The 144179-nt window shown below is 44.1% G+C and overlaps 1 protein-coding gene and 1 pseudogene across 3 annotated transcripts; one reads left to right on the forward strand and one right to left on the reverse strand.

Annotated features, from left to right (window-relative positions):
* The first annotated feature begins 24758 nt into the window (after positions 1–24758).
* LOC124038071 (beta-1,4-galactosyltransferase 6-like) lies at positions 24759–70501 on the forward strand. Of its 3 annotated transcripts, none has more exons than XM_046353496.1 (9): positions 24759–25559; positions 42900–43016; positions 51941–52054; positions 55349–55473; positions 55681–55797; positions 59135–59322; positions 60102–60224; positions 60327–60428; positions 64934–70501. In XM_046353496.1, the coding sequence occupies exons 1-9, from the start codon at positions 25355–25357 to the stop codon at positions 65079–65081; spliced, it is 1239 nt and encodes a 412-aa protein (XP_046209452.1). In that variant the 5' UTR covers positions 24759–25354; the 3' UTR covers positions 65082–70501. The 3 variants fall into 3 exon arrangements, with proteins under 3 accessions (XP_046209452.1, XP_046209453.1, XP_046209454.1); XM_046353497.1 differs by lacking the exon at positions 24759–25559 and adding an exon at positions 40112–40413; XM_046353498.1 differs by lacking the exon at positions 24759–25559 and adding an exon at positions 40112–40346.
* Positions 70502–70977: 476 nt separating this feature from the next.
* On the reverse strand, positions 70978–74717 carry LOC124038703 (annotated as a pseudogene).
* Between the last annotated feature and the right edge of the window lie 69462 nt (positions 74718–144179).

Below are 144179 nucleotides of genomic sequence, written 5' to 3' on the forward strand. Positions count from 1 at the left end.
AGCCGATAGATCTAGAAGGATGAGAGCAGAGGAGAGAGAGTTAGCTTTAGCAGTGCGGAGCGCCTCCGTGATACAGAGGAGAGCAGTCTCAGTTGAATGACTAGTCTTGAAACCTGACTGATTTGGATCAAGAAGGTCATTCAGAGAGATATAGCGGGAGAGCTGGCCAAGGAGGGCACGTTCAAGAGTTTTGGAGAGAAAAGAAAGAAGGGATACTGGTCTGTAATTGTTGACATCGGAGGGATCGAGTGTAGGTTTTTTCAGAAGGGGTGCAACTCTCGCTCTCTTGAAGACGGAAGGGACGTAGCCAGCGGTCAGTGATGAGTTGATGAGCGAGGTGAGGTAAGGGAGAAGGTCTCCGGAAATGGTCTGGAGAAGAGGGGAGGGGATAGGGCCAAGCGGGCAGGTTGTTGGGCGGCCGGCCGTCACAAGACGCGAGATTTCATCTGGAGAGAGAGGGGAGAAAGAGGTCAGAGCACAGGGTAGGGCAGTGTGAGCAGAACCAGCGGTGTCGTTTGACTTAGCAAACGAGGATCGGATGTCGTCGACCTTCTTTTCAAAATGCTTGACGAAGTCGTCTGCAGAGAGGGAGGAGGGGGGGGGAGGGGGAGGAGGATTCGGGAGGGAGGAGAAGGTGGCAAAGAGCTTCCTAGGGTTAGAGGCAGATGCTTGGAATTTAGCGTGGTAGAAAGTGGCTTTAGCAGCAGAGACAGAGGAGGAAAATGTAGAGAGGAGGGAGTGAAAGGATGCCAGGTCCGCAGGGAGGCGAGTTTTCCTCCATTTCCGCTCGGCTGCCCGGAGCCCTGTTCTGTGAGCTCGCAATGAGTCATCGAGCCACGGAGCGGGAGGGGAGGACCGAGCCGGCCTGGAGGATAGGGGACATAGAGAGTCAAAGGATGCAGAGAGGGAGGAGAGGAGGGTTGAGGAGGCAGAATCAGGAGATAGGTTGGAGAAGGTTTGAGCGGAGGGAAGAGATGATAGGATGGAAGAGGAGAGAGTAGCTGGGGAGAGAGAGGGAAGGTTGGGACGGCGCGATACCATCCGAGTAGGGGCAGTGTGGGAGGTGTTGGATGAGAGCGAGAGGGAAAAGGATACAAGGTAGTGGTCGGAGACTTGGAGGGGAGTTGCAATGAGGTTAGTGGAAGAACAGCATCTAGTAAAGATGAGGTTGAGCGTATTGCCTGCCTTGTGAGTAGGGGGGAAGGTGAGAGGGTGAGGTCAAAAGAGGAGAGGAGTGGAAAGAAGGAGGCAGAGAGGAATGAGTCAAAGGTAGACGTGGGGAGGTTAAAGTCGCCCAGAACTGTGAGAGGTGAGCCGTCCTCAGGAAAGGAGCTTATCAAGGCATCAAGCTCATTGATGAACTCTCCGAGGGAACCTGGAGGGTGATAAATGATAAGGATGTTAAGCTTGAAAGGGCTGGTAACTGTGACAGCATGGAATTCAAAGGAGGCGATAGACAGATGGGTAAGGGGAGAAAGAGAGAATGACCACTTGGGAGAGATGAGGATCCCGGTGCCACCACCCCGCTGACCAGAAGCTCTCGGGGTGTGCGAGAACACGTGGGCGGACGAAGAGAGAGCAGTAGGAGTAGCAGTGTTGTCTGTGGTGATCCATGTTTCCGTTAGTGCCAAGAAGTCGAGGGACTGGAGGGAGGCATAGGCTGAGATGAACTCTGCCTTGTTGACCGCAGATCGGCAATTCCAGAGGCTACCGGAGACCTGGAACTCCACGTGGGTCGTGCGCGCTGGGACCACCAGATTAGGGTGGCCGCGGCCACGCGGTGTGGAGCGTTTGTATGGTCTGTGCAGAGAGGAGAGAACAGGGATAAACAGACACATAGTTAACAGGCTACAGAAGAGGCTACGCTAATGCAAAGGAGATTGGAATGACAAGTGGACTACACGTCTCGAATGTTCAGAAAGTTAAGCTACGTAGCAAGAATCTTATTGACTAAAATGATTAAAATGGTACAGTACTGCTGAAGTAGGCTAGCTGGCAGTGGGTGCGTTGTTGACACTACACTAATCAAGTCGTTCCGTTGAGTGTAATAGTTTCTACAGTGCTGCTATTCGGGGGCTAGCTGGCTAGCTAGTAGTGTTGTTTACGTTACGTTGCGTTAAAAGAACGACAATAGCTGGCTAGCTAACCTAGAAAATCGCTCTAGGCTACACAATTATCTTTGATACAAAGACGGCTATGTAGCTAGCTATGTAGCTAGCTACGATCAAACAAATCAAACCGTTGTACTGTAATGAAATGAAATGAAAATGTGATACTACCTGTGAATGCGACCGGGTTGTTGAGTTCTATTCAGAAGACGTTGTCTAGCGTTGGCTAGCTGTTGGCTAGCTAGCAGAGTCTCCTACGTTAAGGACGACAAATAGCTGGCTAGCTAACCTCGGTAAATTAAGATAATCACTCTAAGACTACACACTCTAAACCTAAACAACACAATTATCTTGGAACGAAGATACGAAGACAGCAAAGACAGCTATGTAGCTAGCTAACACTACACTGATCAAGTCGTTCAGTTGAGTGTAATAGTTTTCCCAGTGCAGCTAATCAGTGGACGTTAGCTAGCTGGCTAGTGAAGACTACGTTAGGACGGCGAGTACATAGTTAAAAATATCTAACATTTAGTTTGTAAAGGAAATTAAACAAATAAGTGCGCCAACCTCCCATCCCATCCATCATGTCTCCATCCAACCACACACCTCCCACCTCCACAACCCCCCCACACACACACAGACTCTATTTGCCCTGCCCTTTTATTAAATACAAAGAGTAGACATGCATGTCCTTAATTTCGTATACAGGCATAGGATATTCTCTGTAATGGGACAGTTTCTACATGCATCCAATCCGGACCACAGAAATCTTCCTGCAACCGTCCAGGGAGATACAGGATTTCACTCCCTGCAACCGTCCGGGGAGATACAGGATTTCACTCCCTGCAACCGTCCGGGGAGATACAGGATTTCACTCCCTGCAACCGTCCGGGGAGATACAGGATTTCACTCCCTGCAACCGTCCGGGGAGATACAGGATTTCACTCCCTGCAACCGTCCGGGGAGATACAGGATTTCACTCCCTGCAACCGTCCGGGGAGATACAGGATTTCACTCCCTGCAACCGTCCGGGGAGATACAGGATTTCACTCCCTGCAACCGTCCGGGGAGATACAGGATTTCACTCCCTGCAACCGTCCGGGGAGATACAGGATTTCACTCCCTGCATCAACCACTGTTTGAGGAGCATGCTCTCGCTGCCTGATTGGTGCTATTCCACCCAAACTCTGTATGCCAAGGGCTCTCCAACCTTGTTCCTGCAGCTACCCGGTGCTTAATTTGAGAAACCAAGTGAAATCTGTTTGGGAACATTGATAGTAACATGTTTTCGCAACTAAACATATTTCACTAAAATGTTGACGGCCTGTCTGCGTACTCAATGAAGGAATAGAGGAGAACAAGGAGGAGATGGATAGATAGATTCTTCAAAGTAGCCACACTGCCATGACAACAGCTTTGCACACTCTTGGCATTCTCTCAACTAGCTTCATGAAGTAGTCACCTGGAATGCATTTCAATTAACAGGTGTGCCATGTTAATTTGTGGAATTTATTTTCTTCTTAAATGCTTTTGAGCCAATTAGTTGTATTGTGACAATGTAGGGGTGGTATACAGAAGATAGCCCTATTTGGTAAAAAAAAACATGTCCATTTTATGGCAAGAATAGCTAAAAAGGGCAAAGAGAAATGACAGTACATCATTTTAAGACATTTTTTATAATTTTTTATTTATTTAAAATTCACCTTTTTAACCAGGTAGGCAAGTTGAGAACAAGTTCTCATTTACAATTGCGACCTGGCCAAGATAAAGCAAAGCAGTTCGACAGATACAACGACAGAGTTACACATGGAGTAAAACAAACACAGTCAATAATACAGTATAAACAAGTCTATATACAATGTGAGCAAATTAGGTGAGAAGGGAGGTAAAGGCAAAAAAGGCCATGGTGGCAAAGTAAATACAATATAGCAAGTAAAACACTGGAATGGTAGTTTTGCAATGGAAGAATGTGCAAAGTAGAAATCAAAATAATGGGGTGCAAAGGAGCAAAATAAATTAATTAATTAAATACAGTTGGGAAAGAGGTCGTTGTTTGGGCTAAATTATAGGTGGGCTATGTACAGGTGCAGTAATCTGTAAGATGCTCTGACAGTTGTTGCTTAAAGCTAGTGAGGGAGATAAGTGTTTCCAGTTTCAGAGATTTTTGTAGTTCGTTCCAGTCATTGGCAGCAGAGAACTGGAAGGAGAGGCGGCCAAAGAAAGAATTGGTTTTGGGGGTGACTAGAGAGATATACCTGCTGGAGCGTGTGCTACAGGTGGGAGATGCTATGGTGACCAGCGAGCTGAGATAAGGGGGGACTTTACCTAGCAGGATCTTGTAGATGACATGGAGCCAGTGGGTTTGGCAACGAGTATGAAGCGAGGGCCAGCCAACGAGAGCGTACAGGTTGCAATGGTGGGTAGTATATGGGGCTTTGGTGACAAAACGGATTGCACTGTGATAGACTGCATCCAATTTGTTGAGTAGGGTATTGGAGGCTATTTTGTAAATGACATCGCCAAAGTCGAGGATTGGTAGGATGGTCAGTTTTACAAGGGTATGTTTGGCAGCATGAGTGAAGGATGCTTTGTTGCGAAATAGGAAGCCAATTCTAGAATTAACTTTGGATTGGAGATGTTTGATATGGGTCTGGAAGGAGAGTTTACAGTCTAACCAGACACCTAAGTATGTGTAGTTGTCCACGTATTCTAAGTCAGAGCCGTCCAGAGTAGTGATGTTGGACAGGCGGGTAGGTGCAGGTAGCGATCGGTTGAAGAGCATGCATTTAGTTTTACTTGTATTTAAGAGTAATTGGAGGCCACGGAAGGAGAGTTGTATGGCATTGAAGCTTGCCTGGAGGGTTGTTAACACAGTGTTCAAAGAAGGGCCGGAAGTATACAGAATGGTGTCGTCTGCGTAGAGGTGGATCAGAGACTCACCAGCAGCAAGAGCGACCTCATTGATGTATACAGAGAAGAGAATCGGTCCAAGAATTGAACCCTGTGGCACCCCCATAGAGACTGCCAGATGTCCGGACAGCAGACCCTCCGATTTGACACACTGAACTCTATCAGAGAAGTACATTAAGGTCAATCAACCTGGAAAACTTAAAGAACTTAATTCAAGTGCTGTCGCAAAAACTATCAAGTGCCATCTGGCTCTTATGAGGACCACCAAAGGAAAGGAAGACCCAGAGTTACCTCTGCTGCAGAGGATAAGTTCATTCGAGTTACCAGCCTCAGAAATCGGCAATTAACTGCTTATCCTATCCTAGGTATTCCTTAAAGAGGTGGGGTTTCAGGTGTCTCCGGAAGGTGGTGATTGACTCCGCTGTCCTGGCGTCGTGAGGGAGTTTGTTCCACCATTGGGGGGCCAGAGCAGCGAACAGTTTTGACTGGGCTGAGCGGGAGCTGTACTTCCTCAGTGGTAGGGAGGCGAGCAGGCCAGAGGTGGATGAACGCAGTGCCCTTGTTTGGGTGTAGGGCCTCAGATTGCAGCCCAAATAAATGCTTCAGAGTTCGAGTAACAACATCAAATGATCAGAGAGACTGGTGAATTAAACAGAAATTGCAATCAACTGTGAATTGTTTTAAAAATAGCTATATTTTGGAGATTATTTCATTTTCAAATAACCAAAAGTGTGAGGTTGTAATCTGAATAAAGGGGAAAAGGCCATTCTGAACACGGGGTGAGCCATTCTTCTAATGTGCAAGACAACCAGTTCAGATTTAAGTATAACTTTTGTATGACTGAAGCTTTTAGTGAGAGGTGTAATGCTTTAATATTTAATCATATTTACCCTCCGAATTAATATTCATTATAAATACACACGTTTTAATTTTGTCTGGCTTGCCTTTCCAAAGAACATTTGATTTTTTTTTCCTCATATAATTTCAAAAAGTAGTTAAGTGTACGCAAGGCCATACATAAATAGGTAAACTGGAATATGACTAAAGAGTTAAATTAGGGTGATTTTTCCACAAAACGACAGGTATTTTCCCTTTCCATGGTAGCAAGACCTTATCTATTTTTGCTTACTTTTTTTATACAAATGTATTGTACTGAGAATTTCATTATTTCGGGATATGAATACAGAGTATGTCGACTTCACCGTAAGATTTTATTGGTAACAACACAGTAATGTAAAGTTTGTGTTTTTTTAGTAATCCAAAATGTAAGAGTGCACTTATCCTTTTTTGTATTCCAGAGATGTTAAATTATTCTCTCCACATTTTGGATTTAAAAGAACATGAATCATCAGCATACAATGTCACCTTTTGATTTTAAGCCCTGGATTTCTAGACCCTTAATATTATAGTTGGGTCTGGTTTTAATAGCTAACATTTCGATGGCCATAATAAATAGATATGCCGATAGTGGACAACCTTGTTTTACTCCTTGACAGTTTAATACTTTCGTAGAGGTAGCCATTATTCTCGATTTTACAGTGCCTTGCGAAAGTATTCGGCCCCCTTGAACTTTGCGACCTTGTGCCACATTTCAGGCTTCAAACATAAAGATATAAAACTGTATTTTTTTGTGAAGAATCAACAACAAGTGGGACACAATCATGAAGTGGAACGACATTTATTGGATATTTCAAACTTTTTTAACAGATCAAAAACTGAAAAATTGGGCGTGCAAAATTATTCAGCCCCCTTAAGTTAATACTTTGTAGCGCCACCTTTTGCTGCGATTACAGCTGTAAGTCACTTGGGGTATGTCTCTATCAGTTTTGCACATCGAGAGACTGAATTTTTTTCCCATTCCTCCTTGCAAAACAGCTCGAGCTCAGTGAGGTTGGATGGAGAGCATTTGTGAACAGCAGTTTTCAGGTCTTTCCACAGATTCTCGATTGGATTCAGGTCTGGACTTTGACTTGGCCATTCTAACACCTGGATATGTTTATTTTTGAACCATTCCATTGTAGATTTTGCTTTATTTTTCGGATCATTGTCTTGTTGGAAGACAAATCTCCGTCCCAGTCTCAGGTCTTTTGCAGACTCCATCAAGGGTTTTCTTCCAGAATGGTCCTGTATTTGGCTCCATCCATCTTCCCATCATTTTTAACCATCTTCCCTGTCCCTGCTGAAGAAAAGCAGGCCCAAACCATGATGCTGCCACCACCATGTTTGACAGTGGGGATGGTGTGTTCAGGGTGATGCGCTGTGTTGCTTTTACGCCAAACATAACGTTTTGCGTTGTTGCCAAAAAGTTCAATTTTGGTTTCATCTGACCAGAGCACCTTCTTCCACATGTTTGGTGTGTCTCCCAGGTGGCTTGTGGCAAACTTTAAACAACACTTTTTATGGATATCTTTAAGAAATGGCTTTCTTCTTGCCACTCTTCCATAAAGGCCAGATTTGTGCGATATACGACTGATTGTTGTCCTATGGACAGAGTGTCCCACCTCAGCTGTAGATCTCTGCAGTTCATCCAGAGTGATCATGGGCCTCTTGGCTGCATCTCTGATCAGTCTTCTCCTTGTATGAGCTGAAAGTTTAGAGGGACAGCCAGGTCTTGGTAGATTTGCAGTGGTCTGATACTCCTTGCATTTCAATATTATCGCTTGCACAGTGCTCCTTGGGATGTTTAAAGCTTGGGAAATATTTTTGTATCCAAATCCGGCTTTAAACTTCTTCACAACAGTATCTCGGACCTGCCTGGTGTGTTCCTTGTTCTTCATGATGCTCTCTGAGCTTTTAACGGACCTCTGATACTATCACAATGCAGGTGCATTTATACGCAGACTTGATTACACACAGGTGGATTGTATTTATCATCATTAGTCATTTAGGTCAACATTGGATCATTCAGAGATCCTCACTGAACTTCTGGAGAGTGTTTGCTGCACTGAAAGTAAAGGGGCTGAATAATTTTGCACGCCCAGTTTTTCAGTTTTTGATTTGTTAAAAAAGTTAGAAATATCCAATAAATGTCGTTCCACTTCATGATTGTGTCCCACTTGTTGTTGATTCTTCACAAAAAATACAGTTTTATATCTTTATGTTTGAAGCCTGAAATTGTCATGTTTTGTCATTGATTATCATGTCTTGTCCCTGTGCTTCCCCTTCTATTCGTTTCCCTCTGCTGGTCTTATTAGGTTCTTTCCCTCTTTCTATCCCTCTCTCCCCCTCCCTCTCTCACTCTCTCGCTCTCTCTTCTCTCTATCGTTCCGTTCCTGCTCCCAGCTGTTCCTATTCCCCTAATCAATCATTTAGTCTTCCCACACCTGTTCCCGATCCTTTTCCCTGATTAGAGTCCCTATTTCTCTCCTTGTTTTCCGTTCCTGCCCTGTCGGATCCTTGTCTATAATTCACCGTGCTGTGTCTATGTATTGCCCTGTCGTGTCGTGTTTCCCTCAGATGCTGCGTGGTGAGCAGGTGTCTGAGTCTGCTAGGTTCAAGTGCCTTCCCGAGGCAACCTGCAGTTCTTGATCAAGTCTCCAGTCTGTTCTCGTCTTTACGAGTAGTATTATGCCTTTTGTTTTGTAAAGTATCTTTACTGGATTAAAAACTCTGTTTTCGCCAAGTCGCTTTTGGGTCCTCATTCACCTGCATAATAGAAGGATCCGACCAAGGAATGGACCCAGCGACTACAGATGCTCGTAACACTGCCGTCGAGATCCAAGGAGCCATGCTCGGCAGACACGAGCAGGAATTGTCTGCTGCTCGCCATGCCGTGGAGAACCTGGCCGCTCAGGTTTCCGACCTCTCTGGACAGTTCCAGAGTTTTCGTCTCGTGCCACCTGTTACTTCCTGGCCTGCCGAGCCTCCGGAACCTAGGGTTAATAACCCACCTTGCTACTCCGGGCAGCCCACGGAGTGCCGCTCCTTTCTCACCCAGTGTGATATTGTGTTCTCTCTCCAACCCAACACATACTCTAGCGAGAGAGCTCGGGTTGCTTACGTCATTTCACTCCTTACTGGCCGGGCTCGAGAGTGGGGCACAGCTATCTGGGAGGCAAGGGCTGATTGTTCTAACAATTACCAGAACTTTAAAGAGGAGATGATTCGGGTTTTTGACCGTTCAGTTTTTGGTGGGGAGGCTTCTAGGGCCCTGGCTTCCCTATGCCAAGGTGATCGATCCATAACGGATTACTCTATAGAGTTTCGCACTCTTGCTGCCTCTAGTGACTGGAACGAGCCGGCGCTGCTCGCTCGTTTTCTGGAGGGACTCCACGCAGTGGTCAAAGATGAGATTCTCTCTCGGGAGGTTCCTTCCAGTGTGGACTCTTTGATTGCTCTCGCCATCCGCATAGAACGACGGGTAGATCTTCGTCACCAAGCTCGTGGAAGAGAGCTCGCGTCAACGGTGTTTCCCTGCTCCGCATCGCAACCATCTCCCTCCTCTGGCTCAGAGACTGAGCCCATGCAGCTGGGAGGTATTCGCATCTCGACCAAGGAGAGGGAACGGAGGATCACCAACCGCCTGTGCCTCTATTGCGGATTTGATGGACATTTTGTCAATTCATGTCCAGTAAAGGCCAGAGCTCATCAGTAAGCGGAGGGCTACTGGTGAGCGCTACTACTCAGGTCTCTTCATCTAGATCCTGTACTATTATGTCGGTCCATCTACGCTGGACCGGTTCGGGTGCTACATGCAGTGCCTTGATTGACTCTGGGGCTGAGGGTTGTTTCATGGACGAAGCATGGGCTCGGAAACATGACATTCCTTTCAGACAGTTAGACAAGCCTACGCCCATGTTTGCCTTAGATGGTAGTCATCTTCCCAGTATCAGATTTGAGACACTACCTTTAACTCTCACAGTATCTGGTAACCACAGTGAGACTATTTCTTTTTTGATTTTTCGTTCACCTTTTACACCTGTTGTTTTGGGTCATCCCTGGCTAGTATGTCATAATCCTTCTATTAATTGGTCTAGTAATTCTATCCTATCCTGGAACGTTTCTTGTCATGTGAAGTGTTTAATGTCTGCCATCCCTCCCATTTCTTCTGTCCCCACTTCTCAGGAGGAACCTGGCGATTTGACAGGAGTGCCGGAGGAATATCATGATCTGCGCACGGTCTTCAGTCGGTCCCGAGCCAACTCCCTTCCTCCTCACCGGTCGTATGATTGTAGTATTGATCTCCTTCCGGGGACCACTCCTCCTCGGGGTAGACTATACTCTCTGTCGGCTCCCGAACGTAAGGCTCTCGAGGATTATTTATCTGTGTCTCTTGACGCCGGTACCATAGTGCCTTCTTCCTCTCCGGCCGGGGCGGGGTTCTTTTTTGTTAAGAAGGACGGTACTCTGCGCCCCTGCGTGGATTATCGAGGGCTGAATGACATAACGGTTAAGAATCGTTATCCGCTTCCCCTTATGTCATCAGCCTTCGAGATTCTGCAGGGAGCCAGGTGCTTTACTAAGTTGGACCTTTGTAACGCTTACCATCTCGTGCGCATCAGAGAGGGGGACGAGTGGAAAACGGCGTTTAACACTCCGTTAGGGCATTTTGAGTACCGGGTTCTGCCGTTTGGTCTCGCCAATGCGCCAGCTGTTTTTCAGGCATTAGTTAATGATGTTCTGAGAGACATGCTGAACATCTTTGTTTTTGTCTATCTTGACGATATCCTGATTTTTTTTTCACCGTCACTCGAGATTCATGTTCAGCACGTTCGACGTGTTCTACAGCGCCTTTTAGAGAATTGTCTCTACGTAAAGGCTGAGAAGTGCTCTTTTCATGTCTCCTCCGTTACTTTTCTCGGTTCCGTTATTTCCGCTGAAGGCATTCAGATGGATTCCGCTAAGGTCCAAGCTGTCAGTGATTGGCCCGTTCCAAGGTCACGTGTCGAGTTGCAGCGCTTTTTAGGTTTCGCTAATTTCTATCGGCGTTTCATTCGTAATTTCGGTCAAGTTGCTGCCCCTCTCACAGCTCTTACTTCTGTCAAGACGTGTTTTAAGTGGTCCGGTTCCGCCCAGGGAGCTTTTGATCTTCTAAAAGAACGTTTTACGTCCGCTCCTATCCTCGTTACTCCTGACGTCACTAGACAATTCATTGTCGAGGTTGACGCTTCAGAGGTAGGCGTGGGAGCCATTCTATCCCAGCGCTTCCAGTCTGACGATAAGGTTCATCCTTGCGCTTATTTTTCTCATCGCCTGTCGCCATCTGAGCGCAACTATGATGTGGGTAACCGTGAACTGCTCGCCATCCGCTTAGCCCTAGGCGAATGGCGACAGTGGTTGGAGGGGGCGACCGTTCCTTTTGTCGTTTGGACAGACCATAAGAACCTTGAGTACATCCGTTCTGCCAAACGACTTAATGCCCGTCAAGCTCGTTGGGCGTTGTTTTTCGCTCGTTTCGAGTTTGTGATTTCTTACCGTCCGGGTAGCAAAAACACCAAGTCTGATGCCTTATCCCGTCTGTTTAGTTCTTCTGTGGCTTCTACTGATCCCGAGGGGATTCTTCCTTATGGGCGTGTTGTCGGGTTAACAGTCTGGGGAATTGAAAGACAGGTTAAGCAAGCACTCACGCACACTGCGTCGCCGCGCGCTTGTCCTAGTAACCTCCTTTTCGTTCCTGTTTCCACTCGTCTGGCTGTTCTTCAGTGGGCTCACTCTGCCAAGTTAGCTGGTCATCCCGGTGTTCGAGGCACTCTTGCGTCTATTCGCCAGCGCTTTTGGTGGCCGACTCAGGAGCGTGACACGCGCCGTTTCGTGGCTGCTTGTTCGGACTGCGCGCAGACTAAGTCGGGTAACTCTCCTCCTGCCGGTCGTCTCAGACCGCTCCCCATTCCTTCTCGACCATGGTCTCACATCGCCCTAGACTTCATTACCGGTCTGCCTTTGTCTGCGGGGAAGACTGTGATTCTTACGGTTGTCGATAGGTTCTCTAAGGCGGCACATTTCATTCCCCTCGCTAAACTTCCTTCCGCTAAGGAGACGGCACAAATCATCATCGAGAATGTGTTCAGAATTAATGGCCTCCCGTTAGACGCCGTTTCAGACAGAGGCCCGCAATTCACGTCACAGTTTTGGAGGGAGTTCTGTCGTTTGATTGGTGCGTCCGTCAGTCTCTCTTCCGGGTTTCATCCCCAGTCTAACGGTCAAGCAGAGAGGGCCAATCAGACGATTGGTCGCATACTACGCAGCCTTTCTTTCAGAAACCCTGCTTCTTGGGCAGAACAGCTCCCCTGGGCAGAATACGCTCACAACTCGCTTCCTTCGTCTGCTACCGGGTTATCTCCGTTTCAGAGTAGTCTGGGTTACCAGCCTCCTCTGTTCTCATCCCAGCTTGCCGAGTCCAGCGTTCCCTCCGCTCAAGCGTTTGTCCAACGTTGTGAGCGCACCTGGAGGAGGGTGAGGTCTGCACTTTGCCGTTACAGGGCACAGACTGTGAGAGCCGCCAATAAACGCAGGATTAAGAGTCCAAGGTATTGTTGCGGCCATAGAGTGTGGCTTTCCACTCGCAACCTTCCTCTTACGACAGCTTCTCGTAAGTTGACTCCGCAGTTCATTGGTCCGTTCCGTGTCTCCCAGGTCGTCAATCCTGTCGCTGTGCGACTGCTTCTTCCGCGACATCTTCGTCGCGTCCATCCTGTCTTCCATGTCTCCTGTGTCAAGCCCTTTCTTCGCACCCCCGTTCGTCTTCCCTCCCCCCCTCCCGTCCTTGTCGAGAGCGCACCTATTTACAAGGTACGTAAGATCATGGACATGCGTTCTCGGGGACGGGGTCACCAATACTTAGTGGATTGGGAGGGTTACGGTCCTGAGGAGAGGAGTTGGGTTCCGTCTCGGGACGTGCTGGACCGTTCGCTTATTGATGATTTCCTCCGTTGCCGCCAGGGTTCCTCCTCGAGTGCGCCAGGAGGCGCTCGGTGAGTGGGGGGGGGTACTGTCATGTTTTGTCATTGATTATCATGTCTTGTCCCTGTGCTTCCCCTTCTATTCGTTTCCCTCTGCTGGTCTTATTTACATTTACATTTAAGTCATTTAGCAGACGCTCTTATCCAGAGCGACTTACAAATTGGTGCATTCACCTTATGACATCCAGTGGGACAGTCACTTAACAATAGTGCATCTAAAACTTAGGGGGGGTGGGGTGAGAGGGATTACTTAACCTATCCTAGGTATTCCTTAAAGAGGTGGGGTTTCAGGTGTCTCCGGAAGGTGGTGATTGACTCCGCTGTCCTGGCGTCGTGAGGGAGTTTGTTCCACCATTGGGGGGGCCAGGGCAGCGAACAGTTTTGACTGGGCTGAGCGGGAGCTGTACTTCCTCAGTGGTAGGGAGGCGAGCAGGCCAGAGGTGGATGAACGCAGTGCCCTTGTTTGGGTGTAGGGCCTGATCAGAGCCTGGAGGTACTGAGGTGCCGTTCCCCTCACAGCTCCGTAGGCAAGCACCATGGTCTTGTAGCGGATGCGAGCTTCAACTGGAAGCCAGTGGAGAGAACGGAGGAGCGGGGTGACGTGGAGAGAACTTGGGAAGGTTGAACACCAGACGGGCTGCGGCGTTCTGGATGAGTTGAAGGGGTTTAATGGCACAGGCAGGGAGCCCAGCCAACAGCGAGTTGCAGTAATCCAGACGGGAGATGACAAGTGCCTGGATTAGGACCTGCGCCGCTTCCTGTGTGAGGCAGGGTCGTACTCTGCGGATGTTGTAGAGCATGAACCTACAGGAACGGGCCACCGCCTTGATGTTAGTTGAGAACGACAGGGTGTTGTCCAGGATCACACCAAGGTTCTTGGCGCTCTGGGAGGAGGACACAGTGGAGTTGTCAACCGTGATGGCGAGATCATGGAACGGGCAGTCCTTCCCCGGGAGGAAGAGCAGCTCCGTCTTGCCGAGGTTCAGCTTGAGGTGGTGATCCGTCATCCACACTGATATGTCTGCCAGACATGCAGAGATGCGATTCGCCACCTGGTCATCAGAAGGGGGAAAGGAGAAGATTAATTGTGTGTCGTCTGCATAGCAATGATAAGAGAGACCATGTGAGGTTATGACAGAGCCAAGTGACTTGGTGTATAGCGAGAATAGGAGAGGGCCAAGAACAGAGCCCTGGGGGACACCAGTGGTGAGAGCGCGTGGTGAGGAGACAGATTCTCGCCACGCCACCTGGTAGGAGCGACCTGTCAGGTAGGACGCAATCCAAGCGTGGGCCGCGCCGGAGATGCCCAACTCGGAGAGGGTGGAGAGGAGGATCTGATGGTTCACAGTATCGAAGGCAGCCGATAGATCTAGAAGGATGAGAGCAGAGGAGAGAGAGTTAGCTTTAGCAGTGCGGAGCGCCTCCGTGATACAGAGGAGAGCAGTCTCAGTTGAATGACTAGTCTTGAAACCTGACTGATTTGGATCAAGAAGGTCATTCAGAGAGAGATAGCGGGAGAGCTGGCCAAGGACGGCACGTTCAAGAGTTTTGGAGAGAAAAGAAAGAAGGGATACTGGTCTGTAATTGTTGACATCGGAGGGATCGAGTGTAGGTTTTTTCAGAAGGGGTGCAACTCTCGCTCTCTTGAAGACGGAAGGGACGTAGCCAACGGTCAGGGATGAGTTGATGAGCGAGGTGAGGTAAGGGAGAAGGTCTCCGGAAATGGTCTGGAGAAGAGAGGAGGGGATAGGGTCAAGCGGGCAGGTTGTTGGGCGGCCGGCCGTCACAAGACGCGAGATTTCATCTGGAGAGAGAGGGGAGAAAGAGGTCAGAGCATAGGGTAGGGCAGTGTGAGCAGAACCAGCGGTGTCGTTTGACTTAGCAAACGAGGATCGGATGTCGTCGACCTTCTTTTCAAAATGGTTGACGAAGTCATCTGCAGAGAGGGAGGGGGGGGAGGGGGCGGAGGATTCAGGAGGGAGGAGAAGGTGGCAAAGAGCTTCCTAGGGTTAGAGGCAGAAGCTTGGAATTTAGCGTGGTAGAAAGTGGCTTTAGCAGCAGAGACAGAGGAGGAAAATGTAGAGAGGAGGGAGTGAAAGGATGCCAGGTCCGCAGGGAGGCGAAGTTTTCCTCCATTTCCGCTCGGCTGCCCGGAGCCCTGTTCTGTGAGCTCGCAATGAGTCATCGAGCCACGGAGCGGGAGGGGAGGACCGAGCCGGCCTGGAGGATAGGGGACATAGAGAGTCAAGGGATGCAGAGAGGGAGGAGAGGAGGGTTGAGGAGGCAGAATCAGGAGATAGGTGGGAGAAGGTTTGAGCGGAGGGAAGAGATGATAGGATGGAAGAGGAGAGAGTAGCGGGGGAGAGAGAGCGAAGGTTGGGACGGCGCGATACCATCCGAGTAGGGGCAGTGTGGGAGGTGTTGGATGAGAGCGAGAGGGAAAAGGATACAAGGCAGTGGTCGGAGACTTGGAGGGGAGTTGCAATGAGGTTAGTGGAAGAACAGCATCTAGTAAAGATGAGGTCGAGCGTATTGCCTGCCTTGTGAGTAGGGGGGAAGGTGAGAGGGTGAGGTCAAAAGAGGAGAGGAGTGGAAAGAAGGAGGCAGAGAGGAAAGAGTCAAAGGTAGACGTGGGGAGGTTAAAGTCGCCCAGAACTGTGAGAGGTGAGCCGTCCTCAGGAAAGGAGCTTATCAAGGCATCAAGCTCATTGATGAACTCTCCGAGGGAACCTGGAGGGCGATAAATGATAAGGATGTTAAGCTTGAAAGGGCTAGTGACTGTGACAGCATGGAATTCAAAGGAGGCGATAGACAGATGGGTAAGGGGAGAAAGAGAGAATGACCACTTGGGAGAGATGAGGATCCCGGTGCCACCACCCCGCTGACCAGACGCTCTCGGGGTGTGCGAGAACACGTGGGCGGACGAAGAGAGAGCAGTAGGAGTAGCAGTGTTGTCTGTGGTGATCCATGTTTCCGTCAGGGCCAAGAAGTCGAGGGACTGGAGGGAGGCATGGGCTGAGATGAACTCTGCCTCTTATTAGGTTCTTTCCCTCTTTCTATCCCTCTCTCTCCCCCTCCCTCTCTCACTCTCTCGCTCTCTCTTCTCTCTATCGTTCCGTTCCTGCTCCCAGCTGTTCCTATTCCCCTAATCAATCATTTAGTCTTCCCACACCTGTTCCCGATCCTTTTCCCTGATTAGAGTCCCTATTTCTCTCCTTGTTTTCCGTTCCTGCCCTGTCGGATCCTTGTCTATAATTCACAGTGCTGTGTCTATGTATTGCCCTGTCGTGTCGTGTTTCCCTCAGATGCTGCGTGGTGAGCAGGTGTCTGAGTCTGCTAGGTTCAAGTGCCTTCCCGAGGCAACCTGCAGTTCTTGATCAAGTCTCCAGTCTGTTCTCGTCTTTACGAGTAGTATTATGCCTTTTGTTTTGTAAAGTATCTTTACTGGATTAAAAACTCTGTTTTCGCCAAGTCGCTTTTGGGTCCTCATTCACCTGCATAACAGAAATGTGGCAAAAGGTCGCAAAGTTCAAGGGGGCCGAATACTTTCGCAAGGCACTGTACATCTAGGGTTACTATATCTAACTTTAACCCATTGTATAAGAGATTCTCCAAAATTGAAATATTCCAGGTATTTTCAGTGCATTCGGAAAGTATTCCGACCACTTTTTCCACATTTTGTTAGGTTACAGTCTTATTCTAAAATGGCTTAAATAATTTCCCCCCTAATCAATCTACACACAATACCCCAAAATGACAAACCTAAAACAGGTTTTTAGACATTTTTGCTAATAATAAATTAAAAAATATATATTATTAGCAAAAATGTCTAAAAACCTGTTTTAGCTTTGTCAATAAATTTAAATTAAAAAATATATATTATTTACATCAATTTTCAGACCCTTTGCTATGAGACTTGAAATTGAACTCGGGTGCATCCTGTTTCCATTGATCATCCTTGATGTTTCTACAACTTCATTGGAGTCCGCCTGTGGTCAATTCATTTGATTGGACATGATTTGGAAAGGCACACACCTGTCTATAAGGTTCCACAGCTGACAGTGCATGTCAGAGCAAAAACCAAGCCATGAGGTCGAAGGAATTGTCTGTAGAGCTCCGAAACAGGATTGTGTCGAGGCACAGATCTGGGGAAGGGTACCAAAAAATGTCTGCAGCATTGAAACTCCCTAAGAACTCGGTGGCCTCCATCATGCTTAAATGGAAGACGTTTGGAACTACCAAGACTCTTCCTAGAGCTGGCCACCCGGCCAAATTGAGCAATTGGGGTAGAAGGACCTTGGTCACGGAGGTGACCAAGAAACCAATGTTCACTCTGACAGAGCTCCAGAGTTCCCCTGTGCAGATGGGAGAACCTTCCAGATGGACAATCATCTCTGCAGCACCCCACCAATCAGGCCTTTATGGTAGAGTACCAGACGGAAACCAGTCCTCAGTAAAAGGCACATGACAGCCCACTTGAAGTTTGCCAAAAGGCACCTAAAGACTCTCAGACCATGAGAAAGCAGATTCTCTGGTCTGTTGAAACCAATATTGAACTCTCTGGCCTGAATTCCAAGCATCACGTCTGGAGGAAACCTGGCATCATGCCTACGGTAAAGCATGGTGGTGGCAGCATCATGCTGTGAGGATGTTTTTCAGCGGCAGGGAGTGGGAGACTAGTCAGGATCGAGGGAAAGATGAATGGAGCAAAGTACAGAGAGATCCTTGATGAAAACCTGCTGCAGAGCGTTCAGGACCTTTTCCAACAGGACAATGATCCTTAGCACACAGCCAAGACAACGCATGAGTGGCTTCGGGACAAGTCTTTGAATGTTGAGTGGCCCAGCTAGAGCCCGGACTTGAACCCGATTGAACATCTCTGGAGAGACCTGAAAATAGCTGTGCAGAGATGCTCCCCATACAACCTGACAGAGCTTGAGAGGATCTGCAGAGAAGAATAGGAGAAACTCCCCAAATACAGGTGTTTCAAGTTTGTAGCGTCATACCCAAGAAGACTTGGAGCTGTAATCACTGCCAAAGGTGCTTCAACAAAGTACTGAGTAAAGGGTCTGAATACTCTTAGCAAGCAAGTAGCAAACCTACATAAGCTACTGGGGAACCCACGCCCACCTAGTTTTTATTTTTCTTCCACCCCAGTAGCCGGACGCCGCTCTGGTCTGGTGGAAGTTTTGCCGCCGTTTCGGCTCTCCACAGCCAACTGGCCGGTGCTGGGCAGGGTTCCATCCCCGACGGGTCTCCCCCTTCCCTGGAGAACGGAGCTTATCTCGACCCAACCAACTAGCCATCGAGGTACGTCACTCGCCGTGGAAGTCGAAGAAGGCGTCCTCTGTCAACAGGGGTCTCCATGGAATTGTTGAGCCCGGAACTGACACAGACCAGACCAGCTTTTCCGCCCTGGATCCAGAGGTTCCGGCGCCTTAGTCAATGGTGATATCTCAAACAAGATCGGACCCGGAGGTACCTGTGTCTTCGCCCTCGGCTCTGTCTTCCTCTCCGGTGGCTTCTACCTTGGGTTCAGATCCCTGACAGCTGACACTGTCGTAGTCCATGTGGGGTCAAACGACATCAGGAGGGTTAGCTCAGAACATCTGAAAGTGGATTTTAAAGAACTGATTTTAGCATTAAAACTGCCAATAATTTCAGGTCCAGTACCATCGTTGGGCCATGGGTGTGAAATATTCAGCAGACTGCTGGCATTACACATCTGGCTAAAAGACTGTAGCTCTGATGGAGTCACTTTTATTGATAACTTTGACACCTTCTGGAAACAGAAGATACTCTACAGGAATGACTGAGTCCATCCAAATCATCTTGGCTCCTGGACTCTGTCCACGTTAAAACAATGACTGGTAAATTATCCAAGACCAGCTCAGTTAATAATGTCGCATCAAATGTACATGATCTTAGGGGCATTGGCAAACACAATGTAATTTATGTATCCCTAATTGCACCAAAAAAACTGTTTATTCTGCAGCTATTGTAAGCAGTAATCATGAGCCTATAAACCAGAGTTACACTGTTAGCACTGAGGCAGTATGCAATAGTAGGAAGACCACTTAGTGCAGGGTGAGCTATATAATCAGCTCCAGTGTAAATAACATGAGTAAGTCTACCTCTGATAGGCTTCCGAGTAAAGCATTAAAAACAATCAAGCAACCCAGAAAGGTGCTAAAAAAAACAGGTCCATGATGTCAATAAATTGCTTGTAACAGATGACATTCATATTCTGACTATCACTGAAACTCACTTAGATAAAACTTTGATAATACAGTGGTAGCAATCCATGGTTATGTCTACCGAAAAGATGCCAATGGAGGCGGTGTTGCGGTCTATATTCAGAACCACATTCCTGTAACGCTTAGAGACTGTCTAATGTTAAATACTGTTGAAGAAATATGGCTACAGGTTCATCTGCCTCACCTAAAGCCCAATCTTATGGAAAGCTGCTATTAGACCACTAATTGCTAACATTCAGTATCTGGATACTATGTGTGAAATACAGACAGTGTGGCGAAGAAGGCGCAGCAGCACCTCTTCAACCTCAGGATGCTGAAGAAATTTGGCTTGTCAACAAAAGCACTCACAAACTTTTACAGATGCACAATCGAGAGCATCCTGTCGGGCTGTATCACCGCCTGGTATGGCAACTGCTCCGCCCACAACCGTAAGGCTCTCCAGAGGGTAGTGAGGTCTGCACAATGCATCACCGGGGGCAAACTACCTGCCCCCCAGGACACCTACACCACCCGATGTCACAGGAAGGCCATAAAGATCATCAAGGACGACAACCACCCGAGCCACTGCCTGTTCACCCCGCTATCATCCAGAAGGTGAGGTCAGTACAGGTGCATCAAAGCAGGGACTGAGAGAATGAAAAACAGCTATCTCAAGGCCATCAGACTGTTAAACAGCCACCACTAACATTGAGTGGCTGCTGCCGACATGCTGACTCCAGCCACTTTAATAATGGAAAAATGTATGTAAAAATGTATCACTAGCCACTTTAAACAATACCACTTTTATGTTTACATACCCTACATTACTCATCTCATATGTATATACTGTACTCTATACCATCTACTGCATCTTGCCTATGCCGTTCTGTACCATCACTCATTCATATATTTTTATGTACACATTCTTCATCCTTTTACACGTGTGTGTGTATAAGGTAGTTGTTGTGGAATTGTTAGGTTACATTACTCGGTTATTACTGCATTGTCGGAACTAGAAGCACAACCATTTCGCTACACTCGCATTAACATCTGCTAACCATGTGTATGTGACAAATAAAATTTGATTTGATTTGACCTTGACTACTGTTCAGTCGTGTGGTCAGGTGCCACAAAAAAGGACTTAGGAAAATTGCAATTGGCTCAGAACAGGGCAGCACAGAGAGCTAATATGAATCATATGCATGTCAATCTCTCGTGGCTGAAAGTGGAGGAGATTTACTTCATCACTACTTTTATTTATGAGGGGTATTGATTGACATGTTGAATGCACCGAGCTGTCTGTCCAAACTACTGGCACACAGCTCGGACACCCATGCATACACCACATGACATGCCACAAGAGGTCTCTTCACAGTCCCCAAGTCCAGAACAGACTATGGGGGCACACAGTACCACATAGAGCCATGACTACATGGAAATCTATTCCACATCAAGTAATGGACGCAGGCAGCAAAATTAGATTTAAAAAACAGTTTAAAAAACACCTTATGGAACAGCGGGGACTGTGAAGCAACACAAACATTGACACACACACACACACACACACACACACACACACACACACACACACACACACACACACACACACACACACACACACACACACACACACACACACACACACACACACACACACACACACACACACACACACACACACACACACTATGACATACGCACTATACATACACGTTGATTTAGTACTGTAGATACAGTGGGGAGAAGTATTTGTATTTGATACTTTGATACACTCCTGTTCTCCACTCATTACCTGTATTAACTGCACCTGTCCACACACTCAATCAAACAGACTCCAACCTCTCCAAAATGGCCAAGACCAGAGAGCTGTGTAAGGGAATCAGGGATAAAATTGTAGACCTGCACAAGGCTGGGATGGGCTACAGGACAATAGGCAAGCAGCTTGGTGAGAAGGCAACAACTGTTGGCGCAATTATTAGAAAATGGAAGAAGTTCAAGATGAAGGTCAATCACTGTCGGTCTGGGCCTCCATGCAAGATCTCACCTCGTGGGGCATCAATGATCACGAGGAAGTTGAGGGATCAGCCCAGAACTACACAGCAGGATCTGGTCAATGGCCTGAAGAGAGCTGGGACCACAGTCTCAAAGAAAACCATTAGTAACACACTACGCCGTCATGGATTAAAATCCTGCAGCGCACGCAAGGTCCCCCTGCTCAAGCCAGCGCATGTCCAGGCCCGTCTGAAGTTTGCCAATGACCATCTGGATGATCCAGAGGAGGAATGGGAGAAGGTCATGTGGTCTGATGAGACAAAAATAGAGCTTTTTGGTCTAAACTCCAATCGCCGTGTTTGGAGTAAGAAGAAGGATGAGTACAACCTCAAGAACACCATCCCAACCGTGAAGCATGGAGGTGGAAACATCATTCTTTGGGGATGCTTTTCTGCAAAGGGGACAGGACGACTGCACCGTATTGAGGGGAGGATGGATGGGGTCATGTATCGTGAGATCTTTGCCAACAACCTCCTTCCCTCAGTAAGAGCATTGAAGATGGGTCGTGGCTGGGTCTTCCAGCATGACAACGACCCGAAACACACAGCCAGGGCAACTAAGGAGTGGCTCCATAAGAAGCATCTCAAGGTCCTGGAGTGGCCTAGCCAGTCTCCAGACCTGAACTGAATAGAAACTCTTTGGAGGGAGCTGAAAGTCCGTATTGCCCAGCGACAGCCACGAAACCTGACGGATCTGGAGAAGGTCTGTATGGAGCTATGAATGCCAGGCTTGGTTTCCCAGATATTTCAGTGTTCTATTGTTTCCAGTACTTGTCTTATATTATCTCCAATGTATTGTGTATGTAAAAAACCTGTCTGATTAGTATGAATAATATCCGACAATACCTTTTTAATTCTATGCGCTATGCATTTGGCAAAAAAAAATGGACTGGATCTTTGTAACGATCCTCTGAGTACATCAAAAAATGGTTTGGTATACCATCCAGCCCAGGAGTTTTTTTCAGACTTAAAGGCTTTAATTACATCAAGAAGGTCCTCTGCTGTAATTTGGCCATCACATGACTCTTTCTGTATAGATATTAATTTTACATTATTAATAGAAAAAAACACAATTATCTATGGTTAGTGGAGATGGAGGAAACAAAAACATATGCTTTAAAGTACTTTGCTTCCTCTTTTTAAATATTGTTTGGTGAATTATGGGTGACAAGTTTGTAACAAGTAAATCATTTTTGGTAAAACTTTTATGTAAACTTTTGACCAACTGGGATTGTGATGAAAGAAATAAAAAGCTGAAATAAATCATTCTCTCTACTATTATTCTGACATTTCACATTCTTAAAATAAAGTGGTGATCCTAACTGACCTAAAACAGGGAATTTGTATTAGGATTAAATATCAGGAATTGTGAAAAACTGAGTTTAAATGTATTTGGCTAAGGTGTATGTAAACTTCAGACTTCAACTGTACGTCTGCTGTTAGAACCAGTAAAGGCAGCTTTATCATTCTTGGGTAGCGGAGTTACTTTTGCTTCCCTCCAGGCCTGAGGACAAAGACTTTCCTCTCGGTTCAGATGAAAGATATGACAGATAGGAGTGGCTATGGAGTCAGCTACCAACATCAGTAGTTTTCCATCTAAGTTGTCAATGCCAGGAGGTTTGTCATTATTATAACAATAATTGTTCCACCTCTCCCACACTAACTTTACAGAATTTGAACTTGCAATGCTTTTCTTTCATTTTTTTAAATGTATTTTTATCCATGAATACGAAGGCTATCTGTTGTTGGCATTTCCTGGCTCCGTTTGCCCACTTTGCCAATGAAGTAAACATTAAAGTAATTTGAAACATTAAATGGTTTTGTGATTAATAAGCCATCTGATTTGATGAAAGATGGAGTATAATTTGTTTTTCTGCCCATAATTTCATTTAAAGTACTGAAGTTTTTCCCATCATTCTTTATATCATTGATCTTGGCTTCATAATACAGTTTCATCTTATTGAGTTTAGTCACAATTTCTCAATTTGCTTTAAGTCAGCCAGTCAGATGTGCAGCCAGACGTATTAGCCACTCCTTTTGCCCCATCTCTTTCAACCATACTGTTTTTCAATTCCTTATCAATCCGTGGAGCTTTGACAGTTCTAACAGTCTGTTTCTTAACAGGTGCATGATTATCAATCATTGGAAGAATCAATACATCAAGTGCAGCGTCTGGATGCTCCTCATTAATCATTTATACAGGCAGACAAATTCTGATATTTTTCCACTAATTGGTATTTTGACCAATCACACCAGAGCATTTTCAGAGCTGATCTGTTGGTTAAAAAAATATATTAATGAAAAAAATATCAGAATTGGGCTGCCTGTCTAAATGCAGCTTATGATGTGCAACAAGCCTGTAAGATGTATGATTTCACTTTTTTATTTTTTTAAAATGTTATTTCACCTTTATTTAACCAGGTAGGCAAGTTGAGAACAAGTTCTCATTTACAATTGCGATAAAGCAAAGCAGTTCGACACATACAACGACACAGAGTTACACATGGAGTAAAACAAACAAACGGTCAATAATACAGTATAAACAAGTCTATATACGATGTGAGCAAATGAGGTGAGATAAGGGAGGTAAAGGCACTGTCTATGGAGATTGAGGTGAGATAAGGGAGGAAAAAGGCACTGTCTATGGAGATTGAGGTGAGATAAGGGAGGTAAAGGCACTGTCTATGGAGATTGAGGTGAGATAAGGGAGGTAAAGGCACTGTCTATGGAGATTGAGGTGAGATAAGGGAGGTAAAGGCACTGTCTATGGAGATTGAGGTGAGATAAGGGAGGTAAAGGCACTGTCTATGGAGATTGAGGTGAGATAAGGGAGGTAAAGGCACTGTCTATGGAGATTGAGGTGAGATAAGGGAGGTAAAGGCACTGTCTATGGAGATTGAGGTGAGATAAGGGAGGAAAAAGACACTGCCTATGGAGATTGAGGTGAGATAAGGGAGGTAAAGGCAAAAAATGTTGCATTTAAAGCGGCTAATATGGTGTTGATTTGATCACAACTTTCACAATAAATGTAAACATTGATAGTGTTAACTAATGGGGAAAACTTTGAGTGAAGTTCAATCTTGTGCTTGTCTGCACACTGATATTTCTTCTGTGCAGCAGTCCTGGGGGGGGGGGCATCGCACCCTGGAGCTTAGTGTTAACATTGGTTATAGGCCTAATAATGATGATTTATTGGTAATTTGAAAACTGTGGTAGACTTAGGTTTGGTCGAAATGACTTTACTTTCATATTTAGGCTATAAGTGAGTTGTTTGTGGGTTTTGTTATCATTCAAAAGGCACAGTGTGATTCTCTATCAAGACCTGAGCTTGTGCTTTTAGCACTCTGTCTTATTTCACACAGTAGGGAATTTGAACAAAAACGTGACAAGAAATGGAAAACAACAAGCTCAATCAAAACCGTCTAACCAATTAGTGTAACACCTATCGCTGTTGATCCTCCCACTTCAGTCGACCCCACTAACATTCAGACACACACATAATAAATGATGTGAGAGAAGCAGCGACCCCATGAACCCAGAGGCCCTTACTGCAGCCCCACGGTGTCCATGGCGACAAAATATAAAGGGGTTGGGACGGAAAGAGACTGCTTACACCCACCGGAAACCATGTCTGCAGCACCAGCAGAAATGAAATTGAACGAATCCAACTTTATATATGTGATCGCTCTAAAATCCCCGCACAAATGTATATTTGGTGCAATGAGAATCGCCCGATATACCCGCTGAACCGCTCGCCGTTATTGGATTCCGTTCGGCGGTTTCGTGAAGCCGAGTAAACATCGTCGAGGTTTGAATGAGAGGAGGCAGCGGTGCAGACCGGTTCCCAATGGTCTTTTAAAAAAAAACCTTCGTCGCCGGGCGTGAAAATACATATCTAAACTAGCAAGTTAAACATGGATCAGTATCACGGGTATTCTTAAGAAATGATCCAGTATTATTTTGTCTTCTCATGTCAGTAACTACAGTAGTTTCAGTCCGATCGATGGTTTCGTTGAAGCTTGACAGTGGCTGATTTCAGGCCTTTCTATCTGGACATTTGACTGGGGAAAGCCGCCCGTACGGGACTTGGCCTGTTTCGCTGCATCAACCGACTCAAATGATGCGTGTTGTGTCGTTGCATTGATTTTTGGATGATCATATCATCTACTTTTAGCATATCATTTTATTTTTTATCCAAACGGTATATTTTTTATGGGATTATCGGTACATTCGAAGCAAATATGTTGAATTGGAAGCGGCTGCTGCGGGTGTCGAACCGCTCATTTTTGGCCTTCATTTTTTTCTTCTCCATGTCTACGACTGGTCTCTACTTCATATATGTGGCTCCTGGAATAGGTGAGTTTATTATCTTAACATGAACACCTAATTTTGTGTCGTTATCCAAGCAAGCTACATTGACATCAACAGGGATGCCATAGACGGTACAGTGGGGATGCTTTCTGACAGTTAATACTGTAGCTTCCTGATAGCCTAGTTAGGTTAGACATTTAGGTTAGACATTTAACTAACGTTAGTTAATTGGATTAGCTATCCATCAGATCCGCATGCCTACAGCAGTATTCCTGTGTATATTAAGACACAGTGGAGCCGGAGGGAGATATCGGAAAACATACCTCAACCCTGGGATGAGAAATGCCTCCGAACTGTCCCATTACATCAACTATCACACTGATTAGATTGGACGAATAATTTAATTTAGTCTTTCAGTCTTCGTGGTGTAACAGTTGTGATAATTGGACAATTGGGAGTACAACGTATTTCTCATCCCTGGGTTGAGGTAGGTTTGTCGTGTCCCCGGTGTCGTAATATACACCGGAATGTTGTCCGACCTTGTTAAGCTGTAAGGAAGCCGGTTAGATCTGCTGGATAAGAAAGCTAATCGTCCAGGGATCAGTTTACAATTGATTAGGCTTAACTAGTGAACCGATTATTTATCACCGCCTTTCCTTCCCGTTCTCTGCTGCCAATGACTGGAACGAATTGCAAAAATCGCTGAAGCTGGAGACTTGTATCTCCCTCACTAATTTTAAATATATGCTACCCGAGCATCTAACTGATCGCTGCAGCTGTACATAGCCCATCCAATATTACTACCTCATCCCCATATTGTTGTATTTACTTTTCTGCTCTTTTGCACACCAGTATTTCTACTTGCACATCATCTGCACATCTATCACTCCAGTGTTAATTAGCTCAATTGTAAGTACTTGCTACTATGGCCTATTTAAATAAAGGTGATATCATGTTTGTTTTTATTTTAAAAAACGTGACGTTATATTGAGCTGCCATCTGGTTGCTGTAATGTTAGTCAACATTGAACAATCATGCGCTGTCTCTTCTACAAAGTGTGTCCTCACTCAGAAACAAGCCATCTACTAACAATGTAAGTCGCTCTGGATAAGAGCGTCTGCTAAATGACTTAAATGTAATGTAATGTAATAATGTAGTAAACAAGCTAGTTTAACTAATTGAGTTATTAATTTTCTTACACAGATTTCAGAAAGGAAAGGATTTAACTGATTATTCACTAGGTCTAACTTAGTAAATTTACACAAAAGCAGCAATCTCGTATGAATATCTGCCATGCTGTTGAACCATGCCATGGTGGGAAGGGATATGGAGTTGCTGACAGAGCCAGCCACATAATCAACACTGATAACCACCTAGTTGTGTGGTTTAGTAGCTAGGTAGTGTACATCTGATAGGCCTATATGTATATTCACATTAACCGAGTGAGCAAGGTAACCTAGATGAAGATCCATGTTTATGCCATTAATCCAATCAGCCAATGTTTAGTAAGATGGCAAATATGCCAGCTTTTCCCAAGTAAGTCGTGTCTTGAAACAGTTTGTTTCTTTGCTGAGCATATTAGTAGTCCCAGGGGTGAAATCCCTACAGCATATCAGCAGCTAAAAGGAATTGGGCCTTTGTCTGAAGCAACACAGGAAAAGGGTGTTTAATTTACACATGGTTAACCAGCTGTTAGGCTTATATCTGTAGTTACAACGCTGTCACTGCGAATGCTACAGTGTTTTGGCTACTGCTAGACCATCATGCTATCGACATAGTGCTGTTCAAAGGAGGCTGGTGGGAGGAGTTATTAGGAGGATGGGCTCATTGTAATGGCTGGAATAGAATCAGTGGAACTGTATCAAACACATCAAAAACATGTAAACCACATGTTTGACTCGGTTCCATTCATTTTTGTCCAGCCATTACAATGAGGAAGTACTCTGATAGCTCCTCCCACCAGCTGCCACTAGTGCTGATATAATATACAATATTCTGCAGCACTATTTTGAACAGGACAACACAAGACAGCCAGGCGACTATCCTGGTCCCAGATTTGTTTGTGCTGTTCAGCCAACTCATATGTTCTACAATAATAACGGTAAGACTGTAATAATAATTTATTGAATGCATTAACAGAAATTACCCTTACCGAACAGACATTGTATATTAGAAATCATGTTTACCAACAGTAAATGTACTGCTGGTAATACTGGTGTTAACATCCCCACGGCCTCTGCAATGGATTAGTCCACTCAGACAGGTGTGAATCAGACAAGTGTCTCCTGTGCCATAAATCATTTTAATATTTTCCACTGCTCCAAAAAAAACTAGGTTGACCAAAAGCCTAACGACCAAACAATCGACTACTGTATATACAATAGTATGTGGACACCCCTGTAAATGAGTGGATTCGGCTATTTGAACCACTTCCATTACTGACAGGTGTATAAAATCGAACACACCGCCATGCAATCTCCATCGACAAAGATTTGTAGTAGAGAGGCCTTACTGAAAAGCTCAGTGACTTTCAACGTGGCACCGTCATAGGATGCCTCCTTTCCAACAAGTCCGTTTCTTCACATTTCTGCCTGTTAATTGGGATCTTAATGAAATGGTTTTCCATGGCCGAGTAGCTGCAAACAAGCCTAAGATCACCATACACAATGCCAAGCGTTGGCTGGAGTGGTGTAAAGCTCGCTGCCATTGGACTCTGGCTCATTGGAAACAATTTCTCTAGAGTGATGAGTCACGCTCCACAATTTTCAGTCCGACAGACGAATCTGGGTTTGGAGGATGCCAGGAGAATGCTACCTGTCTGAATGCATCGTGTCAACTGAAGTTTAGTGGAGGAATAAAAGTCTGGAGCTGTTTTTCATGGTTCGGGCTAGGCCCTTTAGTTCCAGTGTAGGGAGATCTTAACACTACAGCATACAATGTCATTTTAAACGATTCTGTGCTTCCAACTTTTGTGGCAACAGTTTGCAGAAAGCCCTTTCCTGTTTCTGCATGACGATACCCCTGTGTGAGGTCCATACAGAAATGGTTTGTCTAGATCTGTGTGGAAGAACTTGCCTGGCCTGCACAAAGCCCTGACCTCAACCCAATCGAACACCTTTGGGATGAATTGGAAAGCCGCCTGCGAGCCAGGTCTAATTGCTCGACCACACTAATGCTTTTGTGGCTGAATGGAAGTCCCTGCAGCAATGTTCCAACATCCAGTGGAAAGCCTCCCAGAAGAGTAGTTGCTGTTATAGCACCAAAGTGGGGACCAACTCCATATTAATGCCCATTATTATTTTTTTTTTTATGAGATGCTCGGCAAACACGTGTCCACATACTTTTGGTCTTGTAGTGTATTTATGTAGTTGGTGCTGTGTATTAACTAATATACACTGCTCAAAAAAATAAAGGGAACACTTAAACAACACAAAAAATGGAATAGACAACAGGTGGAAATTATAGGCAATTAGCAAGGCACCCCCAATAAAGGAGTGGTTCTGCAGGTGGTGACCACAGACCACTTCTCAGTTCCTATGCTTCCTGGCTGATGTTTTGGTCACTTTTGAATGCTGGCGGTGCTTTCACTTTAGTGGTAGCATGAGACTGAGTCTACAACCCACACAAGTGGATCAGGTAGTGCAGCTCATCCAGGATGGCACATCAATGCGAGATGTGGCAAGAAGGTTTGCTGTGTCTGTCAGCGTAGTGTCCAGAGCATGGAGGCGCTACCAGGAGACAAGCCAGTATATCAGGAGACGTGGAGGAGGCCGTAGGAGGGCAACAACCCAGCAGCAGGACCGCTACCTCCGCCTTTGTGCAAGGAGGAGCAGGAGGAGCACTGCCAGAGCCCTGCAAAATGACCTCCAGCAGGCCACAAATGTGCATGTGTCTGCTCAAACGGTCAGAAACAGACTCCATGAGGGTGGTGAGGGCCCAATGTCCACAGGTGGGGGTTGTGCTTACAGTCTGACACCGTGCAGGACGTTTGGCATTTGCCAGAGAACACCAAGATTGGCAAATTCGCCACTGGCGCCCTGTGCTCTTCACAGATGAAAGCAGGTTCACACTGAGCACATGTGATAGACGTGACAGACTCTGGAGACGCCGTGGAGAACATTCTGCTGCCTGCAACCTCTTCCAGCATGACCGGTTTGGCAGTGGGTCAGTCATGGAGTGGGGTGACATTTCTTTGGGGGGCCGCACAGCACTTCATGTGCTCGCCAGAGGTAGCATGAGTGCCATTAGGTCCCGAGATGAGATCCTCAGACCCATTGTGAGACCATATGCTGGTGCGGTTGGCCCTGCGTTCCTCCTAATGCAAGACAATGCTAGACCTCATGTGGCTTGAGTTTGTCAGCAGTTCCTGCAAGAGTAAGGCATTGATGCTATGGACGGGCCCGCCTGTTCCCCAAACCTGAATCCAATTGAGCACATCTGGGACATCATGTCTCGCTCCATCCACCAACGCCACATTGCACCACAGACTGTCCAGGAGTTGGCAGATGCTTTAATTCATGTCTGGGAGGAGATCCCTCAGGAGACATTACACTACATTTAAGTCATTTAGCAGACGCTCTTCCATCCGCCACCTCATCAGGAGCATGCCCAGGCGTAGTAGGGAGGTCATACAGGCACGTGGAGGCCACACACACTACCGAGCCTCATTTTGACTTGTTTTAAGGACATTACATCAAAGTTGGATCAGCCTGTAATGTGGTTTTCCACTTTAATTTTGAGTGTGACTCCAAATCCAGACCTCCATGTGTTGATAAATTTGATTTCCATTGATCATTTTTGTGTGATTTTTGTTGTCAGCACATTCAACTATGTAAAGAAAAAAGTATTTACTAAGAATATTTCATTCATTCAGATCTAGGATGTGTTATTTTAATGTTCCCTTTATTTTTTGAGCAGTGTATATGGGTTTTAACTAGGGACGCAAGATATATCGGTGAGCATTTTTAGGAATCGGACGGTTTTAGCTAAAAATGCCAACATCGCATCGGCCCGATGTCTAGTTTAACGCTGATGTGCATACGTACAGTGGGGCAAAAAAGTATTTAGTCAGCCACCAATTGTGCAAGTTCTCCCACATAAAAATATGAGCAAGGCCTGTAATTTTCATCATAGGTACACTTCAACTATGACCGACAAAATGGAAGAAAAAAAAAATCCTGAATCACATTTGTAGGATTTTTTTATGAATTTATTGGCAAATTATGGTCGAAGTATTTGGTCAATAACAAAAGTTTATCTCAATACTTTGTCATTGCCAACAAAGGGTATATAACAGAGGTAAAATGTTTTCTGTAAGTCTTAACAAGGTTTTCACACTGTTGCTGGTATTTTGCCCCATTCCTCCATGCAGATCTCCTCTAGAGCAGTGATGTTTTGGGGCTGTTGCTGGGCAACACGGACTTTCAACTCCAAAGATTTTCTATGGGGTTGAGATCTGGAGACTGGCTAGGCCACTCCAGGACCTTGAAATGCTTCTTACGAAGCTACTCCTTCGTTGCCCGGGCGGTGTGTTTGGGATCATTGTCATGCTGAAAGACCCAGCCACGTTTCCTATTCAATGCCCTTGCTGATGGTAGGCTTTGTTCCTTTGGTCCCAGCTCTCTGCAGGTCATTCACTATTTCCCCCCCGTGTGGTTCTGGGATTTTTGCTCACCGTTCTTGTGATCTTTTTGACCCCACGGGGTGAGATCTTGCGTGGAGCACGAGATCGAGGGAGATTATCAGTGGTCTTGTATGTCTTCCATTTCCGAATAATTGCTCCCACAGTTGATTTCTTCAAACCAAGCTGCTTACCTATTGCAGATTCAGTATTCCCAGCCTGGTGCAGGTCTACAATTTTGTTTCTGGTGTCCTTTGACAGCTCTTTGGCCATAGTGGTGTTTGGAGTGTGACTGTTTGAGGTTGTGGACAGGTGTCTTTTATACTAATAACAAGTTCAAATAGGTGCCATTAATACAGGTAACGAGTGGAGGACACAGGAGCCTCTTAAATAAGTTGTTACAGGTCTGTGAGAGCCAGAAATCTTGCTTGTTTGTTATTGACCAACTACTTATTTTCCACCATAATTTGCAAATTCATAAAAAATCCTACAATGTGATTTTCTGGATTTTCTGGAAGTGTACCTATGATGAAAATTACAGGCCTCTCTCATATTTTTGTGGGAGAACTTGCACAATTGGTGGCTGACTAAATACTTTTTTGCCCCACTGTATATAATGTAAGTGATGACGTAATGACGCCACTAAAAATACAACGCTACACAGAACAAAAGCAGAATTACTAAGCGCATTCTTCCAACAACTAAACAAGTTGAGCAGTCATTTTGAAAGAGTAAGAACATTTCAGCAAGACAACTCATGTGAAACCCATTAACGCCAAGATAATGGAATTCATAATGCCAAGGGTGTCACGACTGACATTTGGACCGGCGACGTCAGCCCCATGAGCATGCCAAGTATGATGGCACAGTGGGTGACAAGGATTACGTACTGAGGAAAACCGTATTGCATGCTCAAGAATGTGCTGGTTACCATACCGCTGCTGCCATTTCAATGGAGTTTGAGAGCATGTTTGAAACTTGGAGACATGAACACACTCCTAGCGCCATTCGAACAACTGACTCGAGAAATAAACTAATCAACTGTATCTGCAGCAGGCTTGATTTCGTTTGTCATGGCATTGAAACGCCTGCTCAACAAAACTGCGTAACTTAGAAATGTACTCGATGCTGTGAACAAGCGATTCGGTGGTGTTCTCTCTGAGCCTCTTTACTGTGCTCGATGCTAGGTACAAGGACCGCTACTTCGATGCAGACAAACAGGGTTTACGTGAAATGTTACATACACAGCTGGACAAGAAGGAAACGGATTCAGTGCTCCCCGAGGAAGAGAGGCCACGGACAGACTGTAACTTCACTGCTTGACAGGTATGATGAAATCCTGGTTGAGAATGAAACGACGGAACAAATTAACAACGAAACAGCAAGTAAGTGAAATAAATGGGTTTGGATTGTTTTGCTGGTATTTTATTAGGATCCCCATTGGCTGTTGGTAAAGCAGCAGTTACTCTTCCTGGAGTCCACGCAAAACATGAAAAACAATACAGAATGACATTAATACAGAATATCATTAGACAAGAACAGCTCAAGAACAGAACTACATAAAAAAAATTCAAAGGCACACGTAGCCTACATACAACGCATACACGCAAACTATCTAGGTCAAATAGGGGAGAAGCGTTGTGCCGTGAGGTGTTGCTTTCTCTGTTTTTTGAATCCAGGTTTTCTGTTTATTTGAGCAATATGAGATGTAAGGAAGTTCCATGCAATAAGGGCTCTATATAACGCTGTACGTTTTTCTTGAATTTGTTCTGGACTTAAGGACTATGAAAAGACCCCTGGTGGCATGTCTGGTGGATTAAGTGTCTGTCAGAGCTGTGTGTAAGTTGACTATGCAAACGATTTGGGATTTTCAACATATTAATGTTTCTTGCAGTCAGTACTCTGTTCTGGGCCCGCTGCAGCTTAACTAGGTCGTTCCTTGCAGCACTGGACCACACGAATGGACAATAATCATACTTTGTTTAATGCCAGTGGCAGGTCATTGGTAAAAAAATAGAAAAGAGGGCCTAGAGAGCTGCCCTGCGGTACACCACACTTTACATGTTTGACATTAGAGACGCTTCCATTAAAGAAAACTGAGTTCTATTAGATGGATAGCTCTGATCCACGATATGGTAGAGGTTGAAAAGCCATAAAACATTTGATTTCAACAGCAGTTTATGGTTAATAATATCAAAGGCTGCACTGAAATCTAACAGTACAGCTCCCACAATCTTCTTACTATCAATGTCTTTCAACCAATCAATAGTCATTTGTGTCTGTGCAGTACATGTTGAGTGCCCTTCTTGAAAAGCACGCTGAAAGTCTGTTAATTTGGTTACAGAGAAATAACATTTTATTTGGTCAAACACATTTTTTCCCAACAGTTTGCTAAGAGTTGGCTGCAAGCTTAAAGGTCTGCTGTTAGAACCAGTAAAGGCCGCTTTACCACTCTTGGGTAGCATCATTACTTTGGCGTCCCTCCAGGCCTGAGGACAAATACTTTTCTTTAGGCTCAGATGAAAAATATGACAGATAGGAGTGGCTGTAGAGTCAGCCACCATCCTCAGTAGCTTTCCTTCTAAGGTGTCAATGCCAGAAGGTTTGTCATTATTGATTGTTAACAATAATTGTTCCACCTCTCCCACACTAACTTTACAAAATTCAAACTTGCACTGCTTCCAATATTAGTTTTTTTTAATGCATGATATAAATGCTCACTGTTTTTCATGGGCATTTCCTGCCTACGTTTGCCCACTTTGCCACTGAAATAATCATTAGAATAATTGGCAACATCAAATGGTTTTGTGATGAATAATCCATCTGATTCGATGAAAGATGGAATTGAATTCGTCTTTCTGCCCATAATTTAATTTAAACTACTGATTTTTTTTCTTCTCCATTATTCTTGATATCTTTGATCTTGGCTTCATAATAAAGTTTCTTTTTGTGGAGTTTAGTCTTATAATTTCTCAATTTCCATTAAGTAAGCCAGTCAGATGTACAGCCAGGCTTATTAGCCAATCATTTTGCCCCATCTCTTTCAACCATACAGTTTTTCAGTTCCTCATAAATCCATGGAGCCTTAAGTTCTAACAGTCAGTATCTTAACAGGTACATGTTTATTAATAATTGGAAGAAGCAATTTCATAAATTCAACATGTGCAGCTTCTGGATGCTCCTCATTAATCACATCAGACCAACAAATAGTTTTAACATCATCCACGTAAGAGTCGCAGCAAAATCTTTTGTATGATCTCTTGTACACTTTTAGGCCCAGCTGTTGGAACTTTGGCTTTCCTGGATATAGCCACTATATTGTGATCACTGCATCCAACAGGTACGGATATACAGTAGAAGTCGGAAGTTTACATACACTTATGTTAGTCATTAATACTCATTTTTCTACCACTCCACAAATTTCTTGTTATCAAACTATAGTTTTGGCAAGTCGGTTAGGACATCTACTTTGCATGACACAAGTAATTTTTCCAACAATTGTTTACAGATTATTTTACTTCTAAATCATTGTCACAATTCGTGTGGGTCAGAAGTTTACATACACTAAGTTGACTGTGCCTTTAAACAGCTTGGAAAATTCCAGAAAATGATGTCATGGCTTTAGAAGCTTTTGATAGGCTAATTGACATTTGTGTCAATTGGAGTTGTACCTGTGGATGTATTTCAAGGCCTACCTTCCAACTCGGCCACTCCAGTGTTTTCCATTAATTCTTTTCAACATTCTTCAAGCTCTGTCAAGTTGGTTGTTGATCATTGCTAGACAGCCATTTTCAAGTCTTGCCATAGATTTTCAAGTAGATTTAGTAGTTATATAGTTATAGCCGATGCTGACATGAAGAATGTGCCTGAAAATCCACACTTTAATGAGACTTAATTACACGTGTGTGTGTTTGTGTACAGTTGAAGGCGGAAGTTTACATATACCTTAGCTAAATACCTTTAAACTCAGTTTCACAATTCCTGACATTTAATCCTAGTAAAAATTCCCTGTCTTAGGTCAGTTAGGATCGCCACTTTATTTTAAGAATGTGAAATATCAGAATAATAGTAAGAATTATTTATTTATTTCATCACATTCCCAGTGGGTCAGAAGTTTACATACACTCAATTAGTATTTGATAGCTTTGCCTTTAATAACTTGGGTGAATTTTGGCCCATTCCTCCTGACAGAGCTGGTGTAACTGAGTCAGGATTGTAGGCCTCCTTGCTCGCACATGCTTTTTCAGTTCTGCCCACACATTTTCGATGGGACTAAGGTAAGGGCTTTGTGATGGCCACTCCAATACCTTGACTTTTCTGTCCTTAACTTCACTAGGGTAGGGGGCAGCATTCAGATTTTTGGATGAAAAGATTGCCCAAATTAAACTTCCTGCTACTCAGTCCCAGAAGATAGGATATGCATATAATTAGTAGATTTAGATAGAAAACGCTAAAGTTCCCAAAACAGTTAAAATAATGTCTGTGAGTATAACAGAACTGATATGGCAGGTGAAAATCCAACCAGGAAGTACTATTATTTTGAAAGGCTGTTTTTCCATTGAAAGCCCATCCATCATACAAAGACTTAGGACCCAGTTCACGAGCTCTGTGCGTTCCTCAAGATGTGACCAGTCTTTAGGCATTGTTTCAGGCTTTTACTCTGAAAAATGAGGGAGATGCACCACTTTCAATCAGTGGCCAGTGGAAAACTCCATTTATCAGCCATACGCCCTGATGGTGAACGCACCTTTCTTGTTTCTCCTTTCCTATTGACGAAGCTTTTGTCCAGTTGAAATATTATTTATTATTTATGACAAAAACAACTGGAGGATTGATTAACAAGGTATAGGGGGCAGTATTTTCACTTTTATAAATAGCGTGTCCAATTTCAACTTCCTGCTACTCATGCCAATAATATAAGATATGCATATTATTAGTAGATTTGGATAGAAAACACTCTGAAGTTTCTAAAACTGTTTGAATCATGTCTGAGTTTAACAAGAAATTTGTTGAGTGGTTGAAAAAGTGAGTTTTAATGACTCCAACCTAATGTAAACTTCCGACTTCGACTGTATATGTATCTCTATCTCAGCAACAAAAAGAAACGTGGCCAGAAACAAAGCACTTTCTTCTGAAACTCGTCAGTCTATTCTTGTTTTGAGAAATGAAGGCTATACCATGCATGAAATTGCCAAGAAACTGAAGATCTCGTACAACACTGTGTACTACTTCCTTTACAGAACAGCGTGTACTGGCCCCGGTACACACTTGAGCAAGAGGACAAGTACATTAGTGTATATTTTGAGTCATCAACTGGCAGCTTCCTTAAATAGTACCCGTAAAACACCAGTCTCAACGTCAACAGTGAAAAGGCGACTCCAGGATGCTGGCCTTCTATGCGGAGTTTCAAAGAAAAAGACTCGGACTGTCCAATAAAAAGAAAACATTAAGATGGGAAAAAGAGCAGACACTGGACAGAGGATCTCTGCCTAGAAGGCCAGCATCCCGGAGTTGCCTCTTCACTGTTGACTTTGAGACTGTTTTTTTTTTGTTGTGTTAATATTTTCAGTCTGGAACCTTTCTGTTTAGGGGGGTGATAGCCTAGTCTAACCACTTTTAAACGGCACTAGCAGTTCGCAAAGTAGCTTAGGAGAATAGTAGACTGGACGCAATTATTCCAAAACTGCAGCTCATTGTTGGAACATGTATTTTCCTACTTTAATCACTTTGAATTTGTGATACAACTTGTCATTTTGCTAGGAATGTAAATTGTGTATCCCACAGTTTTCCTAGTCTGTTATTTCTGTAGGTCTAACAGGAGCTTGTGTGTGCACTCAGCACAGGTGTGTAGAGGGAGCGGTCAGAACACGTATTAGTGAGTGTGGCATTGAGGAGGAAGGGAATTTAGGGAAAAGTGATGTTTGGTTTCTTTTTTGTTGTGTCCCGCAAAAGCACATGTAATGGAACAAAACTTTATTTTTATTTTTCGGGACACAAAGCCCATCTACCAAGTAGTTTTACTGTATTTTCATTTTTTTTTTAAATCTCTGGTTAAAAATGTTGTTTTGAGTACTGGAACAGACATTTATTTGCGTTCTAAGTTGAAATAACATTGCCTTGTAATTCCGTTACCAAAAGACCACGTATCTTTATGATATTTTCTCTTCTCTTCGTCGTGAGGGACGATACTGAAAGTTCACAGAAGTAGCAAGTTAAGGTAGACCTACCAATTTAGTGTTTTTACTGATATCAAGTTTGTTTTAAGTGATTAAAACCTGTAATGCTGTTACTGTAATTGAATTATGGAAAATGTGTAATGTAATTACTGCAATTAAGCTACAATGGGAAATCCTAGTACTGACAAAACACAGTTGGGTCACCTGCTACTGTCCTGCCTTCCACTAGCACACTTATGTTCAGCTCATAATGTTTTTTTTTCTTCTCTTTTTGTGGTCAAAGCAAAACTGAAATAGTCTGGACAACCTCACACTTCCTCTCGCTCTGACGCTCTCTCTCGAATGTCTCCTGGCTCTTACTGACACCTACCATGACGCGTACCACCTATCCTCTTTCCGTTTACTGTAACAAGCATCCTCACCCACTGAGCACTGACCAACATCAAATGATATTAGTCACATGCGCTGAATACAACCGGTGTAGACCTTACAGTGAAATGCTTACTTACGAGCCCCTAACCAACAATGCAGTTAATAAACAATTTTTAAAAACATCCGAATAAGAAAAAGTAACAAGTAATTAAAGAGCCGCAGTAAAATAACAATAGTGAGACTATATACAGGGGGGTACCGGTACAATGTGTGGGGGCACCGGTTAGCTGAGGTAATATGTACATGTAGGTAGAGTTATTAAAGTGGCTGCGTAGATGATAACAGAGTAGCAGTGGTGTAAAAGAGGGGGCGTGGGCAATAGTCTGGGTAGCCATTTGATTAGATGTTCAGGAGTCTTATGGCTTGGGGGAAGAAGCTGTTTATAAGCCTCTTGGACCTAAACTTGGCGCTCCGGTACCGCTTGCCGTGCCGTAGCAGAGTGAAACCGTCTAACTAGGGTAGCTGGAGTCTTTGACAATTTTTAAAGCCTTCCTCTGACACTGCCTGGTGTAGAGGTCCTGTGTGGCAGGAAGCTTGGCCCCAGTAATGTACTGGGCCGTTCGCACTGCCCTCTGTAGTGCCTTGCGGTCGGAGGCCGAGTAGTTGCCATACAAGGCAGTGATGCAACCGTACTCAACGTCCATGGATGTTGAAATTTGGTCACTCCGCCCTGGCAGGACCAAATCTGAACCAATCATAGATGTCTGTTTCGCAAGTTTGGAAAGTACAATGCAGTAGAGTGCAGAACAGTAGAGTGCAGAACAGTAGAGTGCAGAACAGTAGAGTGCAGAACAGTAGAGTGCAGAACAGTAGAGTGCAGAACAGTAGAGTGCAGAACAGTAGAGTGCAGAACAGTAGAGTGCAGAACAGTAGAGTGCAGAACAGTAGAGTGCAGAACAGTAGAGTGCAGAACAGTAGAGTGCAGAACAGTAGAGTGCAGAACAGTAGAGTGCAGAACAGTAGAGTGCAGAACAGTAGAGTGCAGAACAGTAGAGTGCAGAACAGTAGAGTGCAGAACAGTAGAGTGCAGAACAGTAGAGTGCAGAACAGTAGAGTGCAGAACAGTAGAGTGCAGAACAGTAGAGTGCAGAACAGTAGAGTGCAGAACAGTAGAGTGCAGAACAGTAGAGTGCAGAACAGTAGAGTGCAGAACAGTAGAGTGCAGTATAATGCACTGTACTGTGCTGTACTCTGTGTTCAAGCTTGTGAAACATAGATGTCCGTGATTGGTTTCAGATTGGGTCTGGTCCAGACCAACCAAATGTGGTCTCTTGTATATTTCTACCTTTGTAACTATTCAGGATACATCACAATGAAGAACATTTTTATTCATATCCATAATAATGCTTCTCTATAGTACTGATCAGGGACCCATGATGTTATTCTGTTACTGTATCTAAGTCTACTTCATAACCAGAAATCTATATATATATATATAAAACAAATATATATAACTCAAGGTGTCATGTCATAGCTGACACCACATTCTTTCTTCAGATATCGTTTAATCTTAATTCGGAGCAGATATTCTTTGGAAAATGTGATCTCAAATTATTTTACCATAATTCTGTTACCAGACTTTGCATCTGCACAGTTCTTCCAGTAAAGATTTTTGTTTGTTGAGATTGTTCAAAGCAGTTCTCGTGCATAGAGTTATGCAACAACTATTTTATAAAAGGTTTATTTATTCGTAAACATTTGTAGGCTTTTCATTTCACTTTGACATTATGGAGCATCTTGTGTAGACTAATGATAATCTATCTTCTTTCAATCTGACTTTGTAATACAACAAAATGTGAAAAAAATCCAGGGGTGAATACTTATACCCACTGTACAAATAAACACATTTTAAAATGCTTGAAAAGCAAAACAAACATCAATTAAAGTATGAACGACATGAGTATAGGTTTGAACTTAAGAAGTTTTGAGTAGTGCGATCCTCCAACACATGGCGAGACAGTCTGGCACAAGGCTTGAGCAGAGGGAGGTTCAGATGGTCAACAGGAGGAGCTGAGCAGCCAGAGCAGGTCTTCTGGGTGGGGGCAGGTACAGAACTACCAAAATAAAGGAAACACCAACGTTAGGTCTGAATAGGGTATTGGGCCACCACGAGCGAGAACCGCTTCAATGCACCATGGCATAGATTCTACATGTCTGGATCTCTATTGGACGGATCCGACACCATTCTTCCACAAGAAATGTGGTGTTTTTGTTGGCTGCTCCAGATTCTCCCATGGGTTGATATCTGGGGACTGAGACGGCCATTGCATATGGTTTACATCGTTTTTATGCTCATCAAACCGTTCATTGACCACTTGTGCTCTGTGGGGGGGGGCATTGTCAAGGGGGTATAGCCACTATAACCAAAATAATGACCTGCCGAGCATTTTATACATGACCCTAAGCATGATGGGATGTTAATTTACTCAGGAACCACACCTGTGTGAAGCACCTGCTTTCAATATACTTTGTATCCCTCATTTACTCAAGTGTTCCCCTTATTTTGGCAGTTACCTGTCGCTCAAGGCTGTCGCTCTCGCCCTCCACATCTCCACAGCGTAGCTATGTGACACAACTGTCTGAGAACAAAAACAAATTTCAAATGTATGTCCTTCAACCAGTACTCGAAAGATTAGGACTAGATTGTTTTGTTTTTGATAACATCAAAAAGGTAAACCACTGCCAGCTATATGTGTAGTATAGTAGACAGACATGGGAAAATACCATTTAATACAGGTAATATCTGAGAAGGTCAGTCGGTCTGGAGAATGCATTGTCATCCTCTGAGCCGTCGAACACCAGCTTTCTTTTTCATATCCTGTGGAACTCCCATAGGTTATCCTCTGTTTAATATCCCATGTTATTCCTGAGTATCTATTTTTTAATATCAGATGTGTATGTCCAGTATCTGAGACAGTGTCACTATGTAGGCTAACAAGGTGATAATGCTGGATTATATGGTCAATTGGTCAGTCATTATTAGTCAGATATGGTCAGCACAGAGAGCGTGGTGTATGATGTCACACACACACACACACCTTCTCATCGGGAGTGTGTGTCTGTGTGACAGTGGACTGTGCTTTTGCATTGCTTTACATAAGTGTGGTACCACCCAAGTTGTGGTGAAAGGGCACAGCACTGACCCTGATATGCAAATGTTAGGTGATTCAAACTCTGAGATTGGCCTACCTGTCCAATCTAATAATTTAATTGAATTGTAATACTCTCTTGTTAAATCTGATTCGGTCTCTAATAACAGTAACAAGGGGATATTTGCTTTATGCTGTTGCTGGGATACAGGCTAGTCAGATATGTTGGTTGAAATCTGGTTATTTAGCCTCAGAAGGCTTCTCAACTAGGCTTCTGTGAATGTATTAGTTGGTAGAGCTGGACAATATGGACAAAATATCATATTACTATTTATTTTTTTAATACATTTGACAGTATGACTATTTAGTTAAATAATACAATGTCTAAATATGCTTTGAGTAGTTCATGACCCAAGGGTGGCAACACACACATTATGTGATTTCAGTGGGGGCTTTCTCCATTTATACTCCCAACAAAAATAAGAAAATTATTTCCACACTGTCATGATATGGGCCAAATCTAGTCCTAGTTTAATTAATTGGTGAACTTTTGGAATCTTGGAAATATAACAATTCTAATTATATAGTAGGCAGGACCTAGAATACATTGTTGTTTGACATGGCAATGAATTAATAAGCCAGGGAGGAATTATTGACAGAGTAGGAACCAAAGTGTTGGTCAGTGTTTCCAGGGGTCCCTAATTAGATATTAGATCACAAGTTTTGTTGGCTCGCAAGCTAAACAACATAATCATGCTTAGCCTATTCCTTTCTGATAAGCATGTTTGTGCAACGGTATCTTATCTAGGCAATAGTACCAGGCAGTATTAGCTAGCTAGTTACGGCTACTCTGACTCTTAGTATATTTAGCAAGCCAGCTAGCTAGCGATTAGCATTAGCGGCTAAGTAATTTTAGCAACACATTGCAAAGAAAAAAACAAAACTAGCAGACAGTAGTTACACAAACGAATAGTGTAATTATATAACACTTTGTTGCATCCATCTGACCATTCAGAATGAACGGCAAGTTGTGAAGCAACTACTATCTCCTGGAGTGTCAGGGCTTGGTGTGGTTAGCAGCATGCAGGAGGATAGGGAGAGAGATGACTCAGTAGAAAATGGGGTAAAAAAATGGTATTCTACACGCCGGAGTTGCACATCACATTTAACAAAGCAAACATTGAAATACCATTATAGAAAGTAAAGTTAAAAACTCATACCGGTCCGTGCATCAGTACCGGTATGTTGGAAAATACGGTATATCGGCCAGACCTATTAGTTGGTGTTTCAGTGTATAAGTGCTTGACCGGTCCTCTGTAATGGTTGATAGATCAGATGGTGTGCGGGGCTGGGAGTGTGTGGTGTCTGTGTGTGAGTTTGGTGCCTGTGTTCGTCATTGATGAGATGGGTGTGTGAGTTGATGAGATGCGTGAGTGTGTAACCTTAGCTGATGTGAAGCTGAAGTGTGTGCGTGCCCTGGCTGTTTTGCTGCAGTAGTGGTAAATGTTAAATGAATCCGAGCCCCTAGCAGCCTCTAGGCTGGGAGTGGGACTGAGACTGCGTCCTGAATAGACACAACTTTTGACTGGGGCCTGTAGGGTGAGGTGCGCTATATAAGCTATAGGTCTCTATTTAGGACGTAGCCAGAGACCGGGATTTCCTGCCGCTTATCTCTCCTCCCTGTGTCTCATCACTGTTAGCTGCTAGGACGGAGTTAAACTGTCCTTTATGGCCAAGAGACTGGGAGAGGGAAAGCTTTAGCTGCTAGGACGGAGTTAAACTGTCCTTTATGGCCAAGAGACTGGGAGAGGGAAAGCTTTAGCTGCTAGGACGGAGTTAAACTGTCCTTTATGGCCAAGCGACTGGGAGAGGGAAAGCTTTTACGCTGACGACATGCGCAGTCAGCAAATTTACTGTTGTGGACTGATACGTGAGGGGGGTGTAATTGAACCAGTCAGACTAAAGTGATTGCACTCTCTTTCCTTTTGTCCCTCTCTTTCCTATGTCTCTCTCCCTCCTTTTCCTCACCCTCCCCTCCCGCTCTCCCTGTCTCAATCCCTCTCTCCAGCCAACACCTACTTCTTCATGGTGCAGGCCCAGGGCATCATGTTGAGGGATAATGTGAGGACCATTGGTCAGATGATCAGACTCTACACCAATAAGAACAGTACTCTCAACGGCACAGGTGAGTTTGGTAGGAGGTGAGCCAGACGGGGTCTCCAATCTTACGAGGGTAGTAGACAAGACAACACTTTAACCAACATGACACGATGGGCAGCCTTTAAATCACAAGATTGGCCCTCGCTCAAATTCTGAAAATCAAAGAAAATGTTATTGTGCACATACACATGGTTAGCAGATGTTAATGAGTGTAGCAAAATGCTTGTGCTTCTGACAGTGCATTAATATCTAATAAGTCATCTTAACAATTCCACAACAACTACCTAATACACACATCTAAAGGGATGAAATCAGAATATGTATAACTATATGGATGAGTGCTGGCTGAGCGCCGTAGGCAAGCTGTAATAGATGGTATAAGATGCTTTATATACTCCTATACAGATGAGCAATGTAAGATGCATTGTTAAAGTGCCATTATTTAAAGTGACTAGTGATCAATTTATTAAAGTGGCCAATGATTTTGAGTCTGTATGTAGACAGCAGCCTCTGAGTTAGTGATTGCTGTTTTACAGTCTGATGGCCTTGAGATGGAAGCTGTTTTTCAGACTCTCGGTCCCAGCTTTGATGCACCTGTACTGACCTCGCCTTCTGGATGGTAGCGGGGTGAACAGGGAGTGGCTCGGGTGGCTGTTGTCCTTGATTATCTTTTTGGCCTTCCTATGACCTCCGGTGCTGTAGTTGTCCTGGAAGGCAGGTAGTTTGCCCCTCCTGATGTGTTGTGCAGACTGCACCACCCTCTGGAGAGCCTTGCAGTTGAGGGAGGTGCAGCTGCCGTACCAGACGGTGATACAGCCCGACAGGATGTTCTCAATTGTGCGTCTGTCAAAGTTTCGGGTTTTTCAGTGACGAGCCAAATTTCTTCAGCCTTCTGAGGTTGAAGAGGCGCTGTTGCACCTTCTTCAACACAGTCTGTGAGTGGACCATTTGTTTGTCTGTAATGTATACGCTGAGGAACTGTGGATAGTGAGGTGTTTCCTCTGCCATCTCCTTTGTTTTGTTGAAGTTGAGTGAGAGGATGTTTTCCTGACACCGCACTCCGTGTGCCCTAACCTTCTCCCTATAGGCTGTCTCGTTGTTGATGGTAGTCAAGCCCACTACTGTAGTGTCGTCTGCAAACTTGATGATTGAGTTGGAGGCGTGCATGGCCACGCAGTATTTGGTGAACAGGGAGTACACTTGGGCCTGAGCACGCACCCTTGTGGGGCCCCGGTGTTGAGGATCAGCGAAGTGGAGATATTGTTTCCTACCATAACCACCTGGGGGCTGCCCATCAGAAAGTCAAGGACCCAATTGCACAGGGTGGGGTTGAGACCCCGGGCCTCAAGCTTAATGATAAGCTTGGAGGGTACTCTGGTGTTAAATGCTGAGTTGTAGTCAATTAACAGCATTCTAACATGAGTATTCCTCTTATCCAGATGGGATAGGGCTGTGGTATGGCGATTGCATCATCTGTGGACCTATTGGGGCAGTAAGCAAATTGAAGTGGGTCTAGGGCGGCCGGTAAATTGACGGTGATATGATCCTTGACTAGCCTCTCAAAGCACTTCATGATGACAGAAGTGAGTGCTACGGGGCGATAGTCATTTAGTTCAGTTACCTTTGCCTTCTTGGTTACAGGAACAATGGTGGCCATCTTGAAGCATGTGGGGACAGCAGACTTGGATAGGGATTGATTGAATATGTCCGTAAATACACCAGCCAGCTGTGCATACTCTGAGGACGTGGCTAGGGATGCCGTATGGGCCGGCAGCCTTGTCAGGGTTAACACGTTTAAATGTCTTACTCACATCGGCCACGGAGAAGGAGGGGATTACCGCAGTCCTTGGTAGCCGGCTGTGTCGGTGGCACTTGTTTAATTGCCTTGCGGAGGGAATAACTACACTGTTGATATTCCCAGTCATCTTTCCATGGTTAAATGCTGTGGTTTGCGTTGAATGGTTATAGTCATGGGTACATCCTGTTTGAGTTTCTGCCTATAGGACGGCAGGAGCAAAATGGGTCGTGGTCGGATTTGCCGAAGGGAGAGCGGGGAGGGCCTTGTATGCATTGCGGAAGTTAGAGTAGCAGTGGTCCAGTGTACTGCCCACACGAGTGCTGCAATCATTATGTTGATAGAATTTAGGTAGCCTTGTTCTCAAGTTTGCCTTGTTAAAATCCCAAGCTACAATAAATGCAGCCTCAGGATATATGTTTTCCAGTGAAGTTCCTTGAGGGCCGTTGTGGTATCTGCTTGAGTGGGGGATATGCACAGCTGGGATTATAACTGACAATAATTCTCTTAGGCAATAATGTGGTCAGCATTTGATTTGTAAGGAATTATAGGTGTGGTGGACAGAGATTCTTTAGTTCCTGTATGTTATTTGCATTTACTATGGATCCCCATTAGCTTCTGCCAAAGCAGCAGCTACTCTTCCTGGGGTCCAGCAAAATTAAGGCAGTTTATGATTACACCATGAGTCGTTAATCATGAAGCACACACCCCCGCCCTTATTCTTACCAGAGATATGTTTGTATCTGTTGGCGTGACGCATGGAAGAAACCCGGAGGCTGTACTGACTCCAACAACATTCAACGAGAGCCATGTTTCCACGAAACGGAGAATGCTACAATCTCTGTCTCTCTAAGGCAACCCGTATCCTAATTTCGTCCACCTTGTTGCCTGGAGTCTGGACATTGGCGAGTAATATACGGAAGCGTTGGGTGGTGTGCACGTTTTCAAAGTCTGACCAGGAGGCTGCTCCGTCTACTTCTGCGGCGATGTTGTTTTGGGTCGCCCTCTGGGTTTAGATCCCATTTCCAGGGTGGAGGTCCGAACAAAGGATCCGCTTCGGGAAAGTCTTATTCCTGGGCGTAATGTTGGTAAGTTGACGTCGCTCTTACAGCCAGGATGAACTATTGGATATATGTAATAACACTTAAGATTTTCTGGGCTAAAAATGTAGGAAATAATACATAAAAAACACTACTGCATAATTTCCTAAGGACTCGAAGCGAAGTGACCATCTCTGTCGGCGCCATCTTGCCAAGTACTAAAGGGTCTGCAGTTGCTACTATTTTCCTTCTGAGGTTCTTGTGATTTTTGGCTGGACTTTGTCACGTTGGTCTAACTGCTGTCCACTCCCCTCCACCTCCTGTCTTAACCAGTTAACTTTTAATTTGGATTTCAGATTGAATGTTTCATATGAGGCAACAGTACAGAATGTCACCTTTTTTATTTGAGGGTATTTTCATACATATCTGTTTTAGAAATGAAAGCACTAACAACCCCCCCCATTTCAAGGTGCCATAAGTATACTGAACAAAAATTATCAACACAACATGCAACCATTTCAAAGAATTTACTGAGTTATAGTTCATATAAGGAAGTCAGTCAATTGAAATAAATTCATTTGGCCCTAATCTATGGATTTCACATGACTGGGTAGGGGTGCAGCCGTAGGTGGCCTTTGTAGGGCATAGGCCCGTCCACTGGGGAGCCGGGCCCGTCCACTGGGGAGCCGGGCCCGTCCACTGGGGAGCCGGGCCCGTCCACTGGGGAGCCGGGCCCGTCCACTGGGGAGCCGGGCCCAGCCACTGGGGAGCCGGGCCCAGCTACAAAAGGGCTTTATTACAGAAAATACTCCTCTGTAGGCACATCAAGCTTGTGACGACAAACTAGGCAAATCAGTTAAGAGCAAATTCTTATTTACAATGAGGGCCAAACCCAGACTAACCTGGGCCAATTATGCGCCGCCCTTTGGGGCTCCCAATCACGGCCGGATGTGATACACCCTGGATTCGAACCAGGTACTGCAGTGAAGCCTCTTGCACTGAGATGCAGTGTCTTAGACCACTGCAATATAAATGATATATTGTCATTTGAGACACTGTTATTGTAAATAAGAATAGAATATGTTTCTGAGCACTTCCTACAGTGGGGAGAACAAGTATTTGACACACTGCCGATTTTTGTAGGTTTCCCTACTTACAAACATGTAGAGGTCTGTAATTTATATCACAGGTACACTTCAACTGTGAGACGGAATCTAAACCAAAAATCCAGAAAATCATATTGTATGATTTTTAAGTAATTAATTAGCCTTTTATTGCATGACATAAGTATTTGATCACCTACTAACCAGTAAGAATTCCGGCTCTCACAGACATGTTAGTTTTTCTTTAAGAAGCCCTCCTGTTCTCCAGACATTACCTGTATTAACTGCACCTGTTTGAACTCGTTAGCTGTATAAAAGACACCTGTCCACACACTCAATCAAACAGACTCCAAACTATCCACAATGGCCAAGACCAGAGAGCTGTGTAAGGACATCAGGGATAACTTGTTGGCACACCTTGAAATTCTGATGAACAAAATAGAATTGATGTATATACCGATTGATGATTTGACCCTTTTTTAAATTCTTTGGGAGCTCTTAAGTGGTCAACCATGACTTCCTGTTTCACTGGGGTATAAATATGAGTTGACACACAGGCTAAACTCTCTTAGTCATCCATCAACATGGGAATGGCCAGAGAACAAACACATGAAATTAGACAAAAGTTTGTTGACCTTCACAAGTCAGGCAATGGCTATAAAAAGATAGCTTCATGCCTGAAAATACCCATCTCCACTATTGGGGCAATAATTAAGAAATGTAAAAAAAAAATGGAGCTGTGATGAACTTGCCTGGAAGAGAACGCAAGTGTATTTTTTTTCCCTCCACACACAGTGAGAAGGATGGTTGAAGTGGCAGAAAAATCTCTGATTACAGTTGTAGAATTGCAGAAGTTGGTTACATCTTGGGGTCACAAAGTCTCCAAAACTACAATTAGATGCCACCTCCATGCCAGCAAGTTCTTTGGATGGGTTGCCAGAAAGCCTCTGCTGTCACCAAACCACAAATGTAAGTGCCTGGAGTTTACTAAAGGGCATTGGAACTTGGATTGGAACCAGGTTGTATTGTCTGATGAGACTGAAATAGAGCTTTTTGGCAACAAACACCAGAGGTGGGCATAAAAAGAGCCAGAAAATGACCTAATCCCCACTGTGAATTATGGTGGTGGAGCTGTTTTACTTCCAAAGGCCCTGGGAACCTTGTTAGGATACATAGGGTCATGGACTCATCAAATACCAGGAGATTTTAGGCCAAACCCCATCAGCCTCTGCCAGCAGGCTAAAACTGGGCCGTTGTTGGATCTTCCAGCAGGATAACGATCCAAAGCATACCTCCAAATCCACACACAAATGGTTCACTGACCATAGAATCAAGCTTTTGCAATGGCCATCCCGGTGAACTGAAGAGGAGAGTCTACAAGTGAAGACCAATGACTCTGAAGGACCTGTAGAGTTTCTGTATGGAGGAATGGTCTGAAATATCTTCCTATGTGTTCTCCCACCTCATCAAACATTATATATTTTTTATTTATTTCACCTTTATTTAACCAGGTAGGCTAGTTGAGAACAAGTTCTCATTTGCAACTGCGACCTGGGCAAGATAAAGCATAGCAGTGTGAACAGACAACAGAGTTACACATGGAATAAATAATTAACAAGTCAATAACACAGTAGAAAAAAAATGGGCAGTCTATATACAATGTGTGCAAAAGGCATGAGGAGGTAGGCGAATAATACAGTTTTGCAGATTAACACTGGAGTGATAAATGATCAGATGGTCATGTACAGGTAGAGATATTGGTGTGCAAAAGAGCAGAAAAATAAATAAATAAAAACAGTATAAAAAACAGTATGGGAATGAGGTAGGTGAAAATGGGTGGGCTATTTTCCTATAGACTATGTACAGCTGCAGCGATCGGTTAGCTGCTCAGATAGCTGATGTTTGAAGTTGGTGAGGGAGATAAAAGTCTCCAACTTCAGCGATTTTTGCAATTCGTTCCAGTCACAGGCAGCAGAGTACTGGAACGAAAGGCGGCCAAATGATGTGTTGGCTTTAGGGATGATCAGTGAGATACACCTGCTGGAGCGCGTGCTACGGATGGGTGTTGCCATCGTGACCAGTGAACTGAGATAAGGCGGAGCTTTACCTAGCATGGACTTGTAGATGACCTGGAGCCAGTGGGTCTGGCGACGAATATGTAGTGAGGGCCAGCCGACTAGAGCATACAAGTCGCAGTGGTGGGTGGTATAAGGTGCTTTAGTGACAAAACGGATGGCACTGTGATAGACTGCATCCAGTTTGCTGAGTAGAGTGTTGGAAGCCATTTTGTAGATGACATCGCCGAAGTCGAGGATCGGTAGGATAGTCAGTTTTACTAGGGTAAGCTTGGCAGCGTGAGTGAAGGAGGCTTTGTTGCGGAATAGAAAGCCGACTCTTGATTTGATTTTCGATTGGAGATGTTTGATGTGGTTCTGGAAGGAGAGTTTGCAGTCTAGCCAGACACCTAGGTACTTATAGATGTCCACATATTCAAGGTCGGAACCATCCAGGGTGGTGATGCTAGTCGGGCATGCGGGTGCAGGCAGCGATCGGTTGAAAAGCATGCATTTGGTTTTACTCGCGTTTAAGAGCAGTTGGAGGCCACGGAAGGAGTGCTGTATGGCATTGAAGCTCGTTTGGAGGTTAGATAGCACAGTGTCCAATGACGGGCCGAAAGTATATAGAATGGTGTCGTCTGCGTAGAGGTGGATCAGGGAATCGCCCGCAGCAAGAGCAACATCATTGATCTACACAGAGAAAAGAGTCGGCCCGAGAATTGAACCCTGTGGCACCCCCATAGAGACTGCCAGAGGACCGGACAGCATGCCCTCCGATTTGACACACTGAACTCTGTCTGCAAAGTAATTGGTGAACCAGGCAAGGCAGTCATCCGAAAAACCGAGGCTGTTGAGTTTGCCGATAAGAATATGGTGATTGACAGAGTCGAAAGCCTTGGCGAGGTCGATGAAGACTGCTGCACAGTACTGTCTTTTATCGATGGCGGTTATGATATCGTTTAGTACCTTGAGTGTGGCTGAGGTGCACCCGTGACCGGCTCGGAAACCAGATTGCACAGCGGAGAAGGTACGGTGGGATTCGAGATGGTCAGTGACCTGTTTGTTGACTTGGCTTTCGAAGACCTTAGATAGCCAGGGCAGGATGGATATAGGTCTGTAACAGTTTGGGTCCAGGGTGTCTCCCCCTTTGAAGAGGGGGATGACTGCGGCAGCTTTCCAATCCTTGGGGATCTCAGACGATATGAAAGAGAGGTTGAACAGGCTGGTAATAGGGGTTGCGACAATGGCGGCAGATAGTTTCAGAAATAGCGGGTCCAGATTGTCAAGCCCAGCTGATTTGTACGGGTCCAGGTTTTGCAGCTCTTTCAGAACATCTGCTATCTGGATTTGGGTAAAGGAGAACCTGGAGAGGCTTGGGTGAGGAGCTACGGGGGGGGGGCGGAGCTGTTGGCTGAGGTTGGAGTAGCCAGGCGGAAGGCATGGCCAGCCGTTGAGAAGTGCTTATTGAAGTTTTCGATAATCATGGATTTATCGGTGGAGACCGTGTTTCCTAGCCTCAGTGCAGTGGGCAGCTGGGAGGAGGTGCTCTTGTTCTCCATGGACTTCAGTGTCCCAGAACTTTTTGGAGTTGGAGCTACAGGATGCAAACTTCTGCCTGAAGAAGCTGGCCTTAGCTTTCCTGACTGGCTGCGTGTATTGGTTCCTGACTTCCCTGAACAGTTGCATATCACGGGGGCTATTCGATGCTATTGCAGTCCGCCACAGGATGTTTTTGTGCTGGTCGAGGGCAGTCAGATCTGGAGTGAACCAAGGGCTGTATCTGTTCTTGGTTCTGCATTTTTTGAACGGAGCATGCTTATCTAAAATGGTGAGGAAGTTACTTTTAAAGAATGACCATGCATCCTCAACTGACGGGATGAGGTCAATATCCTTCCAGGATACCCGGGCCAGGTCGATTAGAAAGGCCTGCTCTCAGAAGTATTTTAGGGAGCGTTTGACAGTGATGAGGGGTGGTCGTTTGACTGCGGCTCCATGGAGGATACAGGCGATGAGGCAGTGATCGCTGAGATCCTGGTTGAAGGAGACGACTGAGAACTGTTATCTTGGCAAAGGGAGGGTGCACAAAGTACTAAATGCTGGGGTGCCAATAATAGTCTTATTTACATTTTTAAAAATGGTTATTTATCTGACGCTTTTATCTAGAGTGATTTTACAGTAGTGAGCGCATACATGTTCATATTTGTTTTATTTTCATACTGGGTCCCCGTGGGAATTGAACCCACAAACGTGGTGTTGCAAGCACTATGCTCTACCAACTGAGCCACACGGACAATGCATGTTTTTTTAACAAAATATTTTTTTCCTACGGACTGTTTTTGAACCATTTTAAATAGAAGGTAAGATTCATATGACATTTTTTTCAGCCTTTTTTGGTTCATATTTACCTAGGGTGCAAAAATTCCATAGGGCACTGTTTGACAAGGGGGGACTAGATACGTAAATCGCTCAATTTCTAAACTTTAAAACATATCTATGAAAATGTTGCATGATATACTGTCGCCTTATGAAATATTTTGTATAGCCAAATTAAGTTGTAGCTTCATTGTCCAAATATTTATGTAGGGGAGAGTTTAAATGACATCTCAATCATCTCCCTTTTAGGTTGTTAAGAGAGAGTGGGATCTTGCTGATTTTAATAGGTGGTGGAGGGAGTAGGCAGTGCTTCAACCAATATGAGATGGGCAGCCGAACATCCCAAGAATGACCCTCACTCTCGCTGCTAGAGTCGGTCAGGCTTAGGCCCATTTTTCTTCCAATATGTTTTTCTGATTTTTGGCTTTACTTCGTCACATGTTGGTTGAGACACCGTCTACTCCCCTCCGCTACCTATTAATCAGCATGATCCAGCTCTAAGCTCCCTACAAGGGGAATATAGAAAAGTAATTTCTACAATCAATCAAAAAAATAAATGAATGTCTTGTGTGTTCCTGTAGATTACCCAGATGGCAGTAACTCCAGTGAATACATGTCCCAGCCAACCGCATACCTCCCTGAGAACTTCACATACGCCCAGAACCTCCCCTGCCCAGAACGCTTACCTTCTATGAGTAAGTAACCAGAACGCTTGTCTTCAAACCATCAGTTTGCCTACTGAGAGGATTTTACCACGGGGTTTTCAAACGCATGATACTTACGGGAATGCATTGCGACGCAGACTCCACAGACCAGGCTGGGGTTTGGCAAGTCGCTGGGAGGAGTGAAAAATCTGTCCTTAGTATTTTTTTTTTTTTTTTCTCAAACTAAAGACAACAGAGATTTGAGCCAATGTCTTAAGTAGCTGAAACTGTCATTACTACAACCTTCTGAAAGTGACAAAATGGACATGTTAAAATGGTCAAAAACAACTTTCTATTGAGCCTTTTTGATTTGACAGGCCTGCACATGCTCAGTTCTGCTCGACACGACCGTTAGACCCAATGACGTGTTTCTGCGCATGAGCTTTGCTAGCTAACATCGTGAGAAGCAGTTCCTGCCGATCTTGAATTTTTCTATCATCAGGTCATGTTATTATGTAACTCATGAGATAAGCTACTCTTTGCTGTCTCTGTGCGTCCTCTTACTATTTCTCTCGCTCCTCATTTTGTCACACGGTCTCTCCCTGTAGGATGTGTGTGGCTTATCATGCCGGTTATATCTACATAGGCACTTTAGCTACAGTTAAACGTATTGCATTACCCATTTCCCCTCTGTTATCATTGAAATCTGAAGATAAACGGTAGGAGAGTTTCATGACACACAGTGTTTTCGTAAACTATTCAGATCCCCACATTCTAAAAATGATTTAAATTGTTATTTTTCCTCATCAATCTACACACAATACCCTATAATGACGAAGCAAAAACAGGTTTTTAGGAATGTTTGCAAATGTATGAAAAACAAAACTAACATCACATTCACATAAGTATTCAGACCCTTTACTCAGTACTTTGTTGAAGCACCTTTGGCAGCGATTACAGCCTCTAGTCTTCTTGCGTATGACACTACAAGCTTGGCACAACTATATTTGGGGAGTTTCTTCCATTCTTCTTTGCAGATCCTCTCAAGCTCTGTCAGGTTGGATGGGGATTGTTGCTGCACAGCTATTTTCAGGTCTCCAGAGATGTTTGATCGGGTTCACGTCCGTGCTCTGGCCACTCAGACATTCAGAGACTTGTCCCGAAGCCACTTCTGCTTTGTCTTGGCTGTGTGCTTAGGGTCATTGTCTTAATGGAAGGTGAACCTTCTTCCCAGTCTGAGTACCTGAGAGCTCTGGAGCAGGTTTTCCTCAAGGATCTCTCTGTACTTTGCCACGTTCATATTTTCCTTGATCCTGACTAGTCTCCCAGTCCCTGCTGCTGAAAAACATCCCCACAGCATGATGTTGCCACCACCATGCTTCACCGTAGGGATGGTGCCAGGTTTCCTCCAGATGTGACGCTTGGCATGCAGGCAAAATTGTTCAATCATGGTTTCATCAGACCAGAGAATCTTGTTGCTCATGGTCTGAGTCCTTTAGGTGCCTTTTGGCAAATTCCAAGCGGGCTGTTATGTACCTTTTTATTGAGGAGTGGCTGTCATCTGGCCACTCTACCATAAAGGCTTGATTGGTGGGGTGCTGCAGAGATGGCTGTCCTTTTGGAACATTCTCCCATCTCCACAGAGGAACTTTGGAGCTCTGTCAAGAGTGACCATCCAGTTCTTGGTCACCTCCCTGACCTAGGCCCTTTTCCCCCGATTGTTCAGTTTGGCTGGCCGGCCAGCTCTAGGAAGAGTCTTGGTGGTTCCAAACTTATTCCATTTAAGAATGATGGAAGCCACTGTTCTTGGTGATGCTGGGGTAGGTTTCTTGTCAATAATTGGCTTAATGGTGAAATCAGCAGTCAGACAATATCTTTACGTAAATCAATCAAACCTTTATTAATGCAATTGCAGGCAGAAGTTGACAATGGTAACACAGCACGTATGTTTCAGAGTAAGTCCCGCAAAATGAAACTGGTAAAAGTTGCTTGAATATACTTGCAGTCAACCCCTAGTGGTGTAACTGCCTAAGCCAACACCTTCTACTCATGAGACCAAGCCCATGCATATCCACATATACAAACTTGCAGGAGAACAATGGTCCAGTGTTTTCTAAGGGCTCAGCAGTCATTTCCATTTACGTGTGGCTTACATTGATTGGTGTCTGACTTGTCTTATCTATTTACTCCCCTGCAGGTGTCTGTCTCTTTTAGCCTTGAGGAGCTTTCTCACACACAACCTGTTTTGACCGTAATTGCTCACACTTCTGCTCAGACCGTTTCTATAAGAGGCAGAGACTAGAAAAGAACTGTGGAACAGTATTAAACTTTTATAATGCATATATTGCTAATCTGTGGTCCAGGACCCTATACATGTAGTGGTGAAGGGTCTTATAGCCCGTCCCCTTCTAGTAATACAACATAAGCATAATCAATTATAATACATCAATCATTTGGTGCAGCCCCTATCATGACCCCAAGGTGACCCCAACCAGGGACCTTCAATGCTGCAGACATTTTTTTTTTTGGTATCCTTCCCCAGATCTGTACCTCGACACAATCCTGTCCCTGTGCTCTACTGACAATTCCTCATGGCTTGGTTTTTGCTTTGACATACACTGTCAACTGTGGGACCTTATAGACAGGTGTGTGCCTTTCCAAATCATGTCCATTCAATTGAATTTACCACAGGTGGACTCCAATCAAGTTGTAGAAACATCTCAAAATTGATCAATGGAAACAGGATGCACCGGCGCTCAATTTCGAGTCTCTTAGCAAATGGTCGGAATACCGACGTAAATATGGTATTTCTGTTTTTATTGTTAATACATTTGCTTATATTTCTAAAAACCTGGTTTTAGCTTTGTTGTTATGGGTTATTGTGTGTTGATTGGTGTGGAAAAATGTTTATTTAAACAGTCCCTCCAGGATTTTTTGACTCCATGCTCAACTTTTTGGGGGCAAAATCAACAATTCCCCCATATTACTCAATTACCATCACTGCACTTGTTTCTTTATAACACAGTTAAATCAAATATATATTTCCGCATTAAACTGTCAAATCACTGCAATAGAAAAAGATTAATGAACTATTCATCACACTTTTACCGCATAAAATGGTTCAATCAAGCCACATGTAAAACATATTTTTCTACTTAAGTGCATTTTTGTGGCAAATTGGACAAAAAAACATTGAAAAACAGGCCATGCAAAATGTCCGAAATGCTGGAGAAAAATCCAGCATTTTTACCTGCAACTATTTTCTTTTTAAAGCAATGCATCCTGGATGGACTGACTAAAATCCCACAGTGTGTGTTTACTGAAGGTTTATGTGTCCGTTCTCAGAGGGTCCTATGGACGTCAACATGACTCAGATCGCTATGGAGGAGATTGATCTCAAGTTCTCCAAGTATCTGGATGTTCACTTTGGAGGACACTGGAGACCCAAGGACTGTAAACCACGCTGGAAGGTACATGTTGACATGTATGACTGAGGAGATATGTGTGCGGTTCAGTTGTTTTACTACTTTTATTCTCCTCTATTAGAAAATGAAATTGAACTGTAAGCTGTATTTGTATACACCAGTGTCTTTTCTCTATGAGAAGCATTTGATTTTCTACTCTGGTCTGTCTGCTCCCTAAATGCTGTGTGTCTGACGGTCCTGCTCCCTGTGTAGGTGGCCATCCTGATCCCGTTCCGTAACCGCTACGAGCACCTTCCCATCCTGTTCCAGCACCTCACCCCCATGCTGCAGAGACAGAGGCTGCAGTTTGCATATTACGTCATCGAGCAGGTAACACCGCTTTTAAACAAGTTCTGTTATTATTGCACACATTTAGTCTCCCTTCATCCTATTCGGCCTCACTACTTTGTCAACTCTGCCACCCGCTGGTGAGAAATGTAGAATCTATGATGATGAGCTGTAGACACATTGCTCTTTCTTCGACCTCCGCCCCCCCCCCCCCCCCCCCACCCCTATCAGTTTGGGACCCAGCCAGTGTTCATTTTGGCACTTTTTTTTTGTTTTTTTGTCTAGTCTTAGTCACATTTTTGTTATTTGAATACTGATTTAGTCTAGTTATTGTCAAAATGACATTTAAGTAAAAGAAATGCCTTATTATTAGTCACATTTTTTATTGCCTCATTAACTTATAGTTAACATAAATCACGGACTTCGATGTGCACAAACATACATAGCCTTGTCCTACCAACATATATTTTTCGGGCATAACATCCTATCGCATGATTGTCTTCCCAAAAGCCAAATTGGCAGCAGCAGCTTTAAAATCACACCCCTTGACAATTCTCCAGATATTCCCCGTGTCACTGGTTCCACTACCTTTTTCAGTTGGTGGCCTTAGCCTATGATTTGGTTTCATAAATGTTTTTCCCCATGGTGTCACACACTATATATATACAGTACCAGTCTTTTTTTCTTTATTTTTTTTAACCATTTTCTATATCGCAGAATAATAGTGAGGACATCAAAACTATGAAATAACACATACAGAATCATGTAGTAACCAAAGTGTTAAACAAATCAAAATATATTTTATATTTGAGATTCTTCAAATAGCCACCATTTGCCATGCCGGCTTTGCACACTCTTGGCGTTCTCTCAACCATCTTCACAGGGTAGTCAACTGGAATGCATTTAAATTACAGGTGTGCCTTGTTAAAGGTTCCTTTGTAGGGGTGGTATACAGAAGCTAGCTCTATTTGGTAAAAAGTCCATATCATGGTAAGAACAGCTGCATCATTACTTTAAGACATGAAGGTCAGTCAATGCAGAAAATGTCAAGAAAAAACATCAAGTGCTATGATGAAAATGGCTCATGACTTATCTCTGCTTCAGAGGATAAGTTCATTTGAGTTAACTGCACCTCAGATTGCAGCCCAAATAAATTATTCACAGAGTTGAAGTAACAGCCACATCTCAACATCAACTGTTCAAAGAAGGCTGTGTGAATCAGGCCTTCATGGTCGAATTGCTACAAAGAAACCACTTCTAAAGGACACCGATAAGAAAATACTTGCTTCGGCCAAGTAATCACGAACAATAGACGTTAAACCAGTGGAAATCTGTCCTTTGGTCGGATGAGTCCAAATTTGAGATTTTTGGTTCCAACCGCCGTGTCTTTGTGAAACGCAGAGTAGGTGAACAGATCTCCGCATGTGTGGTTCCCACCGTGAAGCATGGAGGAGGAGGAGGTGGGGGTGTGGGGGTGCTTTGCTGGTGACACTCAGTAATTTATTTAGAATTCAAGGCACACTTAACCAGCATGGTTAACACGGCATTCTGCAGCAATATGCCATCCCATCTGGTTTGTGCTTAGCTGCACTTTCATTTGTTTTTCAACAGGACAATGACCCAACACACTGCCAGACTGTGTCAGGGCTATTTTATCAGATTAATTGGCCTCCAATCACCTGACATCAACCCAATTGAGATTGTTTGGGATGAGTTGGACTGCAGAGTGAAGGAAAAGCAGCCAACAAGTGCTCAGCATATGTGGGAACTCCTTCAAGACTGTTGGAAAAGCATTCCATGTGAAGCTGGTTGAGAGAATGCCTTAACGCTCTTGGCAAAGGGAGGAATCTGAAGAATCTAAAATATATTCTGATATGTTTAACACTTTTTGATTACTACATGATTCTGTATGAAGAAGCACCCTCAGGAAAATATCTATTTTAATTATGTCCACATTTTCGGCCCCCTCAGGTTCTCTGGCAGTCTGTTCCAGAGGCTGTGTGGGCATAATAACTAAAGGCTGCCTCTCCATGCCTCTTGGTCCTAGGCTTTGGAATAGTTAAAAGGCCACTGGCAGAGGACCCGAGGGACCTGCTGGGTACATAAATTAAAATCATGTCTGACATGCATTTGGGTGCACAATCATGGATTGATTTAAAAACCAATAGAAAAATCTTAAACTTAATTCTAAAACTCACAGGCAGCCAGTTTAGAGACCTTAAAACCGGTGTAATGTGTGCTGCTCTCTGTCTAGTCTAGGTCAGTACCCATGCTGCAGCATTCTGCACGTTCTGTGGTTGACCAATGGCTTTCTTGGTACACCAGACAGACACTTTTTTTTGTGTGAGATGACCATGTAATGAATTTTTAGCTCGCACTGAAGCGATCAACAAAAGATGTAACTCGCACAGCTAAGTCAAAGGGTTGCTAAATGTGACCATGGTTGTGGTGTGGAGCCCTGCCCCTTGACATACTGTTGCTATATTCTAATTAAAGTTAGTGGTCTGATAGGTTGCAGCAAGATAATTAGCTAGGATTATCGATCTCTTATTTCCTGAGCGTATATGGTGGAATAATGTGCATTGATGTCTGAGGTTGGTAGTATTTTCCCCCCGTCATCTTGTAGGTGCAAACACTGTCTTTTCTCCCATGGAAACATTGCATTAGGTCTCGTTTGAATCGACATAAGTCAAGTGGCCCTTTTTCTACCGGGAGCTTATACCATCGGAAGAGTAGCCATGGCCTGTGTCTTATGTGCATTAATGATTTGTTGCTGCCAGATTGGAGAACGGTTGCTGGGCAGAGAGGTGACTCATGAATGACCTGGGCATGGTATTTATTTTCTACCACATTGCGATAAGGAAGCCTTACAATTCTGCTTATGTCATGCATGCTTTTGATTGGACCAAACAAAGGACACTGAACTGCTCTCCAAAAACTCTCACTTACTAGTCAGATTTTAGTCACAGACATACTTTAGTCTTGTCTCATTATCCTCAAGCAAAGTGAAAAATAATTTTTGTTTAGTCTTTTTTTTTCTGGGTCTCTTTAGTCTGTTTTATAGTCTTGTCAATTGCCACTGATAAATAGGTGTTTGACACATATTTCTGTCACTATTTTTGTTTGACGAAATGCAACACTGGACAAGCCCTTCAATAGGGCCATGTTATTTAACTTGGGTTAGGGTTAGTCTAACTCTTCTTTCTCCCTCCATCAGTCTGGTACCCAGCCATTCAATAGGGCCATGTTATTTAACTTGGGTTAGGGTTAGTCTAACTCTTCTTTCTCCCTCCATCAGTCTGGTACCCAGCCATTCAATAGGGCCATGTTATTTAACTTGGGTTAGGGTTAGTCTAACTCTTCTTTCTCCCTCCATCAGTCTGGTACCCAGCCATTCAACAGAGCCATGTTGTTTAATGTGGGTTTCCTGGAAGCCATGAAGGATCTGGACTGGGACTGTCTGGTGTTCCACGATGTCGACCACATCCCAGAGAACGACCGTAACTACTACGGCTGTGGTCAGATGCCTCGCCACTTCGCAGCCAAACTGGACAAGTACATGTACCTGTAAGTCACGGCTTAAATCAGTCCGGAATTGGCGGAAAATGGCAAAATGCTGTTTTCCAGCTAATTTCCTACAATTCTATATATTTCTCAATGTAGCTTAGAGAATTCTTTTTTGTTGTTGTCATGGTTGGTTTGTTCTTACGCTCATTTTTTAAATTAATTTTTTTATAAATTGGGACCTCTGGACATGTACCCTGCACGCACCATCGGTAATCCTCGATTATATAATAATAAAGTAATTATACATACTTTAGTCATTTAAGTTTACACTTAAAGTGTTTTTACAATCCCGAAAATGTATTTCTAAAAATTATAATACATTTTCATTTTTTGGTCTTGCGGCAACAATTTAGCAGTGGCGGTGCTAAATGAATACAGGGGAAACACTGGTCCCGGACTAAGGCTTAATTTATGAACAGAGTTTCCAGTCTGAATACAGGGGAAACACTGGTCCCAGACTAAGGCTTAATTTATGAACAGAGTTTCCAGTCTGCCTATGTGTGTCCTTCTAAATTTGCAGACTGAATGGTAAATTGTCTGAAAACATAATTGTGTGTCTGTGTGTTGTATCACAGCCAAACTCATTCTTTGTTACCTGTTTGCTTTCCTGTGATACTGACTGGTAAGGTCTCCTTTTTTATTTTTTCCCTTTCTGTCGTTTTGTTGAAAACTCAGTCTTTCCCCAGGCAAAGCTAGGCTATGTTGTCTGTGTCTGCCCCTCTGTCCGTGTTACAGGTGTGTGTGTTGTGTGTGTGTAACGCTGTGTGTGTTGTCCACAGACTACCATATAGTGAGTTCTTTGGGGGCGTGAGTGGACTCACAGTGGAACAGTTCCGCAAGATTAATGGCTTTCCCAATGCGTTCTGGGGCTGGGGAGGAGAGGACGACGACCTCTGGAACAGGTCAGTTAGTGTGCGTCTGTGTGTGTGTGTTTTGAGAGAGACAAATCTGTTATCTGATTGGGTAACTTAATGAAAGGCTTGGTTTGTCCCTCTCTCTCTCAGAGTACATTATGCTGGTCTGAACATCACAAGGCCGGAGGGAGAAATGGGTAAATACAAGTCCATCCCACACCACCACCGGGGAGAGGTGCAGTTCCTGGGCAGGTCAGTACATGCATGCTAGCAGTCCATAGCAGGCGCCGTAATCATGTCGAAGAATGTTTACCTAACTTAACCTCAAACATCACATTAGCTTAGCTCTCAATACAGCATTGCTCCAGGAAGTCCTCGTTATATGTGTTATTCATGAAAATACACTACATGACCAACTGTATTTGGACACCTTGCAGGGGTGGGAAACTCCAGTTCTCAGGGGCCTGATTGGTGTCAGACTTTTTCTCCATCCCAAGCAAACAGCTGATTTAATCAAATTACATTCTAAACTGAAGATCACGATTAGGTGATTATTGGAGTCAGGTTTGTTAGTATATATGGAGTTGGCCATATTAATGCCCATGATTTTGGAATAAGATGTTTAATTAGGGGTGGGAAATTCCAGCCCAAGGGAGCCTGATTGGGGCCACAGTTTTGCCCCCCTTTGCTGCTATAACAGCCTCCACTCTTCTGGGAAGGCTTTCCACTAGATGTTGGAACATTGCTGCTATAACAGCCTTCACTATCCTGGGAAGGCTTTCCACTAGATGTTGGAACTTTGCTGCTATAACAGCCTTCACTATCCTGGGAAGGCTTTCCACTAGATGTTGGAACATTGCTGCTATAACAGCCTCCACTCTTCTGGGAAGGCTTTCCACTAGATGTTGGAACAATGCTGCTATAACAGCCTCCACTCTTCTGGGAAGGCTTTCCACTAGATGTTTTAAACAATGCTACCTTATATAATGTTACATACCCTACATTATTCATCTAGTATGCATACGTATATACTGTACTCTACATCATCGACTGCATCCTTATGTAATACATGTATCACTAGCCACTTTAACTATGCCACTTTGTTTACTTTGTCTACATACTCATCTCATATGTATATACTGTACTCGATACCATCTACTGTATGCTGCTCTGTACCATCACTCATTCATATATCCTTATGTACATATTCTTTATCCCCTTACACTGTGTATAAGACAGTAGTTTTGGAATTGTTAGTTACTTGTTGGTTATCACTGCATTGTCGGAACTAGAAGCACAAGCATTTCGCTACACTCGCATTAACACCTGCTAACCATGTGTATGTGACAAATACAATTTGATTTGATTTGAACATTGCTGCTATAACAGCCTCCACTCTTCTGGGAAGGCTTTCCACTAGATGTTGGAACATTGCTGCTATAACAGCCTCCACTCTTCTGGGAAGGCTTTCCACTAGATGTTGGAACATTGCTGCTATAACAGCATCCACTCTTCTGGGAAGGCTTTCCACTAGATGTTGGAACATTGCTGCTATAACAGCCTCCACTCTTCTGGGAAGGCTTTCCACTAGATGTTGGAACATTGCTGCTATAACAGCCTTCACTATCCTGGGAAGGCTTTCCACTAGATGTTGGAACATTGCTGCTATAACAGCCTCCACTCTTCTGGGAAGGCTTTCCACTAGATGTTGGAACATTGCTGCTATAACAACCTCCACTCTTCTGGGAAGGCTTTCCGCTAGATGTTGGAACATTGCTGCCGGGCCTTTCTTCCATTCAGCCAGGAGCATTAGTGAGGTCGGGACAGACTATTTTTACGCGTTTCAACACTCGGCGGTCCCGTTCTGTGAGCTAGAGGGCCTACCACTTCGTGGCTGAGCCGTTGTTGCTCCTAGACGTTTCCACTGTACAATAACAGCACTTAGTTGACCGGAGCAGTTCTAGCAGGGCAGAAATTTGAATAACTGACTTGTTGGAAAGGTGGCATCCTATGACGAGTTGAAAGTCACTGAGCTCTTCAGTAAGGCCAATGTTTGTCTATTCTATTTTTTATTTCACCTTTAACCAGGTAGGCTAGTTGAGAACAAGTTCTCATTTTCAACTGCGACCTGGCCAAGATGAAGCGTAGCAATTCGACACATACAACAACACAGAGTTACACATGGAATAAACAAAACATAGTCAATAATACAGTAGAACAAAAGAAAACAAGTCTATACACAGTGAGTACAAATGAGGTAAGATAAGGAAATAAATAGGCCATGGTGGCGAAGTAATTACAATATAGCAATTGAAACACTGGAATGGTAGATGTACAGAAGATGAATGTGCAGGTAGAGATACTGGGGTGCAAAGGAGCAAAATAAATATATAAATACCAGTTTGGGGATTAGATAGATGGGCTGTTTACAGATGGGCTATGTACAGGGTCAGTGATCTGTAAGCTGCTCTGACAGCTGGTGCTTAAAGCTAGTGAGGGAGATGTGAGTCTCCAGCTTCAGAGATTTTTGCAATTCGTTCCAGTCATGGGCAGCAGAGAACTGGAAGGAAAGACGACCAAAGGAGGAATTGGCTTTGGGGATGACCAGTGAGATGTAGCACGCGCTCCAGTAGGTATGAGTGGGTGCTGCTATGGTGACCAGTGAGCTGAGATAAGGCGGGGCTTTACCTAGCAGAGACTTGTAGATGACCTGTAGCCAGTGGCGACGAGTATGAAGCGAGGGCCAACCAACGAGAGTGTACAGGTCGCAATGGTGGGTAGTGTATGGGGCTTTGTTGACAAAACGGATTGCACTGTGATAGACTGCATGCCGTTTGTTGAGTAGAGTGTTGGAGGCTATTTTATAGATGACATCACCGAAGTCGAGGATCGGTAGGATGGTCAGTTTTACGAGGGTATGTTTGGCAGCATGAGTGAAAGATGCTTTGTTGCGATATAAGAAGCCGATTCTAGATTTAATTTTGGATTGGAGATGCTTAATGTGAGTCTGGAAGGAGAGTTTAGTCTAACCAGACACCCAGGTATTTGTAGTTGTCCACGTAGTCGGAGCCGTCCAGAGTAGTGATGCTGGACGGACGAGCAGATGCGGGCAGCGATCGATTGAATTGCACCTTTGCGGGCAGGAGTAAGTAACTTAATTTCTATTTTATTTCAGTACCTTTAACTTTTCGCTGTATCCAGCCATCTGCACTTTCTCATGTTTTACTTCACATTTATCAAATCAAATGTATTTATATAGTTGATATCTCAAAGTGCTGTACAGAAACCCAGCCTAAAACCCCAAACGGCAAGCAATGCAGGTGTAGAAGCACAGCTAGGAAAAACTCTCTAGAAAGGCCAAAACCTAGAGAGGAACCAGGCTATGAGGGGTGGCCAGTCCTCTTCCGGCTGTGCTGGGTGGAAATTATAACAGAACATGGCCAAGATGTTCAATGTTCAGCATGGTCTAATCACAGTAATAGTCGAGGGTGCAGCAAGTCAGCTTTTCATAGCCGATCATTAGGAGTATCTCTACCGCTCCTGCTGTCTCTAGAGAGTTGAAAACAGGTCTGGGGCAGGTAGCACATCCGGTGAACAGGTCAGGGTTCTATAGCCGCAGGCAGAACAGTTGAAACTGGAGCAGCAGTACGGCCAGGTGGACTGGGGCCAGCAGGGAGTCATCATGCCAGGTAGACCTGAGGCATGGTCCTAGAGCTCAGGTCCTCCGAGAGAGAAAGAAAGAATTAGAGAGAGGATACTTAAATTCACACAGGACACCGGATAAGACAGGAGAAGTACTCCAGATATAACAAACTGACCCTAGCCCCCCGACACACAAACTATTGCAGCATAAATACTGGAAGCTGAGACTGGAGGGGTCAGGAGACACTGTGGCCCCATCCGAGGACACCCCCAGACAGGAAGGAACATTTAAATACATTTTATGTACTTAAAGCAGTGGTCTATATACGGAATGAATGTCATTTGGGACGTATCCCAGGTACTGGAATATATTTTATTTTAAAAATATTTATTTAAACACAATTCTGTGTTCACTCTAGCGTTGGTGCAACCACAGAGCTATGATTGATAAAATAAGAGTTGCTTACCTTCCAGGCCAAGTGTCAGTGGTTTGTGCTACTGTATGTGCGTGGGTGTTTTCTGTGCCAGCATTGAGTTGTTAACTCCCCATTCGTTGGTCCCTTTCGCCGTGTTGACAGTCCCTTTTTAACACAAGTCAACCAGGTCTCATCCGCATTACAGTCCTCATCGTAACTCTGCACTGAAGGGCTATGTTCAGAGATCAGATGCAGGGAGGAGGAGAGGGGGCAGAAGAGTTTCTCTCTTTGGGTAAAGGTGTTCCATCTGCAACTAGAGCACAAGCTCCTCCAGACAGCTTTTAACGCTAATGAATCAGCTTACACTAACTAAAGGATCCTCCTGGTTTCATTATGCAAATGCGAACTATGGATCTCCCAAATGTCATTAGTGCTAACTAAGAATCCCTGTGGTGGTGTGTATAATTGGATTCATTACTGTCAATGCTAACCGCTAACTAGGCTAATCCCCTTTCATCTCCTCCCACTGTGACTCCAGGTATAAATGCCAACTGCTAGCTTATCCTCCCTGTGACTGTACCTGAAATGGCACCCTATTTCCTACACAGTGACCTACTTTTGATCAGGGCATTTTGAGCTGTGACTGCTGGTATGAATGCGAACTGCTAGCTAATCCTCATTCCTTTCCTCTCTCTGCAGGTACAAGCTGCTGAGGTACTCCAAAGAAAGGCAGCACCTGGATGGCCTGAACAACCTTAACTACACCCCTGAGATCTCCCTGAGCTCCCTGTATAAGAACATCACCGTGGACCTGCACCCTGATCTGGCACCCATCGCAGACTACTGAACTCTGACTCCCACCTGACCTCTTAAACCCTTCACACTCCCTCAAGCATCAAACAGTACCCCAAAGCTGGGCAAAGAGGGGCTGGGGTTGGGAGTCGGAGGCACACCATGTAACGCTGCCAAGAAACTTTACTCAAAAAAACAACAAAAAACATGAGAGGAAGGGGCATATAGGGTCTGTTTAATCGAACAATTGATTGTGTATGTTTCTGTGATTGTGTGTGTGTGTGTGCTTGCAAGGATGTGTGTCTGACATTTTGTGTTTGTGTGTCACTGCATGTCACTGTGTTCATGCTTTAGCTACTGAGCTACTTCACAATACAGTATGAGGAGGGAAGGACAGCATTAGTTTTTTTCCCCACATCTGATGTTTACTGCAACGCCTTAGTGTCAGGCTCCGCCTCAGAGCCACGGCTCTCTGGCTGCCTCTCAAATGGTACCCTATTCCCTACAAGGCTGGAGTTGCCAAGGACCCCACAGTATGATATTGTCACGATACTTAGGTGCCGATATGTATTGCTATTCGGTACTGCAGTTTTTTTCAGTTTATTTTTTATTTGATTTTTTTTAATTGCCATTTGATATTCAAAATATATTGCTCACTATATACTGAGTGTACAAAACATTAGGACCACCTTCCTAATATTGAGTTGCGCCCCCTTTTTGTCATCAGAAAAGCCTCAATTCGTTGGGGGCATGGACTCTTACAAGGTGTCTCAAGCTGTCCACAGCGATGCCACCCCATGTTGACTCAATGCTGTCCACAAGTTGTCAAGTTGGCAGGATATTTTTTAGGTGGTGGACCATTCTTGATACACATGGGTAACTGTTGAGAGTGGAAAAACCCGGCAGCTTTGCAGTGACCTACTCAAACCGGTGCACCTGGCACCTACTACCAGACCCCGTTCAAAGGCACTTCAATCTTTTGTCTTGCCCATTTACCCTCTGAATTGCCCGCACAATACATGTCTCAGTTGCCTTAAGATCTAAAATATCCTTCTTTAATGTCTCCTCCCTTCAACACTGATTTTGAAGTGGATTTAACAAGTGAAATCAATAAGGGATCGTAGCTTTCACCTGCTCATTCTGTCATGGAATGAGCAGGTGTTCCTAATGATTTGTACACTCAGTCTATGTCTGCTGCAGAGAGACGGGAGAGCGTGAGAAGACGAGTTTTGATCGGTCAGGGAAATGAAAGTGCTAAAAATCTTTTGGATCCCTATTTAAAAAGATGGCGAACAAGCTATGGTATTTTTCATCCAATAGGTTTGGCACCGGTACAGCCGACTAGCACTAGCTACAGTTACGACAGAGGGAAAAAGTTATATTTCTTTCTTTTACAAATCGATTCGTAGAATCAGGTATTGATATCGTAAAAAAAAAAAATACTGCTATATGTAACTCGATTAAAGCCTTAGGGCTCTGGTCAAAAGTAGGGCACTATATAGGGAATAGGGTGCCATTTGGGACTCTTACCTTATCTCTCAGCACAGCTTTAACTTCTAACGTCTCAGTATCACCTTACGAGCCAACAGACATTTTTGTCTTCATGTTATATCATTTTTTTACACATGGTCATTTTTTAAAGATGAAACATGTATTCAAACGTATTCCTTAAAGAGGAGGAAATAGAGGAGCTAAGCGGGGGGGCGACTTGTGTTTATTGTGATGTACATTTTCTGATATGATCTATTTTCTTAGTATTTATTTTTTCCTTTTTTAACGGATGTTTTAGATCACTTCTCTGTGTTTCACACGATGAGCGTTTTGCTGTTTCTTTGCTACACTGCCGACACGCATGATGCACAGAACACGTGTAAATACTGGCCACTGAAAAGCTTGAGCACAGAACACGTATGTACATATTTGGCCTTTTAAAACGCTCCTGTTAAGTTATTCCAGTGGATTTGAATTTTGTTTTGGCAGCTACCTTCTTCCTGAGGACTTAAAGGACTTAACAGAGTGAGTGGTTCTTCCATTTCACTGGGAAGATGTAACAATAGATGGACATTTGGCTTTAAAATGAAAAAATCTCTTAGTCAACCTATCTTTTGCATGCCTTGATTTATTTTGTTACTAATGTTTTTTTTAAGCATAATTTATTTCGTTATTTCAAGATGTTTACTTTTTCAGTTTTGCCTTTTTAGTGTTTCGTTTGTTTCTCGAGGCGCACAGTTAGAAAATAGACTGACGTTATGGAGTGTGTTCCTGTACAGAAAGACAGATGGAGGCCAGGGTTCAAAGGACTGTCGTAGCTCTGGTCCAGGGTGTTACGTGTAGTTTTCTGGTGCTGAGCCTTCAACAGCAAGCCACACGTAACACCCTGGACCAGAGCTAAGGACTGTTGCTGCTAAATGGTAAGCTGAGATGTCGTTCTATCTTCCTCTGGTGTGTGTAGTTTGCTATTATGGAGGAGGCGTGTATACCGTGCGAATAGCGTGTTTGGCACAGGATTATGTTTCAGACGTGTCTGTGGCTCATGTACGTCTCGTGTGTTAGGTAAGTGGAACATGCGCTTGTGGTTTGGGCTGGTGTGTTTGTGTGAACTGTGATATGGTCCTACTAGGCTTGTGAGGTATTTAGGGGCCAGAATGAAAGAACAGCAGCTAAAGCTAACAGTTAACCCTGTTCTTGAATGGCACAGACTGAAATTTGGGTCATGAATACTTTAAATTGTTAAAGTTTTGAGCACTGCAAAGATTAGCAGTAATTTCTTTTGTACCTATTAGCGTTTTTTCTCTTCTACATATATTTTGCCCATACAGTTCATAGTTAAATTGTCTGGGTGTTTTGCTAGCGATGTTGATTTATCAAATGTATGTCTCAAGTAGAACTGCTCTATTCAAACTACCCATGTTTTCTCCATCACAGTATTGCAGTACTGGGAACCTCCTGTCCTGCTCCAAACATGGGGTTTATCCAAAATGGCACCCTGAGTCCTATATAGTGCACTACTTTTGACTGGAGTCCTATGCGTCCTGGTCAAAGTAGTACACTATATTGGGAGTAGGGTAATCTGGAACGTAGCCTAGCTCTCTCTGTCCCGTCACTCTTGTAGTGCTGTGGAGGAGCGGCCTGAAGAGGTTTACAGTCATTTTCGCTCCAAAGCTGAAGTGGCTAACAAAGTGCCAGGCTCAAGTCTGTTTTGGTTAACAGACATTTGCTACGGTTACATAAGACCTCAATGGTGTATTTCTGACCAATCGGGTGAGGTGAGACAGAATCAAAGTAAACACGGTAGTGATAAGACATGCTGTTGGAGGTGGTCAACTGTGCCAAAGTTCCACTTCGATACCTACCCATCCTAATTCTTCCACCTGCCTCTTCTACACTTCTTATCTCTGCTTGTCTTTCCTTCCTTCCCTTTTTTTAAATGAATTCTCCTCCCATGAGCTCTACTATGGTGTCTCAGCATCCAGATAGACTAGTGTTGATAGTAGAGCCATATACAGAACATACAGGTAACGACTGAAATAAAGGAAACACTAACATAGTGTCTTAATAGGGCGTTGGGCCGCCAGAACAGCTTCAATGCGCCTTGGCATAGATTCTACAAGTGTCTGATAATGGGCAACTGGGCATTTTTATACATGACCCGAACATTGATGGGATGTTAATTGCTTCATTAACTCAGGAACCACACCTGCATGGAACCACACCTGCATGGAACCACACCTGCATGGAACCACACCTGCATGGAAGCACACCTGCATGGAAGCACACCTGCATGGAAGCACACCTGCATGGAACCACACCTGCATGGAACCACCTGCATGGAACCACACCTGCATGGAACCACACCTGCATGGAAGCATCTGCTTTCTATACTTTGTAGCCCTCATTTAGTCAAGTGTTTATTTTATTTTGGCAGTTACCTATATATCTCTGTATGTCTCTGGGTATAGGTCAGTGTTAGAGACTGGGTTGGGGGGGTTTCTCTTTTGCTATGCCTTTTGCCCACTAACAGATTTTTGCATAAGAGGATAACCGCTGTCATTGTTTTTATATATACTGTAGAAGTTATGGGCGGCCAAGCTGTCCCCCCACTTGAGGGCACTATGAGTTACTGTAGCAGAGAGATGCACTCTGTGTCAGTAGCTTCTTTTTCTGGATTCCGCTTCTTTATATTCTCTCTCCCTGTCATCGTGTCTGTCTTTCAATCTGTTCAGGGAACAGTGTGACGAGTATTAAAGAGATGAATTAGAGAGAGCACCCATCACTGAAGATTATCTAGGGTCATTATTCCCTGTGTCCCAAATGGAACCCTCTTCCCTATATAATGCACTACTGGCTCTGGTCAGAAGTAGTAGACTATATAGAGAATAGGGTACCATTTGGGACACACCTCAGAGTTGTACATATTGTTATTGCCTCTGAGAGGAGTAGGGGGCGAGGTATGGAAGGAAGGGTAGTTTAGGGGCCGGCTGGGCAGTGTGCTGGCTACACCCGGTCGCTAGTGGTTTGGTTTACACCCCCAGGCCAAGGGGGCAAGGGACCCCCCCTACTCTCCCCTCCTACTGCCTCTGTTGGTTGTACGAATATCCAAAAATAGATATACAATTTTTCTAATGAGTATATTCACCATTACATAATTTGTAATGTATAGTATGACATTTTTGCAGTATTCATATTTGTGCCTTGAGTTTTTATTTTTTCCAAACTGTTTTCACTTTGGATTCTTGGTTGAAAGATACAGTAAAGGTTTGGATTGTTTTTAAACTGAAGTTAGTGTATTTGCTTTTTTATTTTCCAACTAGAATGGAGCTCTGGCACAAAGTTTCCATGACAACAGGCTGTGTAGGTTTCCAGAAGGATTCCTACTCAAGTGTCTGTCTATTGTATCAATGATTGGCTGTATTCAATTTTTTCCTGCTGTCCAATCAGAGGCCTGTTCTACTCTGGCTGCTTGGACCATGACATCCTCTTGGATCCTCAGCTCTCCGGTTCTCACTGTTCTCTGCTCTGTCTGAACAGAGTCATAGCTGGAGCCTGAGTGCAGACTCTTGCATTACTACCATCCATCAGGAAGTGGAGGATGACAGAGAGGAAGTAGTGACTTTTGAATCTATGGGAATGAACTGTCAAATCTGGTATACAAATAATATATTTGCTCGTTCAATGTCAGGCATATTCATTCAACTTTATGGGTTTGTACTAAATTGTTCGGAAGCTGCATTTATAGAAATATTGATTTGGCCCCAAAAAACTAGCTTAATTCAATGTAGCGCCTACTAATGCGCCTCTTGTATAGTTTAGCAATTTCATTTTGCTAGAGTTCCTGCCCCCCCTCTGACAACGCAGACAACTTTCTACATGGTGAAGCCGAGCGATGAGCCATCTTGTCAATCTTCCACAATCTTTGGTATAACAGCCAGTAAAAGACGAGAGTTGAACTGTTGGACTTTGAAGTTTTTTTTTTTTGTCAACAAAATATTAATAAAACACATTCATTGCCATGTTCTGGGAAACACCTGAAACCTCACGTCTTTTTTCTGCATCACTCGCCACTGCTTTTTTATAGCAACTTTTATTTTGTCAGTAGGACACTGAAAGAGTAATACATAGTCCTACACAAATGAAACAGACATCTTACAGGCTAATACATGCGTATAACATGTTACATTATACAGTACCTGTAGGCTTCCGGTATATGCTATCCATGGATTCACCTTCCCTACAATGAACCACTTTTATCACTAGTAAACCCACACAGTAGCCTATAGAAGGGAGCTGAGCTAAATCATTCATGTGCGTTCTCTTCCCAGGAGTTTGTGTTACTCCGAGACGCTCACCCCTAACTGGCCAGTGCAGACAATCGTCCCACTTTACGTAGTAATGTGTGTGGCAGTGTCCGTTAAACAAAGGAAGGCTCACTCAGTTTACCTGCTCTTTATTTGTTAAGCTTGGTCAGGTGTGTGTGCGTTTATCACGACAGCCGTGGTAGTGTAGGAGAAGGGACTCCGCAACAGGGCCAGGGTGTTGTGACGATGTCCCTCCGCGCGGACCATGAACACCACCTGTACACCGCACATCAGTTTGTACTGCTTTTTCACCTCACTCCCACAGACCAACATTCAGGAAGGCAGATAAGCTTTGGCCAACTAGGTCTGTGACCTCTTCACCGAGGACAAACACATTTGTAGAGTAGCAAAGAAACGGCTATTGAATCAAAGCCAGTGTGCGTTCATGAGCAATTCAGTCACTTTTCATGCGATTTTTATACTGTCACATTTTATTTTCCCTCTACGCAACTAATCATTCTCTCTTAGTTCCAAATGTTTACATGGTTTTTCTACTCCATGGTGAGTCATTTCTGTTGATATTTTCTGGTCTGGGGACAAGACTAGTGTAGTACTAAATGTAATCTAGTCTCTAGCCACATTCCTCTATTACAAATGGTCCACTCTTATTACACTCCAGTGCTACTGATGTACAAGATTTGACAGAATTTCTCTGCACAAAATATTCACACAACCATTCAGTTGTACAACCTGTGTTAATAAGGAAAGGGGACACCATAGTAAAACAAAACTGGTTATAGTTAGAGCATTACATCATGCTACATAACCTACATTTGTGTACTAGGTCTCTGAGCGGGTTAGGGATTGTACTCAATTCGGCAGTGTTGTGAAAATGCGTGGTTCCCTGAGACTTCCAATAGGCTTCAGAGTCAAACTCAACAAGGTACACCCCTGTCTGGAAGTCCTGCTCTGAGATCAAATGATGTACTTGTCATTCTGAAGGAGAGAGTGTGCTGTCACAGTTTGAAAACTTTTTCTAGATTAGTAGAATCTCATTTAATAATGCAATTGGTTTAAAAATGTCCACATAGTAGAATGTCAATTTTATATTAGTAATGAACAACATTTCACATGTACACACCAAACAGTAGTGCATCCGCATACGTACCTACTAGCAACCTGTGCCCAGATCATTCCATTGGTGTCTTATCGGGAGACACTTCGTGCCATGGAGCCTGCTGGTACACCCTTCACCGCATGTAAAATCTCCATCAACGGGCATTGAGCGTCTGACTCACCGTGCCTGTTCTGGACCACAAACCACAGTCATTGATATAACTAAAATACCAATCCATGAACAGTCACACACAATAACACAGTCATAACCAACCATACACAACACAAGGCCTGGTATACAAAGATCAAACACTACAAACTGACCACCAATATAGACAAATAGTAACACTTTTCACCATCAGTTGGTACCAAGTATTGGCACATCTATGCTGCTATGCCAGACAACGCAGCCATCAAGGTCAGAAATACAGACATGGCAACACACCGACCATGGTCCTAGAGAAGGAAAGTAACAGACTGTATGCATTCACTCACAACTGGGCTGTTTTGTAATGTCTGAGCTTTGAATTTTGAGGATAGAAGATTGTAGGTAAGCCTAGGCAAGGAATAACAGGGAATGTGTCTCTTCCTGTGCTCCCAAGTAAAATGGAGTGGAAAGACAATCCCCCCCCCCCCTGATTTGAGTGTAATTTCTAGTGTAGTTAGGACAAAAAGGTCAAAGTGCAGATGTTCACCAGCATGAACAGGTGGTGATGTTACACTGATGGTCAACTCCTGGACATGTAGCATTCCATCCCACACTGATGGTCAACTCCTGGACATGTAGCATTCCATCCCACACTGATGGTCAACTCCTGGACGTGTAGCATTCCATCCCACACTGATGGTCAACTCCTGGACGTGTAGCATTCCATCCCACACTGATGGTCAACTCCTGGACGTGTAGCATTCCATCCCACACTGATAGCATTCCATCCCACACTGATGGTCAACTCCTGGACGTGTAGCATTCCATCCCACACTGATGGTCAACTCCTGGACGTGTAGCATTCCATCCCACACTGATGGTCAACTCCTGGACTCCTGGTGTAGCATTCCATCCCACACTGATGGTCAACTCCTCGTGTAGCATTCCATCCCACACTGATGGTCAACTCCTGTAGCATTCCATCCCACACTGATGGTCAACTCCTGGACGTGTAGCATTCCATCCCACACTGATGGTCAACTCCTGGACGTGTAGCATTCCATCCCACACTGATGGTCAACTCCTGGACGTGTAGCATTCCATCCCACACTGATGGTCAACTCCTGGACGTGTAGCATTCCATCCCACACTGATGGTCAACTCCTGGACGTGTAGCATTCCATCCCACACTGATGGTCAACTCCTGGACGTGTAGCATTCACTGATGGTCAACTCCTGGACGTGTAGCATTCCATCCCACACTGATGGTCAACTCCTGGAAGCATTCCATCCCACACTGATGGTCAACTCCTGGACGTGTAGCATTCCATCCCCACTGATGGTCAACTCCTGATAGCATTCCATCCCACACTGATGGTCAACTCCTGGACGTGTAGCATTCCATCCCACACTGATGGTCAACTCCTGGACGTGTAGCATTCCATCCCACACTGATGGTCAACTCCTGGACGTGTAGCATTCCATCCCACACTGATGGTCAACTCCTGGACGTGTAGCATTCCATCCCACACTGATGGTCAACTCCTGGACGTGTAGCATTCCATCCCACACTGATGGTCAACTCAGCATTCCATCCCACACTGATGGTCAACTCCTGGACGTGTAGCATTCCATCCCACACTGATGGTCAACTCCTGGACGTGTAGCATTCCATCCCACACTGATGGTCAACTCCTGGACGTGTAGCATTCCATCCCACACTGATGGTCAACTCCTGGACGTGTAGCATTCCATCCCACACTGATGGTCAACTCCCTGTAGCATTCCATCCCACACTGATGGTCAACTCCTGTAGCATTCCATCCCACACTGATGTAGCATTCCATCCCTGATGGTCAACTGATGGCATTCCATCCCACTCCTGATGGTCAACGTGTAGCATTCCATCCCACACTGATGGTCAACTCCTGGACGTGTAGCATTCCATCCCACACTGATGGTCAACTCCTGGCGTGTAGCATTCCATCCCACACTGATGGTCAACTCCTGGACGTGTAGCATTCCATCCCACACTGATGGTCAACTCCTCGACGTGTAGCATTCCATCCCACACACATACTAAGATGACGATAGCTTCTGATATCTCAACTTCAAACACAAAAAAACTGTGCAAATGTTTAATATTCTAAGTATGTTTTCCCTTATCTACAGTTTAAAGCTAATAAATTGCATAACAACAGAAAACTCTATGATATGCATTGCAAAAGTTATTACAGGTTAACTATCCTAATTAAGGCCACATCAGTTGTTGGCCAATTCTACTGTATGTACAGAGCATTGCTCAGACAACTCATATGCCGGTCCAGTATGATGAGGTCCAATCAGTGTATTACCATAAGTTAGTCAGCCACCAGGCGGCAGATAGCCAGAATGGCACTGTGCCCCCCCCCCCCCCAACAAAAACAGACACTTACTCATCAATGGTCATCACTGGAGCAGTATTGCAGAGCAGGACAGCAGTGGCTAGTAGTAGCACACAGATCAATGATCTGTCCATTTTGGAGCGATAACTGGTTGACAGCTCTAACACTGGCAGCCCTGTAGACAGGCTGACTGCCCAGCATGGAATTGGGCAACACACACCTCTCTGGTACCTTTTTATATCCCCCATTATTGACTAATGAAGGAAACAGAAACTCTTGCACACACACCACGCTTTCTGGCCATTTTATAAAAATGGGATTAGGAAGAGGAAATTATTACGTGTGTGTACCTGACTTCTCAGAGTACAGATTAGTCTAATCTGGAACAACAATGGATGGGTCCAGTAGCGTATATAAATAACACCTTAATCAATTGAAGTTATGATTATTTTCCCCCTCCTAAATATGCAATTGACAGATTGGCTCCTCAAGAATGAATTCAAGGCCCTAGGTAACTGACTGTTCAGAGGTCTATGTGAGTTCATAAAATGGTCCTGTTCTAATAATTCCTCTCCTCTTGGCTATTGATAGAGGCTTACTGCATCTTAGTGTGCCAACCTACTGTAATACGATATGTGAGATACAGGTTTGGTTATCTTTCATTTAACCTGAAGATGGAGCCAAAGCATGTACAGTATAGCTCATGTTGGTTAGTCATAACCACCGAGGGTAGACTTATATTCAGACACTGATCTCTATTCCCCATTTGCCAAGTCCTGAATGTTGGCTCATAAAGCAGTAATTTTGACTGTTCACTACTCTGCGGAACATTGAAAATGTACTGAACGCGTCATGTAAAGGAGTGGTACCATTTCTCAAGAGCTGAAATAAAAGATCACTGAAATGTTCCATAAGCACAAAAAGCTTATTTCTCTCAAATGTTGTGCACAAATTTGTTTAAAATCACTGTTAGTGAGCATTTGTCCTTTGCCAAGGTAATCCATCCACTGGACTGGTGTGCCTTTCAAGAAGCTGATTAAACGGTATTGTCATTACATAGGTGTGCTGGGGACAATTAAAGGCCACTAAAATGTGCAGTTTTGTTACACAATGCCACAAATGTCTCAAGTTGAGGGAGTGTTCAATTGGCATTCTGACTGCAGAAACCGAGATGTTGCCAGAGAATTGAATGTTAATTTGGCAGTACGTCCAACCGGCCTCACAACAGCAGACCACGTGTGACAACCCCAGCCCAGGACCTCCACATCTAGCTTCTTCACCTGCAGGATCATCTGAGGTGGGTGGGGGTGGGTGCTGAGGATTATTTCTGTCTGTAATAAAGCTTGTTTGTGGGGAAAACAACACATTCCGATTGGCTGGACCTGGCTCCCCAGTGGGTGGTTGGGCCTATGCCCTCCCAGGGCTGCGCCCTGGCCGAGTAATGTGAAATCCATAGATCAGGGCCTAATGAATTTATTTCAAATTGACTGATTTCCTTCTACGAACTGGAACTCAGTCAAAAAAATTGTTCAGTATAGATATTTTCAGTATAGATATGTTCAGTATAGATATGTTCAGTATAGATATGTTCAGTATAGATATGTTCAGTATAGATATTTTCAGTATATACATTTGGCCTCTTCAACCTGTCATGACATGTCTTAACCACTAGATGAGCTGTAATAGTAGGTGCAACAGGTGCATGTTGTAACGGTTTTGACTTGAGGTTATTATTTATAGGGGTGCCAGGTAGGTTGTGCCTACCAGAAAAAAACATTGGTTTCTCCTTTTGGTTTGGGAGGGAATGAGTCCCATCTGGTCCGTCAAGTCTACACCAATACAAAAAACTTATGTAAAAGTCAGGATGGATATAAACTCTTCATAAACCCTTAAAACATTGGATAGAACTTCAAAAACAACTATTATTTTGCGTGGGTTGTATTACCAACATAAATGATTACACACACATATAATATAACAATGAGTTCTGATTCCTCCAGAAATGTCCTGTACCTCGGGCCTAAAGAGTCCTTTGTCACGCAATGTTTGTCCGTTCATTCAAGTGTAGCGTAAACACAATATTAATCATACAATCAATATAACAATTATTTTACCACAGCACTTAAAAGCGTATCAACTTTTACTAAGTCCTCAACTACAACTAACTACATAAATCATCACAGTATACATCAAAACAAATGATACAAAAAGGTTGCGGTCAGTCAGACAATCCAATCCGCCAATAGATCTCCAGCGGAGAAAGGCCACGGAGAGGTGTAGTCCAGGGACGCAAAGAGTGGATCCGATCCTGGGTAAACTCTATTAGGCTACAAAACAACCGGAATAGAGAAGCTTCGGAACTGAGGGTTGAACACATCCTCATTCACGTCTCCATCACAACCCCCACTTTTGCGCAGCTGATGCTGGCTATTTAATTGGGAATTAAAGGGAAAGCGCCCTGTTGGAAGGAGAAACACTGAGACGGTTCAGAAAAAATCAGGGCCGTCACAGTGTGCTATTGTCTTGACTCATGACATGTTTTGTGGTGAGTGTGTGAAGTTACTGCAGGTCTCTGTGTGTTTCTTTTACTGCTTCTCTTTTGACAGCCATGACCTTTTATGACACCTCTGCGCCTCCCTATTTTTAGGGAGATTTAGCAGACACTTTTTTCCAGAGCGACTTTATGAGCAATCAGTAACTGCAAGGTTGCTGGTTCAAATCCTCAATCTGACTTGGTGAAAAATGTGTCAATGTGCCCTTCAGAAAGACCCTGGCCCAACACTTAACCACTACAGTACCTGCCGCAGTCCACAGAGGAGTGGAATTGCCCAGTGCCAGCCGTGGGCAAGCCACTGTTACTGACACACACACATTACTCATCCCGCACACAAGCTGACCTGAGTGGGGGCAGCCGGAGCATGCACCGCGCCGACAAAACCTGAGTAGCTTTTAAATTATTTGGGCATGGTTTTGGTTGTGTTAGCCATGTTACTCAGCCAGTTAGCCAGGCTGAATAGGCAGAAGTCTAACTAACATATTCAGCAGGAAACTCACAAAACCACTCACCAACACACAACATGCAGAAGGATGAACACACCCTCATTAAGTGGAACAGTTAAATTGGAGTAAAGTCTGATAGGTTTTGCATTCCCATGTTTATTTGAAAGAATGCTTAACATTTTTCTACTCCGCTCAAGGTGAAGAGCGGAAGGAATTCATCTGTGGTTCATAACCTGTGGAAGGTTCCGGGTGAGGCACAGTGTTCATTGGCCTTGTCATGAGTGATTCTAAGGTTCTTCAAGAAAGGGTGCTACCGCTCCAGTTCCGCATAGTAGTTCTACCAAGTTGACCGACTGATAGGGAACTGAAACCAACTGTTACTGGCAGAGAGGTCTGGACCTCACTTTATTATTGGTCTATTAACCAATTGTCTGCATGGTGATGTCACCGTGGAATGCCAAAACTCCCACTCATGCAAACCTGCTGATTTGAAGAGTCTGTGTAGATTGTATTTTCAACTAGCGACTATCAGGAAATAACACTGATCAAATTTGTTCATACTTTTATAGGGTTAGTTTCATCACCTGTTGTACAATATACAGTGGGGCAAAAAAGTATTTATTCAACCACAAATTGTGCAAGTTCTCCCACTTAAAAAGATGAGAGAGGCCTGTAATTTTCATCATAGGTACACTTCAACTATGACAGACAAAATGAGAAAAAAAAATCCAGAAAATCACATTGTAGGATTTTTAATGAATTGATTTGCCAATTATGGTGGAAAATAAGTATTTGGTCACCTACAAACAAGCAAAATATCTGGCTCTCACAGACCTGTAACTTCTTCTTTAAGATGCTCCTCTGTCCTCCACTCATTACCTGTATTAATGGCACCTGTTTGAACGTGTTATCAGTATAAAAAGACACCTGTCCATAACCTCAAACAGTCACAATCCAAACTCCACTATGGTCAAGACCAAAGAGCTGTCAAAGGACACCAGAAACAAAATTGTAGACCTGCACCAGGCTGGGAAGACTGAATCTGCAATAGGTAAGCCGCTTGGTTTGAAGAAATCAACTGTGGGAGCAATTATTAGGAAATGGAAGACATACAAGACCACTGATAATCTCCCTGGATCTGGGGCTCCAGGCAAGATCTCACCCCGTGGGGTCAAAATGATCACAAGAACAGTGACAAAAATCCCAGAACCACACGGGGGGACCTAGTGAATGACCTGCAGAGAGCTGGGACCAAAGTAACAAAGCCTACCATCAGTAACACACTACGCCGTCAGGGACTCAAATCCTGCAGTGCCAGACATGTCCCCTTGCTTAAGCCAGTACATGTCCAGGCCTGTCTGAAGTTTGCTAGAGAGCATTTGGATGATCCAGAAGAAGATTGGGAGAATGTCATATGGTCAGATGAAACCAAAATATAACTTTTTGTAAAAACTCAACTTTGGAGGACAAAGAATGCTGAGTTGCTTCCAAAGAACACCATACCTACTGTGAAGCATGGGGGTGGAAACATCATGCTTTGGGGCTGTTTTTCTGCAAAGGGACCAGGACGACTGATCCGTGTAAAGGAAAGAATGAATGGGGCCATGTATCGTGAGATTTTGAGTGAAAACCTCCTTCCATCAGCAAGGGCTGGGAAATATGTTATCAGCCCCCTGACACCATTTAAATAAATAAAAATCTAAAAGTAGGGATGGGTACCGAAACCCAGTATTAAACGGTCCCCGGGGCTAAATTATGAAAGACTGTAGTATTGATAAGCTCCGACGTTATCGGTTCTGCTTTCAGTACTGGAAAAATTAAGAAAATACATTTCATATTTATTATTGCTACATAAACGTTATCTTGCACACTTTCTCACCAACTGTTTCTAATTTGCAATAAGATGAAGACATTCGCCTATGATGCATTTTCGCTAATCCCAATCCAGAAGAGAGATCTCTCTCTGGCCGAGTCTGTGTCTCACACGCTACACAACATTCTTAATTAGTGACAATGGCGGAGAGAGCTAAATGGTCAAAAGTGTGGTTACACTTCACCAGAGTCGATGCTGACAATGCTCGTTGTCACGAGTGCAACAAGACTTTTGCTTTTAAGGGTGGTAACATTGTGGCGAAATCTGCTCGGAGCCTTCACCGTGCGCTGCCACTTTAAGAGCGCATGAACAGTAAGGAATGTGGAAATAAAGAGAGCTCGTTCAGCTCTTTGGGGAGGAGCTCTTGGGTGGCACGACAGTTTGATTGTGTGTGCTGTGCTGCAGAAGTTTTGTTTGTTTTCAGCGTTTGTAGTTTATAAAGTATTTAACTCAATCATCGGTGTGATCACTTTAGATCGTGGTTGTTTTTGTTTGGGACTGCGCCCGTTATGGATTGCATGGATTAGTAGCAACATTGTTGCGAAGCTTTAACAAACAAACCAACAAACCATCGGACAGTCAGACACCGGCAGGCCTGAAGACCACAGCTAAGATTGATCTTTTTCTCTCTCTTTCTCTTCGCTCTCATTCCAGTGCTTTACCCTGCAACAGACTCATCAGATCATCAAGGACATCAACCACCCGAACCACTGCCTGTTCACCCCGCTATCATCCAGAAGGCGAGGTCAGTACAGGTGCATCAAAGCTGGGACCGAGAGACTGAAAAACAGCTTCTATCTCAAGGCCATCAGACTGTTAAACAGCCACCACTAACATTGAGTGGCTGCTGCCAACACACTGTCATTGACACTGACCCAACTCCAGCCATTTTAATAATGGGAATTGATGGGAAATGTAAATATATCACTAGCCACTTTAAACAATGCTACCTTATATAATGTTACTTACCCTACATTATTCATCTCATATGCATATGTATATACTGTACTCTACATCATCGACTGCATCCTTATGTAACACATGTATCACTAGCCACTTTAACTATGCCACTTTGTTTACTTTGTCTACACACTCATCTCATATGTATATACTGTACTCGATACCATCTACTGTATGCTGCTCTGTACCATCACTCATTCATATATCCTTATGTACATGTTCCTTATCCCCTTACACTGTGTATAAGACAGTAGTTTTGGAATTGTTAGTTAGATTACTTGTTGGTTATCACTGCATTGTCGGAACTAGAAGCACAAGCATTTCGCTACACTCGCATTAACATCTGCTAACCATGTGTATGTGACAAATAAAATTTGATTTGATTTGACTCTCGATTTGTTAAATGCACTTCCCATTGAAGTTCATTAGAGCTGGACTATTATTTCCCTGCCAGAAGTATTTGGATGGACATTTTAGTAGGTTGCTTGCAAGTTGTATATTATGTGAACTGTATTGAGGTGGGATGTACTAATGACATGTGGCCGAGAAGACTGTGGACATTTTTAAGGCCTGTGTTGTGTCGATGAACACCCCCCACATTCATACCCTCTGCACTCACCCACTAGAAAATCATACAGATTATTGCAAATCCTCTGTTGATGACTGGGTTCGTTCTTGTATGAAGTTGCTGTTGAATTGCTCTGCCATTATTAGTATTATTGTATGAGGTATTCGTGTTTGGGTTACCCCTGTGCTGTGATGTGGGTTTTATATGGTGTGTATTCTCTTTTCTCTCCACTGGCTATCTGGTAAACAGGCTACACTCTAGGCAGTCTCTTCTGCTGATGTGTGTGGGTCTGGTAGTGGTACTCTCTCTATTCTACTCTTTTCCTTTCGGCATGGTTAATACCTGCCTGGCGCCCGAACAAAATCTTTCTTTACCCCTCTCTAATAAATACCGCTACAACATGAGCAATCTGTCCAAACATCTTTCGATAGTGCATCATGTACAGGCAGAGAAATGCACAGCTTTCGACTGCCTAGCTCATAGTTCATCTCTTGTTGCCCGATCTACGTTAGGTATGTATGCTAGCAGCCTAGAGCCCACACACAGAGTTAACAAAGTACCCATTAGCCAGTTCATAAATTCAATCTCGCATTTAAAGATTTTCATACTCTTTTGTTGAAGTTGCAGCTACAATGAACCAATCCACTCCTCCCTCTAATACTGCTGGTCCAAACCAAAGACAAGCACAAAGCCCCTTCACGCTGGCAGCTAGTGGGAGGATGACTGAGGAGAGAATGAATGAGTGCCACCTAGCCGTGACTGAGTTCATAGTGAAAGGCCTACACCCCTATGCAACAGTGGAGTCCAAGGGCTTTAGGTAACGGTCTGTCAGTATACATTGAGTTGTATTAATTTTTAGGATATAGTAGTATAAAAGGGTTGTATGTTAGACCCATCACTCCACAATACAATACACAACAATTCAATAATGATTATTCAACACATTAACTATTTTTTTTTACCGTAGGGAGATGAGCAAGGCACTCACCCCAAATATACCCTTCCCTCTAGGAGTTACCTCAGTGACACATTAAGTCCTACCTGGTATGGTGTAGAAAAGGCCAATGTGATCACTGAGCTTAAGGACGTGGCAAAGCTGGCCATTACATCAGACGGGTGGACCAGCCTCTGTCAGGACCACTATCTCACTGTTACATTGCACTACACAAGCCAGGGCAGTGTATAACCGAAGGTCCTCCACACCAGGGCTGTGTACAAAGTGAGTGACGCCACCTGGGACAGGCTGAGGAAGGCAACTGTTGAGGCCAATGTGACAGGAGCAACACCAGGGCTGTCAGAGGAGCCGGAGCAGACAGACACAGATGGAGCTCTACAAAGGCCTGCCTCCCCTTGGCTGAAGATCCTGTGATGTAGTGGTGGTGGGAGAAAAGAGCTACTCTGCCCCTCCTCACAAACATTGCAACAAGCTACTTCTGTGCTCAAGCCTCTTCCACCCCTAGCGAGAGGTTATTTTTGACTGCAGGGAATACAGTAAGCCAGGAGAGATCCCAACTTCTGCCAGAAGTCAAATATGTTGATCTTTCTCCAGAAGAACTGCTAAGAACTGTTAGACCTTTTGCAGCTACCTGCATGCACCAACCTGTGTTGCTCTATACCACTGTATTTTCTTTTGCAAAAAAAATGATTTAATTTGTTTTACATTTCCATCATCACAACATTAGTCTATAATAGTGATTTGTTCAAAACATTGCAGTTTCTTTTGCTGTAAATAATTGTTTATTTCACATTTCAGAAAATTAATTAATGTTAATTCTGTTTGTAATGTGTTTAATTTAAAAAAAGAATAGTAACAAAAATAACAGATAAGAATACCGTTAAAGTACCGGATCGATAAGCAGTATCGGTAAGAGTAATAATACTGTTAAAATCTTAACGATACTGATCCCTAGCTGAAAGTATGCAATGGCGTGCGTGAGGTAGTCAGGTGAAGGGTCAGGTGAAGGGGATCAGTTTGGCATAACCTTTCTTCACTAAAAAAATGCCTCTTAAATAAAAAACGAATGGAAATGATATGTAGCAAATGAGTGTTATGGAAAATACTAGATCTAAAAATAGAGAAAAAGTGAATTTAGAGACACTACAAACAGATTCGCACTGGCAATGAGAAACTGTCTAAGCAGATGAAGAAAATGTCATGTCAAAAAAATATAAACTGATATGACTGAACTGGCAAATGAGTGGAGATGGCGAAAATCAGTTTAACCCTGGCGGAAATCGCATGAAAAAAGCTGCAGAAAACCGTGGATGAACAAAAAGACATTACGGGGCTTAGTGAAAGATTTAACGGGATGGAGGACTTCAATCGCCTTTCAAATCTTTTTTCATAAATTTCCCCAAAAGCTGTAGAACAACCGAAATGGAAGAATTCCTGGAAAAGTTAATACCACTACTATTGGGCCAAGAGAACTTCACACAGGCTCCCACAGTTGAATGAGCTTAACTGTGTGCAGGATGCAACTTCAGACGAGTCATCAACTAAATGATATCCTTTTCCTAACACGTGTAAGGTATCACACCACAATATCAAAGAGGCTATGTGAACGGTGGAGATGAACGATCATTTACTGATTTATTGTAAACTTTTCTTTAATTGACTGTGCTTCTGAATGTAAATACCTTCCTAGAATAATTATGGAACATTGCCCATTGTCCTTCACATTTAAGCTTAAACATCCTATGCTAATAACAAAGAAAATGTCGATCCAACACAATGCTACTTGGACATAAGGAGTCAACACAATTTTCTAGACACTTTCTTCCCAAATTACTAAAGTCTACATACAATATGTTACGTATGTTCAGAACAGCTCTAGAGAAAGATGCACTTCCCAAATAACTATGTTTGGACATAGGGCTGGGGATAGGGCTGTCAAATGCCCCCGCTGGAGTAATTGCGTGCCCATAGTAAACATTTGTTTTTGTCAAAAGTTGCTAATATATGCAAATAAAAAATATTATTGAATAGAAAACACTCTAGACTTCTAAAACCTTTTAAATTATGTCTGTATGTAAAGCAGAACTCTCAGGGCAGTCATTCTCCCAAACTCTCTCTTGTCATCAGAAAAGTTGGCCCAACTTTGATGTCATCTCATCCCCCCTTCCCAAGCACTTACAGGTCTGGGAACAGTCTCTCTGTCTTCAGCGCGATCTCAGGTTTCAATGGGGCTTCTCATTGTGAGAATCGCGCTCTCACGAGAGTTTTGGCGGGCCGAAACCTTTCGGTCATGCGAAAAAACAGGTCACTTTTATGAGCGCTCTGCTCCGGTCCTGTCTTTTTTCCAAGATCGATTATACAATGCATGCGTTTCTGTTCGTCCTCACGATTGCTGTACACCTTTATAACATGTTAAAGCTTGATGATGAACTTAGTTTGATAAGTTTAGTCGACATATAATATGTAAGTTTGATGTTTTGGTGCGCATCCACTTGACTTTTGGCTACATTTCAACCGAAATGTGTCGTGTTTGAGAACCGAAAGACACAGACTGCAAAACTAAACGCTGTTTTTGGTAAGTATAATTCCTTCCAGGTCTTCTGATGGAAGAACAGCAAAGGTAAGGGAATATTTATGTGGTAAATTTGGGTTTGTGTGGACTCCAAGATAGAGGAGCCATAATGCTACTTTTTGAGCGCCGACTCATAGTATAGCCTAGTGAACGAAACCTGTAACGTTAAAAATAAATGTAACACAGCGATTGCATTCAGAAGAAGTGTATCTAACTATATATATGTAGAACATGCATATTTAGTCAAAGTTTATGAAGTGTATTCCTTGTTAGCTGACGTTATCTGCCGGAGCTATCGTCATTTCTCAGGACATTTGAGTAGCATTTTTTGAACGATGCATCATTGTAAACAGAGATTTATGGATATATATATAGCATATTATTGAAAAAAACATAAATGTACTGTGTAACATGTTATATTGCTGTCATCTGAAGATTTCAAAAGGTTAGTGCATTATTTTTCTTTTAATCCTGCGTTTGTTGATTGCATATTTTTTTAAACTTGGCTATGCAAATTAGCTGTGTCTTTGGTGGTGGTTTGACATAAATATGTGCTATGTTTTCGCCATAAAACATTTTAGAAATCTGACTTGCTGGGTAGATAAACAAGGTGTTTATCTTTCATTTGAGCCATTGGACTTGTTAATGTGTTGAGGTTAAATATTTTTAGTAATATTTTTGCGTTCCATGCGCCACCTTCCATCTGAACGTGGGGGGGGGGTGTTCCAAAATTGGAACCCTAGTCCCCTTCTGGTTAAAAAGAAAGACAAGGATCCATTGTCATGCGAATAATATCACTTTTGAATGTGAATAATAAAATCATTGCTACGGTATTTGCTTTTTGCATAGAAATAGTAATGCAAAGGTTTATTCACTTAGATCATACAGGGTTCGTATGGAATAGGATGTCTTCATACAATCTATGCCAATTTTTCAATATCATCCATCATACTAGAAAATTGAACATTCCAAAAGTGCCAGTATCATTGGATGCTGAAAAAGTGTTCGATAGGGTGGAAAAATTTGGTGAATGTCTTAAAAACGTTTGGTTTTTGTCTGGTATTTATTTTCCTGGATTGAGCAATTGTATAAATTCCCCAAAGCAGCTATAAGAACAAATCTATGATCCATTGAAGTTATCAAGAGGGACAAGACAGAATGTACGTAGAATGTATGCACACATGACTGTAAGTCGCTTTGGATAAAAGCGTCTGCTAAATGGCATATATTATATTATAAGACAGGGATGCCCTCTGTCCAGTTATTTATTTGCTTTAGACATGGAACCCCTAGCATCAATAATCAGAACCCATGGCTCAATCTGGGAAAAGAGATTGGTGGAGAACAACAGATATGTGATACAGATATGTGCAGATGGCATTTTAATGTATTTATTTGAACCAGAACATTCTCTGTTATTTATGTTGCAGCTATTGGACACGTGGTGCTGTATCAGGAATCAGAGTGATTTGGGAGCAAACTGAGATAATGTAAATGTCTAATTATGACTTTTTAGCTTGGAAAGCACAGTGCCTTGCAAAAGTATTAATTTCCAAGGGGGGTGAATACTTTCGCAAGCCACTGTAGATTTCAGTGGAAATGGACAAAGACACTACTTTGTCCATGATAAAATGGTGCCAGAGCAGAAGGCAGACGTTTTACGTGCCCCCAACCGATTGTTTTTTTGTTAGTTTATCTGCGTTCTTTGTATTTTATTTTATTTTTTACTATTTTTGTACATAATGTTTTCACTACCGTCTCTTATGTCCGAAAATAACTTCAAGACATCAGGACTGCAAATACTCACCACAGACTAGCAGAATCCTTTTTCTTCTTTCACAACTCTGACGAGCCCGAGGTGGAGGATATATGGCTCCATTGGGAACAGGCCCTGACCCCATTGAACTGCATGAAGAGGAGGTGGAGAAAGAGAGGTCGGAGGGCGGGCTGCCTTCTGTGGAATAGGTGGCGATTGAATAAACCCCCACTCCCCTCAATTCTGCTCACAAATAAGCAATCTTTGGACAATAAAATGGATGAGATGTTGGGAAGATAAAACTACCAAAAGGACATTAAAAACTGTAACATCTTATGCTTCACAGAGTTGTGGCTGAATGACGACAATATCAACATACAGCTGGCTGGTCATACAATGTACTGGCAGGATAGCGTTTGGTAAGGCAAGGGGCGGCTGTCTATGTATTTTCGTAAACAACAGCCAGTACAAGATATCTAAGAAAGTCTCGAGCCATTGCTCGCCTGAGGTAGAGTTTATCATGATAAGCTGCAGACCACATAACCTATCGAAAGAGGTCTCATTTATATTCTTTATAGCTGTTTACATACCACCACAGGCAGAGACTGGCACCAAGATAGCATTGAATGAGCTGTATTCCACCAGAAGCAAACAAGAAACCGCTCACCCAGAGGCGAAGCTCCTAGTAGCCGGGGACTTCAATGCAGGGAAACTTAAATCACCTCTTTGGGATGGGGGGGCAGTATTTTCACGTCTGGATGAAAAGCGTGCCCAAAGTAAACTGCCTGCTACTCAGGCACCGAAGCTAGGATATGCATATAATTGGTAGATTTGGATAGCAAACACTCTAAAACTGTTAAACTAATGTCTGTGAGTATAACAAAACTTATTTGGCAGGCGAAACCCCGAGGACAAACCATCCAGGATTGTTTTGGGGGGGACACTGTTTTCTATTTATTTTCTATGGGAGACTAGATTTATGAGGCACCTGGTTGCAGTTCCTATGGCTTCCACTATATGTCAACAGTCATGTTTTTCCTTTGAGAAATTACGATGTACAACGGTAATATCTAAGTGTCAAGCCAAGTGGACTCTTTTGTTTGGTGCGCGCTATTGAACACAATACATTCCATCTTAAATTTTATTGATTATTTACATTTTAGGATACCTAAAGTTGGATTAGGAAAGTTGTTTGAAATGTTTGGTCCAGGTTTACAGGCAACTTATTAGCTAATTTTAGTCATGTTAGGTGAGTTGGAACCTGTGTATTTCTGAATCAAACACGCCAAATAAATTGATATTTTGGGGATATAAACAAGGAATTAATTGAACAAAATGACAATTTTTTATGTTTCTGGGACATATTGGAGTGCCAAAGAAGAAGATCTTCAAAGGTAAGGCATGAATTATATCGTTATTTCTGACTTTTGTGTCGCACTTGCTTGGTTGAAATATGATTTGTGTTTGTATGATGGGGTGCTGTCCTCCAGATAATCGCATGGTTTTCTTTCACCGTAAAGCCTTTTTGAAATCTGACATGGTGGCTGGATTAACAAGAAGTGAAGCTTTATTTTGGTGTATTGCACTTGTGATTTGATAAAAATTCAATATTTCTAATAATTGAATTTGAATTTCGCGCTAGCGGAACGTCTAGCCGTAGCAGGTTAAATCAGTTTTACCTAATTTCTATCAACATGTTAAACGTGCATGGGAAAATAACTCTTCACCACCTATACTCCACACACATTGAAGCATATAAATCTCTCCTCGCCCTACATTTGGCAAATCTGACCACAATTCTATCCTCCTGATTCCTGCTTACAAGCAAAAATTAAAGCAGGAAGCACCAGATCAATAAAAAGTGGTCAGATGAAGCAGATCAGCTACAGGACTGTTTTGCTAGCACAGACTGGAATTTGTTCCTTGATTCCTCCAATGTCATTGAGGAGTACACCACATCAGTCATTGGCTTCATCAATAAGTGCATCAATGACGTTGTTCCCACAGTGACCGTACATACATACCCCAAACAGAAACCATGGATTACAGGCAGCATCCGCACTGAGCTAAAGGCTAGAGCTGCCGATTTCAAGTAGTGGGACTCTAACCCAGAAGCTTATAAGAAATCCCGCTATGCCCTCCAATGAACCATCAGACAGGCAAAGCATCAATACAGGACTAAGATCGAATCGTACTACACCGGCTCTGACGCTCGTCGGATGTGGCAGGGCCTTCAAACCAATATAGATTACAAAGGGCCGAGAGCTGCCCAGTGACATGAGCCTACCAGACAAGCTAAATAACTTAAGCTCGCTTTGAGGCAAGCAACACTGAGGCATGCATGAGAGCATCAGCTGTTCCGGATGACTGTGTGATAACGCTCTCCGCAGCCGATGTAAGTAAGACCTTTAGACAGGTCAACATTCACAAGGCCGCAGGGCCAGACGGATTACCAGGACGCGTACTGCGAGCATGCGTTGACCAACTAGCAAGTGTCTTCATTGACATTTTCAACCTCTCCCGGTCCGAGTCTGCATTACCAGCATGATTTAAGCAGACCACAATAGTGCCTGTGACCAAGAACACAAAGGTAACCTGCCTAAATGACTACCGAACCGGAGCACTCACGTCTGTAGCCATGAAGTGATTTGAATAGCTGGTCACTCCACACTGCCCTTTCCCACCTGGACAGAAGGAACACCTATGTGAGAATGCTATTCATTAACTACAGCTCAGTGTTCAACGCCATAGTGACCTCAAAGCTCACCAATAAGCTAAGGACCCTGGGACTAAACACCAACACTCTCCAACTGGATCCTGGACTTCCTGACAGCCTCCCCCAGGTGGTAAGGGCAGGTAAGAACACATCAGCCACACTGATCCTCAACACAGGGGCTCCTCAGGGGTGCGTGCTCAGCCCCCTCCTGTACTCCCTGTTCACTCATGATTGCATGGCCAGGCACAACTCCAACAACATCATTAAATTTGCAGATGATACAACAGTGATAGGCATGATCACTGACAACAAGACAGCCTATAGTGAGGAGGTCAGAGACCTGGCCATGTGGTGCCAGGGCAACAACCTCTCCCTCAATGTGATCAAGACAAAAGAGATGATTGACTACAGGAAAAAGAGGACCGAGCACGCCCCCATTTTCATTGATGGGGCTGCAGTGGAGCAGGTTGAGAGCTTTAAGTTCCTTGGTGTCCACATCACCAACAAACTAACATGGTCCAAGCACACCATGACAGTCGTGAAGCAGGCATGACAAAACCTATTCCCCCTCTGGACACATTATGTGACGGTGCTCAGTTTTTGGCTGCATGAATCCATAAATTAGCTGCGTCATTGTATAAACCGCGAGGTTCAAAGCGTGGGAAAAAAGTAGCGGCTTATAGTCCAGCAATTACGGTAGTTACAAATTAAAATTTGATTAAATGAGTTGACTCTTCACAAGGGATGATTTCACTAAACAAATAAAAGAAAAGGAATATTGAATGATCCCCAATGATCCATCACATCTCCCAAAAACGTTTTCAACATACATCTGTAAAAAGCTTTGGCTGTCTTCCTCTCAGGCTTCCATGTCTTCTCCCTGTACCTCCTCAATGTCACACTCTTGAACATCAGACTCTGAGGCCTCATCTTCACTGTCACTTTCCAACCTTGTTGAGGATGGCTAGTCGTCAGGTTCAAAAAGCCTCAAATTTACCCGGATGGCCAACAATTACACATCTGAATGAAGGGTCAAAAGGTTAAAAGAGGTTGCAAGTTCTTCAATGCTTGTCGAAACAATAAAAGACGATCTCCGTGCCCCCAAGGAAATCAAATTAGCATAATAATAAAATCACCATAAAAATCTGTCAGTTTAACCTCTCTGGTACAAGTGGGACGCTAGCGTCCCAACTCGACAACAGCCAATGAAATTGCAGGGTGCCAAATTCAAAACAACAGAAATCCCATAATTAAAATTCCTCAAACACACAAGTACTATCCACCAATTTAAAGATAAAGTTCTTGTAAAGTTCTTGTAAAGCCAAAAAGGCTTTACTGCGAAAGCACACCATGCGATTATGTTAGGTCAGCACCTAGTCACAGAAAACCATACAGCCATTTTTCCAGCCAAAGAGAAGAGTCACAAAAAGCAGAAATAGAGATACGATTAATCACTAACCTTTGATGATTTTCATCAGATGGCACTCGTATGACTTCATGTTACACAATACATGTATGTTTTGTTCGATAAAGTTCATATTTATATCCAAAAATCTCAGGTTACTTTGTTACGTTATGGTCAGAAATGCATTGGCTCAAACAAACATCCGGTGAAAGTGCAGAAATACGCATCATAAACATTGATAAACGATACAAGTGTTAAACATACGAATAAAGAAACTTCTCCTTAATGCAACCTCTGTGTCAGATTTCATAAAGGCTTTATGGCGAAAGCACACTTTGCGATTATGTTAGTTCTGCACCTAGCCACAGGAACCCATACATCCATTTTCCTGCCAAAGAGAGTGTCACAAAAGTCAGAAATAGCATTAAAATTAATCACTTACCTTTGATGATCTTCATCTGGTGGCACTCCCAGGTCTCCATGTTAGACGATACATGTTTTAAATGTTACATTGTTTTGTTCGATAATGTCCCTCTTTATGACCAAATACCTCCTTTTTGTTTGCGCGTTTTGTCCAGTAATCCGAATGCTTAAGGTGCATGCACTATGTCCAGACAAAAAGTTTTTTTTTAAGTACAATAAAAGTTAGTAGAAACATGCCAAACAAAGTTTAAAATCAATCCTCCGGTTGTTTTTGTCATAAATAATAAATAATATTTCAACCGGACAAAAGCTTCATCAATAGGAAAGGAGAAACGCGCGTTCCCGATCAGGCACATGGCTGATGAATGGAGATCTCCACTGTCCACTGACTGAAAGTGCTGTATCTCCCTCATTTTTCAGAGTAAACGCCTGAAACAATGCTTAAAGACTGGCCACATGTAGTGGAAGCCATAGAGACCGTGAACTAAGTCTTTGTATGATGGATAGGCTTTCAATGGAAAAACAGACATTGAAAATTATAGTACTTCCTGGTTGGATTTTCCTCAGGTTTTCTCCTGCCATATCAGTTCTGTTATACTCACAGACATTATTTGAACCGTTTTGGAAACTTTAGTGTTTTCTATCCAAATCTACTAATTATATGCATATCCCAGCTTCTGGGATATTTTCATCCAAAATTGCGAATGCTGCCCCCCTACCCTAGTGAAATTAAGCTAGAGATGTTTTTTTGCATTTGTTGCGTCTCAATCCACCACATCATCCGATGTCGCACTTTCACATCTGAGAGCGCAAGAGATGATAGAGGTGATAGAGAGCGCAAGAGATGTTTGTCAGACCATGAAACATCCCAAAAAATTGGTCTTCTCACAAAATCGTCTGTAGCATCCAAAAGGTTGGCCTATTAACTATTAACGACTTCTCTGTGGAAAGATGAGACTCTCACAAACACAATGGTGTTTCTCCATTTTGCTCTACAACCCCAACAAGTGTCTTGGGACTCTAAAATAATCCGATCTGCCAACATCTGTCTGTAGCGTCTGAAAAGTTTGGGATTCACACTAATGTGACCCCTCTGTGGAAAGGTGAGACTCTAACAAAACATACATGTCGGTTGTTTTGCTCTATTAATGGAAGTATATATGGAGATTGTTAATGGCCCAAAAATGAACCCTTGTGTAGTCTTAACATTCTTTATGCTCCCCATGTCTTAAGGGTAAAACATCACCCGCCTTCACTAAACCCCTAAAATAAAGCAGCTTAATTGAATTTTAATCCCCAAATCTATTTTTCACGAAGAAACAACGTGTCATTCATACAAGTGCATTTCCTAGCTACTCCAGGAACACCCTCCTCTTGTTCCACTTATCAGGTATCCAGGTAGGGTTGATCTTGTTCCATATCACAAAGGCATTGTATGAGAACACATCAAGGATGTTATGGAAAATGACTAGCGGGCTTTCATCCTCCTGTAAGTTCCAATCATCTTGTCCCCTTCTGATGACCAGGTGGCGAATCGCATCTCTGCATGTCTGGCAGACATATCAATGTGGATGACGGATCACCACCTCAAGCTGAACCTCGGCAAGACGGAGCTGCTCTTCCTCCTGGGGAAGGACTGCCCGTTCCATGATCTCGCCATCACGGTTGACAACTCCATTGTGTCCTCCTCCCAGAGCGCTAAGAACCTTGGCGTGATCCTGGACAACACCCTGTCGTTCTCAACTAATATCAAGGCGGTGGTCCGTTCCTGTAGGTTCATGCTCTACAACATCCGCAGAGTACGACCCTGCCTCACACAGGAAGCGGCGCAGGTCCTAATCCAGGCACTTGTCATCTCCCGTCTGGATTACTGCATCTCGCTGTTGGCTGGGCTCCCTGCCTGTGCCATTAAACCCCTACAATTCATCCAGAACGCCGCAGCCCGTCTGGTGTTCAACCTTCCCAAGTTCTCTCACGTCACCCCGCTCCTCCGCTCTCTCCACTGGCTTCCAGTTGAAGCTCGCATCCGCTACAAGACCATGGTGCTTGCCTACGGAGCTGTGAGGGGAACGGCACCTCAGTACCTCCAGGCTCTGATCAGGCCCTACACCCAAACAAGGGCACTGCGTTCATCCACCTCTGGCCTGCTCGCCTCCCTACCACTGAGGAAGTACAGTCCCCGCTCAGCCCAGTCAAAACTGTTCGCTGCTCTGGCCCACCAATGGTGGAACAAACTCCCTCACGACGCCAGGACAGCGGAGTCAATCACCACCTTCCGGAGACACCTGAAACCCCACCTCTTTAAGGAATACCTAGGATAGGATAAGTAATCCTTCTCACCCCCCCCCTTTAAGATTTAGATGCACTATTGTAAAGTGACTTCTACTGGATGTCATAAGGTGAATGCACCAATTTGTAAGTCGCTCTGGATAAGAGCGTCTGCTAAATGACTTAAATGTAAAATGTAATGTAAATGTTGTCCATGCCTCCTTAGTTGTGGTTGTAGCTCAGGATGATAACTGTCTTCCTGTCCTCATGATCACTGATCTCAGCCATTTTGTGCAGTGTGCTCAGGAGGACCACATTCTTGAGTTCTGTCATGCTATCCAGGTCTGTGCCCAAACAGTTCGAGCTTCTACTTTTAAAAATCCACCCTTCCAGAAATAAGTCTCTAACTGTTGCCCTCAGTCCCCAGCTGTGCCCTGGACACCATACGTGATATAATTGCCCTCCATTTATCTTCAGAGTTTGCACTGTTAGGTGACCTAACTGGGATATGCGTAACACCCCGACCGACCTACCATCTAAGTTAGATGCCCTCAATCACACACAAATTATCATGGAACCTACCAGGTACAACCCTATATCCGTAAACACGGGCACCCTCATAGATATCATCCTGACCAGCCTGCCTTCTAAATACACTTCTGCTGTCTTCAACCAGGATCTCAGCGATCACTGCCTCATTGCCTGCATCCGTAATGGGTCCGCGGTCAAACAACCACCCCTCATCACTCTCAAACGCTCCCTAAAACACTTCAGCGAGCAGGTCTTTCTAATTGACCTGGCCCGGGTATCCTAGAAGGATATTGACCTCATTCCGTCAGTAGAGGATGCCTGGTTATTCTTTAAAAGTGCTTTTCTCACAATCTTAAATAAGCATGCCCCAATCAAAAAATGTAGAACTAAGAAAAGATATAGCCCTTGGTTCACTCCAGACCTGACTACCCTTGACCAGCACAAAAACATCTTGTGGCGTACTGAATTAGCATCGAATAGCCCCCGCGATATGCAACTTTTCAGGGAAGTTAGGAACCAATATACACCGGCAGTTAGGAAAGCAAAGGCTAGCTTTTTCAAACAGAAATTTGCATCCTGTCGCACAAACTCCCAAAAGATCTGGGACACTGTAAATTCCATGGAGAATAAGAGCACCTCCTCCCAGCTGCTCACTGCACTGAGACTAGGAAACACTGTCACCACCGATAAATCTACGATAATCGAGAATTTCAAGAAGCATTTTTCTACGGTTGGCCATGATTTCCACCTGGCTATCCCTACCCCGGCCAACACCTCTGCACCCCCCACAGCAACTTGACCAAGCCTCCCCATTTCTGCTTCCCCCAAATCCAGATAGCTGATGTTCTGAAAGAGCTGCAAAAACGGGACCCTTACAAATCAGCTGGGCTAGACAATCTGGAACCTCTCTTTCTAAAATTATCCGCCGCAATTGTTGCAACCCCTATTGCTAGCCTGTTCAACCTCTCTTTCGTATCGTCTATATCCGTAAAGATGGGAAAGCTGCCGCGGTCATCCCCCTCTTCAAAGGGGGTGATACTCCAGACCCAAACTGTTGCAGACCTATATCTATCCTACCCTGCCTTTCTAAAGTATTCTAAAGCCAAGTTAACAAACAGATAACCTACCATTTCGAATCCCACCGTACCTTCTCCGCTATGCTATCTGGTTTCCAAGCTGGTCATGGGTGCACCTCAGCCATGCTCAAGGTCCTAAATGATATCATACCACACCACCATCGATAAGAGACAATATTGTGCAGCCGTATTCATTGACATGGCCAAGGCTTTTGACTCTGTCAATCACCGCATTCTTATTGGCAGACTCAACAGCCTTGGTTTTTCAAATGACTGCCTCACCTGGTTCATCAACTACTTCTCAGATAGAGTTCAGTGTGTCAAATCGGAGGGCCTATTGTCCGGACCTCTGGCAGTCTCTATGGGCATGCCTCAGGGTTCAGTTCTCGGGCCGACTCTCTTCTCTGTATACATCAATGATATCGCTCTTGCTGCTGGTGATTTGCTGATCGACCTCTACGCAGACGACACCATTCTGTATACGTCTGGCCCTTCTTTGGACACTGTTGACAAACCTTCAGACGAGCTTCAATGCCATACAACACTCCTTCCGTGACCTCCAACTGCTCTTCGATGCAAGTAAAACTAAATGCATGTTACCCGCCCGCCCTTCTAGCATCACTACTCTGGACGGTTCTGACTTAGAATATGTGGACAATTACAAATACCTAGGTGTCTGGTTCGACTGTAAACTTTCCTTCCAGACTCATATTAAGCATCGTCAATCCAAAATTAAATCTAGAATTGTCTTCCTATTTCGCAAACAGAGCATCTTTTACTCATGCTGCCAAACATACCCTCGTAAACCTGACTATCCTACCGATCCTTGACTTCGGCGATGTAATTTACAAAATAGCCTCCAACACACTACTCAGGAAATTGGATGTAGTCTATCACAGTGCCATCCGTTTTGTCACCAAAGCCCCATATACTACCCATCACTGCAACCTGTATGCTCTTGTTGGCTATCCCTCCCTTCATATTTGTCACCAAACCCACTGGCTTCAGGTCATCTATAATTCTTTGCTAGGTAAAGCCCCACCTTATCTCAGCTCACTTGTCACCATAGCAACACCCACCCATAGCATGCACTCCAGCAGGTATACTTCACTGGTCACCCCCCCAAAGCCAACTCCTGCTTTGGCCCGCCTTTCCTTCCAGTTCTCTGCTGCCAATAACTGGAACGAATTGCAAAAATCACTGAAGCTGGAGACTTATATCTCCTTCACTAACTGCATCAGCTGTCAGAGCAGCTTACCGATCATTACACCTGTACATAGCCCATCTCTAGCCAACCCAACTACCTCATCCTCATATTATTATTATTATTTTTTTGCTCCTTTGCACCCCAGCTCAGTATCTCTACTTGCACATTCATCTTCTGCACATCTATCACTCCAGTGTTTAGTTGCTAAATTGTAGTTATTTTGCCACTATGGCCTATTTATTGCCTTACCTCCCTAATCTTACTACATTTGCACACTCTGTATATCGTTTTTTCTGTTGTGTTATTGACTGCACATTTGTTTATCCCATGTGTAACTCTGTGTCGCACTGCTTTGCTTTATCTTGGCCAGGTCGCAGTTGTAAATGAGAACTTGTTCTCAACTGGCCTACCTGGTTAAATAAAGGTTAAATAAAAAATAAATTACCATCAGAAATTAGTACCATTTCTCCCAGACCTCTTTTATGGCCACCAGTTTGTCTCTCACACAGTTATCAAATCATAGCATTCTTGAGAAAGTGTGAAAAACTTTCATAGTGACACAGAAAATCACCCTTCCACTCTCTGCATCCCAGAGACCTCAGGATCTATACACACCTGCTAAGATTAGCAGCCCTATGTAAGCATGCAAGTCCATCTCATCCAGCCTTTTCCAGTTGTCTCCATATTTACAGAAACCTCCAAACTAGTCATCTCCAGGATGATTTTTTGAATGGGTGTTGTGATGAACATGTAGAGGCAATGTCCTGGGCAACTGCATGTTTTGTGGGCCCTGGGGTCATGCTTATGACATTTTGTGAGAACACATTCTCATTTACAGCAATGACCTGGGAAACAGTTACAGGGGAGAGGAATAGCTAATTGGAAGATGGGGATGATTAGGTGGCGTGAGGGACAGCTTGGGAATTTAGCCAGGACACCAGGGTTAACACCCCTACTCTTACAATAAGTGCCATGGGCTCTTTAGTGACCACAGAGAGTCAGGACACCTGTTTATTAACATCCCATCTAAGACTGCACCATACACAGGTCAGTCACCTGGGATATATATTTTTTCCTGTAGACCTGAGGAAATAGCACCTCCTATTGGCCCTCCAACACCACTTCCAGCAGCATCTGGTCTCCCATCTAGGGAACAACCAGGACTAACCCTGCTTAGCTTCAGAAGCAAGCCAGCAGTGGGATGCAGGTTGGTATGCTGCTGGCATACAGTAACAAGCACCAAGTTATTTTGTTGTTCTTTGACAAAAATGTTTCTCTCAGCTTGGGGGATTTCTTCTTCATCTGAAGATGATGCATCGTGCTCTGGGTTTTATTCTTCCCCATCTTCTTCTTCAGATACCTCCCTCCTCTTGTTCCTCCTGGACATCTGAAAAAAATCAGATCTACGACCTGTGCACTCATGGCTTCAGCAAAAGAGAACTGGGGGGACTGTCTTCTGCAGCACCTTTATAGCATCTGACTGCATTTTCCATTGGGAAACAATGCTTTGAAGAAATGTTTATTTTGTCTGAAATTGTGTTTACTTTGTCTGTGAACTTGAGTCACATGTCTTGGGTTGTGGAGGAAAGATGCTGCACATGCACAAGAATGTTTCAGTTTTCAATCAGTTCAATCAGTAGCACACATAATCTTCATGTCTCTGTGTGTGTGGGTCTTTGTGGGTCTTTGTGGGTGTGTGGGTCTTTGTGGGTCTTTGTGGGTGTGTGTGTGTAGGTCTTTGTGGGTGTGTGTGGGTCTTTGTGGGTGTGTGTGTGTGGGTCTTTGTGGGTGTGTGTGTGTGGGTGTGTGTGTGTGGGTCTTTGTGGGTGTGTGTGTGTGTGGGTCTTTGTGGGTCTTTGTGGGTGTGTGTGTGTGGGTCTTTGTGGGTGTGGGTGTGGGTGTGTGGGTCTTTGTGGGTGTGGGTCTTTGTGGGTGTGGGTCTTTGTGGGTGTGGGTCTTTGTGGGTGTGTGGGTCTTTGTGGGTCTTTGTGGGTGTGTGGGTCTTTGTGGGTCTTTGTGGGTGTGTGGGTGTGGGTCTTTGTGGGTGTGTGGGTGTGGGTCTTTGTGGGTGTGTGGGTGTGGGTCTTTGTGGTTTTTGTGTCTTTGTTGTTTTTGCGGTGTGTAAATGATTTTATAACTGCCGGGTCAAAAATGATCCGAAGACAATCTTTGTAACCTGGTGGTGTACAGCTTTCATGGAAATATGAACAAAGGCGATATTTCTATTTTTCTAATGTTGGGGTCACTCTAGGAAAAGTCATCAAATTTCAAGTTGAAAAAACATAATTATGAGTGCTTTCTCTGCTGTTAAACATAGTGGCGGGTCATTGTTGACCTTTTAAGACAACGCAAGGGTTAAATACATGTAACAAAAAAAATCATTGGTTAATTGTATGGTCCTGGGGGCCAAGTGCTTACAGTATATTGTGTAGGTCTACCTGTTTGAGCTCCTGTTGGATAGATTTGATTTGGTTTCTCAATGGGAGGCTGCACTGTCTTGCCCTCTACCTTTGTCCATTCAGATTGGACAGGTTAAGCCCGATACAGAGGACCTATTTGGTAAATCTGCTTGTATATTTTGTATGATATGACGCTTTCACCATTGGGTCACCAAGACCTGTAGATAAGTCTACACTCTGAGCCCGTCAACCTGCCTTGCCGTCTGCTGACTTCATGCCCTTACGACTGCTACAAGGTCCCTATTTTGCAATTACATAGGCTAATCGAAATCTGTTGTACACAAAATAATGAAAAGGTCTGTCGGTAGCCTCAATAAATAGACAAAGATTTGTAGTTGAACAAGGCACTGCATGTATCATTTTTTCTTGTCTTTTATTGTGCTTGAGTTTTGACTTGCACAACTTGGACTCGAGTCTTGACCCGTTCTACTTGGGACTCAACTTGAGAATCGGCCCTTATGAACTGAGACTTGCTTGTGACTCAAATAATAGTGACTTGATCCCATCTCTGGCATATTCCAGCCCTAACGCCAGGTTTGGCAATTTACCTGTCTTATATCTGCTCGCTTGCGCTGAGGGAGGTGTGGCAATATTGAGCTGTGTTCTTAAAAACAAGTGCAAAAGTGACACTTTTATGCCGCACTAATGGGACGTTTTAAAACCCACAAAATTTAAGTTAAAGTTCACACAAATGACATGTTGGTTTCCTTGCCCTTAAGCAGTCTATGAACTATGGAATTGTCATTTTGTAATTTGGGTGAACTATCGCTTAAAGGGCCAATCAGCAGTTAATATGTACTCATTAATTCTTAAAGGGCCAATCAGCAGTTAATATGTACTCATTGATTCTTAAAGGGGCAATCAGCAGTTAATATGTACTCATTAATTCTTAAAGGGGCAATCAGCAGTTAATATGTACTCATTAATTCTTAAAGGGCCAATCAGCAGTTAAAATGTACTCATTGATTCTTAAAGGGCCAATCAGCAGTTAATATGTACTCATTGATTCTTAAAGGGCCAATCAGCAGTTAATATGTACTCATTGATTCTTAAAGGGGCAATCAGCAGTTAATATGTACTCGTTGATTATTGAGGAATTTAACTTAACTTATAAATGCCTCATGAGGTTAGTTCAACTGTCTTATCCCATCAGAACCCAAAATATAATTCCAATGTTTGTGAACAGATAAAATGTAAACAAATGTTGATATCATGGATGCTCAGTCCCTGCATCCATAGCTCTATGAATATGAGAGTGGTTATATGTCTCCAGGCCCTCAGCTTTTTACTGAACCGGTCCCTTTGTTATTGTTTCTGTCTATCAAATGATGCTTTCTATATGGACGCGAAATTCTAAATATTCAGAGAATTGTTTGCTCAATTATTGTGTATTGCTTTAAAATTATACAACATATGCCAGTTAGCAGATGCTTTATCTAAAACGATTTAGTCATACATTTTTCTTTTTACACAAGGGTGGTCCCAGGAATCGAATCCACTATACTGCCATGCTCTACCAACTGAGCTACAAAGGAATACAACATCTTGTATTGCTTACTTTTATTTATAAATAAACTACTTAACACAAAAACAACACAACCACCACACCTGACACACACCACAACATGCCTCCACTTGTCCATGAACACACAAAAACACACTGTTGCCTCTCTTCTCAATACACAGTTTGTCACAGGACCACAGCATATGGTGCCATATGAAAATGGTGTCAGTTTGTCACAGGACCACAGCATATGGTGCCATATGAAAATGGTGTCAGTTTGTCACAGGACCACAGCATATGGTGCCATATGAAAATGGTGTCAGTTTGTCACAGGACCACAGCATATGGTGCCATATGAAAATGGTGTCAGTTTGTCACAGGACCACAGCATATGGTGCCATATGAAAATGGTGTCAGTTTGTCACAGGACCACAGCATATGGTGCCATATGAAAATGGTGTCAGTTTGTCACAGGACCACAGCATATGGTGCCATATGAAAATGGTGTCAGTTTGTCACAGGACCACAGCATATTGTGCCATATGAAAATGGTGTCAGTTTGTCACAGGACCACAGCATATGGTGCCATATGAAAATGGTGTCAGTTTGTCACAGGACCACAGCATATGGTGCCATATGAAAATGGTGCCAGTTTGTCACAGGACCACAGCATATGGTGCCATATGAAAATGGTGCCAGTTTGTCACAGGACCACAGCATATGGTGCCATATGAAAATGGTGCCAGTTTGTCACAGGACCACAGCATATGGTGCCATATGAAAATGGTGTCAGTTTGTCACAGGACCACAGTATATGGTGCCATATGAAAATGGTGTCAGTTTGTCACAGGACCACAGCATATGGTGCCATATGAAAATGGTGTCAGTTTGTCACAGGACCACAGTATATGGTGCCATATGAAAATGGTGTCAGTTTGTCACAGGACCACAGCATATGGTGCCATATGAAAATGGTGTCAGTTTGTCACAGGACCACAGCATATGTAATAGAATTCCTTTTATATATTTGGCATCTCCAACAGAGATGTGACATTTCTGGATGCACTGCATGCATTCTGGCAGGATTGTAGTAAATCCTATGGATTATCTTGAATTGCAATAATGTTCACATATCTGTGACCAATAGGTCTCTGTGGCCGAGCCATTGTTGCTCCCTGACGTTTACACTTCACAATAACAGCACTTACAGTTGACCGGGGCAGCTCTAGCAGGGCAGAAATTTGACAAACTGACTTGTTGGAATGGTGGCGCTCTTCAGTAAGGTGATTCTACTGCCAATGCTTGTCTATGGAGATTACATGGCTGTGTGCTCGATTTTATACACCTGTCAGCAACGGGTGTGACTGACGCAGCCGAATCCACTACTTTTGTGTTTATAGTGTATGTTCCCAATTATTTAATGGGTATGCTATTACTCCGTTAGTCAACACTTTTTTGGGTGTCAATTCTTGTCTTTTACTCGACTGACACAAACAAAAATACTGCTACAATGAGAGAGCGCTACAGACTGAGATACTGGCTGAGACACTGACAGAAAGATTAATGATGCCAATATAATATGCTCACACTGTTATAATTCAGAGGCAGCTCTTTGGAAAGCTGAGTGTGGAATTTGTCTTGGCAGACTTGTCTCTCTCTCTCTCTCGTGTGTGTGTGCCTGCGTGTGCATGTCTGTCTAAGTTGCAGCAGTGATAAGTGAGCGTGGTAGTTATCATTAGCTGGTCATAGTGTGTCTCTGCTCTCTAGTAATCCCGGTTTCAACTGTACCAGGCAGATGGCAGGAATTATGGCGTCAAGTGGGCGAGCGGTTTGCTGATATAAACGTTGTGAATAGAGTGCCCCATATGGTGGTGGGTTTATGGTAAGGGCAGGCATAAGCTACGGACAATGAACACAATTGCATTTTATTGATGGCAATTTGAATGCACAGAGATACGTGACGAGATACTGAGTCCCATTTCTTGCCATTCATCACTTCATGTTTCAGCATGACAATGCAGTGCCCCATGTCGCAAGGATCTGGACACAATTCCTGGAAGCTGAAAATGTTCATGAGCATGTCTCAGTTCTGGCCTGCATACTCACCAGACATGTCACCCATTGAGCATGTTTGGGATGCTCTGGATCGACGTGCACGACAGGGTCTTCCAGTTCCAGCCAATATCCAGTAACTTTGCACAGCCATTGAAGAGGAGTGGGACATCATTCCACAGGCCACAATCCACATCCTGATCAACTCTATGTGAAGGAGATCCACATCCTGATCAACTCAATGTGAAGGAGATCCACATCCTGATCAACTCAATGTGAAGGAGATCCACATCCTGATCAACTCAATGTGAAGGAGATCAACAGCCTGATCAACTCTATGTGAAGGAGATCAACAGCCTGATCAACTCTATGTGAAGGAGATGTGTCGCGCTGCATGAGGCAGAAGGTGGTCACACCGGATCCTGACTCATATTCGGATCCATACCTTTTTTAATGGATCTGTTTCAATTGACTCATGTCCTTAGCTCAGTAAAGTCTTTTACATTTTCGCATGTTGCGTTTATTTTTGTTCAGTTCAATATAGAGAATAGGGTGGCTTTTGAGACAGTGCCAGACCTGTGTGTGTGTGTGTGTGTGTGTGTGTGTGTGTGTGTGTGTGTGTGTGTGTGTGTGTGTGTGTGTGTGTGTGTGTGTGTGTGTGTGTGTGTGTGTGTGTGTGTGTGTGTGTGTGTGTGTGTGTGTGTGTGTGTGTGTGTGTGTGTGTGTCAACCCTAGCCAGACCTCTGCAGCCTCAAAGAAGTGAAATGTCAAACCAAATGTCAGGCAGCACACAGAAAATGTCAACCTCCATTTACTGGCAGAGTGTGTTTGTGTGTGTCACCCTCCATTTAGTGGCAGAGTTAATAAATACACAGCAATTGACCAGTGTTACCTAGTGTTGATTTTTCAATGTAACATTTATAGTGTTGATTCATGTGTTAAATTAACACTGTAAGTGTTACATTAACTTTCATTGGTGTAAAATAATCCCATTGTTGGTGTTAGTAACCAGTGTTAAACCAAAACCAAGCCCATCGTTGGCATATTTCTAAGCATGCTCTATTGCAGGTAGATTTTTATAATTGTTTGTTAAATATACATTTTTTTGCATGTACATTGCTTGATTAATCGGGTGGCAGGGTAGCCTAGTGGTTAGAGCGTTGGACTAGTAACCGGAAGGTTGCGAGTTCAAACCCCCGAGCTGACAAGGTACAACTCTGTTGTTCTGCCCCCGAACAGGCAGTTAACCCCACTGTTCCTAGGCAGTCATTGAAAATAAGAATATGTTCTTAACTGACTTGCCTGGTTAAAAAAATAATAATCAAGCAGTCTTATGCTGCGCGAATATAAATAGCATACATTTTTCTAAACTAATCCAATTTGTTACTTGCACCCGTTACTAAAATAGTTGTTCCAGTTTACATGGTTTAGGTATTCTCATATTTGAGTCTTCCTAACCTGAATGCAGGTTGTGGATGAATAAAAATGAAAATGTTGGATATCCCCACACTGGCTGGATTCAAATAGGAATTTCACATCACTTTGCCAACTAGCATAATGTGACTGGCAGGCCTGATGTGGCCTGTAAACCATGAGTGTCAGGCCTCTGTATTAGGGTAAAAATAGTCCCTCAAAATAAAGTCAAATAATTTAATTTGAATTTAGTTATGATCTCACTTGGGGAAAGCCACAGGACTAGATATTGATAAATGCAACAACCATGTCTCTGTCACTAGCAAATGCTGTCATGGGAGGTAACTTCACAAGGAACTGTTGGAAATATGGAAATAAGGCTACTAGTGTTTATTTATCACTGAAAAGTGTGGACCCATATAGACACTGGACCAGTGTTAAATATTATAGATATATTATAGATATATAGATATAACACTGAATGATTTGCTGAGTAAGTGGATTATTCCCTAAACAACCACATACCTTAAAATGCTAATAATGCTGTAAACACACACACACACACACACACACAGTAGAACAAACATACCGCAGGGCATGCACACTTCGGTAAACACACACTGCAGAACACACATATGCATTACACACACAGACTCCAGGGCACATTCCCATATGCTGCAAGGCAGGCACATACTGTACACTGTCAGACACACAAATACCCTGCAGGGCACACACACACACACACACACACACACACACACACACACACACACACACACACACACACACACACACACACACACACACACACACACACACACACACACACACACACACACACACACACACACACACACACACACACACACACACACACACACACACACACACACACAGAATGGTTATATGCATTTTGGGGCGGCAGGTAGCCTAGTGGTTAGAGCGTTGGTTGCTGGATCCAATCCCTGAGCTGACATGGTAAATATCTGTCGTACTGCCCCTGAACAAGGCAGTTAACCCACTGTACCCCTGAACAAGGCAGTTAACCCACTGTACCCCTGAACAAGGCAGTTAACCCACTGTTCCCCTGGACAAGGCAGTTAACCCACTGTTCCCCTGGACAAGGCAGTTAACCCGCTGTTCCCCTGGACAAGGCAGTTAACCCGCTGTTCCCCTGGACAAGGCAGTTAACCCGCTGTTCCCCTGGACAAGGCAGTTAACCCGCTGTTCCCCTGGACAAGGCAGTTAACCCGCTGTTCCCCTGGACAAGGCAGTTAACCCGCTGTTCCCCTGGACAAGGCAGTTAACCCGCTGTTCCCCTGGACAAGGCAGTTAACCCGCTGTTCCCCTGGACAAGGCAGTTAACCCGCTGTTCCCCTGGACAAGGCAGTTAACCCGCTGTACCCCGGTAGGCAGTCATTATAATTACGAATTTGTTCTGAACTGACTTGCCTAAAAAAATGTATATGTAAACACAGGAGAATACCAAACATGGAGGGAAACCATCTGAACACTGAACATTCAAAATATGAAGATCCTTATGGTGCATTTATCCTTCATACTGTCTATCACCTTTTAAACTCCCTTCCATCCCTCCCACTGTCCCTCTACCCCCTTCCATCCCTCCCACTACCCCTCTTCCATCCATCCCACTATCCCTCTACCCCCTTCCATCCCTCCCACTATCCCTCTACCCCCTTCCATCCCTCCCACTATCCCTCTACCTACTTCCATCCCTCCCACTATCCCTCTACCCCTTCCATCCCTCCCTCTACCCCCTTCCATCCCTCCCTCTACCCCCTTCCATCCCTCCCTCTACCCCCTTCCATCCCTCCCACTATCCCTCTACCCCCTTCCATCCCTCCCACTATCCCTCTACCCCCTTCCATCCCTCCCACTATCCCTCTACCCCCTTCCACTATCCCTCTACCCCCTTCCATCCCTCCCACTATCCCTCTAACCCCTTCCATCCCTCCCACTATCCCTCTACCCCCTTCCATCCCTCCCACTATCCCTCTACCCCCTTCCACTATCCCTCTACCCCCTTCCATCCCTCCCACTATCCCTCTACCCCCTTCCGTCCCTCCCACTATCCCTCTACCCCCTTCCATCCCTCCCACTATCCCTCTACTCCCTTCCATCCCTCCCACTATCCCTCTACCCCCTTCCACTATGCCTCTACCCCCTTCCATCCCTCCCACTATCCCTGTACCCCCTTCCATCCCTTCCACTATCCCTCTACTCCCTTCCATCCCTCCCACTATCCCTCTACCCCTTCTATCCCTCTACCCCCTTCCATCCCTCCCACTACCCCTCTACCCCCTTCCATCCCTCCCACTACCCCTCTACCCCCTTCCATCCCTCCCACTATCCCTCTACCCCTTCCATCCCTCCCACTATCCCTCTACCCCCTCCCACTATCCCTCTACCCCCTTCCATCCCTCCCACTATCCCTCTAACCCCCTTCCATCCCTCCCACTATCCCTCTACCCCCTTCCATCCCTCCCACTATCCCTCTACCCCATCTACCCCCTCCCACTATCCCTCTACCCCCTTCCATCCCTCCCACTATCCCTCTACCCCCTTCCATCCCTTCCACTATCCCTCTACTCCCTTCCATCCCTCCCACTATCCCTCTACCCCTCCCACTATCCCTCTACCCCCTTCCATCCCTCCCACTACCCCTCTACCCCCTTCCATCCCTCCCACTACCCTTCTACCCCCTTCCATCCCTCCCACTATCCCTCTACCCCCTTCCATCCCTCCCACTATCCCTCTAACCCCTCCCACTATCCCTCTACCCCCTTCCATCCCTCCCACTATCCCTCTACCCCCTTCCATCCCTCCCACTATCCCTCTACCCCCTTCCATCCCTCCCACTATCCCTCTACCCCATTCCATCCCTCCCTCTACCCCCTTCCATCCCTCCCACTATCCCTCTACCCCCTTCCATCCCTCCCACTATCCCTCTACCCCCTTCCATCCCTCCCACTATCCCTCTACCCCCTTCCATCCCTCCCACTACCCCTCTACCCCCTTCCATCCCTCCCACTACCCCTCTACCCCTTCCATCCCTCCCTCTACCCCCTTCCATCCCTCCCACTACCCCTCTACCCCCTTCCATCCCTCCCACTATCCCTCTACCCCCTTCCATCCCTTCCACTATCCCTCTACTCCCTTCCATCCCTCCCACTATCCCTCTACCCCCTCCCACTATCCCTCTACCCCCTCCCACTATCCCTCTACCCCCTCCCACTATCCCTCTACCCCCTTCCATCCCTCCCACTATCCCTCTACCCCCTTCCATCCCTCCCACTATCCCTCTACCCCCTTCCATCCCTCCCACTATCCCTCTACCCCCTTCCATCCCTCCCACTATCCCTCTACCCCCCCTTCCATCCCTCCCACTATCCCTCTACCCCCTTCCATCCCTCCCACTATCCCTCTACCCCCTCCCACTATCCCTCTACATCTATAGTTGCTCTATAGACTATCTACAGACTATTAGTAACTTTTCAAATGAGTATCTACAAACCCTAACCCTAACCTTAACCCTTATTCTAACCCTAAACTTAACACTTATCCTAACCCTAGCCCTAACCTTAACCCTTATCCTAACCCTAAACTTAACACTTATTCTAACCCTAAACTTAACACTTATCCTAATCCTAGCCCTAACCTTAACCCTTATCCTAACCCCAGCCCTAACCTTAACCCTTATTCTAACCCTAAACTTAACACTTATCCTAACCCTCGCCCTAACCTTAACCCTTATCCTAACCCTAGCCCTGACCCTGACCGTAACCTTAGCAAACAGCTGATAATCAACAGATAGTTTGTTGATAGTATGACCATTTGTAGAGCATCTACAGATGGAATATCTATCCAAATAAAGTGTGATCGTATTCCCAAACCCTTCTGTAACCTGTGTTCAATACTTTGGAGTCAAAGGTTATGAGGACGACCTTGTCCGGGCGTATGAGTACGAGGGTGAAGGGTCACCAGCCGGGTCAGTGGGATGCTACAGTGACTTTGGTGACCAGGAAAACCTGGACTTCCTATGGGGTATTCCAGAAAGATGGTTTATCAAATTCAGGATTTTCAGAACATATCCAGTTTGTCTTAACCAGATGAGGGAGTCCTGGATTTCTTGGTTCCAGAACGGCTGCTTCTCCTTTAAGTCATTAGAGTAAATATCCAGTTTGTCTTAACCAGATGAGGGAGTCCTGGATTTCTTGGTTCCAGAACGGCTGTTTCTCCTTTAAGTCATTAGGCTAAGTGAATCGCAGGTTGGTTGATCGGAAAACTGTGCAACATTCAAAAAGGTCCCCATGTTAATGACAGAAACAACAATAGACATCATGGAGTCAAAAGACAGAGCGCAACATTTTACACCTCAAGAACAAGAAAGGATAGTAACTGTCTACAAGGATTATCTTGAAATCTTTACCAAAAAAAGAACATGACTGACAGAGTAAATACCAGAGGGAGCAGAACATGACTGACAGAGTAAATGCCAGAGGGAGCAGAACATGACTGACAGAGTAAATACCAGAGGGAGCATGGCAGAACATGACTGACAGAGTAAATACCAGAGGGAGCATGGCAGAACATGACTGACAGAGTAAATGCCAGAAGGAGCATGGCAGAACATGACTGACAGAGTAAATGCCAGAGAGAGCATGGCAGAACATGACTGACAGAGTAAATCCCAGAGGGAGCAGAACATGACTGACATAGTAAAGGCCAGAGAGAGCATGGCAGAACATGACTGACAGAGTAAATGCCAGAGGGAGCATGGCAGAACATGACTGACAGAGTAAATGCCAGAGGGAGCATGGCAGAACATGACTGACAGAGTAAATGCCAGAGGGAGCATGGCAGACCATGACTGACAGAGTAAATGCCAGAGGGAGCATGGCAGACCATGACTGACAGTAAATGCCAGAGGGAGCATGGCAGAACATGACTGACAGTAAATGCCAGAGGGAGCATGGCAGAACATGACTGACAGAGTAAATGCCAGAGGGAGCATGGCAGAACATGACTGGCAGAGTAAATGCCAGAGGGAGCATGGCAGAACATGACTGACAGAGTAAATGCCAGAGGGAGCATGGCAGAACATGACTGACAGAGTAAATGCCAGAGGGAACATGGCAGAACATGACTGACAGAGTAAATGCCAGAGGGAGCAGAACATGACTGACAGAGTAAATGCCAGAGGGAGCATGGCAGAACATGACTGACAGAGTAAATGACAGAGGGAGCATGGCAGAACATGACTGACAGAGTAAATGACAGAGGGAGCAGAACATGACTGACAGAGTAGATGCCAGAGGGAGCAGAACATGACTGACAGAGTAAATGCCAGAGGGAGCAGAACATGACTGGTAGAGTAAATGCCAGAGGGAGCATGGTAGAACATGACTGACAGAGTAAATGCCAGAGGGAGCATGGCAGAACATGACTGACAGAGTAAATGCCAGAGGGAGCATGGCAGAACATGACTGACAGAGTAAATGCCAGAGGGAGCATGGCAGAACATGACTGACAGAGTAAATGCCAGAGGGAGCATGGCAGAACATGACTGACAGAGTAAATGACAGAGGGAGCAGAACATGACTGACAGAGTAGATGCCAGAGGGAGCAGAACATGACTGACAGAGTAAATGCCAGAGGGAGCAGAACATGACTGACAGAGTAAATGCCAGAGGGAGCAGAACATGACTGACAGAGTAAATGCCAGAGGGAGCAGAACGTGACTGACAGAGTAAATGCCAGAGGGAGCAGAACGTGACTGACAGAGTAAATGCCAGAGGGAGCAGAACATGACTGACAGAGTAAATGCCAGAGGGAGCATGGCAGAACATGACTGACAGAGTAAATGACAGAGGGAGCATGGCAGAACATGACTGACAGAGTAAATGACAGAGGGAGCAGAACATGACTGACAGAGTAGATGCCAGAGGGAGCAGAACATGACTGACAGAGTAAATGCCAGAGGGAGCAGAACATGACTGGTAGAGTAAATGCCAGAGGGAGCATGGTAGAACATGACTGACAGAGTAAATGCCAGAGGGAGCATGGCAGAACATGACTGACAGAGTAAATGCCAGAGGGAGCATGGCAGAACATGACTGACAGAGTAAATGCCAGAGGGAGCATGGCAGAACATGACTGACAGAGTAAATGACAGAGAGAGCAGAACATGACTGACAGAGTAGATGCCAGAGGGAGCAGAACATGACTGACAGAGTAAATGCCAGAGGGAGCAGAACATGACTGACAGAGTAAATGCCAGAGGGAGCAGAACATGACTGACAGAGTAAATGCCAGAGGGAGCAGAACGTGACTGACAGAGTAAATGCCAGAGGGAGCAGAACATGACTGGTAGAGTAAATGCCAGAGGGAGCAGACCGTGACTGACAGAGTAAATGCCAGAGGGAGCAGAACGTGACTGACAGAGTAAATGCCAGAGGGAGCAGAACGTGACTGACAGAGTAAATGCCAGAGGGAGCAGAACATGACTGACAGAGTAAATACCAGAGGGAGCATGGCAGAACATGACTGACAGAGTAAATACCAGAGGGAGCATGGCAGAACATGACTGACAGAGTAAATGCCAGAAGGAGCATGGCAGAACATGACTGACAGAGTAAATGCCAGAGGGAGCATGGCAGAACATGACTGACAGAGTAAATCCCAGAGGGAGCAGAACATGACTGACATAGTAATGGCCAGAGGGAGCAGAACATGACTGACAGAGTAAATACCAGAGGGAGCATGGCAGAACATGACTGACAGAGTAAATCCCAGAGGGAGCAGAACATGACTGACAGAGTAAATACCAGAGGAAGCATGGCAGAACATGACTGACAGAGTAAATGCCAGAGGGAGCAGAACATGACTGACAGAGTAAATACCAGAGGGAGCAGAACCTGACTGACAGTAAATGCCAGAGGGAGCATGGCAGAACATGACTGACAGAGTAAATGCCAGAGAGAGCATGGCAGAACATTTACATTTACATTTACATTTAAGTCATTTAGCAGACGCTCTTATCCAGAGTGACTTACAAATTGGTACATTCACCTTATGACATCCAGTGGGACAGTCACTTAACAATAGTGCATCTAAAACTTAGGGGGGGTGGGGTGAGAGGGATTACTTAACCTATCCTAGGTATTCCTTAAAGAGGTGGGGTTTCAGGTGTCTCCGGAAGGTGGTGATTGACTCCGCTGTCCTGGCGTCGTGAGGGAGTTTGTTCCACCAATGGGGGGCCAGGGCAGCGAACAGTTTTGACTGGGCTGAGCGGGAGCTGTACTTCCTCAGTGGTAGGGAGGCGAGCAGGCCAGAGGTGGATGAACGCAGTGCCCTTGTTTGGGTGTAGGGCCTGATCAGAGCCTGGAGGTACTGAGGTGCCGTTCCCTCACAGCTCCGTAGGCAAGCACCATGGTCTTGTAGCGGATGCGAGCTTCAACTGGAAGCCAGTGGAGAGAACGGAGGAGCGGGGTGACGTGAGAGAACTTGGGAAGGTTGAACACCAGACGGGCTGCGGTGTTCTGGATGAGTTGAAGGGGTTTAATGGCACAGGCAGGGAGCCCAGCCAACAGCGAGTTGCAGTAATCCAGACGGGAGATGACAAGTGCCTGGATTAGGACCTGCGCCGCTTCCTGTGTGAGGCAGGGTCGTACTCTGCGGATGTTGTAGAGCATGAACCTACAGGAACGGGCCACCGCCTTGATGTTAGTTGAGAACGACAGGGTGTTGTCCAGGATCACGCCAAGGTTCTTGGCGCTCTGGGAGGAGGACACAATGGAGTTGTCAACCGTGATGGCGAGATCATGGAACGGGCAGTCCTTCCCCGGGAGGAAGAGCAGCTCCGTCTTGCCGAGGTTCAGCTTGAGGTGGTGATCCGTCATCCACACTGATATGTCTGCCAGACATGCAGAGATGCGATTCGCCACCTGGTCATCAGAAGGGGGAAAGGAGAAGATTAATTGTGTGTCGTCTGCATAGCAATGATAAGAGAGACCATGTGAGGTTATGACAGAGCCAAGTGACTTGGTGTATAGCGAGAATAGGAGAGGGCCAAGAACAGAGCCCTGGGGGACACCAGTCGTGAGAGCGCGTAGTGAGGAGACAGATTCTCGCCACGCCACCTGGTAGGAGCGACCTGTCAGGTAGGACGCAATCCAAGCGTGGGCCGCGCCGGAGATGCCCAACTCGGAGAGGGTGGAGAGGAGGATCTGATGGTTCACAGTATCGAAGGCAGCCGATAGATCTAGAAGGATGAGAGCAGAGGAGAGAGAGTTAGCTTTAGCAGTGCGGAGCGCCTCCGTGATACAGAGGAGAGCAGTCTCAGTTGAATGACTAGTCTTGAAACCTGACTGATTTGGATCAAGAAGGTCATTCAGAGAGAGATAGCGGGAGAGCTGGCCAAGGACGGCACGTTCAAGAGTTTTGGAGAGAAAAGAAAGAAGGGATACTGGTCTGTAATTGTTGACATCGGAGGGATCGAGTGTAGGTTTTTTCAGAAGGGGTGCAACTCTCGCTCTCTTGAAGACGGAAGGGACGTAGCCAACGGTCAGGGATGAGTTGATGAGCGAGGTGAGGTAAGGGAGAAGGTCTCCGGAAATGGTCTGGAGAAGAGAGGAGGGGATAGGGTCAAGCGGGCAGGTTGTTGGGCGGCCGGCCGTCACAAGACGCGAGATTTCATCTGGAGAGAGAACATGACTGACAGAGTAAATGCCAGAGGGAGCATGGCAGAACATGACTGACAGAGTAAATGCCAGAGGGAGCATGGCAGAACATGACTGACAGAGTAAATGCCAGAGGGAGCATGGCAGACCATGACTGACAGAGTAAATGCCAGAGGGAGCATGGCAGACCATGACTGACAGTAAATGCCAGAGGGAGCATGGCAGAACATGACTGACAGTAAATGCCAGAGGGAGCATGGCAGAACATGACTGACAGAGTAAATGCCAGAGGGAGCATGGCAGAACATGACTGGCAGAGTAAATGCCAGAGGGAGCATGGCAGAACATGACTGACAGAGTAAATGCCAGAGGGAGCATGGCAGAACATGACTGACAGAGTAAATGCCAGAGGGAACATGGCAGAACATGACTGACAGAGTAAATGCCAGAGGGAGCAGAACATGACTGACAGAGTAAATGCCAGAGGGAGCATGGCAGAACATGACTGACAGAGTAAATGACAGAGGGAGCATGGCAGAACATGACTGACAGAGTAAATGACAGAGGGAGCAGAACATGACTGACAGAGTAGATGCCAGAGGGAGCAGAACATGACTGACAGAGTAAATGCCAGAGGGAGCAGAACATGACTGGTAGAGTAAATGCCAGAGGGAGCATGGTAGAACATGACTGACAGAGTAAATGCCAGAGGGAGCATGGCAGAACATGACTGACAGAGTAAATGCCAGAGGGAGCATGGCAGAACATGACTGACAGAGTAAATGCCAGAGGGAGCATGGCAGAACATGACTGACAGAGTAAATGCCAGAGGGAGCATGGCAGAACATGACTGACAGAGTAAATGACAGAGGGAGCAGAACATGACTGACAGAGTAGATGCCAGAGGGAGCAGAACATGACTGACAGAGTAAATGCCAGAGGGAGCAGAACATGACTGACAGAGTAAATGCCAGAGGGAGTAGAACATGACTGACAGAGTAAATGCCAGAGGGAGCAGAACGTGACTGACAGAGTAAATGCCAGAGGGAGCAGAACGTGACTGACAGAGTAAATGCCAGAGGGAGCAGAACATGACTGACAGAGTAAATGCCAGAGGGAGCATGGCAGAACATGACTGACAGAGTAAATGACAGAGGGAGCATGGCAGAACATGACTGACAGAGTAAATGACAGAGGGAGCAGAACATGACTGACAGAGTAGATGCCAGAGGGAGCAGAACATGACTGACAGAGTAAATGCCAGAGGGAGCAGAACATGACTGGTAGAGTAAATGCCAGAGGGAGCATGGTAGAACATGACTGACAGAGTAAATGCCAGAGGGAGCATGGCAGAACATGACTGACAGAGTAAATGCCAGAGGGAGCATGGCAGAACATGACTGACAGAGTAAATGCCAGAGGGAGCATGGCAGAACATGACTGACAGAGTAAATGCCAGAGGGAGCATGGCAGAACATGACTGACAGAGTAAATGACAGAGGGAGCAGAACATGACTGACAGAGTAGATGCCAGAGGGAGCAGAACATGACTGACAGAGTAAATGCCAGAGGGAGCAGAACATGACTGACAGAGTAAATGCCAGAGGGAGCAGAACATGACTGACAGAGTAAATGCCAGAGGGAGCAGAACGTGACTGACAGAGTAAATGCCAGAGGGAGCAGAACGTGACTGACAGAGTAGATGCCAGAGGGAGCAGAACATGACTGACAGAGTAAATGCCAGAGGGAGCAGAACATGACTGGTAGAGTAAATGCCAGAGGGAGCATGGTAGAACATGACTGACAGAGTAAATGCCAGAGGGAGCATGGCAGAACATGACTGACAGAGTAAATGCCAGAGGGAGCATGGCAGAACATGACTGACAGAGTAAATGCCAGAGGGAGCATGGCAGAACATGACTGACAGAGTAAATGCCAGAGGGAGCATGGCAGAACATGACTGACAGAGTAAATGACAGAGGGAGCAGAACATGACTGACAGAGTAAATGCCAGAGGGAGCATGGCAGAACATGACTGACAGAGTAAATGACAGAGGGAGCATGGCAGAACATGACTGACAGAGTAAATGACAGAGGGAGCAGAACATGACTGACAGAGTAGATGCCAGAGGGAGCAGAACATGACTGACAGAGTAAATGCCAGAGGGAGCAGAACATGACTGACAGAGTAAATGCCAGAGGGAGCATGGTAGAACATGACTGACAGAGTAAATGCCAGAGGGAGCATGGCAGAACATGACTGACAGAGTAAATGCCAGAGGGAGCATGGCAGAACATGACTGACAGAGTAAATGCCAGAGGGAGCATGGCAGAACATGACTGACAGAGTAAATGCCAGAGGGAGCATGGCAGAACATGACTGACAGAGTAAATGACAGAGGGAGCAGAACATGACTGACAGAGTAGATGCCAGAGGGAGCAGAACATGACTGACAGAGTAAATGCCAGAGGGAGCAGAACATGACTGACAGAGTAAATGCCAGAGGGAGCAGAACATGACTGACAGAGTAAATGCCAGAGGGAGCAGAACGTGACTGACAGAGTAAATGCCAGAGGGAGCAGAACGTGACTGACAGAGTAAATGCCAGAGGGAGCAGAACATGACTGACAGAGTAAATGCCAGAGGGAGCATGGCAGAACATGACTGACAGAGTAAATGACAGAGGGAGCATGGCAGAACATGACTGACAGAGTAAATGACAGAGGGAGCAGAACATGACTGACAGAGTAGATGCCAGAGGGAGCAGAACATGACTGACAGAGTAAATGCCAGAGGGAGCAGAACATGACTGGTAGAGTAAATGCCAGAGGGAGCATGGTAGAACATGACTGACAGAGTAAATGCCAGAGGGAGCATGGCAGAACATGACTGACAGAGTAAATGCCAGAGGGAGCATGGCAGAACATGACTGACAGAGTAAATGACAGAGGGAGCAGAACATGACTGACAGAGTAGATGCCAGAGGGAGCAGAACATGACTGACAGAGTAAATGCCAGAGGGAGCAGAACATGACTGACAGAGTAAATGCCAGAGGGAGCAGAACATGACTGACAGAGTAAATGCCAGAGGGAGCAGAACGTGACTGACAGAGTAAATGCCAGAGGGAGCAGAACGTGACTGACAGAGTAGATGCCAGAGGGAGCAGAACATGACTGACAGAGTAAATGCCAGAGGGAGCAGAACATGACTGGTAGAGTAAATGCCAGAGGGAGCATGGTAGAACATGACTGACAGAGTAAATGCCAGAGGGAGCATGGCAGAACATGACTGACAGAGTAAATGCCAGAGGGAGCATGGCAGAACATGACTGACAGAGTAAATGCCAGAGGGAGCATGGCAGAACATGACTGACAGAGTAAATGACAGAGGGAGCAGAACATGACTGACAGAGTAGATGCCAGAGGGAGCAGAACATGACTGACAGAGTAAATGCCAGAGGGAGCAGAACATGACTGACAGAGTAAATGCCAGAGGGAGCAGAACATGACTGACAGAGTAAATGCCAGAGGGAGCAGAACGTGACTGACAGAGTAAATGCCAGAGGGAGCAGAACGTGACTGACAGAGTAAATGCCAGAGGGAGCAGAACATGACTGACAGAGTAAATGCCAGAGGGAGCATGGCAGAACATGACTGACAGAGTAAATGACAGAGGGAGCATGGCAGAACATGACTGACAGAGTAAATGACAGAGGGAGCAGAACATGACTGACAGAGTAGATGCCAGAGGGAGCAGAACATGACTGACAGAGTAAATGCCAGAGGGAGCAGAACATGACTGGTAGAGTAAATGCCAGAGGGAGCATGGTAGAACATGACTGACAGAGTAAATGCCAGAGGGAGCATGGCAGAACATGACTGACAGAGTAAATGCCAGAGGGAGCATGGCAGAACATGACTGACAGAGTAAATGCCAGAGGGAGCATGGCAGAACATGACTGACAGAGTAAATGCCAGAGGGAGCATGGCAGAACATGACTGACAGAGTAAATGACAGAGGGAGCAGAACATGACTGACAGAGTAGATGCCAGAGGGAGCAGAACATTACTGACAGAGTAAATGCCAGAGGGAGCAGAACATGACTGACAGAGTAAATGCCAGAGGGAGCAGAACATGACTGACAGAGTAAATGCCATAGGGAGCAGAACGTGACTGACAGAGTAAATGCCAGAGGGAGCAGAACATGACTGACAGAGTAAATGCCAGAGGGAGCAGAACATGACTGACAGAGTAAATGCCAGAGGGAGCAGAACGTGACTGACAGAGTAAATGCCAGAGGGAGCAGAACGTGACTGACAGAGTAAATGCCAGAGGGAGCAGAACATGACTGACAGAGTAAATGCCAGAGGGAGCATGGCAGAACATGACTGACAGAGTAAATGACAGAGGGAGCATGGCAGAACATGACTGACAGAGTAAATGACAGAGGGAGCAGAACATGACTGACAGAGTAGATGCCAGAGGGAGCAGAACATGACTGACAGAGTAAATGCCAGAGGGAGCAGAACATGACTGGTAGAGTAAATGCCAGAGGGAGCATGGTAGAACATGACTGACAGAGTAAATGCCAGAGGGAGCATGGCAGAACATGACTGACAGAGTAAATGCCAGAGGGAGCATGGCAGAACATGACTGACAGAGTAAATGCCAGAGGGAGCATGGCAGAACATGACTGACAGAGTAAATGCCAGAGGGAGCATGGCAGAACATGACTGACAGAGTAAATGACAGAGGGAGCAGAACATGACTGACAGAGTAGATGCCAGAGGGAGCAGAACATTACTGACAGAGTAAATGCCAGAGGGAGCAGAACATGACTGACAGAGTAAATGCCAGAGGGAGCAGAACATGACTGACAGAGTAAATGCCATAGGGAGCAGAACGTGACTGACAGAGTAAATGACAGAGGGAGCATGGCAGAACATGACTGACAGAGTAAATGACAGAGGGAGCAGAACATGACTGACAGAGTAGATGCCAGAGGGAGCAGAACATGACTGACAGAGTAAATGCCAGAGGGAGCAGAACATGACTGGTAGAGTAAATGCCAGAGGGAGCATGGTAGAACATGACTGACAGAGTAAATGCCAGAGGGAGCATGGCAGAACATGACTGACAGAGTAAATGCCAGAGGGAGCATGGCAGAACATGACTGACAGAGTAAATGCCAGAGGGAGCATGGCAGAACATGACTGACAGAGTAAATGCCAGAGGGAGCATGGCAGAACATGACTGACAGAGTAAATGACAGAGGGAGCAGAACATGACTGACAGAGTAGATGCCAGAGGGAGCAGAACATGACTGACAGAGTAAATGCCAGAGGGAGCAGAACATGACTGACAGAGTAAATGCCAGAGGGAGCAGAACATGACTGACAGAGTAAATGCCAGAGGGAGCAGAACGTGACTGACAGAGTAAATGCCAGAGGGAGCAGAACGTGACTGACAGAGTAGATGCCAGAGGGAGCAGAACATGACTGACAGAGTAAATGCCAGAGGGAGCAGAACATGACTGGTAGAGTAAATGCCAGAGGGAGCATGGTAGAACATGACTGACAGAGTAAATGCCAGAGGGAGCATGGCAGAACATGACTGACAGAGTAAATGCCAGAGGGAGCATGGCAGAACATGACTGACAGAGTAAATGCCAGAGGGAGCATGGCAGAACATGACTGACAGAGTAAATGCCAGAGGGAGCATGGCAGAACATGACTGACAGAGTAAATGACAGAGGGAGCAGAACATGACTGACAGAGTAAATGCCAGAGGGAGCATGGCAGAACATGACTGACAGAGTAAATGACAGAGGGAGCATGGCAGAACATGACTGACAGAGTAAATGACAGAGGGAGCAGAACATGACTGACAGAGTAGATGCCAGAGGGAGCAGAACATGACTGACAGAGTAAATGCCAGAGGGAGCAGAACATGACTGACAGAGTAAATGCCAGAGGGAGCATGGTAGAACATGACTGACAGAGTAAATGCCAGAGGGAGCATGGCAGAACATGACTGACAGAGTAAATGCCAGAGGGAGCATGGCAGAACATGACTGACAGAGTAAATGCCAGAGGGAGCATGGCAGAACATGACTGACAGAGTAAATGCCAGAGGGAGCATGGCAGAACATGACTGACAGAGTAAATGACAGAGGGAGCAGAACATGACTGACAGAGTAGATGCCAGAGGGAGCAGAACATGACTGACAGAGTAAATGCCAGAGGGAGCAGAACATGACTGACAGAGTAAATGCCAGAGGGAGCAGAACATGACTGACAGAGTAAATGCCAGAGGGAGCAGAACGTGACTGACAGAGTAAATGCCAGAGGGAGCAGAACATGACTGACAGAGTAAATGCCAGAGGGAGCAGAACATGACTGACAGAGTAAATGCCAGAGGGAGCATGGCAGAACATGACTGACAGAGTAAATGCCAGAGGGAGCATGGCAGAACATGACTGACAGAGTAAATGACAGAGGAGCAGAACATGACTGACAGAGTAGATGCCAGAGGGAGCAGAACATGACTGACAGAGTAAATGCCAGAGGAGCATGGCAGAACATGACTGACAGAGTAAATGCCAGAGGAGCATGGCAGAACATGACTGACAGAGTAAATGCCAGAGGGAGCATGGCAGAACATGACTGACAGAGTAAATGCCAGAGGGAGCATGGCAGAACATGACTGACAGAGTAAATGCCAGAGGGAGCAGAACATGACTGACAGAGGATGCCAGAGGGAGCAGAACATGACTGACAGAGTAAATGCCAGAGGGAGAACATGACTGACAGAGTAAATGCCAGAGGGAGCAGAACATGACTGACAGAGTAAATGCCAGAGGGCAGAACGTGATGACAGAGTAAATGCCAGAGGGACAGAATGACTGACAGAGTAAATGCCAGAGGGAGCATGGCAGAACATGACTGACAGAGTAAATGCCAGAGAGCAGAACATGACTGACAGAGTAAATGCCAGAGGGAGCAGAACATGACTGACAGAGTAAATGCCAGAGGGAGCATGGCAGAACATGACTGACAGAGTAAATGCCAGAGGGAGCATGGCAGAACATGACTGACAGAGTAAATGCCAGAGGGAGCATGGCAGAACATGACTGACAGAGTAAATGCCAGAGGGAGCAGAACATGACTGACAGAGTAAATGCCAGAGGGAGAACATGGCAGAACATGACTGACAGAGTAAATGCCAGAGGGAGCATGGCAGAACATGACTGACAGAGTAAATGCAGAACATGACTGACAGAGTAGATGCCAGAGGGGGCAGAACATGACTGACAGAGTAAATGCCAGAGGGAGCAGAACATGACTGACAGAGTAAATGCCAGAGGGAGCATGGACAGAGAACATGACTGACAGAGTAAATGCCAGAGGGAGCATGGCAGAACATGACTGACAGAGTAAATGCCAGAGGGAGCATGGCAGAACATGACTGACAGAGTAAATGCCAGAGGGAGCATGGCAGAACATGACTGACAGAGTAAATGCCAGAGGGAGCATGGCAGAACATGACTGACAGAGTAAATGCCAGAGGGAGCAGAACATGACTGACAGAGTAGATGCCAGAGGGAGCAGAACATGACTGACAGAGTAAATGCCAGAGGGAGCAGAACATGACTGACAGAGTAAATGCCAGAGGGAGCAGAACATGACTGACAGAGTAAATGCCAGAGGGAGCAGAACATGACTGCAGTAAATGCCATGAGCAGAACGTGACTGACAGAGTAAATGCCAGAGGGAGCAGAACATGACTGACAGAGTAAATGCCAGAGGGGCATGGCAGAACATGACTGACAGAGTAAATGACAGAGGGAGCATGGCAGAACATGACTGACAGAGTAAATGACAGAGGGAGCAGAACATGACTGACAGAGTAAATGCCAGAGGGAGCAGAACATGACTGACAGAGTAAATGCCAGAGGGAGCAGAACATGACTGGTAGAGTAAATGCCAGAGGGAGCATGGTAGAACATGACTGACAGAGTAAATGCCAGAGGGAGCATGGCAGAACATGACTGACAGAGTAAATGCCAGAGGGAGCATGGCAGAACATGACTGACAGAGTAAATGCCAGAGGGAGCATGGCAGAACATGACTGACAGAGTAAATGCCAGAGGGAGCATGGCAGAACATGACTGACAGAGTAAATGCCAGAGGGAGCAGAACATGACTGACAGAGTAAATGCCAGAGGGAGCAGAACATGACTGACAGAGTAAATGCCAGAGGGAGCAGAACATGACTGACAGAGTAAATGCCAGAGGGAGCAGAACATGACTGACAGAGTAAATGCCAGAGGGAGCAGAACGTGACTGACAGAGTAAATGCCAGAGGGAGCAGAACATGACTGACAGAGTAAATGCCAGAGGGAGCAGAACGTGACTGACAGAGTAAATGCCAGAGGGAGCAGAACGTGACTGACAGGTAAATGCCAGAGGGAGCAGAACGTGACTGACAGAGTAAATGCCAGAGGGAGCAGAACGTGACTGACAGAGTAAATGCCAGAGGGAGCAGAACGTGACTGACAGAGTAAATGCCAGAGGGAGCAGAACGTGACTGACAGAGTAAATGCCAGAGGGAGCAGAACGTGACTGACAGAGTAAATGCCAGAGTAAATGCCAGAGGGGGCAGAACATGACTGACAGAGTAAATGCCAGAGGGAGCATGGCAGAACATGACTGACAGGGTAAATGCCAGAGGGAGCTGAACATGACTGACAGAGTAAATGCCAGAGGGAGCAGAACATGACTGACAGAGTAAATGCCAGAGGGAGCAGGGTAAATGGCAGAACATGACTGACAGAGTAAATGCCAGAGGGAGCATGGCAGAACATGACTGACAGAGTAAATGCCAGAGGGAGCATGGCAGAACATGACTGACAGAGTAAATGCCAGAGAGAGCATGGCAGAACATGACTGACAGAGTAAATGCCAGAGGGAGCATGGCAGAACATAACTGACAGAGTAAATGCCAGAGGGAGCAGAACATGACTGACAGAGTAAATGCCAGAGGGAGCATGGCAGAGCATGACTGACAGAGTAAATGCCAGAGGGAGCATGGCAGAGCATGACTGACAGAGTAAATGCCAGAGGGAGCATGGCAGAGCATGACTGACAGAGTAAATGCCAGAGGGAGCATGGCAGAATATGACTGACAGAGTAAATGCCAGAGGGAGCATGGCAGAACATGACTGACAGAGTAAATGCCAGAGGGAGCAGAACATAACTGACAGAGTAAATGCCAGAGGGAGCAGAACATGACTGACAGAGTAAATGCCAGAGGGAGCATGGCAGAACATGACTGACAGAGTAAATGCCAGAGGGAGCATGGCAGAACATGACTGACAGAGTAAATGCCAGAGGGAGCATGGCAGAACATGACTGACAGAGTAAATGCCAGAGGGAGCATGGCAGAATATGACTGACAGAGTAAATGCCAGAGGGAGCATGGCAGAACATGACTGACAGAGTAAATGCCAGAGGGAGCATGGCAGAACATGACCGACAGAGTAAATGCCAGAGGGAGCATGGCAGAATATGACTGACAGAGTAAATGCCAGAGGGAGCATGGCAGAACATGACTGACAGAGTAAATGCCAGAGGGAGCAGAACATAACTGACAGAGCAAATGCCAGAGGGAGCATGGCAGAACATGACTGACACTGAGTAAATGCCAGAGGGAGCATGGCAGAACATGACTGACACTGAGTAAATGCCTACGTGAAGTGACAGAATTTCAATATGTAATACCTATACACATATGTGTTTAGTAATAATGCTTTCACTTTATAGAGCACTTTTATTGATGCTGGGGATATTATGTGTCAAGGCCTGTAAGTTGTATAGCAGCCTGTGTCACACTGCAAATGTCGCTAGGATTAATCATGTATTGAATGTATAGTGCTTTTCAGGACAATGCGTCTATTCTGTGTTTAGTTGTAAAACTCGGGGTGCCAAAATAACCTGACAACAGATAACCCCAACTTGATCTTATTTGGTTTTTATTTCATATTAATCAGATGGCTCCTTGCCCGGAAAGTCGTTTCTGGGCCTGCAGAAACCCATGGTTTCCCCTAGCCCACAGGCTACTGCTAAGTAGTTAAAATCATGTAACCTGCTAATTAAAGTCATCACATTTCTTTGATTGATCTAAATGGCAGTTTTGATGATTATATTGTTTGTTGCACTGTATTCCTTCAACCACCAAAATAGAGGTTGAACAGAGGAAGACAGGAGGGGAGCTCCACCTTCAGGGTTCACCCCAGCTGAGGAGTTGGTCCTGGACCACAGTAGAGGCTCAAAAATGGCTCCCAAGTGGTGCAGCGGTCTAAGGCACTGCATCTCAGTGCTAGAGGTGTCACTACAGGCCCTGGTTCAATTCCAGGCTGTATTACAACCGGCCATGATTGAGAGTCCTACTCGGCGCACAATTGGCCCAGCGTCATTAGGGTTTGGCCGGGGTAGGCCGTCATTGTAAATAAGAATTGGTTCCTAACTGACTTGCCTAGTTAAATAAAGAGGGAGGGCCAATCATGGAAGGCATCGCTGGGGGTTGCTTATCATACATGACTGCCCCCTGGACAGGAGCCCGTTTATAAAGGGTAGCCTTATCACATTTGAATGTTAAGATAAATCCTCTTTATTTCTGAGATTAACTTTATATTCCTCCATCTCTTTATGTCAGTCACTGGCCGCTCAATCACTATTCTGGAGGGGTCATCAACTGAATACATCGCGGTACAGCAGCAGAACCTTTTCATGTTGGAGGATGAGCATTATGATGAGGAGACGATCTCGGCATCTTCCGAGAGGCCTTGAGGTAAGAATATGCATTTTAGGCTGACTCGATAAAGTACTTTAGTTATAATTAATATAATGAAGACCCTGTCTGTAATGTATTTGATTATGCATTCTACCCTTCCAATATTTAGATGTGCAACTCTGCTGGACTTTACACTGCAGGACCCCCTAACTCTGCTGGACTTTACACTGCAGGACCCCCTAACTCTGCTGGACTTTACACTGCAGGACCCCCTAACTCTGCTGGACTTTACACTGCAGGACCCCTTAACTCTGCTGGACTTTACACTGCTGGACCCCCTAACTCTGCTGGACTTTACACTGCTGGACCCCCTAACTCTGCTGGACTTTACACTGCAGGACCCCTAACTCTGCTGGACTTTACACTGCAGGACCCCCTAACTCTGCTGGACTTTACACTGCAGGACCCCTAACTCTGCTGGACTTTACACTGCAGGACCTCCTAACTCTGCTGGACTTTACACTGCAGGACCCCTAACTCTGCTGGACTTTACACTGCAGGACCCCCTAACTCTGCTGGACCCCTAACTCTGCTTTACACTGCAGGACCCCTAACTCTGCTGGACTTTACACTGCAGGACCTCCCAACTCTGCTGGACTTTACACTGCAGGACCCCTAACTCTGCTGGACTTTACACTGCAGGACCCCTAACTCTGCTGGACTTTACACTGCAGGACCCCTAACTCTGCTGGACTTTACACTGCAGGACCCCTAACTCTGCTGGACTTTACACTGCAGGACCCCTAACTCTGCTGGACTTTACACTGCAGGACCTCCTAACTCTGCTGGACTTTACACTGCAGGACCCCTAACTCTGCTGGACTTTACACTGCAGGACCCCTAACTCTGCTGGACTTTACACTGCAGGACCCCTAACTCTGCTGGCCCCTAACTCTGCTGGACTTTACACTGCAGGACCCCTAACCTGGACCCCTAACTCTGCTGGACTTTACACTGCTTGACCCCTAACTCTGCTGGACTTTACACTGCAGGACCCCTAACTCTGCTGGACTTTACACTGCAGGGACCCCTAACTCTGCTGGACTTTACACTGCAGGACCCCTAACTCTGCTGGACTTTACACTGCAGGACCCCTAACTCTGCTGGACTTTACACTGCAGGACCCCTAACTCTGCTGGACTTTACACTGCAGGACCCCTAACTCTGCTGGACCCCTAACTCTGCTGGACTTTACACTGCAGGACCCCTAACTCTGCTGGACCCCCTAACTCTGCTGGACTTTACACTGCTTGACCCCCTAACTCTGCTGGACTTTACACTGCAGGACCCCCTAACTCTGCTGGACTTTACACTGCAGGACCCCCTAACTCTGCTGGACTTTACACTGCTGGGCCTCCTAACTCTGCTGGACTTTACACTGCTGGGCCTCCTAACTCTGCTGGACTTTACACTGCAGGACCTCCTAACTCTGCTGGACTTTACACTGCTGGGCCCCCTAACTCTGCTGGACCCCCTAACTCTGCTGGACTTTACACTGCAGGACCCCCTAACTCTGCTGGACTTTACACTGCTGGACTTTACACTGCTGGGCCTCCTAACTCTGCTAGACTTTACACTGCAGGACCCCCTAACTCTGCTGGGGTTTACACTGCAGGACCCCCTAACTCTGCTTTGTATAGCAGTCAAAGCAAAACCGTGTTTGGTTATATTTGCTATATATGGGTTGAGAAAATTGACCAGATACTGATTGATTGTGCGGACAAAATAAATGATTCTGAATGATGCCTCCTAACTCTGAACTGGCTCCAATGTCAAGTGGGTTTTCCAAGAAGGGACTGGCCATATTGACGAACCAGAACCCGATTGGCGGAGAAGTCCAGTACTTATTCACCAGGACAGGCTCTGCTGGTACGGGTTTGCTTCAGAGCATTGCCATGGTTTCTGATCAGGCTCTCTTTCAAGCTCTTTTCTGGAACCGGATAATTTGACTTAGCTGACTTAGTTCTGGTTTGACTGATCTCGCTTAGTCACTAATTCGGCTTTCTGAAATACCCGGTATAATAAAAAAATATATATTTTGCAAAGTATTGAAATTGAATTAGAATACATGTATTTTGTATTTTCAAATACATTTGCAAGTAGCCGGCCGAACAGATACAACATTCTCAGTAACGGTTACAGAATCTTCTTACTTGCTATGACTATAACATGTATAAGCAATAAAGCATGAGGGGGTGTGGTATATGGCCAACATAACACAGCTAAGGGCTGTTCTTATGCACGACGCAATGCTGAGTGCCTGGATACAGCCCTTAGCCGTGGTATATTGGCCATATACCACAAACTCCCGAGGTGCCTTATTGCTATTATAAACTGGTTACCAACGTAATTAGCTAAAAATACATGTCATACCCGTGGTATATTATAACTATTTTCTACATTGTAGAAGACATCAAAACTATGAAATATAACATATGAAATCATAACACAAAGTGTTATAGAAATCAAAATATATTTTAGATTTGAGATTCTTCAAAGTAGCCTTGATGACAGCTTTGCACACTCTTGGAATTTTCTCAACCAGCTTTATGAAGTAGTCACCTGGAATGCATTTCAATTAACAACATTTACATTTACATTTAAGTCATTTAGCAGACGCTCTTATCCAGAGCGACTTACAAATTGGTGCATTCACCTTAAGACATCGAGTGGAACAGTCACTTTACAATAGTGCATCTAAATCTTAAAGGGGGGGGTGAGAGGGATTACTTATCCTATCCTAGGTATTCCTTAAAGAGGTGGGGTTTCAGGTGTCTCCGGAAGGTGGTGATTGACTCCGCTGTCCTGGCGTCGTGAGGGAGTTTGTTCCACCATTGTGGGGCCAGAGCAGCGAACAGTTTTGACTGGGCTGAGCGGGAGCTGTACTTCCTCAGTGGTAGGGAGGCGAGCAGGCCAGAGGTGGATGAACGCAGTGCCCTTGTTTGGGTGTAGGGCCTTAACAAGTGTGCCTTGTTAATTTGTGGAATTTCTTTCCTTCTTAATATGTCTGAGCCAATCAGTTGTGTTGTGACAAGGTAGGGGTGGTATACAGAAGACAGCCCTATTTGGTAAAAGACCAAGTCCATATTTTGTTATTTTTATTTAACCTTTATTTAACTAGACAAGTCAGTTAAGAACAAATTCTTATTTACAAAGACGGTCTAGCAAAAGGCAAAAGGCCTCCTGTGGGGGCGGGGGCTGGGAATAAAAATAAATTAAATAAAAATATAGGACAAAACACACATAACGACAACACAACACAACACTACATAAAGAAAGACCTAAGACAACAACATAGCATGGCAGCAAAACATGACAACAACATGGTAGCAGCACAACATTGTAGCAGTACAAAACAGGGTACAAACGTTACTGGGCACAGATAACAGCACAAAGGGCAAGAAGATAGACACAACAATACATCACGCAAAGCAGCCACAACTGTCAGTAAGCGTGTCTATGATTGAGTCTTTGAATGAAGAGATTGAGATAAAACTGTCGCGTTTGAGTGTTTGTTGCATCTCTCTCCAGTCGCTAACTGCAGCGAACTGAAAAGACGAGTGACCCAGGGAGGTCTGTGCTTTGGGGACCTTTAACAGAATATGACTGGCAGAACAGGTGTTGTGGAGGATGAGGGCTGCAGTAGATTTCTCATATATGGGGGTGTGAGGCCTAAGAGGTTTTTATAAATATGCATCAACCAGTGGTTCTTGTGAAGGGTATACAGAGATTACCAATTTACAGAAGAGTATAGAGTACAGTGATGTGTCCTGTAAGGAGCATTGGTGCAAATTTTATGGCTGAATGATAAAGAACATCTAGCCGCTCGAGAGGACCCTTACCTGCCAATCTATAAATTACGTCTCCGTAATCTAGCATGGATAGGATGGTCATCTGAATCAGGGTTAGTTTTGCAGCTGGAGTGAAAGAGGAGATTTAATTTTAGCCTGTAGCTTTGATATGTGCTGAGAGAAGGACAGTGTACCGTCGAGCCATACTCCCAAGTACTTATATGAGGTGACTACCTCAAGCTCTAAACCCTCAGAGGTAGTAATCACACCTGTGGGGAGAGGGGAATTCTTCTTACCAAACCACATGACCTTTGTTTTGGAGATGTTCAGAACAAGGTTAAGGGCAAAGAAAGCTTGTTGGACACTAAGAAAGCTTTGTTGTAGAACTTTTTTTTATATTCGGGGAGGGGCCAGCTGAGTATAAGACTGTATCATCTGCATATAAATGGATGAGAGATCTTCCTACTGCCTGAGCTATGTTGTTGATGTAAATTAGAAGAGCGTGGGGCCTAGGATCGAGCCTTGGGGTACACCCTTGATGACAGGCAGTGGCTGAGACGGCAGCTATTCTGACTTCATACACTGCACTCCTTGAGAGTGGTAGTTAGCAAATCAGGCCAAAGACCCCTCGGAGACACCAATACTCCTTACCCAGCCCACAAGAATGGAATGGTCTACCGTATCAAAAGCTTTGGCCAAGTCAACAAAAATAGCAGCACAACATTGCTTATAATCAAGGGCAATGGTGGCATCATTGAGGACCTTTGAGGTTGCAGTGACACATACATAACCTGAGCGGATACCAGATTGCTTACCAGAGAGAATACTTTAGACATCAATAAAGCAAGTCAGTTGATTATTGAAAAGTTTTTCCAACACTTTTGATAAACAGGGCATATTAGAAATAAGACTATAACAGTTAGGATCAGCTTCAGCTCCCCTGTAAAATAAAGGATGAACTGTGGCTGCCTTCCAAGCAATGGGAACCTCCCCAGAGAGGAGAGACAGGTTAAAAAGGTCAGAGAGAGACTTGGTGATTGTAGGGGCAGCCACCTTAAAGAAAAAGGGTCTAAACCATCTGACCCAGATGGGGGTCAAGTATAAGGAGCTCCTTTAGCACCTCAAACTCAGTGACCGCCTGCAGGGAGAAACTTTGTAGCGGGGCAGGCGAAAAAGAGGGAGGAGCAATGGGGCTAGTCGCATTAGAAGGGGTGGGAGATGAGGAAATGTTGGACGGGCAAGGAGGCATGGCTGAGTCAAATAGGAATCTTGATTTATTGAGGTGGTGATTTAAAAGCTCAGCCATGTGCTTCTTGTCAGTAACAACCACATCATCAACATTAAGGGAAATGGGCAACTGTGAGGAGGAGGGTTTATTCTCCCGGTCTTTAAAGTTTTCCAGAACTTCTTGGGGTTAGACCCACAGAGAGAGAACTGCTCCATAAAGTTCTCTAACTTTGACCTTCCGGATAGCCTGAGTGCACTTATTTCTCTTTTGCCTGAACGAGAGCCAGTCAGCCTGAGTGCACTTATTTCTCTTTTGCCTGAACGAGAGCCAGTCAGCCTGAGTATGATTGTGCCGAACCTTTCGCCAAATGCAGTTCTTGAGGTGGAGTAACTCTGCAAGATCACGGTCAAACCAGGAGCTGAACCTGTTTTTAATTCTCATTTTCTTTATTGGAGCATGTTTGTTAACATTATTAAAAAAGAAGGAACAATATCACTGAATATATCAAAAAGAAGGGTCTTCGACAGAAGGGATCAACCAGATTCTATGCCAATTTACAGAGGCCAGGTCATGAAGGAAGGCTTGCTCATTGAAGTTTTTAGCAAGCGTCTATGACAAATCAGGACAGGTCGTTTCACTGAGCAGCCATTATGAACACAGGCTGAACAACAGTGATCACTAAGGTCATTACAGAAAACACCAGACTGATACAAATCAGGATTATTTGTGAGGATAACATGGAGGAGATTAGCCTTTTCAGAGTGTTTGGAGTCATACCTTGTGGGATTAGTAATAATCTGAGAAAGATTGAGGGAGTCCTATTGCTTTAGGATTTGGTCAGGTGGTTTAAGCATGTCCCAGTTTAGGTCATTTAGCGGGACAAATTCAGACTCAGTGTAAGGGGGCAGGAGAGAGTTTAGGGCAGGTAGGGTACAGGCCGGTGCTGATAGAGGATGATAACACCCAGCAACAGTCAGTGAAGAGCTATTTGAAAGTTTAATGCTTAAAACCAGCAAATCAAATTGTTTGGGCACAGACTTGGTGGAGACAACCGATCACTGAAGGTGATCCTTGGTAAAGATTGCCACTCCCCCACCATTGGAAGATTTGTCTTGACGAAAAATGTTATAACCAGAAAGGTTAACATCAGTGTTCAAAACACTCTTCCTAAACCACATCTCAGTAATGACAAACACATCTGGATTGGAGCTGGGAACCCACTCTTTCATTAACCACGTCTCAGTAACGACCAACACATCTGGATTGGAGCTGGGAACCCACTCTTTCATTAACCACGTCTCAGTAATGACCAACACATCTGGATTGGAGCTGGGAACCCACTCTTTCATTAACCACGTCTCAGTAATTACACATCTGGATTGGAGCTGGGAACCCACACCTCCAATTGATCCATTTTAGGTAATACGCTTCTAGTGTTAACATGCAGAAAACCCTGGCTTTTACAACTGCTAGTCTTTTACGAGAGCAGAAATCAGTGAAACAGATATCAAAGCACATGTCAGAATTGGGGCTTGCAACAGTATATGGGCCTGGGTGTACATGCACATTTCCAGATATCACCAACAGTAATACAAATAAGGCACGGCAAAGGACATGGAGAGTTCTGCAGTGTTGATTTCTTGATTTATGACATCTGAATGTGCATTAGATGGCAACAAGATCATATTATACAGCAATCTCATCAGGTAACATGAATACAAAGCGGTGGTTAGAATATGAGAGGTGGTTAGAATAGGATGGGAGGCCAAAGAGGAGATCTGCATGGAGGAATGGGCCAAAATACCAGCAACAGTGTGTGAAAACCTTGTGAAGACTTACAGAAAACGTTTGACCTCTGTTACCCAACAAAGGGTATATAACAAAGTATTGAGATAAACTTTTGTTATTGACCAAATACTTATTTTCCACCATAATTTGCAAATAAATTAATAAAAAATCCTACAATGTGATTTTCTGGATTTTTTTCTAATTTTGTCTGTCATAGTTGAAGTGTACCTATGATGAAAATTACAAGCCTCTTTCATCTTTTTTAAGTGGGAGAACTTGCACAATTGGTGGCTGACTAAATACCTTTTTGCCACACTGTATGTCAACTTTGACATTGATTTATCCTGCAATAGATGGCATTCAATTGGTAACATACATTTTTGTTTACTGATTAATCAATGCTGATTACAATTTAGGACAGGTAACTAGTAACAGTTAACGGATGACATTTAGAAAGTAACCTACCCAACCCTGACGATTCCACATGTGTTATTTCAAAGTTTTAATGTCTTCACTATTATTCTACAATATGGAAAACAGTTAAATTAATGAACAAGCCTTGAAATGAGTAGGTGTGTCCACACTTTTGACTGTTATTGTATGTGAACAACTGCAAAACACACTGGGTACTGTCATTGGCCTTGTTTTGGGGCAGAGCTCATTAGTTATACTCAGCATGCTTTACAATTGTTCATTTTGACTATACATTTTTTTACATTACATACAGAGCAGACGCTCTTATCACACCATGGTGCCATCAGACTTTTGATACCAATGTAGGGTAAAAGGGGGCCACAAAAATGTGAACCAGCTATAAAGAAAGTATTTTGTATTTTGAAAATACAAATGACAGCTTTCGAAAGAATCTCGTTACTTAATACATTGGAGTGTAGTTCAGTCTAGTGTAATACAACATACAAAATACTTTGAATGAATTCAAATAAGTTTAGCTGTGTTGTCTGGACAGAGAACACAGCTAGAGAACACAACTAACAGGAACACAAATCAGCTCATGAGATTGGGACTTTAGAGAGATCGACAGGCACTGAGATCGATGGAAGGTGAATTCCAGGAGAGTGTCAGGGAGTGAGACCGGTGAGAGGTCTGTCGTTTTGGATGGGAGACAAAACTATGGCAGCTACTCTTTCTCTCCTCAGCCTACTGCATTGCCTCGTACACTGCTAAACTGAAGAAGAGTGAAGAAGGGAGACATCACCCAAAGACTATTCTCACACTGAGGTACACATGGTACTGACTCTGTTGTGCTCTGATCTGTTGTCTGTGATGCTCTACTTTGACACCAGGGGGTGTATGTCCCTGTGTTTTACTGTAAAACAATACCGGTTAGGACCTGTGTGTGTATGTATGTGTGTGTGTGTGTGATAGAGATCATATTGCCAAAGTTCTCATTGCTGAATGTATAACACAATCTCAGTGTAAATTTGTTACTGTAGGAGACAAGATCAGGCTGCATAATGGCTGCTGTTTGTCAAGGGTTTACACTACGTTGTAATTTTCGAATAAGAAAGTAAATGGCAAATTTAAGAAGAAAAGAAGAGAGCTTTGTTTTGTACATTTGTGCTTGGACCACAGAATAATTCTCTATTGTACGGCATGCATTCAAATGGTCTGCGTTTGATGGTTTGTTTGTCATAAACTAGACCCAAATGTAATTTGGAAGAGGGAATAGAGGTAAGAATGTGTGTGCTGCGAAAAAAAAAACAATAATAACGATGGTTGCTCTCTCTAACACAGTCAGGAATTGTAATGAGGTTTAAAGAGTGACTAAAGGTCCTGAACAGGCCTTCTGAAAAGTATCATTTTTTTCTCTCATGGCTAAGTACCATGATGTTTGAAAAGGCAGGCTGAGAGGGCGGGGAGATTATATCCATGAGCTTACCTTGACTGACACCAATGTAAAGCAACTTGGACGCAGTGAGCAGTGTTACAGTAAAATCATCTCACGCAAATTTGATGATCAACAAATCAACTCCAACAACATTGAAATTGCATAAATGATATCAGATTTTAACATATACAGTACCAGTCAAAAGTTTGGACACCTACTCATTCAAGGGTTTTTCTTTATTTGTACTATTTTCTCAATTGTAGAATAATATTGAAGACATCAAAACTATGAAATAACACATATGGAGTCATCTAGTAACAAAACATATGTTTCTATGTGAGATTCTTCAAAGTAGCCAACATTTAATTTGATGACAGCTTTGCACTCTTGGCATTCTCCCAACCAGCTTCATGAGGTTGTCACCGGGAATACATTTAAATTAACAGCTGTGCCTTGTTAAAAGTACATTTCTGGAATTTCTTTCCTTAATGCGTTTGAGTCAATCAGTTGTGTTGTGACAAGGTAGGGTTGGTATACAGAAGATAGCTCTATTTGGTAAAAGACCAAGTCCATATTATGGCAAGAACAGCTCAAATAAGCAAAGAGAAACGACAGTCCATCATTACTTTAAGACACTAAGGTCAGTCAATGTGGAACATTTCAAGGACTTTGAAAGTTTCTTCAAGTGCAGTCGCAAAAACCATCGAGCACTATGATGAGACTGGCTCTCATGAGGACCTCCACAGGAATGGAAGACCCAGAGTTACCTCTGCTGCAGAGGATAAGTTCATTAGAGTTACGAGCCTCAGAAATTGCAGCCCAAATAAATGCTTCACAGAGTTCAAGTGAGAGACACATCTCAACATCAACTGTTCTGAGGAGAATGCGTGAAACAGGCCTTCATGGTCGAATTGCTGCAAAGAAACCACTACTAAAGGACACCAATAAGAAGAAAAGACTTGCTTGGGCCAAGAAACACGAGCAACGGACATTAGACCGGTAGAAATCTGTACTTTAGTCTGATGAATCCAACTGCTGCTTCTTCCTGAGACGCAGAGTAGGTGAACAGATTATCTGCACATGTGTGGTTCCCAACATGAAGCATGGAGGATGAATGGGTGGGGTTGAGGGGAAACGTTGCTGGTGACACTGTCTGTAACTTACATAGAATTCAAGACACACAACTAGCATGGCTACCACAGCATTCTGCAGCGATACGCCATCTCATCTGGTTTGCACTTAATGGGACTATCATTTGTTTTTCAACAGGACACTGATCCAACACACCTCCAGGCTGTGTAAGGGCTGTTTGACCAAGAAGGAGAGTGACGGAGTGCTGGACCAGATGACCTGGCATCCACAATCACCCAAACTCAACCCAATTAGGATGATTTTGAATGAGTTGGATCGCAGTGTGAAGGGAAAAAAAGCAGCCAACAAGTGCTCAGCATACATGGAAAGTCCTTCAAGACTGTTGGAAAAGCATTCCAGGTGAAGCTGGTTGAGAGAATGCCAAGAGTGTCCAAAGCTGTCATCAAGGTAAAGGGTGGCTACTTTGAAGAATCTAAAAATGTAAAATATTTTTTTTGGTTACTATATGATTCCATATGTTATTTCATAGTTTTGATGTATTCACTATTATTCTACAAATGTAGAAAATAGTACAAATAAATAAAAAACCTTCAATGAGTAGGTGTGTCCAAACTTTTGACTGGTACTGTATATATACAGTATATTCACTATATATACAAAAGTATGTGGACACCCCTTAAAATTAGTGGATTCGGCTATTTCAGCCACACCCGTTGCTGAAAGGTGTATAAAATCGAGCACACAGCCATGTAATCTCCATAAACAAACATTGGCAGTAGAATGGCCTTCTGAAGAGCTCAGTTTCTTTCAAAGTGGCACCGTCATGGGATGCCACCTTTCCAAAAAGTCAGTTTGTAAAATTTCTGCCCTGCTACAGCTGCCCCGGTCAACTGTAAGTGCTGTTATTGTGAAATGGAAATGTCTAGGAGCAACAACGGCTCAGCCACCATGAGGTAAGCCACACAAGCTCACATAATGGGACTAACGAACGCTGAAGCACATAGCATGTAAAAATCGTCTGTTCTCGGTTGCAACTTTCTGTTTTCCATAGTTTGGGCTAGGCTTCTTACTTCAGTGCTTCCAACTTTATGGCAACAGTTTGGGAAAGGCCCTTTCCTGTTTCAGCATGACAATGCCCCTGTGCACAAAGCGAGGTCCATACAAAAGTGATTTGTCGAGATCGGTAAGAAAGAACTTGGCTGGCATGCACAGTGCCCTGGCCTTTATCTTTTCTGTTGCATAGTTATAACATGTTAAAAGTCATGTACAGTCAAAATACAATCATAATATTTGATGATATTTGAAGGAATCCAGATCAAAATATAAGGGCCAAAGTATGAAAAATGACTAATATTAATACCAACTGTTTTGTGAGTGCTCCTTGGCCAGGCGGGTCTAAGCCCTGTTTGTTCCCTCTGTCCGACAGCCTTGAGCGTCCAGCCTTTTTTAACTTGAATTCCATTTCAATCATGTTTGACTTATGCATAACTAAATAAAATTACCTTCCAGAAGAGTTCCCTAAATCCTCATGTAAATCCATTGGTGGGAAACAATAACAATATGTTGTTATTATAATATATAATAAATCATCTTAATATTATAGGTCAATTTATTTGGTTATTCCAACTTTATTATTCCAAATAATGAACAATTCAAACAATAAGTCATCAGTTCAATTTAGGAAAAACAAACGGTCATTCAATCAAACGAAACAACAAAAAACAATCAATCAATCAAAAAATTATCCCCAAAATCTGTCAGTCCATTTAGTCAGTCTATTATTCATTCAGGAATTGGCAATTGTGGTTGGTCTGTGCTGTGTCCAGGGTTGGTGCTGGTGTTGTGGCTTGGACCAGGAAAACCTGGGTTGGTACCTGTGTTGGGGCCAGGACTGGAGGGAAAGAGTTGATGCTGGAGATCGTGAAAAAAAATCAGGAACCGGGAACTGGGGCAGATGCAGGTGCTGGGTCGGGACCTGAGTCTGTACATGGGATGAAGAATAACTTGAGGAGCAAGCAGACACACAAGGGAGCCTTGGACCCAGAGGTCAATGGTGGTACTTCCCTGTGGCCTGCACACTCCGGGTGAAAGTGTGATCTTTGGTGTGGCTCTCTGCAAAATCACTGGATATTTTGGAAGCAAAACATTACTGAACGTAACGCGCCAATGTAAAGATTTTTGGATATAAATATGCACTTTATCTAACAAAACATACATGTATTGTGTAACATGATGTCCTATGAGTGTCATTTGATGAAGATCATCAAAGGTTAGTGATTCATTTTATCTCTATTTCTGCTTTTTGTGACTCCTCTTTGGCTGGAAAATGCTGTGTGGGTTTTTGTGACTAGGCTCTGACCTAACATAATCATATGTTGTGCTTTCGCTGTAAAGCCTTTTGGGTAGATTAACTTCTTATGGTATAGGGGATGCTTGCATCCCAATTGGCCAAAAACAAATTCAAAAAATTTATATAAAAATCTAACTTTCATTAAATCACACATAAAAGATACTCAATTAAAGCTACACTCATTGTGAATCCAGCCAACATGTCAAAAAGGCTTTCGGCGAAAGCATAAGAAGCTATTATCTGATGATAGCACAACAGTAAACAAAGAGGGTAGCATATTTCAACCCTGCAGGCGCTACACAAAACGCAGAAATAAAATATAAAACATGCCTTACCTTTGACAAGCTTCTTTTGTTGGCAATCCAATATGTCCCATAAACATCACAATTGGTCCTTTTGTTTGATTAATTCCGTCCATATATATTCAAAATGTACATTTATTTGGCGCGTTTGATCCAGACAAAAAACAGCTTCAAAAATGTGCAACGTCACTACAAAATATTTCAAAAGTTGCCTATAAACTTTGCCAAAATATTTTCAAACTACTTTTGTAATACAACTTTAGGTATTTTTAAATGTTAATAATCGATCAAATGAAAGGCGGGTCTATCTGTTTTCAATAGAGGATGAGAGGTAACTAACGTTACTTTTCAAGTCTTGACCAACTCTCAACAGCTTACCCTTTTCCAGGATGGCCCTACCTCTTCATTGCACAAATGAATAACCTCAATTAAATTCCAAACACTGGTGACATCCAGTGGAAGTGGTAGGACCTGAAAACAAGTTCCTAAGAAATATCGTTTGCCAATGAGAAGTCAGTGAACAGACAGAGACCTAAAAAAATAAGAATTCTGAGGGTCCTCAGGGTTTTGCCTGCTACATAAGTTTTGTTATACTCACAGACATAATTCAAACAGTTTTAGAAACTTCAGAGTGTTTCTATCCAAATCTGCTAATAATATGCATATCCTATATTCTTGGCATGAGTAGCAGGAAGTTGAAATTGGGCACGCTATTTATCCAAAAGAGAAAATGCTGCCCCCTTTACCTTAAGAAGTTTTAACAAGAAGTGTATCTTTCATTTAGTGTATTGCACTTGTTAATGTATGAAAGTTACATATTTCTAAAAAATATTTTTTGAATTTCGCACGCTGCCTTTTCTGCGGAATGTTGTCGAGAGAAGTAAAACAATTGTGTTTTTGCGTCAATAGAGTACATACAAACCATCATTTGAATAAGCACACAAAGCACCAACTACGCACTGATAGTACAAATGAAAAACACTTGTGGCTTTTGCTTTTTATGTGTGCAGTATGGGTGTTTTATATCACTTTCACTTGTAGAGGCCTTAACAAAGACTTTGAAGTAGCAGGGACTACAGGGAACAAAACACTCAACCATTAAGAGTTAAGACTTGCTGCCACTCATCTATGAATTCAATTGTTAATATTTTTTTTCTGCTTCTGCTTGTGGTGGTGCGCTTTAGTAGGGAACTACTACCACCTCACTTCAATTGGTGCAGCACTCTCACTAATTGGTGCAAGAAGTGTAGCTGCTTACAAGGTACGCCTCAAAATTAGTTAATGAGCCACAGCAATACCATGCACCCACTAAAGGTTTTTGGTGCTCCAAAATTAATTGTACTGTATTCAGCAGGAGTGAAACTAAATTACAGTAAATTACTGTCATTTTTCAGGAAAAGGTTTTCACATTGCAAAAATACAGTATGGTACTGTATTCTGTTGGGTGGTACTGAATTACAGTAAATTACTGGCAACAGCATAACACAATCATCTGAACCAGAAAATGTAGGCTACATTCATCCTAGCGCTAACTGAGGAAAGATTGATGTAACACAAGCGGTCATATTTAGCTCTCTCTCGGCTGACAGAGACCATAATATCAATTAGCTAATAGCAATTATTATTTACAATTTATCACATCACGGGTAAGCTCACCATTGATTGAAAATAATTGAGTAAAATACTTTCTAAAAATGTAGCTCTGTGCGCCTCCAAGATTTGTTTTTTGAGTCAACCAAAGATAAGAAGAGGAGACAAGATGAGTTTGGTCTGTTTGCAATATGCATGTTGAATGGGGTTTGTTGTCTACCATCATTCACTCTGTTTCATTCACGTCCGGAAATGTACTCGAAAGATGTGTGAACCATCCCTTCCCCTCATTTTTCTGTGGTCTGACAGATGTTTACGTGACACCGAGAATGCATTGTATGATGTCAACAAACATGGCGCCACACATAACTGGCACATAGCTTAGCATTAGCTCATCATAATCAGTACATCCTTCAAAAAGTATTTTACAAACATCATATATGTCCATTACAATCTATGCAAGAATCAGAATGTATGATTTGTCACCAGTACTTGAAAACACGTGAATAAAACTGTAAATACATTTAATCTCCATAAATACATACATACATACATACATACATACATACATACATACATACATACATACATACATACATACATACATACATACATACATACATACATACATACATACATACATACATACATACATACATACATACATACATACATACATACATACATACATACATACATACATACATACATACATACATACATACATACATACATACATACATACATACATACATACATACATACATATGGTAGGCTACAGTAGAAATGACAACACGATACACATAAAATAAGGCACATACCTTGATAGGAACACACAAATGTCCAAAGTTACTATTTATAAGGAAAAGAACAGTGAAGGCAATGCGAGCTCCAGCCTGAAAAAGTGCCAGGGGGGGAAAGTTTGTGCAAGACTGCGCAAATGTCTTCATACTTGATCTGCAGAAACACTGTGGAAGTGCTTGGGCTAATGTTGAAGAAAGAAGTTTGTTCAGCTCAGCCAAGCCTCAAACTTAAATTGGACTACTTATATGTGAATTAATGAGGAGTTGGAACACCCCTCAATTAAAACTGTTGTTAGCAAATAAAACTTGTAAAAAAGTTTTGAAACATAGCTTATAGATTATTAGCAGGTAGCGTGTCTTGGTTTGAGGGCAGGGTTAACTGTCCTGTAACAATCACATTTTGGAACAGTAAGAGCGTTTTGAAAACAGGCGCATAAATAAACTCACACTGGGGGGCGACCGTTAGAGATTTTTGGAACTAACACGCAAATAGTTCAACCACAGTCTCTCTATGCAGACCTGTGCTTGTCTTCTAAGCTAACATATGGAATTGATTTAACCTCTTGTTCATACCAAGATGGTCATATCAAGGATAATTTAGCTATTTGGTTTTGAATTTTAGGATCCCTTAAGGTAGCATATACAAACAATTGATTAAACATTGAATTTGACCTTACTACTATTAGCCCACAAAAACACATTGAATAATAGCTTCATACATGGATAAACAGATAGTCCCCCCAAAATGTTTTTAAAAATTAAGTATGTTCAGAAGCGTCTGTCCTATATCTGAGAGATATAACAAATATCAGGAAACAACAGTGCCTTCGGAAAGTATTCAGACTCCTTCACCTTTTCCACATTTTGATATGTTACAGCCCTTATTCTCAAATGAATTAAATTAGAGAGAAAACATCTCAGAAATCTACACACAATACCCCATAATGACAAACCCGAAAACAGATTTTTAAAAAGTGAGAAAATTTGTTACAATAAAAAAATGAAATACCTTATTTACATAAGTATTCAGACCCTTCGCTATGAGACTCGAAATTGAGCTCAGACGCTACAAGTTTGGCAGACCTGCATTTGGGGAGTTTCTCCAATTCTTCTCTGCAGAAGAATTCTCAAGCTCTGTCAGGTTGGATCGGGAGCTTTGCTGCACAGCTATTTTCTGGTCTCTCCAAATATGTTAGATCGGGTTCAAGTCTGGGCTCTGGCTAGGCCACTCACTCAGAGACTTGTCCCGAAGCCACTCCTGCATTGTTTTGGCTGTGTGCTTAGGTTCGTTGTCCTTTTGGAATGGGAACCTTCGCCACAGTCTGAGGTCCTGAGAGCTCTGGAGCAGGTTTTCATCGAGGATCTCTCTGTACTTTGCTCCGTTCATATTCCCTCTTCTATCAGTCTCTGCCGCAGAAAAACATCCCCTCAGCATGATGCTGCTACCCCTATGCTTCACTATAGGGATGGTGTCAGGATTCTTCCAGACTTGACGCTTGGCATTCAGGCCAAAGAGTTCAATATTGGTTTCAACAGACCAGATAAACTTGTTTCTCATGGTTTTAGAGTCTTTAGTTTTTATTCATTACTTATAATATTTTATTTAACCAGGAAAATCAGTTAAGAGCAAATTCTTATTTACAATGACAGACTACCCCAGCCATTACTGTACAACACTTGGCCAATTGTGCACCGCCCTATGTGACTCCCAATCACAGCTGGTTGCGATACAGCCTGGAATTGAACCTGGGTCTATAGTGACACCTCTAGCACTGAAGTGCAGTGCCTTAGACTGCTGCGCCACTCTGTTTGCCTTTTAGCAAACTCCAAGCGGGTTGTCATGTGCCTTTTACTGGGGAATGGCTTCCGTCTGGCCACTCTACCACAAAGGCCTGATTGGTGGAGTGCTGCAGAGATGGCTGTCCTTCTGGAAAGGTCTTCCATGTCAATAGAGGAACTCTAGAGCTCTGTCAGAGTGACCATCGAGTTCTTGGTCACCTCACTGACCGAGGCCCTTCTACCCCAATTGCTCAGTTTGGCCAGGTCTAGGAAGAGTTTTGTTGGTTCCAAACTTCTTCCATTTAAAAATGATAGAGGCCACTGTGTTCTTTGGGACCTTCAATGCTGAATAAAATGTTTTGGTACCCTTCCCCAGATCTTTGCCTTGACACAATCATGTATCGGAACAATTCCTTTGACCTCATGGCTTGGTTTTTGCTCTGACATGCACTGTCAACTGTGAGACCTCATATAGACAGTTCTGCCTTTCCAAATCATGTCCAATCAACTGAATTTACCAGAGGTGGACTTCAATCAAGTTGATCAATGGAAACAGGATGCATCTGAGCTCAATTTCGAGTCTCATAACAAAGGGTTTGAGTAAATAAGGCATACATATATGTTTTGTGTACGTTTGCTAAACTTTCTACAACCCTGTTTTTGCTTTGCCATTATGTGTGTAGATTGGCATTTATTTTACACATTTCATCCATTTTATAATAATGCTGTAAAGTAACAAAATGTGGAAAAAGTCAAGGCGTCTGAATACTTTCTGAAGGTATATGGAACCATTCTGGTTCAGTGAAGAAGAACCTCTAGGGTTCTGAAAAATAACTCAATAAGAGGGTTCTATATAGAACATTTAGGGGTTTCAAATATAAAGCAAGAGGTAAAAGCCTTTTTGGTTCTATAAAGAACGTTTTTTTGTGTTAAATTTAGAAACGAAGGGGGAAGGAATAATGGAGGGAGGGAATAAACATTAATCATAAACTAATCATAAACTTGCAATGCTCTCAGTTGTTGGGTACAGCCTGATTCGTTTGGGTACTATGCTCTGCTTCTCAGCATATTTCTCCACAGACTTCATTTATTCATTCATTTCAAATGTAAATGGAGAAAATAGACATGTTGGCTGTTCTAAAGTGTGCCGCTTAGTTGATTCAACAATTCCAAAAATGTGTCTGTACACAATGTAAGATCACTGATATTATTGCTGCTGCAGCAATCATTAGTACTGCTGCACTTCTAATAACATGACTAGAGATAGTCACGGGCACATTTATTAGGTCCTTAGGATTCAATAGGGATTTTATAGGAGGTGAAATTGTGGTGGGAACATAAATCTGTTCCAATTCCCCAATTGTCTGTAGTTTTCAGATATTGTTGTTTTGTATGTGGTGATCATCCTTTCATCCTCCATACAACTAAATGTAATCTCATCATGGCTGTGTGTTTGCAACTGGGGGAGAATGCAGGCAGGAATACAGTCACTCTTATATCTTTCCTGCTTTATGCTTTTTTCTCTCATGTGTGTATAACCCAGCATAACCACTAAGTGGCACTGTATCCTCTTCTGACTGCTCTCACCTCAGAGAATTCAAGGTCCCCAACAGACATTTTGATTCCTATGTAAAATAGCTTTTTGAGAGACTAAAATATCACCCAGAATATTTTTTGCAGATAGGAATATTTAAAAAAAAATCTAATGGCTAACTACCAGGAAGTTTGAAAAGACAGGCTGAGTGGGCAGGGAGCTTATATTCATGAGCTTGCCTTGTCTGACAGGTCTTTGGGACACCTATGTCAAAAAAACATGGATGCAGTGAGCAGTAAAATCATCTCATCAAAATCTGGTGGAAACATAAAGCAACTCAAACAGCATTGAAATTGCATCAACGCTGTCAATTGTTTCATACATCTCCCATTTGGCATGTCTCTTGTGATGCAATTCACAGCAGCAGTGATGAATGTTTTCCCATGACAACTGCGGCAGTTTTGAACAAACCTTCTCCCCCCTTTTGTTCTGTGCTGGCTGAAGACCGAGCGAGCCAGTAACTAGCTGAAACCAAACACAGATGAAAGGGGTGACAAAGTATCTTTGCCATCGATGAATAGTGTAAACTTTTAATTACATATATTTACTGACACCCTACAGTCAAATGTTGGCACCAGTAGAGTAGCTATCTAGCTATATATGCCACTCCCCTGGACAAACACACCTTCTCTGATGTTGGTTCCAAGGTGATACTTATTTAAATTAGGTAAGAGAGTATCATGCAATGGTGTATTAACTTTCTGATTATATTAACCCCCTATGTATGACTTGTTTTAAGCCATAGATAGAGCTATTTGACATAATGGAACTATTCCTTTGTACACTCTAATATATGCATGGTTTAAAAACAAGCCAATTGGGGTTATTTGGTATGCCAGCACTGGTTAAATATTGGACAAAACACACAATGGGTTGTTTTAACCCAGTCAGTTGAGTGTGAATAACCAAACATGAGGTTGTTAGGGTTACCCAAACATGGGTTCATTTAACCATCAGTTGGGTATTTTTTAATGTCATGCTGGGTTGACTTAGCAGCTGGGTATTTAAACCAGAAAGGTTGAAATGAAATTCATATACCGGTACATCTGTAAAAAAAATGGCAACGCTCAATCTTAACACATGCTAACTTTACAATACAACAGATAGACAGGAATGACATTTATTCTCATGGGTAGTTAAACATATATGCCTGAAAGCCACACCCCTACTAAACTACACCTCCTGTCTTCTGATCTGACTGCTTTGTTACAGCTCAACAACCCAGCACCAATAACCAGCACCAATAACCAGCACCAATAACCAGCACCAATAACCAGCACCAATAACCAGCACCAATAACCAGCAACAATTACCCAGCACCAATAACCATCATGCTGTGGGGATGTTTTTCAGCGGCAGGTACTGAGAAAATAGTCAGGATGGAGGGAAAGATGAACGGAGCAAAGTACAGAGAGATCCTTGATGAAATCTTGTTCCAGAGCGCTCAGACTGGGGTGAAGGTTTACCTTCCAACAGGACAACGACCGTTCGCAAACAGCAAAGAAAATGCAGTAGTGGCTTTGGAACAAGTCTCTGAATGTCCTTGAGTGGCCCAGTCAGAGCCCGGACTTGAATCCGATCGAACATCTCAGGAGAGCCCTGAAAATAGCTGTGCAGCGACGCTCCCCATCCAACCTGACAGAGATTGAGAAAATCTGCAAAGAAGAATGGGGGAGACTCCCCAAATTAGGTGTGCCAAACTTGTAGCGTCATACCCAGGAAGACTCGAGGCTGTAATCACTACTAAAGGTGCTTCAACAAAGTACTGAGCAAAGGGTCTGAATACTTATGTTAATATGATATTTCTGGGGGTTTTTGTTTGTTAATTAGCAAACATTTCGGGGAACCTGTTTTTGTTTTGTCAATATGGAGTATTGTGTGTTGGTTGATGAGATAAGAAAAAATCAAAGATGTAATAGTGCTGTAACGTTACACAATGTTGAAAAAGTAAATGGTCTGAATACTTCCGAATACACTGTACATGAACCATCTCTTTATGGCTGAAATGAGCTCTATATCAAACCTCCCTGCAGCCTCTAACTGGGTTGGTTCTCCATCAGTCAATGGGCAAGTTAACGGTATGTGTTTCAGGCCTGGTTGTCTGAGGAGAGTGGTGAGTAGAAATGTGTCACAGTAAATGAATCACATGGTGGGTTTTCCCCAGGTGCCTCATCAGCTACAATTTGTACCAGTAGTCAAGAGTCCGCTTTGAAAATGGAGTCAGGCTTTTATATGCAGTGACAGGTGAATAAAGACTTATTAGAAAGTGTTGGATAGTGTGTGACATTATTATTATTATTCTCAGGACACTTTCTCATAAAATGTGTGGTGTATTTGTGTATGTGTATGTGTATGTGTGTGTATGTGTGTGTGTGTGTGTGTGCGCCTTCACTCTTCTGGGATCGCTTTCCACTAGATGTTGGAACATTCCAGCGGTGACTTGCTTCGATTCAGCCACAAGAGCATTAGTGAGGTTGGGCGATCAGGCTTGGCTTGCAGTCGGTGTTCCAATTCATCCCAAAGGTGTTCGATGGGGTTGAGGTCAGAGCTCTGTGCAGGCTAGTCATGTTCTTCCACACCGATCTCGACTAAAATGTTTTGTATAGACCTCGCTTTGTGCACAGGGGCATTTTCATGCTGAAATAAGAAATGGCCTTCCACAAAATGAATGTAATTGTATGCTCTAGCATTAAGATTTCTCTTCACTGGAACTAAGGGGCCTAGCCCGAACCATTATTCCTCCTCCACCCAACTTTAAAGTTGGCATTATGCATTCTATGTATTGCGGCAGGTAGCGTTCTCCTGCCATCTGCCAAACCCAGATTTGTCCATCAGGCTGTCGGATGGTGAAGCGTGATTCATCACTCCAGAGAATGCCTTTCCTCTGCTCCGGAGTCCAATGGCGGTGAGCTTTACACAACTCCAGCCGACGCTTGGCATTGTGCATGGTGATCCTAGGCGTTGTGTGCGGCTGCTCGGCCATGAAAACCCATTTCAAGAAGCTCCCGACTAACAGTTCTTGTGCTGGCGTTGCTTCCAGAGGCGGTTTGGAACTTGGTAGTGGGTGTTGCAACCGAGGACAGACAGTTTTACGCCCTACGCGTTTCAGTCCTGTTCTGTGAGCTTGAGAGCCTACCAGTATGCGGCTGATCTGTTGTTGCTCCTAAACGATGTTTCCACGTCACAATAACACTTAGGGTTGACGGGCAGCTCTAGCAGGGCAGAAATATGATGAACTGACTTGTTGG

This window comes from Oncorhynchus gorbuscha, linkage group LG06 (assembly GCF_021184085.1).
Source record: "Oncorhynchus gorbuscha isolate QuinsamMale2020 ecotype Even-year linkage group LG06, OgorEven_v1.0, whole genome shotgun sequence".
Taxonomy (NCBI): Eukaryota; Metazoa; Chordata; class Actinopteri; order Salmoniformes; family Salmonidae; genus Oncorhynchus; species Oncorhynchus gorbuscha.

Excerpts from the sequence above, each read along its gene's own strand:
- LOC124038071 (XM_046353496.1), top strand. The coding sequence starts at position 25,355 with ATGATCATATCATCTACTTTTAGCATATCATTTTATTTTTTATCCAAA. Across the intron at positions 52,055-55,348 it reads AGAACGCTTACCTTCTATGA|AGGGTCCTATGGACGTCAAC; the intron begins GTAAGTAACCAG and ends GTCCGTTCTCAG. Across the intron at positions 60,225-60,326 it reads GACGACGACCTCTGGAACAG|AGTACATTATGCTGGTCTGA; the intron begins GTCAGTTAGTGT and ends TCTCTCTCTCAG.